Source organism: Zosterops lateralis (assembly GCF_965231275.1).
Source record: "Zosterops lateralis genome assembly, chromosome: 7".
NCBI classification, from domain to species: domain Eukaryota; kingdom Metazoa; phylum Chordata; class Aves; order Passeriformes; family Zosteropidae; genus Zosterops; species Zosterops lateralis.
The window spans coordinates 12,356,019-12,500,197 of NC_139767.1; the positions used below are offsets into that span (position 1 = coordinate 12,356,019).

The 144,179-nt window shown below is 45.0% G+C and overlaps 4 protein-coding genes across 6 annotated transcripts; 2 read left to right on the forward strand and 2 right to left on the reverse strand.

Moving 5' to 3' along the window:
- Nucleotides 1–3,549: 3,549 nt before the first annotated feature.
- FZD5 (frizzled class receptor 5) lies at nt 3,550–8,003 on the forward strand (the record flags this gene model as incomplete). The annotated part of the gene is made up of 1 exon (XM_083865687.1): nt 3,550–8,003. One exon carries the CDS (start codon nt 3,550–3,552, stop codon nt 5,269–5,271), a length of 1,722 nt encoding a protein of 573 aa, XP_083721813.1. The 3' UTR covers nt 5,272–8,003.
- A 3,559-nt stretch (nt 8,004–11,562) lies between these two features.
- CCNYL1 (cyclin Y like 1) lies at nt 11,563–44,397 on the reverse strand (the record flags this gene model as incomplete). Its single annotated transcript, XM_083864872.1, has 10 exons — nt 11,563–13,315; nt 16,117–16,279; nt 20,667–20,833; nt 22,859–22,978; nt 26,053–26,104; nt 26,824–26,859; nt 28,288–28,388; nt 30,024–30,058; nt 32,310–32,384; nt 44,154–44,397. The coding sequence occupies 10 exons, from the start codon at nt 44,395–44,397 to the stop codon at nt 13,199–13,201; spliced, it is 1,110 nt and encodes a 369-aa protein (XP_083720998.1). The 3' UTR covers nt 11,563–13,198.
- Nucleotides 44,398–54,621: 10,224 nt separating this feature from the next.
- Nucleotides 54,622–57,537, forward strand: METTL21A (methyltransferase 21A, HSPA lysine). The gene is made up of 3 exons (XM_083864979.1): nt 54,622–54,788; nt 55,914–56,025; nt 57,058–57,537. Exons 1-3 carry the CDS (start codon nt 54,642–54,644, stop codon nt 57,453–57,455), a joined length of 657 nt encoding a protein of 218 aa, XP_083721105.1. The 5' UTR covers nt 54,622–54,641; the 3' UTR covers nt 57,456–57,537.
- Nucleotides 57,538–61,270: 3,733 nt separating this feature from the next.
- On the reverse strand, nt 61,271–101,651 carry CREB1 (cAMP responsive element binding protein 1). Of its 3 annotated transcripts, none has more exons than XM_083865743.1 (8): nt 101,100–101,651; nt 82,585–82,706; nt 79,043–79,189; nt 77,074–77,174; nt 74,110–74,252; nt 72,528–72,710; nt 70,983–71,133; nt 61,271–68,107 (listed from the first exon to the last, which is right to left on the reverse strand). In XM_083865743.1, the coding sequence occupies exons 2-8, from the start codon at nt 82,696–82,698 to the stop codon at nt 67,963–67,965; spliced, it is 984 nt and encodes a 327-aa protein (XP_083721869.1). In that variant the 5' UTR covers nt 82,699–82,706; nt 101,100–101,651; the 3' UTR covers nt 61,271–67,962. The 3 variants fall into 3 exon arrangements, with proteins under 3 accessions (XP_083721869.1, XP_083721868.1, XP_083721870.1); XM_083865742.1 differs by having other exon boundaries at nt 61,271–68,103; nt 70,979–71,133; XM_083865744.1 differs by lacking the exon at nt 82,585–82,706 and having other exon boundaries at nt 61,271–68,103; nt 70,979–71,133.
- Nucleotides 101,652–144,179: the final 42,528 nt, after the last annotated feature.

Genomic DNA, 144,179 nt, shown 5'->3' on the forward strand with positions numbered 1-144,179 from the left:
TTGCCACAGGAAGCAGAAGCACACCTGCCTTGGTGCAGCATGCAGCCACCACATCCTCAGTGTGGGGCAAACACTGATATCCTTTTGTACCAGTAAACAGTGGTCTGCTGTGCTGGAGCTGCCTGGGGGCTGCACCATGAGGCCAAAAGTGATGTCTGTTCTGCACTTGTGACAGGCAGTAAGGCACAGTCTTGCGCTGCTGCAAACCACCCTATGGTCCCCAGCACCCCGTCACTCAAGCAGTTTGTTATCAGGGGTCACTGCTAATTCCAGCAATGCCTGAGCCAGCACAGCCTCCAGCTGGGGTGACCGGCAGGCTGCCCACCAGCACCGGGAGACCGGAGTCACCTGTGCTGGGCCCCCACCGCTCCCGTCCTGGGAGCTGGAGTCTTGTCAGCAGTGCAGACAAAACCAGGATTTGCCGCTTCAAGCAAAAAGGGTCGAGGGCCAAGGGGTGGTGTGCTGATCCTATGACAAGAGGGGCAGGAGGTTCCTGCCCTGCTTTGGTACCAGCAAAGCCAAGAGCGAGATCAGTGCTCTCTGGCTTTGTCGCTGCCCAAAGCCTGAGCTGAAAAGCTCTTTGCGAAAGTCTGCTGAGTCCTCTAACAAGGGCAAGGGCAATAGCCAGTCTTTACAAAGGAAACTTGCTCAGTCCTTTTCTAAAGTCTTTTAAGAGTCACGGTGACCTTCACAAAAGCAATTTGTCCAGGTGAACTGTGTACTTTGACAATCAGCAGTGCAAGAACCAAATACAGAAATACTTAACACCTTTTTATTTTCTGCTTCTACTAGGAACCACTGCATCCCAGCTGAAAATGCCTTAGTAGGTGGATGGTATGTCTGTGAGGACATGTATTGTCAGTCCATGCCTGTAACCTCTGGGCTGGAGCCAGGAGCAGGGATTAGATGAACTCTCAAGCAGGCCTGTTTAGCATGGTGGAGCTTCATGGACACTCCTGCACATGGATAAAAGGTAAAGTGATTTTTAATAATTTAAGAGATTTTTAACTACAAAAGCATTTTCTTTGGGACAGAAAACACTTCCTTTTCTCTCTGCAGGGTTTGACACAGTAAGTCTTGTGCAGACACATCTTCTGTTACGAATAGTGCTGGGTGCACATAAAGCACTGTACTCTCGTACTGAAGAGATGAGTAACAAACCTATCAACTGCACTTGCACTTATACCATATTTAATCCAGCTCTGGTTGTTCTGCTACATATTCATAAAAAACAAAAGGGAAACAGAAGCACAGAGCAAGCCAACAGATGTCTACCTGGCTCTTAATTGGATTTTATGTGTCCCCAGTGTAGCAAATATAGCATTATTTACAGCCAGGCTCTAAGAATTAGATATATCTGGAGGAGTGGCAAAACCTGAACCAGGCTACAAGAGTTGATAGATTAACTGAAATGAAGAGCTGCCCTATTTTCCCCTTCCTGTCTTCTCCCTTCCCACTTATGTACCCATTCCCCATTGTGTGTCAAATCAAACTAAGATACTGCCCAAGAGAATGCTTATAAAAATGAAAAATGCCAACAAAAAAGAGAATTTGTGCTCTTATGGAGCTTCATCAGCATTTTCTAATTGTACAGCAATGATGATAATAAAAAGGCTGCCCTCTGCTCTCAGCTATAATTTGGATAATCAACTGACAGCCATAATGAAACTGTCTGTGATTGCTTTCTGCTGGGCTGCTAGTTCACGGAAACTCATTGTTGGGGAGAATTAAAAGTTATGACTCTTGCTACAAGGATATGCCAGTGTCTTCCAAAGGAACGTGTGACTTGTAATTTTCTTCTGTATAGCTCTATCACAGGGAAAACTTAGAGCATAAAGCAAAGAGCTATGGGATGTCAGATTTTTTTTTTTTTCATTTTTTAAAAAAATTGTTGTTAAGTATCAAAGTTGACAGCGCCAAGCAATATGCATGCCTAGGCTGCATGGATGTGGATCTCAGGGGTGGTCATGAAATCTCTGGCCTTAAAATCCCTGATGACTTTGGTCATCAGCAGTCAGTGCTCTGCCCATGGGTACATCTGCCACTGCCTCAGAGCAATAAGCAAGCCAGGTTTTACTTCTGGAAGGAAGGCAGGAGCTAAGTCATGCTTTGAGTCTTTGTTTTGTGAGCTGTGGGTGCAGTTAGGCATATTTTGGGTGCTGGTGTTCCCCAGCATCAGGCCTTGAATGCAAGCTGCCTGTGTCTGTGATGTGCTGTGGGTGTGTCTTGACAGTAGATCCAGGACCGGATGCAAGTGCTCTGGTCCAAATTGCCCTTCTATCCGCATCCCCTGAGGTGGAGCAGCTCCTGTGCAGGGGCTTGGGAGCAGCCTTCTGCCCTGGCCAGAATAAGGCTGTGCCATAGCAGCTGCAGTCTGTGACCCCCGAATCTGGCTCCAGAAGCAGGTCTGATGCCCTGGGTGCCCCGAACATTTTGTGCACTTCAGGGCTTTCAGGGGAGCGCTTGAAAACCAGGCTGGCAGTTTCGGTGTTCACGAATGCATGGAGCGGAGGTCTGGGATCCCGGCAGCTGAGCGTGCCCATCCCGGCGGCCCTGCAGCACCCCGCGGTCCCCGGGCACAGCCGCTGCCCCGGTCCGGTCCCGTCGGTGCGCGCCGGCCCCAGCGCCTGCACCCGCCTGGGAGGGAACAGGGGGCTGCCCACGGGGATCCGGGGCAGGAATGCGGTAGAGCAGCTGCCGGCACCCGGCAGAGGTGGTTTGCCTTCCCGCCGGGGCTCAGCCTGCCGGGGGTCGGGAGCGCTGCCCCGCCGGGCAGCCTGGGCTGCTGCAGGGCCCCTCGTACCCGGGCTGATGTGCCACGGCCGGAGCAAGGCAAATCCGGCCAGGACCCTTTCGCGTCTTCCCTTCCCCACCCAGGGTTTCCCCCCGTTCGTCCCAGTCCCGTTACGGGGGCGAGCCCCGGCCCCTTCCCGCGAGGAGGGGCTGACGGGCCCGGGGAGGAAGGGGCCAAGCGGCAGCAGCGCCGCGGGCGCCGCCTGCTTCCCTCCCTCCCTCCTCCCTCCTCCGTCCTCCCTGGCTCCTGGCGCCGGGCCGGGGAAGCCGGGCAGGGCGGCACTCGGGGGCGGAGGGTCCCGGCTCTCGGGGGGGGCCCGGCGGGCGAGAGGGGAAGGAGACGCACGGATGCGGGGCAGCGGTGGTTTGGCAGCACCGTCACTGAGCCCCTGGCCGCCAGCCCGCCTGTCCCCGGGCCGCCGCGGGACTGGGAGCGAGCCGGGCAGAGCGGGGTGTCCCCCGCGGGACGCGGGGCCGGCCCGGGGAGCCCCGGGGGGCGGGGCCGGGCCGGGGGCGGGCCGGGGGCGGGCCGGGGGCAGGGCGTGGGGCGGGTGTGGGGCGGGCCGGGGACGGGCGTGGGGCGGGTGTGGGGCGGGGCGGAGCGCGGCGCGGAGCGGGGCCGCCCGGCCGCCCCAGAGCGCAGGTGGCGGCGGCGGCGGCGGTCCGGGTCCCGCTCTCCTCCCGGCGGGGCCCCGCGCCCGGAGCGGAGGCGGCAGGTGTCCGGGACATGCGGCGGCGGTAGGACGCGCGGCGGCGATGGGGCTGCCGGTGCCGCTGCTGCTGGGGCTGCCGCTGCTGCTGGGGCTGCCGGCGGCGGGGCGCGCCGCCTCCAAGGCGCTGGTGTGCCAGGAGATCACGGTGCCGATGTGCAAGGGCATCGGCTACAACCTCACCTACATGCCCAACCAGTTCAACCACGACACGCAGGACGAGGCCGGGCTGGAGGTGCACCAGTTCTGGCCGCTGGTGGAGATCCAGTGCTCCCCGGACCTGCGCTTCTTCCTCTGCAGCATGTACACCCCCATCTGCCTGTCCGACTACACGAAGCCGCTGCCCCCCTGCCGCTCCGTCTGCGAGCGGGCCAAGGCCGGCTGCTCGCCCATCATGCAGCAGTACGGCTTCGCCTGGCCCGAGAGGATGAACTGCGACAACCTGCCGGTGCTGGGGGACACCGAGGTGCTTTGCATGGGATACAACCACACGGAAGCCACCACCCTGCCGCCTTTCTTTGGGAAGCCCACGCGCCCCGCCAAGGACGTGGCCAAAAACCTGACGCCGCTCGATGGGCAGCGCCTCTTGGGGCTGGACTGTGGTCAGACTTGCAAGTGCAAAGCGCCCCTGATCCCTATCTCCAAGGAGTCCCATCCGCTGTACAACCGCATCAGGACTGGGAAGGTGCTCAACTGTGCCATCCCCTGCTACCAGCCCTACTTTACCCAGGATGAGAAGACCTTCGCTACCTTCTGGATCGGCCTCTGGTCCATCCTCTGCTTCCTCTCCACCTCAACCACGGTGGCCACCTTCCTCATTGACATGGAGCGCTTCAAGTACCCCGAGCGCCCCATCATCTTCCTCTCTGCCTGCTACCTCTTTGTGTCCCTGGGCTACATTGTGCGTCTGGTGGCGGGGCACGCCAGTGTGGCTTGTAACCCGGAGCACCACCACATCCATTACGAGACCACGGGCCCCGCTCTCTGCACCGTGGTTTTCCTTCTCCTCTACTTCTTCGGCATGGCCAGCTCCATCTGGTGGGTCATCCTGTCCCTCACCTGGTTCCTGGCAGCCGGCATGAAGTGGGGCAATGAGGCCATCGCCAGCTACTCTCAGTACTTCCACCTGGCTGCCTGGCTCATCCCCAGTGCCAAATCCATCGCCGTCCTGGCACTGAGCTCTGTGGACGGTGACCCGGTGGCCGGGGTTTGCTATGTGGGCAACCAGAGCCTGGAGAATCTGCGTGGCTTTGTGCTGGCACCGCTGGTGGTTTATCTCTTCACCGGCAGCCTCTTCCTGCTGGCCGGCTTCGTCTCGCTCTTTCGCATCCGCAGCGTGATCAAGCAGGGCGGCACCAAGACTGACAAGCTGGAGAAGCTGATGATCCGCATCGGCATCTTCACCGTGCTGTACACTGTGCCTGCCACCATCGTCATTGCCTGCTACATCTATGAGCAGCACAACCGGGAGGCCTGGGAGCAGGCACAGAACTGCTCCTGCCCAGGGGACCCTCACCGCCCCAAGCCTGACTATGCCGTCTTCATGCTCAAGTACTTCATGTGCCTTGTGGTGGGGATCACCTCCGGTGTTTGGATCTGGTCTGGCAAGACACTGGAGTCCTGGAGGCGCTTCACCACCCGCTGCTGCCGGGCCAGGAAGCCTGTGGGTGCCTCTGTGTACGGTGAGGCCAGCCCGGCACTGGTGGGCAGGACGGTGCTGCCCAGTATGGCCTCCTACCACAAGCAGGTCCCACTGTCCCACGTGTGACCGGAGGGAGCTTTGGTGACCCCAGCCACAGGGAAAAGAGGGTTGCGAAGACCCTGGGCCACAGAAGATGGGGTGACAGCTGGGCCACCCCTGGCATCTTCAGCCCCACCATGGTGATGCTGTCTGGGACCATGGGCACGGAGCAGCTGCAGCCCCAGGCAGGGCAGGGGGAGGTGCTGCCAGCTATGTGGGGGCAGAGGGACAGAGAGGCTTGGAGCCTGGCACTGCCATCTATGCCCCATTTGGGATCCCACATCCTGGTTGGCATCCTGGGATGCTGCTGCCTGTGGGCCAGTAAGGTGGCAGTAGCCCTCAAGCACTGATTTGTGTCCCACAACGAGCCTCTGGGCAGGTCTTGCTGGTGCTGGGGTGAAAGGCAGAGCTGTAGCAGACAGGGCAGATGGTGGCCCCCAACCCCAGGTGGGGGCTGACGCTGCGACTGAGCCCTTCACTAAAGCCCAGAGAGTGGGTCTGGGGGAGCTGGCAAGGGATGCTGCCTTCATGGGTGCCCTGGGCAGAGCAGGAGACTGCCTTCAGTGTCCCCAGAGCCCCCAGGCACAAATGCATGTTGAAGAGGAGAAGGCTGGGGGCCCTGGTGCGACCAGCCACTGGCCCTGCTTAGGCAGCAGCACATGGAGCAGGAGAGGTGGAGCTGCCTGGGCTGGGGGCTTCATGGGTGGTGGCAGTGCAGGAGCAAGGGGCCGTGCAGAGGATATGCCACAGGGACAGGGTCCCAGCTGTCTGCAGTGCGGGCAGGGACCAGGTGATCCCCTGCGGTCCCTTTTGCCCTGGGCAAGCACATCTGGCTCCCTTAGCCAGGGGCTCAGGACGGGGCAGGAGCTGGCTCCGGTGGGCTCAGCTGGGTGGCACTGACTCCCTGCTCTGCACTGGGCAGCCGGCTCCAGTGCCCATGGAGCCACAGCCCGGGGGCCCAGGGGCTGCACAAGGGCTGTGTGGGTGGGGAGGCTGCTGGCCCAGCACGGGGTTTGCAGGGAGCCCTGGCAGTGCTGGCTCTGCACCGAGCAGGGCTCTCTGAGCTGCCCTGGGAAGGGTCAGTGCTGCTCGTGCCTCTCACTTCTGCAGCGGGATGAGTTCCTTGTCTCCCTTGTCCTGTGTGAGTTACCTGGGGTGGGGGAGGCAGGCCCTGTGTCCTGCCTGCTAGCTGTGGCATGTGGCACAGCAGCTGAGCGTGGCACAACCAACCCTAAAAGGGTGGTTATACTCCTGCAGTGAGCAGTGGCTGCTCAGGGGTGTCCCAGCCAGGCAGCAGCAGCTGGGTTTTGCAGTCAGTTCGCTTCAATATTGTTGCTGCTTTTTTCAAAGCTGTGCCTCTGCTAGAGAGAGTACCGGGTTTGAGAGGGAGCTGTTAAGTTGGGAAAACTTAGCAGAGTGATGGTACCTCTTTTCCTCTGACTTCCCAAGCCTTTTTCACTTCCCTGCATCAGACAGCAGCTGAGCACTGACAGAACCATTGCTTGGCATTAAGCATTGATAACAGCTGGGTTTCAGTAAGTAGAATAATGGTGAGGGGCTCTGTTGTCAAAGTCACTAACTGCAGCCAGGGCAAGGAGCTCCAGCTGTGGCACGGGATAAGACTGGCTGCCTCTGGCTTCAGGCCACTTGTGAAAGCACCTGTGTTTTATTTTTTTTTCCCCTGCCCTAAGCAGTGGTGATGTATGTAATTACCCAGCCATTACTGGAGTCCTTTTTGCCCTCCTTCAAGTGTGGCACTGTGACCCAGCTGCTCAAGCACTGGAGAACAACTGCTGGCTGTGCCCCTGCAGGACTGCAAGGATCTGAGGTTGTTCTTAACACCTGTGGACCACTTCTGTCAAAAGGTTTCCACCTCATTTTAAAACAAAAACCTGGGAAGTGAGGGAACAGTCAAGTGGCACGTCTCCGGATAAAGGTACTGCATGAGTATCTCTGGGGTGTCCTGGATAGAGGAGACAGAGGTGCAAGGATGGAGGGCTCACCAGGGGCTGTTCAGCTGCACCCATCCACACTCTTGCAATAGGGCTCACCCCCTGCAGCATGTTGGAGTGCTTTATTGTGGACAGAATTGCACCATATTGTGTTACAAACTGTAAATAGTTGTATTATAGCCTAATTTGTACATACGGGAGCTGTAGTGACCTTTGATACAGGTTAGGGACAGGTGTGTTCTCAGCAGTGAGGCAGGTCAGGCGCAGAGACACTGTGGGTAGTCTCGTGCTGTAATCCAGGGCATTGAATGATTTCAACCTCCTCCAGTTTGCACCTTGCTGGACTCCTCTCTCTCTATAGTGCCTTTTGTAGATACAGCTAAACATACATCATGCAATACAATGAACAAAACCATGTCAAGGGTGGTATTTTGCTGTTTTTGTTTTTTCCAAAGTGCAACTGACTGTGTAAAGAAATCCAAGATTAGCTACAAACCGTTGCCTATTGAAAAATGCAAGAGCGTTTTCAGCTTTGATCTAATGGTAGGGTAATACAATCAACTCGTGTTTGAGCCTGGCTTCTCAGCAACAAGTGGCAGGAGGGGGGAAGGAGCCGTTGCCGTGTGCCCTGTCTGCTGTAGCCAATTTACATGTTGGGTTTTGCCTCTTCCGTTACGGATGCTGTTCAATGTTGCTTAAATAACTGTACTATATTATGTGAAAAGCTGAAGAAATTTTATTCAAAGAGAAGTATCAACATTAGTTATTTATGAGGATTAAAAAAAATATTGTGTATTGTTTTCTTTACTTCTGCTTCTGTTAGATTATTTATTACCTTAAAAGCTTACCTGTCATGGGGAGGGGGAGGTGTGTGCTGGAGGGCCATGCAGGGCTCTTATCCCTGGGGATCGTGGGGAACTGGTGAGGCAGCTACATTGTGTGGCACAGGAATAGCATGTTCCGTGTGCACAAACCCCACGCAGAGCTGCCCTTGGCACGGAGGATGCCACACATCCGTGCCCTCAGCGCCGGCGTGCCTGGGCTGGGTGGTGCAGCCAGGCTGTGCCCTGAGCTGGGTGCTGTGCCCTGAGCTGGGGGCTGTGCCCTGAGCTGGGGGCTGTGCCCTGAGCTGGGGGCTGTGCCCTGAGCTGGTGCTGTGCCCTGAGCTGGGGGCTGTGCCCTGAGCTGGTGCTGTGCCCTGAGCTGGGGGCTGTGCCCTGAGCTGGTGCTGTGCCCTGAGCTGGGGGCTGTGCCCTGAGCTGGTGCTGTGCCCTGAGCTGGGTGCTGTGCCCTGAGCTGGGGGCTGTGCCCTGAGCTGGGTGCTGTGCCCTGAGCTGGTGCTGTGCCCTGAGCTGGGGGCTGTGCCCTGAGCTGGGGGCTCTGCCCCGGGGTGGGCTGTGGCGGTGACTGCGCTGACAGCGCTTTCCATGACGGGCCAAGGTCACGCCTCGCTGCTAAAAGAGGGTTAACTATCAACTTTTATTGGCGTTCTGCAGTTTGCACAGTACGTGTCCCTTGCCCTGTGCGGAGATCAGGCCCTGAAGAGGTGCCCTTTGCTACTCCTAAGGCCAAGCAGATGACAGCTCCATACCCAGCGGGATGCTGCACGCCGGCCCATTTGGGTGGCCGTGTTGCCATCTGCTGTGTGACCTCTCCTGTTGCAAGGAGCACCTGGGGAGGGACAGCAAGGGGTTAAGGCTGGCTCCGTGGTGACTAATGGTACAAGACTCTGCTATCTAGTTAGGTGTGTAGGCACACACCAGGTCCCACCAGATAGGATCTCTTACCTGAAAGCAGCATTCCAGCACCCAGTGATAAACCTGACAGTCCCACAGCCTGACTCACCTGATTCTGTAGGGATCTGCCCCTCCATGCTCAAGTACAGGCAAAACACACCATTGGGGCTGATCCTGTTGCTTGAAGGGCAGCAGTTTTGGTCTGTGGAGGGGACATGAACCATTTCAGCATCAGGTTCTTCTCAAGGAGCTATGGACACTCACTGCCTGCTCCCGGAAGTAACTCCAGCACCCTGCTGGCAGCCTTGCTGTCATTCTAGCCTGCAAGGAAGCTGTTGTGTCCTCAGCTCCTCAGTAAACAGGAGTTTGGCAGCACTGCCATCCACCGCCTACCTCAAGCCACTGTTTCCGAGCAAGGGAAGGGCCTTTCCTGGAGGCAGTGTGTGAATCACCTGCAGGACTCTGTCCCCGTGAGCACACATGTGATCCTGCACAGCTGGCCTAATGCTTGAGCTCCTGTGCTCTCCAGATTCCGCTTGGTCAACTTCAGCCACCCTCGAGGCAGTCACCAGCTTCCCTGGGGCTGAACTGTGCAAATGCAGCACAAGTTCAGGCTGGGTGGCATGGGGAATGGCAGTGTCTGATGGCAAAGGGACCATGTAGCTCTTCAAATAGGTTTTTAATATAACAGATCAGAAGCCAAAGTGGTTATTTCACCTAGAAAATACTTTGTCCGTGGAGGCAGGCTGAGACTTCCCCAATCCTAAGACAACCAGGTCCATGCTGTGCCATTTAAGTGCTCTTTTGCCAGTCTACTGGGGGGTGGGTATTAGTAAGGGCACTACAGTCACTTTGGCAGCACCCTGAAATTCACTCCATTGTTGGCAGACAGCTTATTTGGTGCAAGGATAGCTTTCCCAGGTAATTACATGAAATGCCGGTTCTAAGTCATTGTCCTGCACTACAGGAAATCCCAGGACAGGATGGAGGCTGCAGCCTGCCCAGTGCTGAACTCTGAACGGAGCAGCTCACCCTGCCCTGAGCACTCCTGCCAACCTCCTGTGCAAGCTCTTGCCTCAATGGCCCTTCTGTCCAATTCTGCTTGCTCAGGGTATGCTTGACACCTATACTCTTATCCAGGAGCAGTGGTCTTGACATTTATTCCATCCCTCAAGTGCCTGTCCTCTTAACTGCCAAACCCAAACTGAAGTAGTTCTCGTAAAATTCCCTTGGAAACAAAATACACAGTCCCTGTACACAAAGGGAAGGGGCTGCTGGAGCCCAAGGGCATCCACCCTGGAGCCCACAAACACCTCCATGGCCTCCTGCCCCTGCTGACTAACACATGCTGCTCCTGCTAGTCTGGCTGGTGCTCACATCACTCTTGCTGGGCCGTAACACAGCTATTGTCTCTGCAAACAGCATTTACTGCCAGATGGGGAGTGCTACCCTGGAACTAAAAGCAGATCAGCCTCAACATAGATTAAATATTATTCAGCTGTTGGATTGAGAAAAACAAGGTACATTGATCCTATAGCCAGTTGCTCTTCCCTGGGAGCAGAGGTAGGTTACAGTCTCTGTAATTCCAGTATTCTGACCATGATTTTAACTTTTCTTCTGCCTCTTTGAGAAAAGTGTTGCCAGCATATAGAATAGTGCAAATTGGAGGGTATTTCCCCTTCACGGTTCATTGTCCAGCAGAACCACCTAAATGAAATTCCTTCTGAAACACTATTATTGCCCAGCACTTCAAAAGGGAGCTGTATGGTTTACATGTTATTGTTTAGCTAGCTGTGTTTTTCAGAATCTAACTCTCTTAGAGTAAATGGAATTGCTATTTTTTCCCTCTTAAGAAGCCGAGTTGGAGTTCAGGCCTGCTTAGTATCTGTTGAATAGATCAAAATCCCATTGAGAATGTGCTCTGGGCTACAGTAAAATTAAAGCCAGGTAATATTCAAAGCAAAATTAGGTTCATAGCAGCTGTCTCCTGCAGGATGTATTGCAGAAGCTGCCATCAGCTTGAAATGTCATTCACCTGCCATCCAGATTAGCAGGAAGTCTTCATCTCATCTGGCAAGAAAGGGAAAGGAGTGTCCCCAGTCTCTGCTGAGCAGCTCAAAGTGAGTGGCTCTTTTGGAGCAGCCCCACAGCAGAGAGCACCAGGCCAATCCCACACAGCACCTGCCGGTGCTGAGGGAAGTAAAGCTCATTAGCAGTTAGGTCACAAGTCAATCCAGGAGCTGGTCACTTGTAGCTTCCAATTTAGTGCTCCTCAAGGGAGGCCTTAAAAACCATCAAATCACCTCCAGAGAGAGTGGCCCTACTTAAAGACCATTTGAGGTGCAAAGAAACTGTCAGTGAGGGGTTTATTTCAGCAGCCCAAGTCAAGTTCTAAACCCAAAGACCATGTGGGAAGATCTGGGCAGCCATGCAGGGCTGTTTCCCTCACAGGACTCTGCTACCTGCTCCCAGACATTGCAGCCCATGGGGACCAAATGAAGATGATAGGCTGGTGTGGGGAATGGGGAGGCCTTAACACAACACTGGGGTTTCTCTCTTTTTTTTTTTTTCCTTTTTTTGAGGGGCAGTGGAATCCAGCGGCTGTACAGAAGACACTCTTCACCTTTAACTTTAATTAAAATAGAGTTTATTAGCTTTTCTTTTAATACAAACATGAGAAAGGAAAACCACCTGAAGATGTAGTGTTATTTTCAATATCGAATTGTGATCAATACCTGAAGTGCCAAGTTCCGTGAGTTTGGGAGCCAGGGGCTGGCACATTTGCATACCGCAAAAGGCTGTATGCATCACTTGAACAGCTGAGTGCAGCCACACTGATGATGGCACTCACACAGCCCCACTCCCAAAGGCAGATGGACTTGTTGTTCAGTGTAAGTTTCTGGGCCTTGGCTGTAAGAGGAAATGCACAAAACCCGTGTCATTCGGAGGGAGATCTGCTCTTAGGACACTGCCTAGAACCTATTTGGATCCAAGAAGGGAAGATAAAGATACTACAAAGACTTGTAACAGGAAGAGTCTAATAATACTTATCCTGTTTAGAGTTCAGTTTCAGAGCATGTAAGTAAGCTCTGTTCCAAAGTCTCAGAAAGAGCAAACCCCAAGCTTCTAGAACGGTTGCACAAGATAAAATTCACTTTGGGAAAAAAAAATAAAAAGTAAGTTTTACAGAAAGCTTTTTGATAATTCTCAGTTGAACACAATATACTTTTCCATCTACCTTGATAGGTAGTGCAGGATTCTCAAACTCATTATTGTCTCATTATGAATGTAACTTCCTCCCAGGAAACTGAAATCCAAGGAGAGCCAGATGGATGCACAATATCAGCTTTAGGAACTCACTGTATATAGCACAAGAGATCTGCAGTAGAACTCAGAGAAGCAGTGCTGCACACACGCCATTCACCACTGGATTGCTACACTGTTTGGGATGGTGATGATGTTTCCAGACCAACTTTTTCATTCAATGCCTCAGAAAATACACAGATTACATCTCTTCCAGAGCAATAAAAGTATTAGAAAATGAGAGAAGCACCATAATTCACAAGAAATGCAGCATGGACCCTATACATTTTAACAATACATAAAACCGTATCTCTGCCCCCAGTCAAAACATTCGAAGTCTTTTGACAATCTTTACTGGAGTGAAGTTGTGGGTGCAGAGATGGAATTCCTTCCTGCTGGGCAGCTTCTTGGTATGAACACATCACCAATAATAGCAGCTTTTAGTAGCCAAACCAGGGAAAAGCCATCAACACGTGTCTATGCTACTGTTTTCAGCTCCAGAGCGGCTTTATACTTTAAGAGTCCCATGTGTTGTTTGTGTTAACACTGCATTGACCTGAAATACAAATGCAGTGAGACTCTGGATGACAGGGGAGAGGAGGGAAGAACATAGTAACTATAGTCATGTGGTTAGTGTTTAAACTCTAAAATTTAAAACTACTTATTATTAAAAACCTCAAGAGTTCACAGCTATAGGCCTACATAGTAAGCAAACATCTGTGGGGGAGGAGATAGGTTTGTTTTTGCACCTCTGGATACATTAGAAGGAGGAGAGAGTTGATTTGACAAAGACCTTGTCTTTTGCACCAAGTATGTTCCTCAAGCTCTGGGCTCCCTTGGCTGATGGACTCTCCTCACTTCCCCTTGCTGGAAGACACCATCACCGCTGGCCTGTGTGCATGGAGTGGTGGATTCCTCCGCTTGGTGTGATGCTGGTTCCTGGTGCTGCACCTTGCTCTCTCCTCAGGAGAGGATGGCATTAGAACGGCGGATACCAACTAAGTTATCAGCACTGAAAGATCGTCTCATAGCAGCTTTTGACAAGTCTTTGTATTTGTCTTCACACAGCCGGGAGATTGCCTGGGCACCACAGACAGACACAAAATAACAAGTCAGCATTAGGAAAGTTTGAACGTTCCAAGGGAGGTTTTACAAGTACAATACCAACAGCACAGGTGCTCTGCAGCAGTGACACTCCTGGTTTTCACCCAGAATGACAATAAGTAAGGACTACTCAGAAGGGAAAATGGTAATGGGGTCTGTCCCCAGGTCACCATGAACACCAGCCATTCAAAAAGGTAGACCTAAAGAAGGTGAATGGTTTCCATATCCAAGTATCTTTTTTAATTTACTAGTCTCACTATCTAATGAAAAACTTGGATACATTTCAGACTTGAGTTTGTGAAAGTTATGTTGAAAATCACCCCTAGTAGCTGGGTCTGGTGCACACAGCAGCACAAAAATTTTATTTTAACAGTGCAGAAACGCACACAGGCATTACTCTGAGAGAAAAGGTTCAAACTGAAAAAGTTTCTTCTGCACTCCCTTGGGCATCTTACCCTTGGCCACTCAGGGCAAGCAAGCTAATGAAATGAATTTCTACTAGGGTGTCTGTTTTGCCTTTACCTTCTCTATGCCCTCACTCCCAACATATTCTTTCATACCAGGATCACCCCCATGATCTGAGAAGGGAGGGCAGCCATAGTACTTTATTATGGCAATTAAATATTAGCATGTGTGGACAATCTAGTGTTGAATTGCTTTTTCATCCATTTATTGGCTTGCCTCTGCCCTGCTTTATCTGGCTATTCTAGTAACAACCCTAATTATTTAAATCCTAATAACACAATTGTAAAAAAAATACTGTGTTTCCTCCCCTCCAAGGCCTGTTTCTGATTGGAGCTTTCAGGCATTATCAATGCAAATTAATAAGGATACGGGTAATAAAAAAGTTGAACTGAATTTTAGCCCTGAACATTTACTTCCATTAATAATTTACCACCTATCACCAGATGAACTTTCAGAGTCCTGTGATCAGCTACAAGCCTACACCTTCCCTTTAAGGCAGCACCCATTCAGCACAGCCCAGTGTTCTGCAAGTTCAAAAGGTGAAAAGCACTCTGAGCATGAATAAAGTTCTAAGTGTATTTTAAAATAATTATTTACATTTATTTCTGCCGACCTTCTGGAGGCATGCATTTGGCTCAAGAGTGGCATTCTTTGAGACACTGGCGGCATGAGCTCCTGGTGCAAGACCAGACAGACTCTCTATCCTGCTTTAATGCTAGTACATCAATCACACAGCAACCTGTGTTGACATATTTAGCCCCAGTTGCCCATATGGTGTAAATCAGTTTTCAGTTTCTGGAATTCACTAATTCACTGCTTTATACAGGCTCCTATCAGCTGTTTATGTGCTTCTAACCAAAAGGCAGAATTAAATTTTTTACCAAATAGTCTAAATATTTATCACATTTTAGAATTAAACCCCAAAATGTCCAATATAGATGCATTAGTAAGTGCATGATAGCAAATTACATACTGTACTGAAAATTACTCTGGTTTTAAATACCAAGCCCCCAAATACTAATAAAGAAGAAACAAAACAGGCTCACAATCTGTAAATCATCCACTTATGCCCTGGCACTGAGCAGTTCAGTAAACAATTTCCTGTGGACTATGAACTGCCCTACAACCACATTTACAATTAGTGACAGTGTTAGCTTAAAGTGCAAGTAACAAGGGTGAGACAAAGCAGAAGAGCTGCAAGACTTAACTTTAAATAGAGGAATTCATAGGCATATCATACTTATCATTCCAAAGAACCAAGAAGGATCACACTTAGTCCTGAAGTTCAGGCACTTACAGGGCAAAATAAAATCCCTAGACCTTGGCAGAATTATTGGGGGTGGACATCAGAACAATATAAGCCAAGAATCCGCAGCACACCCCTCTCTGAAAGGGACTGTGCTATCAGTGTACACAGGGCCTGTGGTAAGGCTTTTGTTGAAAGGTCAACAAAACAACATGCAGAGTCATCAATTAAACCTGGACAGATGAAAGGTTGCATTGACCCAACAAGAAATTTCCCCGGGAACCCAGGTAATTGTATATTTTCAAAATGTCTTCCATATCTCCAGCAACTAGGAAGACTGACTTGCAAAAGTTAAAGCTTTTTAAAATGAGCCTTCACACCAAGAAGGCTGCGCGGGGCCTCCCCACAAGGGCAGCCTTTCCCATGGAGCAGAAAGGGACAGTAATCTGCATTTACACTCCTCTGGGCATTCTGGGATTCCCAAGAAGGGGCTATTCTGAAAGTTTATCTTAAGGCAACGTTTCTCTGGAAAGGTGGGAAGCCACAACTTATTTCTGCAGCTGCCCCCAGACAAATTGTTTATTAAACCATGAGAGCAGCAAGAGTGCTCCCTCTAAATCTAAAAGCAGCTGTGCAGTGGGATGCAGTGGGAAACCTTCAGCTGGTAGTATTTAGACCGGTCTGACTGTGACTGTCTCTAGGTGCTTGGAATACAGACTGTGACTAGGGAAGGACAGACAATCCATTACATATGACACTATTCCTTTCAATCTTAAGTAGCCTAGCTGAACTATGGTTCCCAAAATAACATCCATTTTATTTTGCTATCTACTAGACCTTCGCAATCTCTTCCAAAACCTTTCCTTTCCTCAGAATTCTAGCTTAGCCTAGGCATGGTTTTAGAAGTGCTAACTGTATTTATAAAGGGGTTAAATTACCCTGTAATACACTAATTTAAAAGCTTTTTAGTTTTTCTAACTGCCACTTAACATGACTAGCAACAGATGCTCTTACTACTCATACAAGACAGAGGAGTTCCCTAATCAGCCACTCTCAGACCATTTACCTCCAGCTTCTGTGCTCTCTCTTTACTGAGAGGCTCCAGCAGAAAGCTCAGGTTATTGTCATCTGCTAGGGAGCGAAGATCAAAGTAGTATTTGGCGTAAACACTGGCAGGAACATTGATATTAAACTGCAGTAGCTCCAAGAAGTGTCTTTCCATCTCGTTCCTGGGAGGCGTAAGGGACAGGAGACAAAGGAAAAAAAAGATTGTTTTAGCTGGCTGAAAACACTGAAGAGACCTCAAGCTTGTTTTAAACCCAGCAGCTTTGAAACAGGTCACCGAGAGCTCTGCATTATTAGTTTCGAGAGACAGGTCATTCCCTGGTGCTCCAAACAAGGTGCAGCTTTTGAGTCCTGGCACCTCCGGCTCGGCTCGGAAGGCAGTGCCCTGTCGTGCACTCACTCGGCTGAGCCGGGAGGTTCATTCTTCGGAGTTCCATTAGTGCAGCTGTACAATTCATGCGCCATTCTCACTCTCATACGGCCCCACACTATAGTGATCAGATGAAAGGAATGATGTATGCTGTTTATTAGCTCTGAAGAACTTGCAGACATTTTCACCAGGCTGATAACAGGAAGGGGGTTTATTGAAGTAGAGGCGGACTAACAAAAGGAGTAGGCAGATCACCACGGCAACAAATGGATCTATGAAGAGCTGCTGCTATTATCTCACAGAAAAAAGCCTCTTGAAGCAACATGGATTCATCTCCAATAAATAAATAAATAAGCAGCATTAGGTGGGAGAAGGAATTTTCTCCTCAATAGCATTAGGCAGGATAACAAAGTACTATGTCAAAGGGCACTGTCCAGTTTTTACTCTCTTGTCTGTTTTCACTGGGCAAAATACTTGGAGGAAAGCATGGAGAGTGCCATGACATAAAAAAAAACCTGCTTCAGCTACTGTAATGTGGTTTCAGCTAAAGCCCAGATATTCCACAGAGGAAAAACAATGTTTTACAAATTAACCTAGAAAGAAACTTGTGGTACCCAAACCGAGCAATTCAGATCAACAACTCAACAACAGTCCCTACAGGTAGCAGATCTGTTCAAACAGAATTTAACAGCTGCATAGATCAACTGTGAATACATCAGAAGACGAGTTGCACCAAGTCAGTGCCAAGGTTGTTACTGCTTTTTTTGGGAGCTTTTAAAATGGATCCTTTACCTATCAGTGTGGAAGCAAATAAATCAAGGAATCATCCGTATTGTCCTGTATTGGGTGGTGGGACTCAATATGAATAGCAGCTTTGTGCTTCCTTCTAGCATAGCAGACTTGAGTATCATTGAACCTAGTGCCAAAATTAATTTCCTGTTCATATGGTCATAAGCCTATAGAAATGTAAATCAGATAATGTTTTGATGATCAGCTGATCAGAGCTTGATTTACCCTGTGAGTAAATGCTCTTCACTGCCCCTTTTGTACTCACTAGGCTAATACATTTTAATTCTGTAAAAATACAATTCTTCATTGGATTAACAAGTCTATTAATAGTGGTTTAAAACCTGGGAAAGGATAATGCCCGTGTTTTTTCTGTGCCTTATTTACAAATATATGTAGCCTAAAGAATGAACAGCATGTGTCCCTGACAAACAATCACTGCAAGATTAGCAGCTGTACTGTTAATTTTTCAGCAATTATGAATTCAGTCTCATCAAAGCTAGCAAGTTCTGACAAAGGATGACTTCCAAATGTCAACTGAATTTCCTTTGATTTTTTTTCCCATCAGAAACAAGTAAAACAAAACAAAAAAAAACTCCCTCCCAAAACCCAAAAGAAAAATGTCTTTCATTAAAAAAACCCCACCTTTGCCTTAGTCAAATAGAAAAGGGCTTGTGATAGAAAAATTAAGATGAACTCTTCAGCTATGTTGAGTAGGATGAGGCAAAGGCAAATGACCACATGTGGCAGTAGCCAGGCCTGGATCTTGCATCCCTTCAGAACCTGAGAGCCCCCAGCTCCTGCCCCGACAAAGCTGTTGGGGGCACTGCCAGTGGGAGTTTGGTGGGGAGGAGGCGCACCCGTGCTGTCCTCACAAGGGGTGCCTGGCCTGTAAGCACACACACACACACACACACACACACACACACACACACACACAGAGCTTTGCAAACTGGGTGAACGAAATCAGATATAAAATCTTTTGCCAGTTTCAGAGTAGTGCAGCCTTTGTGCTTGGTTCAACAAGAGCATCTGTCAGGTTAGTGAGATCATTCTAGATACAGAGAGCCAAGAGGAGAATTCAGAGGAGCTCACAAACAGAACTTGCCACCAGTTCTTGTAGATAGGCTGTTCCTGGACAGGAATGGCCCACCCAGGGAGCCATACCTGGTTGATCCTGCCAAGCAGTCTTTAGCTGCTGGGATTTTGTGTGGATTTTTTGGCAGCATCACCAGCCATCTCCAACATTAGAATCCAACTGTGACTGAAATCCTTTGCCAATTATTTTCTCTCACTAATTCTTGTATTTGGAATACTCACTATCAAAAGACTGGTTTAAAAAATACTGCAACTACTAAAACTGACAATAACTATTGTTGAACTGAAAGCAGACTTGTAAACTTAAAACGATTTTGCCAAGTATTTCAAGCAGTTTTCCAAGGTGTCTCTATAATGGTGATGTTATCCAGCCAAGGAGTGGTGAAGTCTGCCCAGTTGCAGAGCCTGGGATGAACATCCTGTGCCACTGTCAGGAAGGGGGTAGTACAGTGTCTGCCCATACCTAAATTCAAAGGTCTAAGTCATCTCAGATGAGATGGGATTACAAAAACCCCATCCTCAAATTGGAGGAAAAAAAAAGCCTAAATTCCATCTATTTTCCTTACCATCACCACTGCTTTTAAAATGCAAGTACTGACAATTTCAGAAGACCCAGCACTGGCAACAGAGTATAAATATCCTGCTTGTTACCGATATTTTCAGTGCTATCAGTTTGATTTGTCCCAAATAGGGCTAGAAGAAGAGACATCAAAAAGAGCAAGATGTACACTCCAGCACTCCTGGCTTTGCTGACCCCACTTCAGCCATCTCAGAATTATTTGCAGCAATGCTTCAAGTACGTTCCTCAGATAGAGGAGCACTCGGGGCCAGGCTGAGTGAAGATGTACATTATATCAAATCACTAATTATGCTTTCCCCAAAGCAGGGCTGGAAAGTCCTGCATTTTGAGACAAAGAACTCCCAGGCAAGGAGTATGTATAAAATAGTGGTTGCTGTTTGAGATGTGAAATAATTTGAATAACAAAAATTATTTTGGTGCAGAAAACTCCCTCATTTTTAGAAATACAGCTCCCCACCTAAAAGGAAGAAAACTAATATTCCTCCTCCTAAAGAGTCCCAAATGAATATTTACTTACTGTATTTCAAACATTAGTTTGGGCTAAATCCAGGGAAGAGAGCTTGGGACAAGAACACTGCCCCCTGACACAGGCAGCCTCCCAGTGCTGTGTGCAGAGCTCTGTCAGCTCACTCTGCTCCTGTGCCAGGACTGGCTGTCACTGCATAGGTGTGGACACATGCTCAGGGCACAGCACTGTGATTAAACTCAAACACACACAAAGCATGTCATGAAAGCAGGGCCAGAAAGCCTGGTGTTTTAAGCTGGACTTGTATAATTTCTACCTATGATAACAAAAGAAATAGGAGAACAAGCTAGCAAATAGAATTAAAACAAAAATGTTGATGTTTCAAAGCTCTGAGATAGAACTTTGTGAGAAGGAATTTAACAGAAAACCTAATGGGCAAGTACAATCCACATAAACACAGCTCCAGCCCATAGTATGAGGATGAATATCTTCCCATACTGCAGAATCTGGCTTAAAGCTGAGTGCAGCAAGAAAAAACAGCAGATTAAAAAATTCTGAGAAACTGAAATTGTCATCTAAGATAAAAATATATCTATGGAACAGCCTTACAAAAACAAGCAGTAATAAGACTGAGGACTTTGTTTTCAGCACTGGAGGCACATCCAGAGAGGATAAGCTGTAGCAGTGGCTCTGTGCAACACAGGCAACCACAGCTACCCACACAAACAACTGCCAGCAGCAGCACTAGGAGTTCAGACCTTGAGAGGTTTAGGCCTTAACTGGATACACAAGCACACATGGAAGTCACAAGTTATGGTTCACCTTGCAATTCTTCAAATTCTAAAACAGAAATGGCAGGGGACAAATTTAGGTCCCTTTTTTTTTTTTTTTTCCCCTAAAAAACCCTCTTGGTAAGCCTATAAATTGGGCAGTTTTGTTCCATGGCTTATCACTGAGATAAAGAAAGTAAAGAAAACTAACTTCGAAGTAACTCATGCAAGTCATTAAAATTATGAATACAGATTTGTCTCAAAGTAGGGTAATTATCCAAAGTTTCTTGAGGTAAAACAGAGAACGAGGCCAGACACTAAATATATACCTTATATATACATCATAGCAATAGAGAGATATTTTTTCAGCATGATCACAAAAATTGCTATTTAAAAAACCACAAACAAACAAACAAAAATCACACACAAAGAAAAACCAAAAAACCCCACTGCTGTAGATTACCCAAACCTTGCAACTTACATGTCTTCAACAGTAATGTCCTTGAGTATTTGGCAATAATCCACATTCCACACAGCTTGATCATCCCAGACTTTAGAAGCCAGCAGAATAGCTCCTAGGACTATCCTCTTCCAGTTACTAGGGCATATGTCAATCTCTGCATAGGTTAAAAGCCTTTCCAAATAAACCTATAGAAAGAAGGAAAAAAAACCAAACAACAAAACCCCACAATTGTATGTGTGTAATTAAGACAGGGAGCAGAGCTGAGCAGCAAACATGCCAGTCCAATATAACTGTTTATTACTGTAAAATGTGTCAACATAAGTATCAGTGATTACTACTTACACTTAGAAATCAAAAATTCCAGGGGTTACAGGTTCCATTTTTTATTATCCCAAAAGAGCTGGACCACCAGGTACACAATAGCTGGTGAGGTGCGAGTTGTGAGCAGTGAGCCCTGCTCCTTCAGGGAGACACTGCTACAGCTCTGTCACCAGTCACACTTCACTGGCAGGTTCTCATTAGGGCCTACCTGGAGAGCAAATCACTCAACATCACATTAGCCTGTCATCATGGTTAAGGTTCAGCACTTGTAGCTTAACAGGAAGTGCTAAAACCTGCACTTCCACCTCTCATGATGGGACAAAGATGTGTTAATTGCTGTCTTTCCACAATGAAAGGCCTTTAGTGCTATTTCTGTTTTACCCTGTATAGAACAGACTTCAATCTCTTCATCTCCATCCCCAGCTGCTTAGGCAGAGAGACATACCCGAGCCCAAAGATATGCCTTGGTCTTTTCCTCCCGTGAGATCTCACACCAACTCCAGGATGTTGAATCTATCTTTTTCATGAAAGTTCTCTACTATTCACACTCCTATAACGATCCATTGTACTAAGAATGATGCATTTTCAAATTTGAATTGTTTTTAATTTTCTATTCCCTCATCTAAATCCGAGTTTCTAATGTAGCTCCAGATAAATTAGTGGGTAAGGGAAGCTCCACCTATTAAGGTGTAAGGGAAGGATTAATCTTTGTCACTGAGGTTTCCTCATGCTTTCTTCCATCCTTGGCTTGTAGCCTTCAAATAGCCTAAAGGTGTTCCTATAATAACAGGGCCATCTAGTGGTAAAATCCACTTTACAAACCAACTCCAGTTTTTGTAAACACACAGTTGGTCCAGGGTGAGCTGTCATCTTGTTCTGTCAAAATTGCTTCCCTGTCTGAAAAACCAAAAACCTCCAAGTACTTTCAGAGTTTCAATAACTCTTAAATATTCAGCCTTTTTAATTACTCATTTCCTTATTAAAGAGAGTCCTTCAAGCTGTTTGCTTAATTGCTATATTGTCTTTTGGTGACAGTTCCATTCTCCATTCACACCATTTTTCAGAAAGAAGCCACAATGAAGACTGAAGTTTAGTGTACAATGAAGTGCAGTTTGAGAGACAGTCTAAAGTAGCAATTATACCTGTTGTGGTTTTTATATTTCCTTTCATATACATATATGCACACACACACACACACACACACACACACACACATATATATATATATAAAAAAATTGTCATTGATAAATTTTTTAATCCATCATGCTTTCTGAAATCAAACAACAAACTGTAATGAGATTATTATCTTAATATTGTTCTTATATTCTAAGTACCTCCACGTCATCTGGGGAAAAAAGTTATAGCCTCTTTGGCTTAATTAGAAAAAAAAAAGTTTGGTAGAAAGGTGGCAATGACTGAAGGACTTAATGAGACTCCTCTCCTAGAGTTCCTATAGGATTGACTCTTGATCCCTTGAGCAGTATTACTTGTTCTGGTTAATATGAACTCAAAACTCACACCTTCCCCTCCACACAGCTGAAATAAAAAACATCTTTGTGTGTGATCTCATCACACCCCACTGTTTACAGCATCCCACTGTTCTGCTCTTCTCAAGCTTCTTCAGTTATGTATTATGAAACAAACAGGGGTTTATTGGACAAGTAATTAAGCATTACATATTTATATCCAGAAAAGGAAATTGCACTTTTATTCAATTACTTCTGTGACTACTTAGAAATCTCTACTGAACTCACTCGTACTGTGCCTTTATTAATAGGGTTTCAGGAGATCCTGTTAACTATTTAAATGTCAGTTCAGCCCAGTTCTGTTAATGAGGAGAGGGGAAAGTCCCCCAAAAGCTGGGGCTGCAGCCCCAGGGAGGCTCTTACCAGTGTGACTATTGCACACTCCGCTGTCAGCTGCGCGGCGCTGAAGAGCGTCCGGACAAACCGGTAGATGTGCTTGTGGTCAGGGTCATGCTTGTAGTAGTCATCTGGGACTTCTTCCCGCTGAAAGAGAGTTCTTGGGATTACTGAAAATCTGTCTTACTTAACACTGACTCTAAAGAACAGGTTGTTTCTTCTCACCGAGGTGTATACACCCATTTCCTGTCACAGAGGCACAACAGAATTATACCCTCAAAGAAGCAGCCTTGCAATATTGCAAACATTCCAAACAGAACACAGTAGCTTTAGCTGGTATCTCTCTTCAGAACACTTGTTTGAGCTGTAGGGCCAACAGGAAACTGCATGAACTACCATCATCACTGCAGGTGCTAACTATTGTCCATGGAACATTTTTCAGACTGAAAGGGATGTGAAAAGAAATGTTTCTCCCTGCAAGAAAATCACAGGTACATACACACCACGGAAACAATGGCTCCTCAAAAGGCAGAATTACCAGACTTCATGAGATTCCTCTTCCAGCTGAGGAAGCACTGAAGAACATGTGGCAATTATTCTGTCACAGGTAGAACTAGAAGATAATTTATACTGTCTTCATAGGACTCATTCTTGAGAGACTCCAGAAAGACAACAAAGCTAATGAACAACTAGATTTAACACAGTGCTAACTGTTTCAAAACACAGAAAAGCTCAGAACTAAACAGTCTGTAAAAGCAATCCTAAAGTAAGTGTTTGAGATACATTCTGATATTCAGCACTTTTTCTTGGAGGGATGAAGCTTCAAGAGCTCCAACTCTGCACACTGGTTCTGCAAGACTGATACTGAATAGATTTCTGTGTACAGTCCAAGTTAGACCTACAGTATGGTGAGGACAGCAGCTGAGAAGAGCAGCCCTGCTTGACACTAATAGCTGTAAGGTAAGCAAAGCAGTGTTTTCCTGTGGTTTTGTAGGTTAAAATAGCTGGGGAGCATTGTCAGGTAAAATGCAGAATTAAGTTAACTTTGCACTGTCCACACAACCTTCTAATACACCACTAACCAACAGAGGTAAGTTATCCCTGCAAAGGGGACATGCAACATTAGGAATAGCATGAACAGGAGCACTCATCATTCCTGTGCCACACATGATACAAAAGCACATCTGGCAGTATGTTTTTGCTGACTGATGTCCTGAGGTAACCTGAAGTGATATTGTATTCCCCAACTATCTCTGCCCAAAAACTGACATGGTCTCTTTAGGACCTGCTGCAGGAAGCTGGGGATGGGTGGGTGCTATCCCAGGTGCTTTTAAACTCAGCTCTGGAAGACAGCTGGGCCCTGCTGCTGAAGGGTCTTGGCTTTGCTGGCTGCTTGCCTTAAGCACAGGCTTTGCCCTTTTCAGGTTCTCTTTTTGGCGTTTTTTTCCTTGATCTCAGAGAGACTGTAGTTAGTGACTTTCTCACCTTGGGAAGGGTATTTCTGGCATTTTGGGTCTCTCTTTGTTCCCACAGGGTGTGAGATTCAGCAGTTGGGTATGTAGCAGTTATCTACTGTTAGTTTTTGCCTGTTGTTGTTTTGTTTGTTAGTAAACTTTTTTTTTCACTTACATCTACTTGTATTCATTCCTTATTGGTGGAAAGGGATTGGTTGAACCTCTACAGGGAAGCAACCTATTCCAGAGTGTTCTCCTTTTAAATTGTCTTAAACCAAGACACTGGAACTGAGAAAGGAAGCACCAAGACTGGTATTTGTGACTAAATCCATGATACCAGTACCTGGGTCCCATTAGGGTCAACAGAGCCTGGTATGGACTCCTTGTGACTGCATCTTTAGAAGACAAGGTGTTCAGAGATTTCTTCCTGCTAATTAACCTTTCTGAAGGAACAGTAGGTACCCAGGCAAAACACCATTGCTATAGAAACTGACAAGCCGTGTGTGCCTTTCCCTCAGAAGTGTGACAATCAGCCATAACTCTATTTCTGTCTGTATGCTGCAGTAAGATAGAAGAGACCTTAAGTGTTCTCCAGAGGACACAATGATTTTCTTTCTCATTAAACAGGAGGTAGGCTATCTGAAAGGATCAAAGGATGTCAGGTTGTTCAATAAAGAAATTGTCTGATGGAGTCCATCTTACATAAATAATTTTGAATGCAAAGCAACAGATTCAGGCATTTAGAATAGTTTTGGTCCACACTTTTTGCTCTGAAGTACTACAGTCCATACAAGAAATCTTGGCTAATATAGCTCTTGTTCTGAAGTTCCTTTTTTTTTTTTTTTCTAAATTGAGTAAAGGGTTGTATTTATTTATATTGAATTGTACAATTCCTAGCACAATGGGTCATATTGAGGGATGAAACTCTAACAGACATAAATATTAAATTGTTTATTAAAATCTGTTGGTTAACAAGTGAAATTTCTGAAATAGATAGGTTGTACTGCATTCACTCAGCTAAGTCCCAGAGCAAATTCAAATTTTAAAGCCACTCATCTTTGCTAAATTAATTTCACATGAAAAACAAAGGAAGTGGTTCTGCAGAAGAGGCATTAGGATAGGAATGCTCAAACTGGATGTGAAAAGCATACACTACACTCTTGAACTTCCCTGTACTCTGAGGTTTTGCATTTTTAAGAGTGTCTAAAAAGGTGTACCAGGACCAGTCACATTAAAATCATATCCTGAATGCTCCTTGCTGTTACTGCAAGCAGTCTTAAGCTTATTTGCTTTAAAATATTGCCTTTACTGTTTTTTAAAGGCCAAACTCAACTGTTGCCATTGTGTGATGCTTCATGTATTATATTCTCCTATCTGCAGTCATTTAAAGGGTTAGGCACATCCCTACTTAACCATGTCTTCCTACAGAAACAGAAAACACTTCTAATACACCAGTATTACAGAGGGGAAAAAAAGAGACAGACAAGAAACTCCAGTCATGGAATACAAAAGAATTTGGCACATGCTTGTTTCTATTTATAGTCAAAGCATGAAAATCAAACATAGTTTGTAACATTTAGAAAGACTGGGCTCTGTTCATGATCTAGCTGATCTCAAAAGTCACTGTTTGCACTTTTTATTATATATAAAAAGACAATTTAAAATCAGTTTGACTGTGGCCTGGTGCTAATACCTTTTTATGACTTATACCATATAAATCAAGATGTTATTGATACACACTCAGGGGACGAAAAAATTTACACTTACTGTGAGAGGATGAGATTTTTCATCAAAAATATCCAATGATCTGTCAGAATCTCTACAAAACAAAAGTATCTGGTTTAGCAATAAGAGTTAATTGGTAATGTTGTGCTCTACTAAAAAGCATTGTTCATTAAAAAGGATCAAGGGATGTACTTTATAGTTCAGCTTTTCCGAGAGTATGGTATGGAGCTACCTTGTATTTTTGCAGAGCATTTAATGATGTGTCCTTACAATTACATATTTAAGATGCTAAACAATGAATAGCTTTCCATGTTCTTGTATTATGCTCACTGAACTTCTCCCTCAAAATGTGAAATAGCATTCACTTCAAAAAGTCAGCTGTAATTCAGCAGTATATGTTGGAACTAGCTGTAATGGCGAGAGTGGTTTGTACATGGGCAGCACGTTCCTTCACCCATCAAAACTAATTTGTACCTCTGTATTCAGGAAAAGCTAAACAGAGTCCAAATGCTGATCTGTGGTGAGTTAAGTTTTTTTTCCTCCCTCCCTGTTTTGGAGTTCCATGTGCCATTGGATGGGTGCATTACTGACCCTTCCACAGCTGCTCAAGAGAGGGTATGAAGAGAAAACAGATACAGTATAAAGTGCCAGATTTTTCACTTCCTTTGAGTTTCCCCAGGTGTCACTGAAGTGACCAAGACCATATTTGACTCTGTGATCTTGAGATTTTTCCTAGTCTTAGTGATTCTATGATTTCATATCCCTGGCTCAAAAAGAAAGTCATTATATTTCAGCAAAGAAGAGTTCACTCACCTGTTCTTTATATGGTAGAATATTGCTAATGTTACACTAAAAAAAACAGAAAAGAAAAAGAGATTTAACAAAGCATATTCCATGCACACTATTCCACTGTAAAAGCTGTCACTCAGTGCAAAATGTTACAGATCCATTTTGCAGTGACCTCCTCTCACATCCCCAAGTACTACACATCTCATTTCTGATGTTTAACTGGACAGAAATTGGCCAAATCACATCTGCCAGCCAAACTTTTATATTCATTGTACAAATATTTGTGCAACAAAATAAGTGTTAAGCAACATTTTCAACATATCCCTTCATTTCCTGATTAGGTGATATTTAGTGAAAATGTGGACTATTCCCAACTAAAATGTAAGTTCTCCTTGATGTTACATATACCATTGCAGAGATTCTGCAGATGTTTTAACCCTGTCTGGTTGTCTAATTTAGGAACTGTCTAAAAAGAGAATAATAAAGATGGTGTTATGTCAGCATAATCCAAGAAGTGGACAAGAGCAGATTTCAGTCTCTGTTAAGAGAGGTAATAGGTTTTATATATTAACACTCATCTACTGTGACCAAACTTCAGATTCTTCACTCATAGTGATAACAGGAGTGCTGCCATCACAGGAACCTATCATGAAAAGGTCAGCTGTACAGCACTTCACAATGGCACAAGCATAGTTTTTTAGGTTTTTGTTTCTCTAGAAAAGGAGAAGTGACATGCTGCATACTTTTGTCTGAAACCAAATTATAAAGTAACAAATGAACTTAGACAGTTCCAAACTCTACAACACTACTAAATCAGTAAAGCCTTCTGGGACTCAATCTACTCAGCCTTACTTTCCCCTCAAACACAATAAAACTCTCTTCTCAGCTCTCAGCTGGTATCATCTAAGGGCAAATAACTGACTTTCTGGTACCCAGAAAACTAGCTCCAGCAGCCATTTACATTGGAGAACACAATTATCACCCACCTAAAATAACAACTACGTGAAGAAAAGGCAGAAAGGCCAGAACTAAAGCCCAAGTCAGCAGCATGCTGGCTTTCCACTAGAGGGCAGACTAATATCACTGGAAAGTACCAGACACAGTCCTGTAACTTTTCCTGCAACTCCGCACAAAATCCATTTCAGGTTTTTCCAGGTCAAGAATTTCATGCTTTGGCTTTCAGTGTGAACTAAACTCCCCGGCTCAACACATACTTTCAAACCCACAATGCTGACACACTTCTGCACTGCCTTACAATGAGAACGACTTTGAACTAGGACAGTCCATGAGCTCTGTGACTGAAACAAGAGCTCCGTCCAGCAGTCACTTAGCCAGACCTCCACACCCCTTCCATGACCAACCTGCAGACACAGTGCTCTGCTTCTCATTCAAGGGTGCAGTTGGCTTTGGAACACACCAGACTCCCAGAAAATCCCAAATAACCCTTACAATGCCATTCAAGCCCTTGTTAATAACAAGGGTCCTTACCACTTTATTGTGCTTCTAAGGTTAGGTTGACTGACGGTGCTGTCATCTATAAATATTGTTGAGCATGAGCTGTATTTTTTCGTAAGCTGCCCAGGAGAGACCTTGGGGGAAAAAAAGAAAAAAGAAGAAAGAAGAAAAGAACTGAAATACATTCAAGCAGAGAGATTCTGTAAGCTTTCGTTTAGCACACTGAATACTGGCTTTACACCTCAAGTGGTTACTGCACAGGAGATGACTGTGGATGGTTGCTGCTGCAATGTAAGCTACCATGTAGCCATCTAGTTCCTTTGTGTAAGATACATTTATAAACCATCCCTTGTAATACACAACATGATTTTAGATAATTTACAGCAGAAATAGCTGAGCTAAAACAGCCATTCCATTCTTTTCAGTTTGTGTCCCAGTCTTCCCTCTCTGTGATGTACTCTATTAGATTTCCCTGTGACTCCATAATCACCAACTCCTTTCTTTTACACTCTATACCTTTACAGTTTTTGGTTATCCAGTTTAACACTTGGGGTTTTGTCATGTTACAGTTAAAAAAAAAAATAAACCTTTTCCTGACATGGCTCCCTTCACACGTCTTGTTTAGCATCTGGAATCTGGAAACAGAGTAGTGCTATTTAGCCTTACTTTTACTGTTCTTATTTAGAGCTAGCAATATGCTCCATCATCCATTCTGTACTGTAAGAAATCTTCCAATATAACCCTACCCGGGCTTCCCTGAGCATTCTCAGAGAATGCCTTGCACTAGAGATAGGACATCATAATTGAGGGAGAAATTTTAATCAAACAGTTCAAGATTCTTTAGTTTTCACCAGAATTTTTTAAATGCCTTGTCTAAAACTTGAGAGTCTTCCACATGAAAATATTGGCATGCTTCAAAACTCAACAGCTGCCTGGGAATATCTCCCATTCCAGCTGAAGTTTGCCAGCAAAAACACTCCAAACACACTTCACCTTGGTACTGGCAGGTGGAATTGGTATAACAAAAAAAGAAAGAGAGAAAAAAAGGGAAAAGAATCACCCCCACTCCTTGCATTATCATGCAAAATCAGAGACTTGAAGTACCACTATCTTACCAATATTTTATCAGTAGACACTTATTTTTTTTAGGCTTTATGTTACTAACTTCCATTCTTACTTTTACTAGTCAATGATTTTTTTATCTACTTATTAATGACATTCCATCTTTTTTGTTTTAGCTGGTTTTTTTTGATAAGTGAAGTGTCCAAACCAACTAATATTTGTGGAAGAAGCTCAGAGCATATTTTCAGATTTTAAAACTAATGGAGTATCACTTGTTTATCATATTGATGACATTTGTTCATTCTCTTTTCATACTGGATACATTTCTTAAAATAAGTCCTGTAGCAATACTCCATCAGCAAATAATTCAACATTTGCCATCTTGGCTGAGAAATTAATGCAGTTTAATTTCTGTTTAAAAAAAATACAGACAGGTTGTCTTGTATTTTCTTCTTTACTGTTTTGAAGTGTTTAAGACTGAGAACAAAAAAATTCATTTTTGTTCTTTTGACATCAGCCATTCTATGCTCTGAAATATTGTACCTGTTTATTGTTTAGAGACGGGCAAATATAATTCAGTTTCACCTTTCTAAGGAAGATTTGGAACATGTCTAAGACTATATACCTAGGACTACTACAGTTGTTTCCTCGAATTTGTCTTTCGCCCAATACCCTAATATTATTTACATAGAACCTGGTTTACTTACATGGTTTATATGGTTACTCTTCCTCTTCTCTCGCACTAGAAAGAGAGAAAAATAATGTGAACCAAAAGGTTTCCCAATTTACATTCAATGAACTCATTCTATTAACCTAGTTTTCTAAAGTATGGGAGTATTAAAAGTTTCAAATTTTACTTTAGGTGTCTGGAAAAGTAGTTTGAGGAAAAAATACCAAGTTTTATCAAGCTAGTAAGCTACATGCTCCGTGTACCCACACGTACGTTTAGGAACAGTCACTTTCCTAAGGGGAAAAATGTCTCAGCTTTGAAAAGATGTTGTGTATCATGAAAAACAGGATGATTTCAGACAGTTCAGAGACAATGTCCAATATCCAACAGCAAACAGAAGCAGAACCAGCACACCCTGAGCCTGCCAAAGGCACACAAGGAGGAAGGGAGGTGCCCAGCATTATTTATGTGTTCTCTCCTCCTACTAGAACATCAGAAGGTAAAAAGGTATTTCACTATACAGAAGATGCTGGCACAAGCTGTGCACCTATTTATCATATAACTGCAATCATGTCATTTGATCATTTTAAACTATCAAAAGAGACTGCAAGGTTAAACTTCCAGCTGTGACAGCAGCAATACAACAGCGTTAGGGAGAGCTGAGAGCTGCACACATGCACCAAGTATACAAATGTGACCAGCATGGACAGGCACCTCCCTGAAGTTCTAACCTCAGATCAATACCACTCTTTAGTGGGACACATACTCTTACAAATTTAAAAAACCTGACAATTAGAAAAGAGCATCCACATTATTTTAGTCTTTTTGCATAAATCTGAACTCATAATCCTGATAACATCTCACTGAGAGAGAACTTATGGATATTAATTCTACTAAGTCTATGGAAGGTCAACTAAAAAAGAACAAGGGAAATTAGAAAATAAATTACTCTGCCTGACTTCTCCATAAAAATCAATTAATTTAGTACAAATTTCAGAGAAGAGTTTAATAGTTACTACCTCACCTAGAGGAGCCTTTTTCTACATGAACAGAAGTCTACAGAATTCAACACATTTCATTTGAAGAAAACCAAATGACATTTAAAAGCAATGCTACCCCCAACAAGCCTGTTCACGTAGTTTGAGCATTATCTGCAGCAAGGCTGAAGGCTCACAGTGACAGTGTTCATGAACTCTGTCAGCATGGGAGCTGCACCTTCAGCACTGCTCATCTCAGAGGTGTCTGAAATGAGCAGGTCACACCCTCTGGCTGTTTGAAGACTGACCTCAGAGGCCCCAGAAAAAGAGCTTTACATTTCCTTGGTATCATCTCTTCTGGAGAGCCAGGCTAGTGCTTGTTCCCACTGCTCACAGATTATCTGAGCACTGCAAAGTTGATACAACTGACAATTCTACCACTTGCCACAAGACTGAATAGCAGGACAGTAACTGACAGACCTGTCAAAATAATTCTTTTTTGTGGCAAAGCTGTGCCAAGTTAAGACACACTGCAGCTTTCCATCAACACATCCAACCTCAAGTGCATCACTTTCTTAGCAAAACAGTGCTTCAAACAAGAACCAACTATAAAAGAAACAAAAGCATTTTAAAAAGATTATCCTAAACTTTTTTTTGTTACAACTTCAAAAAGGTCCTGTAGTCAGAATTTATTTGTGCAATATAGAAATGCCTCCACTTTTTAACAGCCTTTTGGAATGCACAAGCTATAGCAATTGTTTCAAATTTGAGTTATTATGTAAAAACAGGATCTGCAAAGAAATTGAAAATTGAGTTATTACGTAAATACAGGATCTGCAAAGAAAATTAAAATCTCAATACATCTATATAATTAAAACCAGGGTTGGAGAATATTTACCCTCTGAAACTATTCTAACAGTTTAAAACAATATATTCAAAAGCAACTGATAGAGACTAATGGCTTAGGCTTATTATTTATTACAGAAAACTTCGATTTTTTAACTACAAGTTTTTACTTTTAAGTATTTTTTCAAACAGTCCTATGTCATTAAAAACCCACCATTGCTTGAAACTTGAATTACACTAGTGAAGAGAGCCTTGCTCCTTGAGACTACTAGGATCTGCATTCTGAAATCAGATACTGAAGCATTTTAATCAATGCACTTAAAGATCAAGTGATTTTAAGTGTTAAGTAAAGTGGTCTAAAAACACATTTCTGTGTAAATACATAAATTACTAATCCCTACACTATGAAAGAATCGAAGCACTGTTCTTGAGCTGTTACTTTTGGTTATTTTTCCAATTTTTTCCTGTGTTTTGTTAAATTGGAAAAAGCCTTAGCTTACCATCTGTTTGTGACTTGCTCAGGAAAATTGTGCTTGCTCTGGGATGATCAGATGGATTAGATTCCAAGGCCAAATCTGAAATGGGAAGGACAAAAAAAAGGAGATACCTTTAACAAAAGATGATAACTGCAACAATTCCCACCCAGCCTCAAAGTGCTCAAGCACAGTGATAGTAACAAGATCAAACCCAAACAGAATGGGCTGTCTCTCTGAAACAAAACCATACTTCTGTCAAGATGAATAAAAATTTTATGTATTTCCTTCTGAAAAAAACAGGGAGATCTCAAAAAAACCCATTTATCTTCAGAAGTCAATCTGTGCCCCTGCATGTTAGGGTCACTGGGTGTGGGGCATATGCTCAGTAGTGAGCAGAAAGCTAGAACTTTATAAAGAAAATAATTTGAAAAAATATACCAAAACAACAAAAAATTATCACTGCTGATCTTTCCCTCTGTGCCTTTCCCTCTATGCTCTATGTACCAAATACAGCAGGAAACAATCTCTGTGGTATTACAGAGGAACCTAATAAGTAACATTTACAGTGCTGATAAATATCAAAACATGGAGCTTACACTCGTCAGTTCTTTTAGAATTTCAAATAAAACCATGTAAAGCTAAAATAGAGTTACTGAAGAACAAAATGACTGCTTTAATCCTTTGCCACAACAGAGCAGTGATGGCATTAGAAGAGGATATATTACTCCCTGAGATTAAGATGGAAGTGATCACAAAAGTTTTTTGATGAAACTGTGACCATCAGGATGAAATTCTGAGCTGCCTTAGCTTTGACAGAAGAAACAGCTGTTCCAAGGAAGTCATGCTACAGACACAGTGACTTATGTGAACACATGAACAGAATAATCTAGGACTGTGATCCTTTGAGTCCTGGAAAGAGCAATTTTGCATCCATTTACAGTTGTCATTCTTATGCTATGCAGCCATACAAGCACACACACTCATGCATGAGCACTTGCACTTTTAAGTGTTCAAGGTGGGACACCAACAGCTGCCACACCCCTACAAAGCAAAGCCATCTAAGAATCGCCATCAACTTTTAATTAAAAAAGCCCATAATCTTTTATGCACCCAACCAACAGAACTCTGCCAAACCACAAAGTGCCTGGGTGCTGAACTGTGTGAATGTTTATGCTCCTGCACCTCCCCACAACACAGCCACAGCCCCCTGCATCAGCAAGGGAACATAACTGCCAAAGTACAGAGTCCCCAAAACTTCTCATTCCAGATTCCCACTGGTGCACAACACTGCTGTCCAGACCTCCATGTTTTCCAAGTACATAGTTGATTCTCTGAAAAAATAAAAATTCCAGCATGCAACAGCATGCCATACTGCCACATTTTTAAGTACCATTTGTAACATCTTAGCAAAATAGTATAACTTGTTTAAAACTTGTCCACAAGTCTGGCAAGTTTCTAACACTGATTTAACAAAAACACTTTTAATAGACAGTATACAGCTTCTAATGCTAGCACTGCACTAACAAACAAACCCAACACAAACAGTGATTCAGAAGTGTAGGTATTTTGCCAGCCTACAAGTAACTGAAAAAAGGCCAAACAAGACTGCAATATGCAGACTTAAAATACAGATTTTTATCAGCAAGTTATGATGCAAACAGAGCAAACAACTCAGAACTTATTTATTTACAGTTCAGCAGCAACTTTTAGAATAACTGGGTAAGTCAGGTCAGAACAGATCTCAGAGGTCTCCAGTTCAGCCTCTTGCTGAAAACAGAATTGGCTTTTGGTAAACAATGAGGCTGCTCAAGGCTTTGTCAAGCTGAGCCTTGAAAACTCCCAATGAGGGTCCACAGAGCCTAGAACACGTTTCCCTTTAGGGGACTAATGCCTACAGGCCTATGAGACTCACTATGGTCTGGTAGGGAAGAGTCTGTAGGACTGTACAAGTCTTGGGCCACATTTAGGGAAAGGCAGCAAGGAAAACTGGAGAGGAAAAAGCACAGGAAAACTAAAGGAAAAGGGCTACTGAGGTCAGTAACTCCTAATACAGGACTCCCTGTTTCTCCTTGCTGAATTTCATCGGGTTGGTGTTGGCTCAGTGCTGTCCAGGTCCCTCTGAATAAGCAGCCTCCAGCACACTGACTGTTGGCTGTCATCTGCAATTCGGGCATCCTCCATCACCTCCTCCAGGTCACTGATAAATGCTACACAGGGCAGATGCTTTTTTTCCCAGCGAAGAGACAGTACAGGATAACACCCATCCTCCTCCACCTCATTAAAAAAATACACTACTATCTTGACTTCCTTATGGTTTTGATTTACTTTGAAACCATATGACTTGTTAATGTTCACTTCTTACATTGTTTCTGCCTCTTCTTGTGCTCTGCCAGTCCCTATATCCATGCCTCTTACAAGTTAGAAATCAGGTCTAGGACTAAAAGCACAATGAATATAACCAACTTTCATCCCAGACAAGAAGTGTCTGCAATGTCTTCTTGTCACTCCAGGCAAGAAAATCCACAGCACTGCTGCATGCACTGAGTGACACAAAATTGACAAGGCCACATGAGTCAACCCCCTGAACCAAGCAGACCCACACATTTAAGGAGAGGAACAGAACTGAAAGGATCATAGACCTCACTGGCTCCAGTTCCATGATGGCTCTGCCAGACAAAAGAAGCTTTATGCTGAATGAAGCCAGGTTATTGGCACCCACAGCACACTAAACCCACAACACAGAGTTAAGGTACTAATGAAGTCCAAGGCACATCACACAACTCCCAGTACAAAATCCCACCAGGAATTATCAAGACCAAGCTGGGTGAGAAGTAGCTGGGTACGTTATTCCAGGATAACATGGTGTGAGCAGAGACAGTGTACCTGCTTTGGTCTAGCAAGAGACTGCAAAGAAAAACGCATTTAACAAACCACCTTCCTGTACCTTTCCCCTTATAAGCTGCAGAGAATTTTAACCATCCTGCCTGTGCCATTTTCCCATTGCTTTTTTCTAAGCAATGGAAAAAGTAGTCATGTGATTTGCTTGTCCTAAACTGCCAGTGAGGCTCACAAAATACCAAAAAGCAACAGCAATACAGCTGATGAAGGAAACATAAGGCAAGAAGCAGATAAGGGCAGGAGCAGAGGTAAAATGTAATGGGAAACAGCAAAAGAAAAGGCAGAGGAAGAGATAAATCTGTCTGCAAACAATTTGACTCACAACCAAGCATAATTCCTAATAATTCATCCTGGTAGCACTTATGAGTCCAAAGCCAAGATACTAACCCTGAAGGTAAGGGTGAGTCTTGAGTAGGAGCTGCATCAGAAGTTGCATGACAGAAAACTCAAGCTTCACAGAGAGCTAATAGAAAAAGAAAGCATGTATGCCACAGGATAAACAGGAATAATAGGAATTAAAACATGCAGAAACAAGAATGAGAGAAATTAGAGGAACAACAGCAACAAAACAGCTCCAGAATGTTTTTGTTCTAGAGGTTATTAACTCAATAGAAATCAAAACACTTTCTATCTGACCCTCACACTTAGTGATAAAGAGGTGAGAGGGGAAGATTCCCACCAGAAATTAGGTCATGAGAGCAGGACAATAATGCTGCTACACAAGAGCCCTTCACCTGTCTGAGAACCTTCCCCCTTATTTCTCTGCATCTCTCAGAGCCATTTACTCATGTGTACTACCAAGCTTGTCAGATCAGTCCTGCCTCCAAGTGGAGCAGAGAGAAGCCTGAACTTGCTTCCCTCTGCCACCGTTCCCCCTTTGAGGAATCCCTTGCAGCTCACTTGCACTTCAGACAATCTCAGCCACCTCTGCTGCTGCTGTGCACACACAGTCCCCCAACAGGGCAGATCACATCAATTTTAAAAGCAATCCTCTGCCCTAGCTCAAGATCTTATATCCTTTCCATAGCAAAAGTCCAGATGAAGACTTTACTTTTATCCATGCCACGTAAGTATAGGTTTTAGGAATTATAATGCTAGCTACTTATCTATGGTTTACACACCTCCAGGGATGACTTCTAATTATTACAAACACATTTTACACTTTGCTACATGTATTATCCTGTGAATAAAGCTGACAGTCAAAGATGTCACTAAGTAGCAACCCTTTGATAATTTCACTACTTCAGAACAATAAACTATTGCATTTCCTTTAACAGTTTTTGCCCCATCCTTTGCTTTATTAGACAGCGGTAACATTTTGTTACAGCACATATTTAAAGCATTAGATGATACAATAATCTCTTTGCTGTAAATTGCATTTTGTCACTTGCTCAATGACTTACTAGCTGTGACTAATGCTTGAGTTTCCCTTATATTTCATTACCTTATGCTGTAAAGATGCAAGCCACTTAACACATCCAATAAAGGTGTAAAAATTATAACAAATTAGATGAGCAAGTCTGCCAATCCATTTCAGAGAGCCTGTTATTCCTAACAATAACTTCATATAAAATTATTTCTCCTTCAAATTATATTACTCTAATTCTTTTCCCAAAACCTTTTAGGAAAGTTACAACTCTGGTTTCTAAATTTAATCGGCTGTGTTTATTTGTCCCAGCCACTCCAAATGCACCAGAGAGCCCAGCACACATAGGCTGCTTTCCATTTGCAGCTCTGATTGTTGAAAGATTGTTAAAAGATTATTTCTAAATATTGTGGATTTACACAATAGACACAGAAGGATGTTTTAAAGCTATTTAAAAGGTGTCAGTTAATCTTTATGGCACTACCACAGAAACAGTAATATCATTACCAATACCCAGCACATATCTAATTATACACTGATGTTTTGGAAGGATGTAGAAATTACTTCAATATACAACAAGCTCTCATAATTAGAAAGAAATTATTTGCTTTTTACACTACTCCAGAGTTGGGCTGGAGAAACTGACACAGTAAATATCTCAAATTTTCTACTAAAATCAGAAGAATTTAGAAAGCAAAAGTGCAGAATATATATTAAATACTGAGACTACCTAGGGTTTAAGTAATTTATTAATTTCTATGGCTTAAAAAAAATCAATACCATATTAATAAGTGTTTTTTCATTCCTCAAAGTGCAGGAGGATCCACACCACTCTCTACAGCCTCCACAGGACATTCCAACATGATCCTATTGCACCCCGTTCACAGCCCCTGCTGGGGAAACCCTGCCAAGAGATCTGTTCCACACAACACAACACCCATCCTTTCTGGGGCCAAACAGAGCCCAGGAGGCTTCCACACATTTCCTGCTGTATCTGCCAGGGTTATAAGCACTTCTAGAGCTTTTAGCCAAGGCAGAGTATCAGGAGTGTCCCAAATTCCACAGCAAAAGCAGGACAAGTTATAACAGTGGTAAACAAGATGCCCCTAAGATTTTATCTTTGAACTAGAAGGAAAACAGTAGCTCACAAGCTAGATTGTAGAAGTAACTAACATTTTGTTAGGGATGTGTTCCTGTACTGTATTAATTTAGGACCATTTAAAGGACAAAGAGAAAATATTAGTTCTATGCTGTCAGTTTTTAGTCCCCACACCGACCTTCACACATAATGCAATTCGCTATCAACAGAGGCTGAAGTCGAAGTCCACAGCTCCAATTTTCTAACTGATAAGCCAAAACAAAACAACAACAAAGAACAAACACCAAACCAAACAAAAAATATTGGAACACATTAAAGAGCACCCAAATTTTAGAATCTTACATCCATGCTGACAACAGCAAGCGTGAGGAAAGCCTTCCTATAACAACTCCTCACATGTTCTGTGCTGTATTTCCAAGTCATGGTTCAGAAAGTAAAATAGGTGAGTACCAGAATTTCCAGTCTCAGGTAGTGTCTACAGGTGACCAAAGCAAGACACACTGCAGTGTCTGCTGCTGTCACATGCCACCTGATTGACTGGCACATGGTACGTTTTTCACCTCTTCCAATTGCTCACATTTGCAAACTTCAAATGAAGCCTGGATCTTACCTGCAGTTTGTTCTGTAAAAGAAAAATAACTATTCATGTAACAAAACATGTCCAAGAGCTTTACAGAAAAGCTTTTTTTAGTCTTTGAAAGATGCTGGCATTCAGCAGTTTATTATCTGAGCCTGACTGACACATTTCATAACAAGCCAGTGTTAGTTTTTACACTGGAAAAAAATCAACAGTGTCTGATTACTGCAATGATTTGAGACCCTTTCAGAACTCCAAACAGAAGCAAAGCTGTGCTATGCACACACAGCTCATCAAACACTGAAGAATGCTACCTGGCTGACAGGGGGATTTTTGTATAAGCTCTTAAGGTAATCCTGATATTCACATCACCTGCAAGGAGGATCTTCAATTTTATTCATCTGGCTTTACTACACATTTTAATAAATAGCACCAAGATTTTTTTTAAAGTCAGTACCATCCTCACTTAAAAATCTCTTGAAATCAAAACATTCAGAGTTTTCTTCTGAAAACATTATTTTTCTAGTGAGTGAAGTAAAAGTGCACATTCAAACTCTAGATGTAATGCAGAAAGAAACAGGTTTAAAATTTTTAACACAGACTTGCTGGCAAGGATCTACAGATGCAAGGTCTGGGTTCTTAATGTTTGGTAGAATTTCCCTCCTGCTCCCCGCAGTAACTTCTTCCTTCTCCCTGCATGTGGAAGAAACATTGTTAGGAATGTTAATTTAATGTGCAATATGAATCTGGGAGGAGTAGGGTTTTGTGTTTTGTTGGCTGTGCAAGAGTTCATTCCCCTGTTAGTCAGCTTTTTGGTATGACCTCACCACAATGATCACACTTGAGAGAACACATACTGCTAGCCACAGAACTGCTGTTCTACAACAGCTACCCTGCAGGTAGGAGGGAAAACAGCAAATCTCCTACAGAAAGCCAGCAGAGGATAAGGATGCTAGAGGCAAGCCACAGTGAACCAGTTTAAAAAAAAAAAAACAAAGTAAAGATTAAAATTAATTGAGTTTCCATAGTTCTGTAAACTTCATCAAACCCCTCTGATTATGTATTTAATTTCAATACCTGTTATGCTGAAAGCCTAAAGAAACACACCAGAAATACAAATCAATCTCCCTTCACATGAGCTTCATGTACATATGTTCCATACCAACACTACTCTTAAAAACCTAAGGTTTTTACTTGTTTGCTGCAAAAGTCTCCAAGACTTAGTGAAGAGAAAAAGTGATAGAGGATTCTTTAGTTGCCAGCAGCATCCAAGCATAAGAACATAAATACAAATACTATACTGCAGTGATCAATTACTTTAATTCCAATTCCCAAATCTGTAGATTAATTTCATCACTGTTTCTGGATGACTTTGTGAGTCAGTCATTTCCACTACAGGTACTTCTCAGATTGTTTCTAGAGGCCATGGCACCAAGCTTCTTAAGACAGCAACATAGAAGGTGTTTCAGGCTTACAGAAAGTCCAATACTTCATATTTGTGAAGATCACAGACTATCTGCAGCTGCTACAAATACCTTTGTAATGAATGACAGGTCAGTCTTTTTGAAAGGGATATTGACAGTTATGGGGAATCAAGAGTGAGTCTAAGTTAGGTGAAAAACTCGGTGACTACAAGGAAAAAAGAGGGAACACTAAGAAAAGGCACCAGAGCATCATTTGTGTTTTAGCTCTGGCTTCATGTTTGTCCAAATATACAGCGGTATTTGTCAACTTATGCAGATACAGATTTTCAAATAGAGAAGCACAAAAACCAACACAAGATGGTTAAGCCTTCCCTGTGATGAAAACTGCTGGCATCAAAAAGCTGATTCTTTGCACCAAAATGTTTCAACTTAACTAACATTTTAACTAGGATTTAAAAAAAAAAACCCAACAACAAAAAAACCCCGAACTAAAAAAATCCCAGGAAAAAACCTACACCCACATGCCTGAAATAAGCTGAAATTATATAAGAGAAACAAATGAACAGTATTTAGACCTTCTGCAAGGAGGTTTATAGACAAGCTGTTATAGACAACCAGATCACAGACAATCAATATATCCAAATATTTGTTCATCTTCAACACTGTTTAATAACTGCAGCATGCAGGCAACCTGAAGCTTTCAAGAGTTACTCCAGGCACTAGCCAGGTAAAACTCACTTACTACATCCCTATTAACTCTCCTCTTCAAAGTCCCCTTCCATTTGCTTTCCCATCTGACCTGTGTGTGATGGTCACATCCCACTCAGCTCCTCACCTGATGCCATTTGCTGTTCTCTGTTATCCCTGACTGTCTTTTCCCTTGTCATGCTCCATCCCCCAGTTTTATTCAGGTGAGGGTACCAGGTCCCTTTGTCCCACCACTTCAGTAGGGAAACACTCTTCCCCTTGGTTCAAGGGAATCAGGCAAACCTCTGCTCAAACTCAGTGAACAGCAGCAGTGCAGGGAGATGTTTTCAAGTACAAGTGAGAAACATCTGCCAAGCAAGGTCTCATTCTAGTTGTAGCCAAGCATCAGAGAGTTTTTGAAGAAGTACATCTGTGTTTAAACATAGGGATCTAGCAATAAAGTGTCAGTCGTACAAAGGTCTTCCCCCAAATAACCAGAAAAAAAAAAATCTCAGGGAAAAAAAAGGAAGCCCAAAACAAAGATTAGCAGGCCCTCATGTTGGGGGAGAAAACCCAAACAACCAAAGACCAAAACAATCACCACAGCCCAAATGGCACACTAAGATCAAAGAGCTACCATTACTAGAACTAGATAGGAAAGCCTTTTTGGTCAATTCAAACTGTGTTGAACTGTTCATTTAAGGAACACTTAATGCTCAGCTGAAAACTCAACTTTAGATTCATGGCAGACTGATATTTAATATTAGCAGAAGCATGAATCTAGTTGGAAGGAACTTTGTTTTCAAAGTTACGTTTATTCCCGTTTACTTAATCCAACTTGGCTTAGCATATTAAATCACAAATACAGGCTTAGTTCTTGTCCACAGAAAGCATTCACCAAACAGGTTATGGCTCAGGATCTTGAGAGCCATAAAATACAAGGTCATGCTTTAAATTCTCTTAGGAGAGGATCTGACAAACCTTTCCTGTTTGAACATTAAACTTTCAGTTTTACTGGGTGTTTTACCTCCATTCCACCTACCACTGCTTTTTTGTCACACATAAACACCACATCATAATCTGGCCATTTTAAGAAAGTGGGAATTTTCTTGTTTCATTCTGATCTGACACAATCTGAGCAGTGCTGACTGGAAAGTGTGCCTGTTAAGGAGAGTAGCTAGAGAAGCTACAGAATAATCCTCACTTAAGAGCACAGACCTGTGAGGAACACATTCCACTTGCTATGAAAGAGCAACACAAAGCTATGAAACAACACAAAACAAAAAGTCCAAAGCTCAGTTGGTAACTTCTGCATTCCTGATACAACTAAAACATTCAATTTTAGCAAAATGAGTGCAGAAGTACTTAAGACAGATTTTAGAACAACAAACAACGTAGAGGTAGAAATGTAAGGAATGAAGCATCTCCATCCCATTTGGATGTTGGCTTTCTGATATATTTAGCTGTTTTCTTAGAAACTCCTAGAACTGAGCAGCATGGAACAAAAATAGCCAAAATGATCTTGACTTTTTTCCTTGCAGCTTTCTCCTTTCTCCCTGCCAAAGGATTTAAGAAAAGGGCAGTCAGTAGGTTCTCAGCCTCCCATTATAGACTAAGTTCACATCTTAGCTAGCCTATGATACTACACAATAATAAATTACAGAAACACATTTTATCCCCCAAATGAAACTAACACTTTCTAGTAGTCAACAGCACAGAAGCACACAGGCTGTTTGCATGGCCTGGGTAGGCCAACAGCTTTTACATCCTAGAGTTTAAGAGGAATAAGCACAGCTATCTGGTCTATTGCAATTTATTATTTCATAGAAGGTATTAAATTAAATAGCTGTCTCACTTCTAACTTCTTCATAAAGCCTGTATCATAACACTCGATTTCAGACTTCACTGCTTTACATTTTGAAGTTAAATGCTTCAATTCTATCCAGGGAGTGATTTGTAATATTCAAAAATCATCACAAGAAGTTTTACTTTTAAAACTGACTATCCAGATTTTTACTTCAATAAAGATACCAAACTTTGATATTTTCTGCACCCCTAGAGGGTTATATCAATCAGAAAACTTCAAATATCATCTATCACTTGCATCAGATCAACTTTGGAGGGCAATAGTGATCCACACAGCACTGTAAAAGTGATCTTTAAAATAATCTTAAACATATACTACTTATGCAGTTCTAATTTTAGGATTATCTCCTGCCTCAAGACTAAAGTTTCCATAGCCACAAAAGTAAAATTTGTGATAGACAGTTATTGTCTTATTCTTGTGCTATACACTCTTATTCAGGCTTGCAAATTCAAAAAAATTAAATACTTCTCTACTTCAAGGCCAGTCCTGAAACCTGAATGAATTCACAATTAAATCTGTTTCTTAGCACAGCTGACATGATCACATACTAAAGATTCAAACAAATACAACCCTTATTCCTCAGGAGATTTGTTCAGCTTAGGCATTTTTGCTTGGCTTATTAGAATCTTTAGAGAGTTTAGCTCCTCCTCCCCTAATGAGTTGAGAGAGTTCTGTAATAATCTTCCTGCAAAAATAAAGGTTTATTTCTCCTAGGCAGCAAACACAATTTCTACTCCTGCACAGCTGTCTCAGAGGAGATCCAAGGGGCTGACTGTTCCACCTCTTTTCTGGAACAGCTGCACCATATGGTGCTGTGCAGAACCCTGCGAGTTTAATAACTCCATTTCTGAAGGTCTCCTCACACTCTCCTGCAGTGAGTCTGAGAGCAAAAAAAATTCTCTTAAGTTGAAGAAGAGTATGGATTACAGTGATTATTGTCATGCACCATACATGAAAGATGCCAGGCAGGCTATCTTTTTCCAAGTGAATAAATTTGGCATAGGTGTGGTTATGACTGCTGAGAGGAAGAGCAAGATGTTTGTTAATTAAACTGAGTTTTGAATATCATGAGGTGCCAGACTGCGCCGAGCGGCTGCAGCAGCGCCCCGGGAGCGCCCCGAGCTGTGACCCGCCTGGGGAATTCCCCAGCACAGCCCTGGCCCCCGGCCCGGCGGGGGATGCCTCACACAGCGGGTCTGGGGGGAACCGCCGGGGATCCCAGCGGCGCACACGGGCTGTCCCATGAGCCCAGGGGAGGCAAACCGGGATCGCCGAGGGCTCCGCGACGAGGACCGCCGGTGTCATGAGTACACGGTTACAGCCCTGCACAGCCAGGGTATAAATTACTCATGTCCAGCCGCGGTGATGTCATATGCACACGATCTTTGTAATTCTTAATTCTCTTATTCCCCACACACCCTCTTCCTTCCTCCTGTTCAACAGAGACTGGAAATGCAGCAGCTTTTGCGATCTGCCCGAACACTGCGACCGAGCCGTGACTCCCTGGCCGAGGAGAAAAGAGCAGCCAGACTTCTCCACCTGGGCCAGGAGCACCCGGGGGCTCTGCCACGTTCTCCTCTTGTTCCCCGACCCCTCCCGGGACCCGGGCAGGGCCGGGCGCTGCCGGGCGAGGGAGGCGCTCCCGGCCCGGGCGGGGACCTGCCCGGCGGCCGCGGCTCGTCCCGCGGGGGAGGTCCCGGCCCGGCCCCGGACTCGAACCCCGGCCCGGCGGGGCTGTGCCGGCGCCCTGACAGCCGCGGGGAACTTTGCCTGGGGCGCGGCGCGGCCGAGCCCCGCGGGGCCGGCGGGACCGCGCTGCCCCCGCCGCCGGACAAAGGGGCCGCGCCTCGGGCCGCCGGTGCCCCCCGGGTGCCCGCCGGGGCGGAGCGGGGCACCGAGGGGACGGGGATGCGGCGCCCGGCGCTCCCCGCCCGCCCGCCCGCCGCTCACCATCCGGGAACTCCCGGTCGCTGATGTGCTGGAGGTGGGGGCCGCCGCCGCCGCCGGGATCCGAGTCCCCCGACTCGGCCTCCGCCGACCCCGAGCCGCCGCCGCCGCCCGCCGCCGCCGCCGCCGCCTGGTACGCGTCCGCCCAGCGATCGGGCCCCGGCGCTGCCCCGCCGCCGCCGCCGCGGGCCCGGCTGAGCTTGGGGCTGGCGTCCGGGGATACGCAGCAGGTGACGGTGTTGCCCATGGAGCTCGGAGCTCCCCCGCCGGGCCCCGGCTGCGCGGCTCCGGGCTGGGCCGGGGGAGGGGAGGCGGGCGCAGGGCGGGTCGGAGCGCGGGGCGGGCCCAACGCCGCCGCCCCCGCCCCGGCCGCGCGCGGCCCCGCCCGCCCCCTCGGCCGCGCGACCGCCCCGCCGCCCCCTGCGCGCGCCGAGCGCGGGCCTCGCGCGAGCGGCCGCCGGGGGGAGCCCGGGCCCCGCCCCGCCGCCGCCCAATCGCCTCCCGCCGCGGCGCCGCGTGACGGCCTCTCCGCCAATGGGCGCGGGGCTCGTCACGCGGCCGCCGCCGCGCTCTCCCCCGGCCCGCGTCCCCCCCGCCTCTCCCTCGCCTGCCCCACGCGCACGCGCGCACGCACCGCCGGCCGCGAGGCCTCGGACGCGCCCCCGTGGCCACGCCCCCTCGGCGCCGCGCGCTCGGCCCCGCCCCCGGGGGGCTCGCGCTGGCCGGGCACGCACGTGCTGCAGGAGCGGCGCTGAGGGGAGGGGAGGGAAGGGAAGGGACGGCGGGACGGCAACACGGGCCCAACGGCAGCGCTGCCCCCCGCCAGCCCCGCCGCTCCTGCCAGCTGGGGCACCCTGTGGCCACTTCTCCTCTCCCGTTAACGGGCTGGAGGCCTCCTGCCCAGGGGCAGCAGAGCCTCAGCGGTGCCGCTGGGCGCTCAGTCCCGCGCGGGCCCTGCCGGCAGCAGGGAAAGGGACACTGCCCCGGGCCGCCACAGCCACAGCGAACACTGAAAGTCCGCAGCAGCTGCGTGTTAGCTTGCTGAGTTTCAGCTACCTGAGAGCTCCTCAGAGGGCTGGAATGTTCAAATACACTCCAGGGAAGATGGATTAGAGGGCGAGATGCCCGCAGCAATCAGAGGCCCCGATAAACACAACCACGCGTTGCTCTGCAATGAAACAACCCACTATCGCTACAAAAATTTAACTCTGGCCCCTGATAAGAAGAATGGCTCTGCAGAAGACTTAGGAACACACAAAAGTATTACAAAACCCTTGCTATCGTGCTGGCAGTTACTCCAAAGATAAGCAGGCTCAGGGTTTTACTGCATTTTGTAGGAAAATCCTAATGTTGGCTCTCCCATGTGATGACAAACTTGGAGTTTTGGGGTAAGCCATGTGTAGTTTCTTTGAAGAGAGGATGTCATAAATGCTGTATTTCCAGAATTTCTACAACTTAATCCCAGGCACAATAAAGGGACAAACCAAACGATTTATAGTCTTACATGAGGATTATTCCCTCAGACTGATGAATGATACCTTTTCACTTACCAGCAGTTTCTCTAAACTGTGTCAGCTAAGTCTGTCTACATGCTACTGACAGTTTGCAAAGCCTTGTTACTCCAGAGGAATCTGACCTTGCTGTGGATTACACGAGGGCCTCGGGGAAGATTTGCTTTCAGCACTTCCTGAAGCACTTTAGGCCACCTGAAGTCCCTCTGCAGCCTCTGCACTCTGCTTGGAAGGCTGTAGGCCAGCCAGTCCTGCTCCCAGTTCTAGGAAGGGCCAGGGGTTAACCATTGGGTGGAACAGGAGACTGACTTGAGTCAGGGAGGGAAAAAGGAGCTTCGTGCAAAATAGCCATGCAGAGATTGGTGTTTTTTTCCTTCTGGCATTGAACCCACTGATTTTTTTGTGAGGATGGTGGGGAAAGAGAATTAGCTAGAGGCTTGGTGTGGTTTACTGAAGTAATTAATTCTCGAGCAAGAATAGGAGTTGGCTTGCATCTGCACTATTTGAAACTTTTCTGATATGAAATATGAAGACTGGCATCATTTACTCTTGCACGAGAAAAGCAATACCTTCCCTCACTCTTTGCACCTGGCTGACTATTTTCAAAGCTGGAGCAGCTGAGCAAGCTGCACTCCTGCTGCACTTCTGGCCCCTTCCAGTGGCTCCACAGCGCTGGAGGTGAGCTGCTCCATGCAGAGCAGTGGCAGAAGCCACAGGCAAACCTGCACACCTCAGCCAGACAGCAGCCCTGCCGAGTGTCCGTGTCTAGAGCCAAGCCCGTCTGTTCCTTGCAGCCGTGCCAGCCTGTGCCGTGGGGCTGCCTGCCTTCGGCAAAGGGAGCTGCAGCTGCAGCAAGTGCCCCGGGGGATCCCAGCACCAAGGTGGGACCTCTACCAGCTCTCGGCTTTGGAGCAGCCTCGAGGGAATCCCTTGCAAAAACTGCGGGTTTGGGCAGCAAAAAAGCCTTGTTCAAGGGTGAGGAAGTGAGCAAGAGTGGCTCACCAGGCAGCTGAGCACCAGGACTCAGCCATCGGGGCCAACAGCCAAACCCCCATGTACTTGTGCCGATAGGTGAAAAATGCTGGGAACTTGGAGTGGCTGGAGTGTGTGACATGCCTCACTGCAATTTGGGTGTGGAGGTTTTGGTTCCTCTGCCTCCCAGAACCTGAAGTTTCCTATGGGTTTCATACTTGGTCTCAGTGTGTAATTCTGCAAAGGGGGAGAGATGAAGGCTACTCTTCCCCTGCACTAGTGCTGTTGTAAAGTATTGGGATTTATACAAACATGCAGAGGGAGGAAAGAAATCAGTAGTCTGTTTCCCTGTGAGGACTTATTCATGTAGGTCTTAAGCAAGAGGAAGCTGACTTAAATCCCTGGAAGTCACAGAAACAGCAAACTGTCCAACCTCCTTGTCATTCCAGGAGAAGTTAAGCTTCCGCTTCCACATACCTCAGTACACCAGTAAAGAGTAATTTTCCATATCTGTGCATGTTTTCCTTTAGCTGAAGTGATGAGGAATATTCATTTCTGCTCCATTTTGGCAAAGTAACTTAAAATCTTAATTTGGATCTGATTTATCAGGATAATATGACAAAACCTGTTGCTGTGTGTATTTTCTGCAGAACCAGGCAATCCTGTTAATAGGTGTAGTCTGAGCAACACCCTGCAGAAATGAAATACATTGTCTTTTATTTATGCAGCTTAACATTCTATTGACTTACTGCTATAGCAATACACTGAATACCCTCTATCATGATTTATTACTGGTCCTGGTTCTCTTCCTATTTTCTGTCTCATCTTGCTACTGTTCTGCTTGATTTACCCCAGTGAATCATCAGACAGTTTCCGTTATTAAAAAAATCAATTACTTTGATGTACAATGGGCAGCACATACCTAGTTCCACATTTTGCATAAGCAGGCATTTTGGATGGCGGATTGTGACAATAATGAATGCCTGAGCTGAAAATAGCTTACTACGGACTGTTGGGATCCAACCTCTTTTCCTCCTGCTCCAGAAAGAGAGGTGTGTGCCATGGGACTCTCAATTACCACCCCAGTTGTCTCTGAGCAGGGCACCCAGTGGGCAGCAACCCTCCTGTGCTTTAATTTTCACAAAAGGGAAAGCAAAGTAACTTTCAAAAATGTGGGAAATTAATCCTAATTTAAGCCTTCTCAGGAAGTTGCTGCAAACTTCGGGAGAACTCCACACAGCCTTTCAGGAAGGCCAGACGGCATCTTGAAACAAACTCTCAATCAGATTGTGATGGCAGCCAAAGGAGTAGTGACTTCTGCTCCTAATATGCAGAGATTAGAAAGACTTGTGGCTTATTCTGAATATACAAAGGACCAGACTTGCTCCTCATGTTAGTCCAATGAGGTCAGAGGAGCAATACTCTGCCAACTACTCCAAGTGAGGAGTACACACCCTGCCAACCACTAAATGCAGCTTCTGAGCTATAAATTTAACTATATGTATAATTATTTGCAGGATGCATAATAAATGAAGACTACCAGGCTTGACAGGACTAATATTAGTGCTACCAGCTGTGTTTTGGCTTGTGGGCTTACAGGAGGAAGTAATTCTGTCTCTTTACTTGGCCCATTTGCTGAGTATATGTGAGCTGCTGTCTGCTTGTGTTCAAAGGAACTCCACTTCTCAGACAAGTCTTTACGTTTCCTGTGATGGTTCTTTGTAGGCAGAGTTGGGCAGGTTTTTATTTAACTCCCTCTCTGAAATCTCAGCACTTGCATTCATAACCACACAATCCTGTTGTTCTTTGCCTCATGATGCAAAACCAGGCTTCCCTTCATCTGCAAGCAGCAGTATCCCTAAGAGAGAAGATGTCTGAAACCAACGTAACCAGCTTCTTTATGAAGCTTGAAAAATTCCCAACTCCAAGCGTATGTTCTTGTCCACACCAGCTGCAACAAGAAGATGAGAGTCTTCTAAAGGGCTTGAAATGAAATTGCAGGATTTTCCATAAGCCATCCAGCTTCACAGTCACCATCAGTCCCAGAAATGGAGAATGGCTCATTGCACACACTTGGTTGTGCTTCACAGGGCCAAGAATCTTAAATCGAGTAAACTCTGATGTTATCTTCACCCTGACTTGGTACTGCACATGCCTTTGCAAGGTCATGCACCTCCTTGCCTATCTGCAGGGTGATGACACCAACTCTGGGATGTGTTTTGTTCAATTTCTCCCTTCTTAGAAAGTGTCACAGCTGGGGGAGGAGTGCTTTCTGATCTTACTTGGATACCTTGGAGAAGAGCCAGGGCTTTGTCTTTTCCTGGAAATGTAGCTGCAGGAAGAATGAATCACCAGGTTGAACCTGTATAACCAACTGAAAACAAAAGCTCAGACTTCTGTGTCTCACTTGGAAATAATCAGGGGAAAAATAGGCATCCTGTTTTGAAAACCACTACCAGCTGACAGGACAAAAATGTTGCATGTGTGATGTCTTTTGAAGCTGACAAGTAACCTAAGACTACAGCCATTTAAGGGAAAAATCCCTGAGCAAAACAGTAGTGAGGGAAATAGAATAGTCCAATGTTTGGGGGAGAAAAGTAACCAGGGAGGTTATTCAGAACACCCAAGGTGGAATTTTAGTAGCCCTAAAGTTTCACACACTATTAAATTTCCTGTACTACCTTGGCTGGCAGTGAATACAAACCAACCAGGGCTGGGGAGCCTGTGTTTGATAGCATAAGGACAGACTGCAGTGCTGCTGTCATTGATTAAATCCCTCCTTTTGCCTTTGCTGCAATCTAAGATGTCATTACAGGCAATGCAGAAGCTGCTTGGCTGGCATGTGAGCATCTGGATCGCTGCAGGGATACCAACAGCACAGGCATGTGGGAGTAAACCTTTCTTCCTTCATCTTAGCTTCTCTCTTCTGCTCCTACATTCATTTTGTCTTCAGGTAAAATAAAACCAGCTTGACAATTACCAAAGACTAAGTTAGAGTTAATGGAGGCTTAGTACCTGAGAAGAAAATTCGAGATGTGCTGGAGCCAAGACAGAGGCCTGCAAAGCTGTACTTTGGGCTGGCAGTACCACCACTTCCATTTATCAAAATTTAGAAATAGCTGTTACTGCCAGTCAGGGAGGGATACAGCTTTCTTATGTGGAAAAGGAAAATGCTTTTCAGTATTTTAACACAAACATTAACATGAACAGTGAGTTTATTCAGAGAAGTCTAACTGTGCATGTGTAAGTCCTGCCTTATTTAGCCTTCTGCAGTTCTAATTCCAACTCTGGGCCACCAAAGCCTGGTGCTTAGGGGCACTCCCTGTCAGTTTTAAGGTACTTGGAATTGCTTAGACTTTTCCATCTTCTCTGTCATCTGATGGATTTTCTTTCTAAGGACTCAAGAAGAGAAACACTGACAATACCATTAGAAATAACACTAAATCCCCCACATTTTTCATATGCTTGGATTCTTCCTTTTTTTAAAAGGGTAACACGTCTGCACTAAGAGAAATGCCTTTGCATCTACATGAATGCTATAGCTGTTGTCTGCCTGCCTGCCTATATAATTGTTTTAAAATGTTTATAAAATTAGTTATTGTTAACTAGTTTTAAATTAATACAGTGCATTACTTGCACTGTAATTTCCTCTCCAATTGCAAAACACTGAACCTATAGAGCATATAATAAATTTCTCCACCTAATGTTAAGCCTCTAGATCCATACTCAGACTCCACAAAAGGAAGGTTTTTGTACCATTTTCCCTGCCCCATGTCTGTTCCACTTCCCCAGCACAGCGCTGTGCTCCCAGGAGTGCTGCTGGAGCCCTTTCCCTGGGTGCACCCACGTCTGCTCACTGTCACTCTTGCTCCCTGGGTTATGGACTCTCCCCTCCCAAGACCCAACACTGGCATCTCATGGCCTGGAAGTTCAGCAGCTGGAGATGTGGGTAAGGCTGTAGGTCTGTGGACATCTGAAAGTGGGGGGAGATTTCCAGCAAATGAAGTTCAGCTGGCAATCCAGTGGTTGGTTGTGAAGAGTTTACTCAATTTGCTTTTTGTTCCTTAACTAAAACTTCAGAACAATGTCAGCTTTCAGACCTGCAAGTCCTTTGAGAGGTCATCACATAATTCCACTAAAAGCCAAGTGATCTTTTGTAACAAGACACTTTAATAAACGTGGTGATTATATGTGGCAGTTTATCAAGATGCAAGGCATGCATGTAATATTGCTGATGGGAACAATTCCCTCTTCAGAGGTTCCAGAAACTTCCTGTATTTCAGCTCAAGCACTTATGAAATAATACATCTTCATATTTTTGATAACAACTTCCACTGTTTAATGTAACTCTGTGTGTGAAGGAAATGAAACGCTGGATTGGATTGTACATTTATTTCAACATTTCACTTTTTGTACATTTATTTCAATATTTCACTTTTTTTTTTTGTAAGGATCTTGCAGAAGCAGCAAGCTGTAAGGTCTATTGATAAACCACCAGCTTCTGCAGAAATCTAAGTTTTTATGTTTAATTCACCGCATCAGTTTCAAAGATGATCCAAATCACTTCAAGCTGTCCTGATTCTTCAACTGCAAGCTGTCATCAACCAAATTAATCTCTGCTTTATTCCCTTTGTATTTAACAGCAAGTGATTCACCACCCCATCTATTTTATTGGTGTGGAGAATCTGGAAGATTCTTCTACTGGTGAAGATGAAAATGTAAAACTTGTTAAATCATTTCAGTGCGAGTCATTTGAATGGCCTCTTACAGTGATACATAGGGAGAAAGATTGCTTTCTTTTCTGGGTTTTCCTCCAAGCTTTGTGTTAGCTCTTGCTCATTTGGTTGATGAAAGCTCTTAGCAAAACAGATATTTGTCCAAACTTTACTTCCAAGACAATTTTCATATTTCAGTGGAATGACAACCAGAAGTAGCTGCTGTTTATTTTGGGAGAAAAGGATTAAACCAGAAGTTTCCATACAAATGTAGAACAGAACCATTTGGAATAAGGCGTTGCTGTCAGAGGGTTATCAACAACACAGGTTTCCAGATAGAGTTTAAAAAGAAATCAGATTGTTTCTATTTATACCTGCCTTTGCCTTGGTAACCAGAGACTGTGTGAGGGATGCAGTATATTTCCCATCATGGATGTCTCCAAAATCCATGCGCAGACATGCAGTGCACCCAGTGTCTGCAGAGCCATCACAAGAGCTGTCACATTCATTTTTCTAAGAGAGGATTTTACATACTAAGCAGCAAAGAGAAGATTGCAGAAAGAGAGTTATATTAGTATAGATTCAAAATAATTTGTACTCATTTCTATCTTATCTACTTTGTTCTTTGATCTTTTAAGTACTTCAAAGACCATTGCACTTAAACACTTTTTCTTAATTACTCTGAGCAGCTTACCCAAATCCGAGGTAGTGGGATTTACTCATAATTGGCTACATTATGCCTGCTTTATCAAGCAGTTGAATGAGGTAAGAATGGACTTGAATTGGTGTTTCTTCATACTTTAAATCATCCTTGCTTACCTTAAAATCAGCTGTTTCCTACTCCACAAGATTACCTGCAGCTTAGGTGTCCTTACAGCCCCCTGCAGGGCTCGAAAGCCAAACCAGGCTACGTTCTCACCACTTCACTGCTGTGCTGAGCTTTAGCCCTGCTGGGAGAAAAGCGTTTCAGCTCTGGGTATGTGTTTTAGCCACAATTCTGTGTTGTTGTGTTTTCTTTATCCTTCTACTGTCAGGAAAGGTAGAAGAAACTGAGTGTGTCTCTCTGCCACTATAATACCCAGGTACTCCATTTTTTTAGAAAATGGATGTGGAAAGGTGAAGAGAAGGTAAATACAGGCTCTGAATGAATATGGGCCCTACTAAGCTAGTGAACTTGCTTCTCTCTTAATAGCTTCACTATCCAGTTATGATCCAGAAAGTAATTTCTGGTATTCTGTCTAAGGCTCATGGAAGTCACTGCCAGAGCAACTTTATCAGGGAAGAAGGGGAAATATTTCTGGGAAGCAGGGCAGGATTGGTAGAGAACCTGCTACACTCCAGAGATATTCAGGGATATCTGACTAACAAAATCACATTATTGGGATAAAAGCACTTACTGCATTATCATCTTCGAGAACAATACATTTTCACATGCAGCCTTTTTTTTAGTCTAGTTGCTATTCAGCCAGACACTTGGTCCTGTGAAATACTGCAGGAGAAGAAAACTCATCTGGGGACAGAAAGGAGGCAGCTGGGAACACCGGAGTCCTGCCACACTATTCCATATTCTGGCTGGAGATACCAGGGCTGGCATGTGGTGCAGGTGGAGGTGAAAGCTCTGTGCCATTTGGGAGTTTCCCTCTATTTGCCTGCTGGTGTAGTTTAGGCAGAGTGCAGGTGACTCAAAAAGTCACTCAAACAGAGTTCTCATTTCAAATGTAATGACTCTCATTGCTTTTCCCACACTGCCTATAGAAATTTAAAAATAATTGAGACAATAGCACAAGCAATTTCAAACTCTCAAAAGCAGGAATAGTGGCAAGGGCCCAGCACTTTAGGACATAAAACCACACAAAACTGAATCATCACACCTGTTCTGGCATGTTTGTAGGGAGAAGTCGGAGTTGTCGTAAGACAAGTATGGACTGGTTTGGGGCAAGTGAAATTTTGTGTTCCATTCTCCTACAGTAGCAGAACCCTAAAAACAAGCTTTACTTTCTGCTACCCCTGTGCAACCTGTAATGATCCTCCACAGAGGTTTTCATAAATCTTGAGCCACTCTGTTGAAATTGACAGCTTTTAGAAGAAACCAGATTTGCATTTGTCTGCCAGATGGATTTGCTAGTCCCTGTGGGAAAGAGAGGGGATGTTTTCTGGAGCTGGTTATGGTCCCCAGCTTCGAGGGGCCAGCCTTGCCCCATCGGTGGTGTCACCAGGAGCTGTCAGGGCACAGAGCCACTGGAGATGGGACAAAGAAGATGTGTCCCTGCTGCCCCAGGCTCCTCTCAGGGGTGAGCAGTGCAGCTGCGGGCACTGCGCCTTTCTGCGGGGGACCTGCAGCGCTGCCTCCAGGCAGACACAGCGTGAGTGCTGCCAGGACACTTCCCGGCTCTCCCATGGCCTTTAGCAGTCTTTGGAGCTAGTTCAAGTAACACAGGAGAGGAGCAGTGTGTTGTTTTGCCAAACAAGAGATTAAATGGAGCCAAAGGTGAAGAAGGCCCGTGCACAAAGGGCGCCGGGGAGCGTTCCCGGCAGCGAGAGCAGCCTTGGCTGTGCTGCCCCGGTCAGCGCTCCGCTGGGATGGGACTGCGGTGTTCCTGTGCTGGTTACCCGGCGACCGCTTCCAAGTGATGGCACTTGCGGAGAAACTGCTCTCGGTGCCGGCAGTGGAGGACGAGGCCTGCCGGGTGCACAAATGCCTTTCCCGAGCATTCACTTTCCCGACTGCACAACCCCCGAAGCAAACGCCAGAGGTCGGCAGCAGAGGGAAGCTGCTGACAATGTCCCACAAGGACTGGGGCCTTTCCCCGGTACCTTTCGGCACGGCAGTGGCCGTGAGCAGGCGAGGAGCCCCCGGGCCCGGCCCCCCGCAGGAGGCAGCGCGGCGCTTCTCCCCTCGGGCCGCCCGGGCCCTCCCCGCCGGCCTGGCCCCGCTCCCGCCGCCCCGGGCCCTTCCCGCCGGCCTGGCCCCGCTCCCGCCGCCCCGGGCCCTCCCCGCCGGCCTGGCCCCGCTCCCGCCGCGGCCGGGGGGCAGCAGCGCTCGGAGACCTCTCGGACCGGCGCGGCCCGGCCCCGCGTACCCGGGAGGGGACCGCCCCGGCCCGGGCTCTGAGCGCCGCCGTTCCCGCCCGGGCCCCGCGGAGAGGCCGCGCCCCACCCCGTCTGAGGCGCGGGGGCCGGGCCCGGCACTGCCGAGGGGCCGGGCCTGAACCCGCGGCGGGCCCGGGCCTTTCCCCGCCCGCGCTCGGGCACGGCCCAGCCGGGGCCGCGGGGAGCCGGGCCGGGGCGGCGGGATGGCCCTGGTGCCGTACGAGGAGGGAGGCGGCTGGGCGGCGCGGCAGCTGCACAGCCCCTGGGCCACCTTCCGCTTCGCCCGCCGCACCATCCGCCTGCAGCAGGACTGGCGGCGCCTGGGGGTGGCGGCCGTGGTCTGGGACGCGGTAGGTGTTCACGGCAGGCACAGCTTTTCTGTGCTCAGTGCCTTCCTGTGGCTCTTGCCGAGCTTTCAGGTTCACCGTAGAAAATTACTGTAAAATTGTAACGGGAGGGCTTTTTTTTTTTTTTTTTCTTTTTTTTTTTTTTTTTTTTTTTTAGTGTTAGGAAGGAAAGTGTTAAACTATGCTTTAATTTTCCCTCTTCCTCCATAAGAGATCCTGCAGGAACACAAGGAGGCACGCCACCTAAAACCTGCACGGCCAGGAAATATTCCGGATAACTCTTACCTCTTTCTTCACAGTGGCTGGTGTTATTAGCTTGGCACCCTTCAGAGCACAGCATGGATCTCACTGCTCGTAGCCCCAAGCAGGATTGCTGATAGGCTTTATCTTGGGGATAAGAACTGTCCAAAACAGTGGGGTTTGCGGTGGGTCAAAGGCCGCAGGGCAGTCGCTCACAGCATCACTGTAGCAATCCAAGGCCTTCCCGTTGGGTTGGATCTCAGTCCACACACAAATTGCACTTTTCCCCCTAGTTTAAAGGAAGTGTAGCAATTTTAGCAAACTTCACAAATGAATTGGTGTACAGGGATGCTGATCTTTTTGGACATCAACTTTGACAGAACTTGCTGTGGGAAAGGTCCTTATCAAGATCTATATAACATATAAAATGCTAGATACAACCAGCTAGAAGTGTCATTAGTTTACTTTCCCTGTGTCCTTCTCGAGGGCATACCAGTGTTGTGCAGAAACCTTTTGAAATACCACACAAGGTACAATGAAGCCTTATTCTGGACTTGTGCAATACTGTGTTCATTCACTACTGTTTGACAACCCCTCCAAATACAACTCTTTCTACCTCCTGTTATGTTCGGGGATTCATGGAGCAGTTACCACATCCAAGTTGTAACATCTGTGGTTTTTTTTTTTTTCCCTTTTGCCAGTAGGAGTCTTCCATCTAACTTCATGAAAAACTTCCATAAAACATAAAAATACTACATGTGCACACTGGAGGCAGAGAAGGGCTGAACAAAGTCTTGCTGCAGACCTGAAGCACCTGACCCTTCCCATAACCTTCTCTCTCAGTATGACTGAAACGCTGTGCTTAATCGCCCTTGTCTCTTGGCTTAGGCTGTTGTCCTGTGTGCTTATCTGGAGATGGAAGGCATTGATCTCAAGGATCGGTCTGTGATCGAGCTGGGAGCTGGAACTGGATTGCTGGGAATAGTGGTCACATTACTAGGTAAGGGCTTTTTTGTTGTCTCATTTAAAGCAAATCACAACTGTAGCAAAACTAGCTTTTTTACATGTACATGCCTGGTGTAGAAGTGAGCACCAAAGCTGCATGCATTAACTGTGATGGTTCTTCTCTGAGTCATCTTCCTTCCTTGTTAGACTTGAGGGCCTGCTGCGATGTTTGTTGTAGTGGTGGTGCCACTGCAGTTTGCTTTATGGCGGGACCCTGCGAGGCTGAGGCCTGTTGCCATGGCAGGCAGCTCAGCAGCGTTCAGCTCTGCAGCTATTCCCCCCCAGGGAACAGGAGCTCTGCTTCCTGTCTTCCACTTCTCCTCCGATGCAGATAAAGCTACAGACAGAAACTACTCCTTGAGCTTGCATAAGCCTTTCATTAGCCTGTCTTGCAGACAGGGCATGGAGAAATGAAGTGATTTGCTGCTGATCTGTCTGTGGCTGAAGCAGGAACTGGGTACTATGTTAAATTTGTGTTATCTTTTCCAGGTTACTTTTGCAATTCAAAGCTCTAGTGGCTGTGAAAGGTGCCTGTTGAAATCAGAAACAAAACAATTTGACAAAATACAGTTGTGCCATGCAAAATCACACAGGCATAACTTTTGTCTGACCTGTAAAAGAGGCTCTCTACTTTCCTCTCTCTTACAGAAAAATATGGAGTTGGAGCAGGTGAATTTTAACACCCCCTGTAATTTATTCTTTTCTCACATATGGAAAAGCCAAAAGTAACTCCTTGAGTTTCATGTATTAAGAAAAAGCACCAGAAAACATGTTTTTTTCCCCACACGACTTAATCTTCACATAGACTACAGTATGTTCTGTGACTGATGAAGGGCAGGATGTCTGTAGACAGAGGGGTTTTGTTTGTTTTGTTCTTTTGTTTGTTTGTTTTTAATCAGGCAGCTCAGGGGAGCTGTTAATGTTTAACAGGAGCTAAGGAGCCTGCTGGAGTTAGAGCATTGTATTCCCCATGCTGTCCTATGGGACATGGCTGTGGGTGTGAGCCATGTCCTCCTGTCCCCCTCAGGTGCCCACGTTACCATCACGGACAGGGCGGCAGCACTGGAGTTCCTGGAGTCAAATGTGCAGGCGAACTTACCCCCTGAACTACGTCCCAGAGCTGTGGTGAAGGAGCTGACGTGGGGAAAAGACCTGGATAACTTCACTCCAGGAGCATTTGACTTCATCCTGGGTGCAGACATTGTTTATCTGGAAGAAACATTTGCAGAACTGCTTCAGACACTGGAGCACCTGTGCTCGGAGCGGACGGTGATCCTTCTTTCCTGTCGTATCCGCTACGAGCGGGATCTCAAGTTCTTGAAGATGCTGAGAGAGCGTTTCTCTGTATCCGAGGTCCATTATGATTCCAGTAAGGATGTTCATATCTACAAAGCACAGAGGGGCAGTCACAGGGATGACTTTTGACTCTCTGCTTTGTTAATAAGCCACTAATGCTGTTCAATTCTCCCCTTTGTTTCTACTCAATACACTTGTTCCTAAGCATGAAGTTGCAGTTGTGTTATTTCACTGGCTTCTTGTTCTGCTGGTCTTGTCTGATTACTGGGCCTGATACAGCAAGGATTGTGCTTCTGTTCTGCATATTGAACCTCTGCTTCATTTCTGAATAGAGTCACATAGGGTATTCCACTGTCCTTTTATCAAATGTAATTTGTTATAGTAAAAGGTCTGTTGTCTAAAATCAAATCACATTTAACTTCTGGGAGAAAACATAAAGAGATTACAGTGGAGTTTTTTCCCCTTTATCGCATCCTTAACTCTAGAAAAGTAAGAGTGGATGAAATAAAAGCTAATGCTCCAGCTCTAAATGTTTTAAGTCTTCAGGATTTCTGCATCTTAGAAGTTGTGGCAAAAGAAACCACTTAAAAGGCAAAAAGGCAGATGCTATAAAGTTGTTCTATAGCTGTCACTTCTGTGTTGAAGAGGCACAGTGAAATAAAGAACAAGAACTGGAGGGGCCCTGGGAACATGGACTGCCAAGTAAGCCAGCTTAGAAATCAGTGGTATTTTACCTGACTTGCAAGTGAGTGGGCCACGCCTGCAGTACTGAAGCAGTTGTGGTTTCTGAGTTGTCCCTAACAAGTCTGCCTCACACAGATCAAGGCTCCTTGGAGGAGATACACATGCACACGTGCTGCCGGGAAAGTGCAACAAGGAGACTCAAGTAGGTCTTAAAATATAAAATCAACCCTTGACTTTCAAATTACTGCTAGATAATGTTCTACTTTGTGCCTTTGTGCTCCCTCTGTCTCTGAGAGCTGTTATTTAGGAAAGGAGGGTGCGCTGTAAAGTCTTTGTAGCAGGAGAAGTACTTACTCCTGCATTACTTGGGGCCTTGGGGCAGTGTCTAGGTTTCAGTGCGCTTTCAGTGCATAGTGGTAGTTAAGACACTAAGTAACAGATTTCATACCTTGAGCTTGTAAAACACATCTGTGTGTTTTTTCCACAAGATCCCGGAGTCCAGCTTCACATCAGCAGCAGACTTCCTTCTCTTTCTAGTGGTTGAAGAGTGAAGCTGATGAAAACAATGGGCTAACAGAAGACAGCTACACCTCTAAATGTAGGAATTCCTTTACTACCTTTTGGGTTTTTGTGTGGATGTGGAACTTTTTTTGCTTTAAACTTAAACTCAAAAACCTCAGGTCAGGCTCAGACTTTGAGCATGTGCATGTTGGCACAGTGCATTTGGCACTGGCAACAGCAAACAGCTTTGCAGAACAAAGCAGCAGCTGCTTGGGGCTGTGGACATTTTGCAACTTTTTTGTCAGTTTTGCTCCCATCATACTTTCTGGTCGGTGGTCCAGAAGTGCTGTGCTGACTGTAATGTGAAAATGACACATTTATCATTAAGGTTTGTGCTTCATCCCTGGCACATCTCTTGCATGTTTTCAGCGAAGTTCCTTGCTTGGCTTCGGACCCCGTCTGGGAGTTGCTCTGAAACACTTGCTGTAACAGTATCCTCAGAAGCCACATGGTGTCACTAAAACAGTACTTAGGCAGCTGGCTGGGAATTCGCAGCCTGAAACTGGAGTTGGAGTCAGTTTGGGGGAAGGAAGACAACACCTTTAATTGAAAACAGATCATGAGATGAGCTCTCATGTGTCAGGTGTAGCTTCTTCTGTCCTATCAGCTGGGTGAACAGTGGTCAAAAAGAATTATGAGCTCTCCCCTCTCTCTGGCTCTAGTTTTCGGAGTGTGGCTCTAAGTTCTCACCTCTCCTCTTCCTCTGCACTGGTGTTTCCTTGTCTCCAAGCTCATCTGGGATTAGGCATTAGGCTCATGTGTAGCTCAGGCTCCCCTTGGGCTGGAGCTGGCAGAAGGCAGTGTGTTGGTGCCTGGGCTCATGAGTGCCCAAGGGAATATTCCTGTGGGAAAAGCCTGGCAGTGCTCGGCCCTTGCAAGAGACTGGAGCTTGCAGCACTGACAGCCATAGCAGGAACATGCCTGCTAAAAAGCCTGCTTCAATAGCACAGAATAAAGCACAGAATAAGGGCTGGTGCAGCAACCTGCACACTTCTAAGAAGGGGCTTTTGCCCCAGGCCTTGCTTTGACAATAGAAACAGTTTTGTACTTTTAAAATGAATCGGTTTAATTCCATCTCTAATTGCTTAGTTAAGTTTTCAGTGTCAGATTTCCCATTGCTGCTGTTACAGCCCACAGCTGTCCTGCCAGCACAGGAATGTGCCAGCAGAGACCAGGCTTGGCTTCTTTGGCTGTGCTGCTGCTACTCAGCAGCTGTGTGCACACCCAAGGGAGGATGTTTGAAGGCTGGAGCGGTGCTGCTGCTCATAAATAACTGTGGAGAAAAGCACAAGATGGCACTGGCAGCTCAGGTGAGTGCCTTGCCCCTGACCTGCAGAGTTCTTGGCGGCCTCTCCTCAGGCCAGCAAGTGGCACCCTCTGAGGGGACACCACCTCCTCTGACTGCTCCTGGGGTGCAGGTCCTGTTAGATTTAGGAGACCAGATCCAGGAATACTGCGGTTAGGCCACAACCTGTGTGTGTCAGTTGTGGTTGCATTTAAATCTGGTGTTTAGGGGCAGGCATCGACAGTGAGAATGTAACTCAGCTGAAACTGGCAGTCCATCCCCCCTGGGTAGTGCTGACACCCATGTGCACCAAGCACTGAGCACTGCCTTCCATTGTCCCAGGTTGGGTTTCACAAGTTTTTTGTATTCCCGTCACACTTACCTTCAGGGGGAGGTCAGGAGTGAGTCAGGCTGCAGGTGAATCACTCCAGGCGTGCAGGACAAATAGCAGAGGTGTAATTCTGGTGAGTGAGCACAGGGAGCAACCCTCTGCAGTGACACCTGCAAACTCTGGTGTCTCAGCCCACGGGTCCCATGGCAGCTCTTGCTCTGGTATCAGATGATGCATGACAACAGCTGTTGCCAGCAGCTGTTTGGCAATTATACCAACACCCTGCCCAAGCACTTTCTGTCACCCTGTTCATCCCTGCACTAGAGAATCCCATTCTCCTTTGGGTGGTTCCATTGCACTGATCCTGTTTTGTAACAGGTGATCTGAGCTCATCTATAGAAGGATGTGTTTGCTGTATGTTCCTGAGTAGCAGGGCAATGCAGAGTCTCCTGAGAAATTCACTCACTCTAGGGAGTGGGTCCCCGCCCCAGGAAAGTGACCAGGTAAGACACAACCATGCTGAGATACTGAGAAACCGTCCCTGAAATATTTGCAAGAGAACAAACTTTTCTGAAATGTAATGTCAACCAAGGTAATGTCTGATTGATATTAAGATACACAGCTGACTACACAGGGAATCTGTTACCCAGTTCTCTTTAGTGCAAAATTCAAGCCAAACTGCATTTTTATCTCAAGGACTAACCCCTGTTTGGGATTCTCTCTCATTACTGTAGATTTTTCTGAGCAAGAACGTGAATGGCATTATAAAACCTAGAAAATCCCAGCTGTAATGAGCTGAGCTTCCCCTTGATTTCACTGGAGGTGTGTTTACCCCAGTGCTGAATTTGTTCTCCTGGCTTCCATCCCAGTGTTTGGATCCAGCCTTGCAGATTACATAATAGGGTTGTGATCCTTGCAGTGTTTGCTGCCTTCTGTTTCTGTTCTGTTCTAAAGACCAGTAGTACATGGTTTACAAGAATGCTTAAAAGTGAGACATGCAGCATATTTTAACTGTGAAAGGCATAAGCCTTTCAAACATTATTAAACAACAGAACTGCCACCAGAATGGATACTGGAAAGCAGGTTTAAAAATATCAGGAGGAAGAGAAACTTGGTTTTTCAGGACTTAACCTCTGACTAATCTAATTCAATTAAGATTAAAAATGCCTTTTCTTTGAGGAGAATACTTAGGGCAGGGCACAGACGGAGAGGACACCATAGACTGCTCAAAATATGAGCTTTTTCCATATTCCTCCAGCTACCATTGGGCACTAAATTAAATTACTGTACATGGAACACCCTGCTCAAAAAAGAGACTTCATAGAGTTTTTTAAAGCATGTTTATGTGACTGCACATAAATGTTTGTGTAAAAAGGGAGTTATGACAGTTTATACCACAAAGGTTACAGTAAGAAAAAGCACTTCTTAATGACAATAATTCACAAATTCACAAGAATCACTTTAATATACAAAGCAATTACTACCATTCTGAAACACAAAGCAGCTAATATGTACATAGTGTTAATAAAATGCATTATAACCCAGTACAATTTTTTTAAACACAGATAAAGCACAAAAAAAAAGTTTTAAAAAAAACAAACCAAAAACAAAACCAAAACAAAACAGAACACAACAGGGATGTTTCTAGATTTTTGGGGAGATGTAAAAAAGCATTTATTTTCCCCCAATGATGGATTTTCATTTAATATTTTAACTTCCACAAGTATGTGGGAATCAAGCTCAAATACCCTGTTCTGTGCTGACATGGTTCGGGTAAAGAATCAGAAATGCAGATGAGGTGGACGTACTCTTTCCAGCTTACACTACAAAGGGAGAATAATAACCCTCGCTCTGGAAGCTTCCCTGAAAAACATTGTTTCAAAACAATTTAAAATTATAAATCCAGAGTAGAAACAACTCATTTCTGAAGTGAACAACCAATCTGTGGACAAAAGTCTGTGGAGGGGTTGGCTGCCAACTAGCACCTCTTCTTGCCCTGTTCCCATCCCAAGAAGTCCATTGTAAGCAGCACAGTTTCAAATTTCATATAAACTTGAAGTTGTAGAACTTTTAAAAAATTAATGTTTTAATATAAATAAATGTAATTAAACACACAAAAAATGGAGTGGCACCTGGATAAAACACAACTTGTGGAGAGCACCCAAACATCCTTAGTTCTTAAGAATGACCATTTCCAGGTAAGTGACTGACTCAAGGCCTGCTGTCCCCATGCTGTCACTCAGTTATCCCCTAATTTAGAGAAATGCACAGCTGAGGCTGAGTGAACTGCTGGAGTCCTAAGTGCAGTGACTGCTCAGCTCACAGAGTGTGCCAGCCATGGGTCACTCCAGCCTGTCCCTGGCCCTTTCCCTGCCAGCACACAGCTCCTGAGGACAGCTGACTGCTCCTGCCTCTCCTGCTGAAAGTGACCCCTGAACTCACCACAGAGCAAGTCACAAACCTGCACTTGCAGTGCCAGAGAGCCAACAGGTCACTCTCTTCAATTTGTGCTGTGCCAAATAGCCCAAGCACATCTCTTTGCAGGCCACAGCTCAAATACATTTTAAAAACACATTCCAAGGCAAAACACTTGAAATGCAAACCCTCTTTACACCACCTGTATCTGTGGTCCCTTTTCCCCAAAGATTCACACACTTAAGTCTATCCACACACCTGAACCTGTCACAAGCACACAGTAGGTGGATTTCAGCATCCTCTCTTCACCAGTCTGGCTCCTTCCAAACCAACTGAGCTTCAGGATACATTCAGGCTTTTGTAAAATCAGTGCCTTTTACAGATAGCAAATTACACAGCTCAGAAAAATGAGTTCTGAAGCAGACGACAGAGAACTATCAATGTACTGTATGCATTTTCAACCTGCTCACAGTGACAGACTTCAGGGTTATAGTTAAATTATCATCATTCCTGCAAAAGAAGGGTGGTTGTACTTTTCTTTTCAAGCAGGGTGACACACTGTCAGTGTACATTTACTTCCTGGTGTCAAATTATTGGAAAGCCTTTAGATATATTTTCTTGGAATGCAGCTTGTAAAATCCACAGCCAAATCTTGAATTAAGAAAAGGGGAATAAAGTGGCTGAAAAATAGTTTAGCTTTCCTTCCAAATTAACCTCCCTTTCCCACATGGGATCACTGAACTAGTTCTACTCTAAAAATAATTTCACATCCATCCTCTATGTACTGCTCCAAGACACCACCCGCTTGATTCTTGCCCCTTCAGCTCTCCTGCCCTTCTGAGGCAATGCCTGCTGGGCACCAGGTGCTGATCCACAAGTTCAATTAGCGAAGGAGTCAACTGCTGCGGAGGAGTGAACTGTGTGCAGGCAGCAGGATCACAACCATTATGCCAGAAATCTTCTCAAGCAAACCAAATTTATCCTAATTTTTTTTGTTCTCTGTGTTTTGTTTGGGTTTCTTTTATTTTCTTTTAAAAGTGCACATTTTAATTAAACATTTACAAAGAACATAGTGTAACAAAAATAAATACATGACCTTTTGGTTGGATCATTGGCAAATGTTACATCACTAACCAGGCTCCAGGGTGAAAAAAATTACAGTAAAATCAAGGTCTTAGAAAATCAATTAAATCCTCCATGAACTGTCATAGATTTGCAACCACTGATATCAAACTTGCTTTGATGGGTGGACTTGTCTTTAAGCTACAAAAAGCACTGTCTGCCATAAAGGAAAAAACAAAATGAAAAAGCAGGTGCCAGTTTTCACTAACAGATGACTACTTGCTGCTGCAGTTTACTGGAAGCCCAGATTTTAAAAAAGCAACCTGTGGTACAAATTTAGGTCAGAAACTATCAGGGCTGTTTTTTTCCTTATTAATTGTTTTTTTTCCTGAGCCTTTTAGTGATTCTAAACACCCCACCAACTTTCTGACCAATGTACAAGTACCAGAGAAGACAGTGATCTACAATGCAAATGCCAACTCCAGGCTAGCCAGAACTACAGGTGTCTGAGCAGTCCTGACAAGCACAACAGGCTAAAATTGTGCTTTCGGATACAAGCGACGGTGCCGGCAACTACCCAGTGCTGGTGAAATTGCTGCCTAAGGAAGAATGCATTGCCACTACCCCAGGAGGAAAACAGAAATCTTACCAGTGGTTCCTTTAGAAAATAACACCTTAACAACCTTTCCAAATGTTTTGCCTTTGATATATAGCTGCCAAAGAGAAAAAGCACAAAAGTGAATTACTCTGGGTGGTGGTGGTGGTGGTAGTAAAACAACTGTTTACATAGTTTCAAAAATCTTCATCAATAAAAAACAAACTTCACAAAAGCCACAAAAGATGAAATAAAATTCTTGAAAATGGATAACTGAGAGACAGCACAAAACAAATCAATAATAAGCGCTAAAATAACGCAGCCCAGAGCTACTGGGGTGAAGGGAAGCTTTCACACACACACACACACACACATCCACACACACCCAGACACACAGAAAAGTAAAAATTCTTTTCCTGACCTCCATATACTATAATACTCAGCATTCCTGACTTAAAAGCTCTCAGAGCTGTAGATTATATACTGTGTGTATATATATATATATGTACATATATTATACATATGTATTTTCCAAGAATATCTAAATTAAAAGAGCACCTTTGACAATATCTTAACTGCCTGATTGGTGCTGTTGTTTTGCAAAATAATGACATTACAAAAATTATATTTGAAACCAATTCTTGTTTATTATGAACATAACGGATCTAGCCCTTTCTAACCCTCTCTTCAGGTAAAACAGTCTATCAGTTCTTGAAAACTCACAACTGTGAGATATAAAACTAATCCTCCCTCCCCCTTGTCAGCATAATTTCCATCCTACTTCCAAATGGCCTTAGTTTATAGAAACTTATTACCCCAACCTCACTACTTGGTAAGTAACATAGGAATGGATTCCTGTGTCAGATTCTTTCCCTTTTTGGGTCAACATGAATAGTAAAGCATGTATGGGTAGCCTAGCCAGCCCCGTACTTGGGCTAATAATTTTTATTATTGTAATCTATAATTTTCATTAAATAAATTTGTGTCCCTAAATCCTCAGTGCAGCATAAATAAAAATAAAGATTCTTGCAGACCCCCATGTACTTTGAATTACATTCCTTTTCTTAGTGAAACTTTATTTGCTAATGAAGCCTAGGCTAAAACCACTACAGGCAACTTGCAGACCACACACAGACAGACGGGTAACACAGTTCTCCTCTCACTCCCACACAAATCTGCACAAGCTGCATAAGGAGAACCCCACCTGGGCACTGTTTTAGGATCACATGCCCATTCAGCTCCCAGGCTTTGTGCCCAGTGATTATCAGCAAGCTCTGGACAGTGTTCATTACCCACTAGACACAGCCCTCAGTGCTCAGGTTCACAGCAAAACCTCACGTTTTTGCAAACAGATGTTCTACAAAAGAAACAGCCTTAATGTGGGCATATACAGCCTTTTCTGAGTTTCTCAAAGCTGGACAAACCATTCCATGTAATTGCAAATGAGGCCACCATGAGCTTCACGTTTTACAAGAATGACTCCTGTATTACCAACATTTCTACTTCAGTACTCGTTCTGGAAAATGTAACCGTTTTATGTATTTGTATTTGCTGATTACAAGAATCAGATAATTTTTATAAAAGCATTGCTGAGAACTTAGGGTCTTCTTTAAATTTGCATTGCTAAACTAATAGATTCATCTCCCATTAAATAAAAACACAAAAATCAACTCTCTATGGCAGATAAAAATAGACCATTTATAAACACCCACAAAACTTGTGAAAGTGAATTATTTCACATTTCTGATACTTATGTTCTCTTCTTGAAATACAAGTGTAATTTGAAATTCTTGATAACTCTAGATTTAACAATAATGCTGTTAAGTTTAACCCTGCTCCTTTTAAATTAAGTCTCTTGGAAACTGAATGCCCTCTCAAATGAGAAATCTAGAACTTTTAATACTGCTTAGGTGTTTGAGACTCAACTGCCCAGCGTCTTCCAAGTATTTTTCATATAATGTGACACTGATTGTATAACCTTTTAGAAGCTTGTGTGTGAAATTTATCCTAAAAAGAGATAGAGTGAATGGGAAAAAATATTAGCTAATACTCTGCTAGGCAAGGCATTACTATAGACCAGAGCCTTATCCATACGTTTTTATACATAAAAGTTTGACCAGAAGCCCAAAGTAAACTTACTCCATCAAATGACCCAAGTTAATACAGTGAGAGACTGGCTTCAGAGGGCCAGTACACAAACCACCCATGATTCTTTTGGACACATTCTTTTTGACAATGTCTTGACTTTCTTTTTTGGTACCTTTTGAGCATGATTCCTTTTAAGTCCTAATGCTTAGTACAGAGGGTTTTTAAAAAAGTATTAACTACCTTTTTTAACACTATAAATCTGGGAAAGATCATAGTTCCTCAGTGCACAGAAAAAAATTGATCTTGCAAACATCTGAGGCACATGAGTAATTTTAGTTGCAGGAATAGATTACTCAGTAAATCTGACCCTTTCCATGAAAAAATACCCCAAATAAATTAAGAGTTTAGTTAACCTGGCCAGGCTCAAATAATCAGTATTGGCCCTTGTGAAGCAGGAGTTGGAATATTTGTGTTTGAAGTCCTCTTTAATATTTGAGGTTGTTGTAGTAGTTGTCATACTGCAACTTAATTTATGTATAGAAGGCAGCCTCACCTCAAAGTTTGAAAAATAATTTAGTAAACTAGGCTGATATTTCTACTGAGTACAATAATTTCCATTGCATAAGACAGTGGCAGGGAAATAAAAACAACCTCATTGCTTGAGAGGACTTGGGACACAGACCATACTTCATCAGGGAGTACTTAAGTGGAGTTGGCCATGCTTCAACTGCTAGTTGTTCTGCATACAAATAGGTAGTGCTTTCACGTGTTACCCCTGTTTACCATGTGACTATTTTCAGAACATCACGATTGCATCTTTTTAAAAAAAATTCTTTCCCATCCAAATATCATTTCCCAGCCTATATCCTATGAAGTTGGCGTCTGTTTTCTGTGCATTCAGAATGCTGAACGCACTTGCACACATAAGCTATGAGAAGCAACAACTGACCAGTGAAGCTCATTTCAATGCATTTGTTTCTGAAGTATGGAGAAGGTTTTACTAGTCCAGGAGGGCTTAATCCAGATTGCAAATCAAACCCCTCCTGGGCTAGTTTGAAGGTCTGCTATCTCCACACCAAGAACATGGCAGTGAAGCGCCCTTCGTCTGGCATGCTGCTCAGCCGTGTGTTTGTACAGTTCAGCATCAATGTGCAAAACCAATTTGGCAACCATTGCTTCTTCATTGTACCATGCATGCTCCACCTATGAGGCCCACAGTTCTCTGGACTGAGAGGCTGGGGTGATTCTGTCTCTAAGGCAATGGAAAGAGCTCAGCACAAATTCTTGACATCTTTACAAAAGGACCCTCCCCACAGTAACTTCCCAAGTGACCACTGTTACTCCTTGAAGAGGATCGGGAGACAAGAAAGAAGCCTGTTCTTCACGCTGAGATTGATGATGAAATTCATCTTGTAAGGGGAGAAGTGGAGGCAAGTACTTGAACATTCACAGTTTGATGCAAAGCACAGATGAAGTATATTCTGTAGTTGCTTCAGGCAGTTTTGCGCATAGAAAAAAAGAAATGTTTAGAAAATAAAAAGTTTACTTTGTCTTTCTGGGTATAGCCAGAACCAGTCTCTATCCCACCTGGACAAGTGAAAGTGAGAATCCAAAATTAATCTGATTTGTGGCAGTAAAGGTCCTTAAGTGCTTTCAACTCCTCAATCAGTGTCTTGTTTTGGTTTTCAAGCACAGCCACTCGATTTTCTAGACATTTCACATACTCCTTTTTCTTCCTGCGACATTCACGTGCTGCCTCTCTGCAAAGCAAAAAAGGCCATTCAAATCCGGAACAATCATTTGCAGACATGGGCTACCTAACTGCTTTCAGGCAAACCTTTACTAGTACTGCCATTTTCAGAATATGGAGCTATTGAAGTACAAGTAAGGAAAAAACACTGAGTTCGTAACAACTGCTCCTCACAAATCACATACACTCAAGATCCATATTCAACATACATATCCCAGTAAGATAAACTTATCTAAAGTAAGATATCCCAGCACCAATAAAATTATTACTATTATTATTTCTGTGAGCGAAAGATCCTACTCAGTGATAAAATTTTGCTTCCAGATTTACATTGGAGCCTTCAGGCTGAGTCAAATGCTGCTGCAATAATTTGACTTTATTATCATCTATTATTCTTTTTACAGTCTTTAACTTTTCCCTTTGCAGCAGTCCAACAAGATGATCAACTGGTGTAAAAAAGTGCTGTATTTAGAGCATTCGTGTATTGAACAATGCTTTCATTTTAATAATGATGTCTGCATCACTGCAATGATTCTATTAATGACTCAAATAAAAACAATAAAAAAAAATCACAAAATAAGCAGTAGGAACCATGTAATTCTTTATCCCTGTCAGCTATACCAAAAAACAGACCTCAAGATAGTCAAACTTATAAGTCTTGCTTGTAAAGAGTGAGCTGCCTGTAGGTAACTTGGTAACATACCAAGAACACCAGTGAAAAATACCAGAAGGTATTAATGTGCTGCTGACCATCCTGAAGGCAGGAACTACCCTACACAGCAATATAATGGCACCAACGTGCAAAGTAAGGACAAGGCTCAATGCCACGGGCAGATGGGAGCCCAGGCAGCAGGCTCTCCTCCTGCCGTGCAACTTGTCCAAGCAGCACTATGCAGACACATGGAAATAAACACTTACTTGCCCTGAACCTTTAGGTGCAAAGCAGAACAGCTTCAAAAATAAAGAGTCTCTGTGCCCCATCATTGCAAACACTACACAGACTGGTGAGACAGTCAGGGCTCTGGGAAATGAGAGGACAAATCAGAACCCAGTTTCTTCCCATACACTAGGTAAACAGTAGCTGTAAAAACAGAATGCATGTGAGGACCGAACTGATAAGAAGCCTCTAAAGTAATTTTTGAAATTCAGCTCCACAAATGAGACAGGATGAAGAAAACATAGCCTGTAAGCCCTGAAAGGGCTCATTTGTCACTCCCACAAATACAATTTCACATGCCTGCAGTGCTTCAGTAAAGCATGCATAACATTTAGAATTTAAGTAATTTTGGGCTGTTACCAAAAGATTAAGTACTAGTGGATCAGGAAGTGCCTCCCAGTGCAAGCTACTAACATGTCTCCTTGGGCAACAACATTTTCTTTCTGTGATTTTTTTCCAGCTTAGACTGTGTATATTAAGCCTCCTCAAGTCTGTGTGTGCTAGTTGTTCATCATGAACAACCAGAGTTTTGCTGAATTACAACAGATCTTTAAAAATGTAAAATTTATACAGAAAATTTGCACAATAATATCTATGAATATTTACACTATAATCCTCCAGTAAGTACCACCTTACCATCTGCCTCTCTATCCTTTTTCCCCACTTTGCTATGGAGCTTAGATTTGCAAATATCTATTAAGCAGGCAGGCTAAAAGCCCCACATGCAACATGATACTGTTGCAAAAGCTGTCAATTTAACTCAAGTGGGGTAATTCCCCATTGTTTTTCTTGGCTTTCACAAACACAAAAGCTTTCTTTTACTGGAGTAAGACTGATGACTAAATAGGGTATTCTGTGATTCTAATTAATTTTTTTTTCAAATGCAAAGCCTGAAAGGATGATATCTACTATTCACTGGTATGAGAAAACTATATAAAAAGGGAGATGGATGACATTCTGTACAAAAACCTTTTAAAAAAGTGAACTCTGCTATTCAGCATTATTTACTTCATTAAAGCCCCTCATATAAGCACTGGGTCTGCTCAAGTAAGTTTCTATTGTGCTCACAGCACAGCAACCTACAGAAGATAAATGAACATGTAAAACATCAGTTTTACAGATATAGTTAACAAGGCTTTCAGGGGATGCCCTGCTCAGGAGGGCTGGAAGCACTGGGTTCTCAGTGTCACAGTGTAACACACAGGCTCCAATCTGTGGCCTATGGGTAAGCATCCAAGCTGGGTGTGATGGGCCAGTTCAGGCCCACCTCTTCCCACTCCCACAGCAACAGGCTTCAGGAGCATCTTGCTCAACTTCTCCCTGCTGCTCCCTTCCTTTGCTACCTCCACCCACTCCCACCTCCAAGCTTAGCTGTTCCTCCTCACACACTGAATCCTACAGGATCAAGTCGTTATCTTTCTTTCAGCCCCTCTGCTGCCACTACTGGCTCCACAGAACTTCAATCAGAAGGAATAGCTGCTCATTTAACCTTTGCTTGAGCCTTTGTGCCCTTGGAGGAGAAAACCCAAAGTGGCTAAAAGAACAAGTGAGACAAACAAGACACTGTTCAGGAAGAACAGCACGTGGACCAGCAGCAAGGAGAATGCATGCAGAAGGCTAAGAGAAAGAATCCAGAAAAGTAAACCATATGAATGTAGTAACTCAAAAAAAGCAATTCATCTTGGTGTTTGTAAGAATGTATTTGCAGTCATACGAGTATCTCACCAATTACTTTCCTCCTTACTGCAATAACCAACTTCACACACCTCACAAGAGTGAGTCTGACACTTTACTCAAGGTTTCACAGTCGCAACACACAGCATTAGTAGATGTACATTCTTGCTTTGCATCTTTAAATAAAGACAAATTCTTCCTAAAGCATTTCATAACGTGACTAGGAAAGATCACTCTAGGCCCATGCAGAGCTGACTGGGAGAAATGTACGTGCCTGTTCTTCATTAGACGCACTTCTCTCTTCCGCGCGGCCTCCTCTGCCGGCTGGGTGGGAAGCGCTGGGGAGGACGCCATGACTACTCCCGGTGCAATGGTGCTGGTCGGGGCGGTGCGGATCTGGTAGGTCTGCACGTCTCCTGAGGCAGCTGCAGGGACACGTGGGAACATGACATCAGTCTGGTGACAGCGCTGTCACACGTGCTGTGGAGAGCACCTACCCGCCTCTCTAACCTGTCGTCTCTAACACAGTCACCCCTCTGGCCCCGTCACCTCTCTAACCACACACCCTGAGCCACAGCTCAGGAGAGATGGCCATCATCTGGGTCATCACTGCTATCTCAGGCTTAGTTTATTAATATATGCAAGATTTTGGGCATTCCTGCTGAAGAAGTCTTCACTTGTGCTTGTAACTTGATTTGTCTTGCGCTATAGCTGCGCTTCTTTCTCCCTTATTATATTTCTTTGTACTTCTCAGGTTTTTGGGCAGTTCTATCATTTCTAGAGAAGGATGGGGTCACTATTTTTAGCTATGTTCCAAATGTCTGTCTGGAAAAGGAGGAACAGCATGTGTAAGTATCTAGCATAGAAAAAAAGGTGCAAAAATGTAGCATTTACTCCCAGAAGAGAAGGACAATGCATTCTATTGCTTCTCTAGGATGAACAAGGTCTTGGCTTTTATTTTATTTATTGTAATCTTAGGAATGTGCTAATTTTGCCTGAGCTCATGAAAAAGCACAATACCACCTAAAGAACACAAAAACCCAAAGATCAGTGCAACGACAGTACTCTGTTATGCATTTTTACTGATGCCTGCTAAACTCTTCACTGGTTAACTTTCAAATCAACTACTTTAGTCATAGAAGCAGGAGTACCCTTCCATTATTTTCAACAAAAGTTTTGTAATACTCCTCAATTTTTAATAAACCAAAGCATGTCCCCACAACTTATTCTAAGCAAAAGTAGCTCTGCCAAGTTGAGGGGTAGATGAAATGATCACTTAAGGCACTCTCCTAAATTGTTCTATGATTTCAAGACTCACTGATTGAGTCACTTGCTCAGTGACCAGTTACAGAAGTCACAGTAGTAAGAAATTATGACTTGAAATTGAAAAAGGGGAAAAATTACTAATAAATTAAAGTGTCCCTTTAGAAAGAATCAAACATCCTTCTCTTCTATCTTTAATGCCTGCTTTAAATTTCTTATTGTTGCACATACGGGAAAACTCAGAACTCTAAAGTGGTACTAGTTTTTGCAGAACATATGAAAAAAAAAATTGTGTGCACAAAATGCTGGAAATACAGCATGGAAAATCAAAAATAAATATATTAAACCTCAAATATCCACAATTTTACCAATCTAAATGGAAAGGCTTCAAGAAAATATGACAAATAGCTTTGTCCAGAGTTTCAGTTATTTTACGGACTTATCTGCGCCAAAGCTGTAAATTCTGTTTCCTGACACATTTGAAAGAATCAGGCTGGCAACTTATATCTGCACAGAGAAAATGTGACACAGAATGACTGGCTGTGAAGTTTCTCACCTTGTACAACAACTTGGTTGCTGGGTACAAGTATCTGCTGTCCGTCTGTGGTCTGTGCATATTGTAAAATGGTGGTGCCAGGTTGGGTTGCAGCTGCATTGGTCATTGTCAACGTCTGGAGACCTTGTACTCCATCTGTGCCATTGTTAGACAATTGTATTGCTCCTCCTTGGGTGATGGCAACTGCAGACAAAAAAAAAATCAACCCAGCATTTAAGACACTAATTCACTCATTAACTTACAGTATTAAACCGAGGTATGGAAGAGTACTGATCTTAGCTAAATCCTTTGAACCCTTACACACCCCCAAATCAAACACATGGCTTCAATGTACATGAAAGAAACAATCTTTTGAAAGGTTAAGTTTTCAAATGTTTGTGAGGGCCAAAACCCACAGCCTAAAATACAAAGTTAGTTCCTCTAATAAAACAGAATCACACAGAAGAGCTACAATCCACCCCCAGGGAATACTTTTTAATTTGTTAAGATTTTCTTCTTGGTTGGTTTAGGTATGTTTTTCAGTCCTTACTTTTTCTTCTCATTTGAAATTCCTCTCATCTTCAGTCTCTGCTGCTAATGCTATCCATCTTGTGTTGACTCGGCCTTTTTTTCCTTCTGATTGTGTCCCCTCTTCTCTACAACTTCCTCAGACCCTTTCTAGTTGTTTTTCCATTCATAAAGGTACAGTTTGGCTCAGGTAGTCTTAACTTTGCTGGTTTTTTTCCTTTCTTTCCCTCAGTCTTGTCATGCAGGTATACGGGGACATCACCCCTTTTGTGACTCACAGAATTTCACGGTGTTCCTATATACAGACACCAAAATTTGAAGTGTCTGCACATGCAGTTATTTTACAGTTATAATGGGAATCAGAATTAACCACATCCATTTCAATAAAATTAAGCAGGGTACAAGGCAAAGGCATTAAGGAGTAAACAGAGATACAAAATTTTAAAGAGATTTTAAGAGACAGATGTAAACAAATAGTTCTTTCTCCTTTTTGTATGTGTTGTATATGTCTCCTACTCTACGTGTTAGTGTGAGACGTGTCTTAACTTCACTGCTGTATCCTCAATCATTCTTCAAGTCAAAACGCTCTATCTATAAAATCTAATCAATAAAGAAAACATAGAAACATATACTTATGACATAATGACATATATTAAGGCTGTTGACATCATCAATTTTTTCAAGACTTTCTAAAAATGTAACTGCAGACTGTAATGTTTTTTTCTAATGATGAGGTTACAGCTTCGTGAACAAGTGTTAATGATTTGCCAAAAAAACCAAAAAGACACTTCTGAATTCTCCCATCTAGTTCCTGAAGTGAGAAAGATTATAACAGTATTATGGTTTCGTCTCAGGATGCATTAGCTGCACCAAGTGGCAAGCAGTCCCAGAATGTTAATGGAGCCTTTCAAACACTTAGAATAGAAATGTGTTTAAAAGGCCTGGTTAACAGTCAAAATAAAGTAATCTTTTTTTCACCTCCTGCTTTGTCCTAGTCCAAACAACAGTTATAGAAATAATAGTTCATCTTCTCATCCCCACTTACTAGCACCACTGAGAAATTCAGACTACATACTGTACTGCCCACTGCTGGTTTGGTAAATGGGAGTTGGCACCGTAACAGTGGCGATGGCAGGTGCTGCTGTTTCCTCTTCAGACTTTTCTTCTTCGATCCTTGGCACTCCTGGGGCGTCTGAGGACAAGTCATTCAAAATTTTTCTGGCAAAGACAGTGTGTTGTAGAGATTTTAATAAAAATTGGGGGAGAAAAGTAGTCTATCTGATGCACAGTGCTGGGGAAACTGTGAAGTGCAGCAAGCCAGCAAGGAAAGTATGAGTGGAGAATGAAAACTACACACTAACTTCAAACTCTTATTGGAGAGGATTGTTCAAAATGCCAAGCACTTATGGGCAAGGGAGCCAGCACAGAACAGCTGTGCTTGTCAAAACCCATGATACAGCTTATTACAACCTTCACTTTTTCTTCAGAGCATGCTTCTCTCAACCATTTTTATTTGTTTCCTGCTTTTAGCTATATAAAAAGTCAGAACCTGTCTCCTCACTTACACTGGGGGAACCGCTCCATTTCAAAGACTACAAACACCTCAGCCAGAGAGCTGAGTACCAAGGGAGTTAGCAGGAATGCCTGCAGAGAGTCAGCAGTTCATAATTTAACACCTGCCTGGGAGACAATACCCAGTGTTTGAGAACAGTCTCGCAGTTATGTTCACAGGTGCCCTGCCTGAGAAAATTCATGGGTAAAGGAAAGAACAGATTGTTTCATTATTTCCATGAACTAATTATCCAAAGTCAGAACTTCTAAATCATCACTGCTACAGGTCCTACTGAATATGACTGACCACAACAGTCATTGCAATTTGCATCACTGAGATCAAACAGTGTCCTTCCTCAGAGGACTGCCAAGCCCTTTGCATGCTGGCATCTTCTATTATGTCACTGCAAAATACAGTAAATGTCCTTGGGTAAATGTGATGCCCTTAGGTAACAGGCAATATTTTTTGTAATTCTCCTCCTGTGTTTTCCAGTGGATTGGCACTGGAACTCAGTGGGATGAAGCAAACACAGCTGTAGAATCCAAGTTCCAAGACAACACTACTTTCTTATACAAGCCTCCTAAGGCTGTGGGAGCCAGAACACCTGTATGAAGCTGTCTGGGGAGGGCAGTCATTCTGCTCAGCAGTTTGACCAACAGAGCTTTGCTGTTTTTACTTTGTGTGCATGCAAGCAACCCCAGCACTGCACAACACTGTGTGAAGAACCACCTGAACAAATAAAAAATTCCCATCCAAAGAGTTTGCAATCTAGGTGTTAGACCAGAAACTAGTGAATGAAACAGATGAAAAAATATGGAGAGAGCAGGGATGATGAAGAACAAAATCCAAGGAGATTAAACAAATCACTTTTTAGCCTCATGTCATTATGACATTGTGGTTAAAACCTACCTCTGCCATTATAAAGATGGATTTAGGGTACAGGATAAAGTGGTAGCTTTACAAATATAGGAGCTATGAACTGACATGGAATACATGATGTACTTTAGTGGCAGAATCACAGAGGAGTTTTTGAGTGGAAGAGGTACAGCTTTCAATTCTGTGAACATACCTGCAGCTATCCTGTTTCTGAGGCCAGTTACAGCAGGTTGAATAATGCCAGCTGGGAAGTCACTAAAGACAGTAGTGGTCTGGCTCAACCTTTCTGACTTAACCAACACCAGCCCAGAGTCTGAGCTGCATAGAGAAGTTTTACAGCTACCAAGTGTTGCTGTGTCACCACAATTTGGTTTGAAGACAGGCTGTGTTGTGGCACCAGTGCATGCAAAGGAGTCCATCTCAATGAGAAGTCAGCATGCACAAGCACCCTCTTCTCAGTTTTGCTGCTTGTTTACTTAGTTCTGTTTTCTCACCATATACAGCCACTCTTCCATATACAGTAAAATCAAGTGTCTTGCTGCAGAAGCAGACTGAAGGGAATCTGTGGCAGCCTTGAAGTTAACACTGCCCCTCACAAATAAAAATATTTTCTCAGATCTATTATGGCTAGGGATCTCCAGCAACGATTTTCACTATCTTTGGCAGAACAGTCTTGAAGGCTGCTGGACAAGGCAGACAATAATCTCCCAAGTGCTAAAAAAGTATCATGGTTGAGATACATCAAGGCCTACAGCCCAGCTTCTATTTCCAAGGCTATGCTCATAAAGGAAAAAGGAGCATCTGAATTTTCTAAAGCAGCAGGAACTAACAGGTCACTTAAAACCTACTGAACCCCAGAGCTGTTCCTTAATGCTATTTAGCATATTTTAAGAATGAAAATGGGATTTAGTACAGACACAAAAAGCTGTACAAAGGCTTAAGTGATAAAGTAACACAACACACCATGTGAAGGAGAACCTCAGCTGGTTGTGCCAGAGGTATTTACCATGAGAAATAGAGAGACTAGATGCCTTTCACTATATTCAACTCATACACTGACTTAAACTTTAAACACAAACTGTTTTGCTCAGGCAGAAATTCTCTCTGAGCTATGGAACATCACAACTTCCTTAAGTCTCATGGGAAAAAGGAATTAAGCTGGATTACTGCTAGCATTTCAACAATAATGAAAACCAGTAGAGTTGATCTTTTTGCAGCCTACAGATTACACAGAAGTTGCTTTTTGCAAAGCTTCAGTGTGTTTTGTGTATTAAGTATTCATTAAAGCTATTTCTAAGGCATCTATCACAATGATACCTCAATTTTCTGAAATGCAGCAATTAGCATGTTCTCAGCTCACTTCTGTCTTGAGTGTAACTGCTAAGGTTTCTTCCTCCTCCTATTTGCTTATCTCTTTACATCCTATTCCATGGACATATTCCATATTCCAATTCCAAGACATTATAGAAGAGAGATTTCTCTTAAATCTCTCTTAAAGGTAAAAGGTTAAAAGATAAATCTAAAAATAATAAAAATACAATCCCACTGTTTGTATCTCCATGTGAATGCACTCATCCATCAAGCAAGATGCTTCTGCTTTAACCTCCATACCTGTAGGAGGGTCGTCTGGACAGAATTTCTCTTCGTTTCTGTGAGTCTGTGACACTGTCTACTGATTCCTGTGAATCTTCACTTTCTGCTATAGTGGATATCTGTAAATAAGAACAGCAATCAAATTTAACAAGACACTTCCAATGCCTTCATTTTAAGGAAATGCTGACATCCCGTGAAAAACACCACAATGCAAGTATTCTATCTAGACAATGAACAGAAAGTTACTGCTCAGTAATAGATCCCGGAAAGAACAACCACGGTCAGTGATTTACCCATCAGAATGTTTTTTGTAATTTAAATACTCCAGTAAGAAAACATAGACATTAATACCATACGGTATTAATTGCATTAACATAACATTAAAACCATATGGTTTTTGACTTCCATGATATTTTGTTTTCATCTATTGCAAGGAAACAAAGATATTTTAAATAAAATTTAGGGAGAGAATAAGTAAACCAAATTTAGGTAGCAGAAATGTTTGGAAACAAAGAAAAAATACTGAAAAAACATGGATTTATAAATAATGAGGTAGATATGTTAAAGAAAGACTGCCTTTTACAGGGGAAATTACCAGGAAAATGTCATACATGAAGACATTAAAAAATAACATACTGCTGCAATTCTGAATATCTGTGCTAAAAAAAGCAAAATGTTTATGCAGGAAAGCTAAGATAAAAATAATATTAAAATAATTAAGATAATTTTAAAATCAAAATGTGCATGACAAAATATATAAAAGCTAATGATGCTTATGTGAGAAACAGAGGTCACATCCTGACAATTTATGCACTGCAGAGAAGATTTCTAAAGGCTCAAAAGTCTTGCTGGCACCCACATCTCACAATTGTCAGATAGAAGGTCTGAGTATGTCCAAGGCTGACTGCGAACTGCTGGGCTCTGAATATCAAAACCTGATGGATCTGCACCAAACCAGGTGAATTCCAAGCATGGCTTCCTTGTCGGTCTCTTATCTTGTACCTCCAGGGTAGCAACTTGTGCACTTATCTCAAAACTGCTAATCTCTGTCAGATTAAAACTCTAAACTTTTGACTGCAATGGTTGAGGATGGTAAAGCCTGCCACAAACTCAGCACTGAAGCTGAGAAGGAAAAAATAAAGATTATTAACAGAATGGCCTAGTTTTAAACTATGCATACCTTTTAAAAAAAAATAATATCCAGTTGAATATCTGTATCAAAAAGTCACAATACCTACTTTTTGAAATTAAACATTTTCTGAGCTCATTGTTCTAACATCAAATGAATAATGTACAGTCCTGGCCCTGTGTAGCTGTTGTACACCAAACAATTTCTGCATTCAGTAACACTGAACTTCAAGTGGATAAAAACCAAGTTAGAGGTTTTAAAGTTTTCAGACTACTTGTCTCCTCGATCTTCAGGCTGTCTCACCATACTGCATTACCTGTCTTGCTTTACAGAAAAGAAAATGCTAAGGCTTTACAAACCACACAATACTCAAGCAGCACATTTTAAAAGCATTTCTATATAAGGACTGATAAGTTTATTTTAAGGACCATACAGAGACCCTTTTTGTACACCAATGCCAGTATCTCTTATGGAGCAAAGACTCTCATTCTAGAATACTGACCTCATTAATTATTAAAAATTACATCATTAAAAAAAATTCATTCTTTTGTTTGCTTCAGAATAGTATGAACCTTACTCAAAAATGTATGGAAGTACAGTAGAGAGAAAAAGTAGAGTAATACTGTAAGAAAAATCATAAAGCTGTTAAACTCACCAAACAAATTCTAGAGGGAAATGAAACTAAGCAATGTTTGAAAATGAAAAGTGGTTAGGCAAGAATAGAAAAAAAGTCAGAGTAGCAAATACTCTGCAGATTTGCAAAAACACAATCCAGGACACAAATACATTAAAACCAGTGCAAAGACAGGCCTATTTCAAAGGCCCAATTCACATATTAGGAATTTCTTCAGTCAGTACCTGTACTGTCTGGACCTGTGGAGACTGAATAACTGATGGCTGGGCAGCCTGAATTACTCCATGCACTTGAACCGTCTGCCCATTGGGCAGCTGAACTAAGGTCACCGTGGGTGCAGAAGATGTTGCGTGAGCTGCTGGCATAGATACCTGCAACGAAGAGACAGTGAGCACAAATTAGGTTATTGCAAAATCTCTTCAGTTCAGTATTTGTTTTGGTGAAAGAACTATGTCTCTCCTAGACTCCAGTCAAATGACCCAAATGTTTCAGCATAATATAAAACCCCCTGAAATGCATGAGCCCAAGACCTGACCTACTTCACAAAATAATCAAATGCAGAACTTCTGCAGGTTCAAATATAATTTGTAAAATCTCTGACAAGAAGAAGAAAAACACAACTGCCTCTATTTTGAGGTAACCCGATACAAACACATCATTACCTTTCACTTACTTCACTTGGATACTGCTCAGACTAGGGTGTACTCCTACAGACACTGCTGAGTCAGAGGCAGAAACATATGGGAGTGGAGCTATTTTTGTTCTCACTCGGGAAAATGTAAAGAGTTTGCCAGATGTAAGAACTTAACACTTTTAGGGAATCATACCTTTCACTTTCTACATATTAAGCCATATGAGTTGATGGCAAAGTGCATGTAAATAAAGAAAACTGATCATGAGTTCAGACAGAAAAACCTCATGAGTTTGCAGTGGAAATAAGCATTTTGTAGGCAGTCGTGATTATTGTGTAACAGGTCAACACAAACTCTAGTTTCAAGAGTCATTTCTATGAGGAAAAATTGACCATGTTTTAAACACAACTGTGTTTCTCCAGCACAGACCTGCAGGCACAGCAGCTCTGCCAACAGGGATATGCTGATGACCTCAGCATGGCACATTATGGCTCGGGGACAGCAGTAGCCACACAAAGCTGCTCATGCCACACAGGGCAGTCTCATCCTGGAGGCCACAGGAACTGCTCTGGGGAGCTGAAGGGCCATGTACCAAGGGTGCTCCACGGCTGGGCCAATGCCCAGTGCACATCCAGAACTCCCAACTGTCTGCTGATACGATGCCTGTGTTTGGGGCTGGGGGCTCCTGAAAGGCTGCAGGGTGCCAGGGCTGCTGTGGCAGCACACCCTGCCCTCAGTGCGTGTCCCTCCCACATGACCTGGCCCTCAGGGAAGGGCTGCAGGTAAGCATGAGCTGCTCTGGCAGATCTCAGCCAGGTGACGGGTCACTGACTCGCCAGCTTCCTTCTAGTCACCCAAGTTTGGAAAACCTAACCATCTTCCAGGGTTCAACAGCATTTTGAAAAAATTTGATCCACATAGCTGCAGTGCAAGAAAGGGTTGCACTGCTGTCTTATCTAATTTCAAAGGGCTGCCAGGTACTGGATACAGAAGGAAATCCTTTGCTGTCCCTGTGAACATGTGGTTCTCAAAAAGCTGCAATAGCTGATCTCTGAATTTCCATAAACATCAACCACTTACAATGAAATCTTGCTTAACAACAAAATTAAAGGGAATTACACGTAGACCTCTCTCCTCCACAGATGTCTCTCCCTAATCCACCAATTTGCATTTGCTTTTACCTTCCTTTTTCAGGAAAGCAGCTGCAGCATTACATGGTGCTACTTAACTCGCATCTGAGAGAAACTGGGGCTGAGATTAACATGAGAGCACTTTCCTCTGGCAAATTATATTCCTTTACCAAGTGACCTTTCTTAATAACGCATGTCTGACTAAACAGTCCTTGGCAATGACAGCAAAGCTGATCAACTGGAGGCCACTGTGGTTGGATTAAGCCCACAGCAGTGCATAACTTCCGCACATGTCTCTGACTCATACCTTGTGGAACTGGGACGAGTTTCCTTTTGACTCTGAAAACTACCCTGAACTCACTAAAAACGCAGCAATTAAACTAAGCTTGCAAGAGGGGTGACTTTACAAGAGATAATGGAAGAATTAAATTGATATCACTATTTAGCTAGGCCTCTGAGGGCACTCCCTAATGCCAAACACTGCTACTTCACTTATTAAAAATATCATAGCAACATAACACTGATGTGAACAACACAAGGATTTATGACTGTTTTATCACCTCCACAAACTCTGTACAGGCTGGGTAAAAAACCAAGTGCAAATAATATAGTGGATGACAACAAGGTGGTTCACGTGGATTTTAACTATACCTGTATGGTATTTTCTTACTTGGAAAAAAAGTCTCACTCAAGTACTGGGGTAATTATGTCTGAGTAAAGTGCATTCTACCCACTACATACTTGTAAGTTCAGCTCCCTGGAGGTTAATATGCTAGCACATAAATGTAAAACATTCTTGATTCTCTGGACTAAACCTTAAAGCATATCAAGTGAGCAGCACTTAACTGGTTTTGCAAGAGAAATAAACTACTTCCACTCAGTTCACAATGAAGCGTTATTCACACCACCTACATCCTGTGCCTAAGTTAGACAGTGAGAAAACTGCCCAAAGAGGCAAGCTGGTGCAGGGCAGCTGGTGGCTTGTAAATTCACACAACAGCTTCACCCAACAAAATCACCCTGCACATTTAAACAGCTCAAATCTCTTACACTATCACTTGAATGGAAGTGTACGGACTACAGAGGGCAGGACTTGTTTGGAAGTCTCTGGACTACCAAAAGGTGCAATGACTTTAAAAAGACACTAATAATTTGTAAAATGTTAAGTGATTTAACACTTGTGCCACTTAAAAGACAGTCAATTCCATAAACTATGAGATCAAAAACACCTGTTTGTTCTTTGCAGACTACAATTAGTTTTCAAATTAAATCGTTACAGAAGAGAGCCAAACAGATTCTGTAGTCATTTATACAATGGGGTTGCTTCTGCCAACCATCAGTGTATTCGAAAATGAAACCCAGTTCCAAAATCAGAGATGCAGCTGGGATTGTGTGTCTTGTCTCTCCAAAATAATTTGGGGACAACAAATGATCTACTTCTGTCTCTCTAACTTGCCAACAATTCTGTGAAACTCTGGAGACAACAGGGTAACACGAGCTGTCAAGTGCCAGATTGTTCTATGTGATTAAAATGCTCATAATATTAATCCCATCTGATAAAACGTTGTATTTGCTGCATATTTATCTACATATTCAGTTTGTTTTCTTCAGAATTAAACTTACTACTACAGATGAGTTTTTAACAGAAAACACAGTAACAAGACAATCCAGTCAATACAGAAGACAATAGATTACACGTACTGAAATGAATACCTTTTAGTGGTATGGTTGTGGTAAAGAATGCTAGAAATAGTTTCATTCATTACTGTTAACATTACACAATTTACACACATACAGCTCTTCAGAACAAACACAGCCTAATGTGATAGGAAGTCAAAAATCTCTGCCGCTTTAAAAATGTGAAGACAAATATTAAAAGAATGATACATCACATGTGTTTCAGAATGGTATCAACAGAATTTTCTCTCAGGCCCGTGAGCAGACATTATTCCTCTCAGAAATATTAACCATAAGTAAAACTATTACACCATATGATTTTTATACCTGGGCTAACGTTGCAATCTGTGGTTGTGCCTGTACTGTCATCTGTTGGGTTTCTGCCTCTGTACCGGCTGCATCTCCACTCTGCTGGTTCTCTGCTCCAGATTCCATGGTCATTTAGTTACCTACAATCACAATATTTGTCGTAAGTCTGGGTTGGTATGCAAGTCCATTACTCTTGGTGGATCTGGCAGTAATCACTGCAGCTGAATTCCCATTACTACATACTGTTTTAATTTGCGTATTAAATGTTGTCAAACTATTAGTATTCAGGCAAATTCTTTTCATGCCAGGTGTTTGCCTCAGGTTGATTTTTCTGTGTGTAATGTTTCTGAAAAACAAGTCCAGTCTCCTCCAACAATGAGAATAGAAAAAATACATTCTGCTCATCCTAAAAAAAATCTGAGCAATTGCACTCTGATGACCTAGCACCTCTGCAATTTGGAATAAAGACCTGTCAGGAAGGGTACTCCCTGAGTGCCAAGGTGACAACGTGCCCTGTTGCAGCCCCCCCTCTCCCCCAGCAGCAGTCTACAGATATCCAATAGCAATTGCTTCTGTGCTGAGCACTCAGTTCTCAGTCATCTTTGCCTGAACTAAATATGCAACATCTCCATGCAAGTTCTTTCCATCACCACACTATGTATGGCTCCATGTTACAGCAACTTAGCCTGTTCCATCCAGTATTTTTAAAGCCCGTATACAAAACAATGGAAGCCATTTCTACTTGAACTTTCCCACAAATGTTTTTATATTTAGAGGTACACATTAGTTTGCCATGACCTAAGTTTTTTATCATATACAGCTCCTAATACACTGATATTTCTGAACACTAACTGAGCAAACCTAGATCACCAGAACACACAACTCTATAAAAAGAGGTTGCATAACTTCCAAACCCATGCACGTAGGCAGAGTGCAATGCCTGTTAAATTCTGCACTGATCTGAGAAAATCACTTTTCAGTTCTTCTTTAAGTACTGATATGAAAGTATTTGATACAAAAAAGAACTTCAAAATACAAGGAAATTATACAGCAATGATACTATATTATACAGAATTCCAAATGTTAAAAATGGGCATTATCTCCACAGCCACAACACTTACTCTGTGTGCCACCCTACGCTGCCCAATCTATTGAGGCCTCTGGCTACCCTAGGGCAACACACCTCTCTTCAGAGCTGGTCTAAAACAACCACTAGAGCATTTCTGCTTTGGGAAGGGGCCTGCAGGCAGAGGATGCTCATAGCAGAAGAAAGGTGGAAAGAAGCAGAAATGCCCTCTCCTTCCCCAGCCCCCTCGAGGAAAAGACTCAGAAGCATCAATACAGGTGGTGGTACCATGTCCACATTCCAGGCATTTCATTCTAAACACAGGGTCAGGGAAATTTCCATTTCAATGCAAACTATACCTCAGTGCTACAGGAAAGAGAATACCTTTTATACTGCCTAAAACAGCAGAGTCACACTTCAACCCTGAATATGAAATGTCTTACAACAAGTGATTGATAATCAAGAAAGATAAAACAGCTTTTCACAGTGGTAACTACATCCTACATCTAAAGAAAGCAAGTCAGTGTATATAAATCAAAATCTGTATATTTACTATTGAAAGTAACAGTTCAAATGAGCTTATGTGTGTGTCAACCCTAAAATGTAAAGCATCAAATATTTATTTCTAACATCAGTAAAGAAGGAAAAGAATTAAACCTGATTTTCCTTGAAAATTAACAATAAAAGAAAACATACAATTTTTTTAAAAAAAGCAAATTAAATTATTCTAAGCAGTCGAATTTTGTTATGCCTCCCTCTCTAGCCAAGATTTCTGTGCTACAAACCAAATCTTTCCCATGTTGCATTTCATATTTCAAAAAGCACACAAGAAAACCCATGCACTATTAGTATTTGCAATACACATTGCCAAACAGCTTTTAAAGACTTAATTACAACATTTTAAGTGGTTCTCTATCCCAACTGTAACACACAAGTCATATTTTAACACTTAGTCCTCCATGCTATATGCTCATTTTTCTTTTGAGTGTTCTGTATTTTGAGAACTACAACCCAGACTACTATAGGTTTCCCTCTGATTTTTACCATTTCCATTTTACTATTTGTCCAAGGTAAGCAAATCAACAGCTTTTTCCCAGTTCTATGCATGTATCACGGTGACTCCAGCCCAGAGATACCTCATCAGAACCATTTCAGAAGCAGATCTTTTACAGCAGCAGCATCTCCCAGCCAAGTCTCTCCAAAGAACTTTAAAACACAACTTCCCAGCTACAAATCCAAGTAAATCGCAAAACTAATAATGCTTTTGTTTGCTGATTGAAATCATGACTCTAGCATGGAGTTAATTTGGATTAGAAATGGATGAAATGTGCAAGTATCAGGTATTTAGCAATGTTCACAAAGGTAATTGTGTTGCCAAATTTCTGCTGATAAATGCAACGCTCTCCTAGGAAGAATTTCCAATCCCCTCATACACTATTTAGCAAAGGTCCTCTGTCTTTACAGGCTTGGCTTCCACACTTGCATCATCTTCTGCATATGTAATCAGCAAAAGGACTAACTATTTGAGATACTCTCTTCTACAACATCAACATTTCAGAAATCAAATTCTTAATATGAATTGCAAACACCTAAAAGGAAGTTCCTCATTTCATAATGTAGGAACTAAGCAATGCAAGAAATTGTCTGCAAGATTCACATCTTGACACATGAAGTTTAAGTGAGTTTCCAGTGACCTGTAGTTTTCTGACAGGCTCTCAGTTTCATGTTATTTACAGGTTCTAAGGACTCTGGTTCAACTAATCTTCCAGTTATACATCACAGTATTTGAATCCTATAGTAGATAGTAGCTTTGCTACTATCTTTTACAGTACTTTGTGAGAAAAAAGAGGAATCAGATTTTTGAGCATCAAGGCATCATACACCAGAGACACCGGTCACTACATTGTTTAACGTTTGGGTATGATCAAGGCTGCCAAGATGTACAGGACCATGCATGCACAACATAAACACTAAGTTGCCTGCATGGGTAAGGCCATGATGGCTGAAACCAAGGTTGTCAATTCCTATTCTTGAAATTTACAGTGTAACAGATGAAAATATGTTTGGTTTGAAACCTTAACCTCCCAACACATATAAATGAATGACAAACTCTACATCTCCTTTCTAAGCTTTTGTACCCCTAGTCTAGACAAACTTTGCTGATGTGTACCCCAACATCTTTCTCTTCTAGTGGGTGCCACCCCTGCTTTTATTCCTCTGTCCTGTTCACAGCGGCCCACCCTGCTCCCTGACACTGATTTCCCTGGCAGGCACCACACCAGAACTTCTCAGCTGATGACAGGGATCTGAGAAGTGACCTAGTGGGGAACGAGTCTCCCTGGCATGGACAGCGTATGGGAGCCAAGGGAGCACACTTGTCATTTTTCCTTCCAGGCTGCTTTCCAACTTGTCACCTACACACATATACTTTGAGAAAAGATTAGTAACTGCAGCATTGAACCAAGTGTTCTAAATGAAACTAACTGAAAACAACAGCTATTAACTATCAGAGTTGGAAGAGCAGAGACTGCTTGCCTAAAACATCCTGGGTATGAACTCTGAACACCAGAAAGCTGATGGGACTAGCTAGTTACAGATGGTGTAACTCGTGACTTTTGTAGTACACAGCTTTCTCCATTAGTTCAAAAGTGGAAGCAGTATTATATTTACTAATGCTTTTTATTAATAACTTACTTACTAATGATCTCAAACTCTGGAAGTGAAGAGCCAAACAGTCAAACATTTAGCTGACAGATGGGCATTTATTTTAACTAAATCAAAGACAGGGAGAAAGGAGTTCAGCAGAGGATAACTAACTGTCCCAGTTGAATTTACACTACGAGTACAGAAGACAGATGCTACTAAGAACAAACAGCTGCAGAATGCAACACACTGCAGAACTACACACACTACAGAAAAATCCAAATAAACCTGTCTCTTTAGTAGCACAAACCTGGAAGGGGCACTTAGCCAAGGACTACAGCAAAAGACATCACTTCAGATTTCTCCTTGACATGCATTTATGAGAAGAAAAGCTAGAGAGTTAGACTGCAACAATAATATGAAACAGAGTAATCTTTAATTATTGTATGTGTAGCTGGACCCTACAGATCAGTTGGATTACAGTGCAGTGGTTGGGAGCCTGTATTAAAAATGGATTCTGTGGAATTTGGGTATTCAGAAAAGGCAAGTATTTAAGGCAAAAAATATGAAATTTGATACTTCATGTACTGCATAAATGGAGCAATGATGCTATTGATGATAAGATATTTATTAGGACTTAAACATGGGTTAGACAGGCACCTGGGTAAAAAGAATATCCAAGAACAAGTTGAATTAGTACAGTTTTTTCATGCCAAAAAGAGTGCTGAATCAAAAGGAAGATAAAACCCTAATGAGTCGGGATTTAAACGGATTTCTAATCTTTAAAAAATCAAATAAATGCTTTTATGAGGAGGGAAGATTACATCCCATGTAATTCTTGCAGGTTCCAGTAGTCTTTTGAGGTACCTACTGATCTTCACTATCTTGAAGACAGGATACTGAACAAGGTGCTACAGTAATGCTAACTCCTGTAATCCCTGTTAAATAAAGTGACCATCAATGCTGTGTATTCAGAGCATGAGCTGTTGGTTACCTCCCCTCCCACCTGCCTAGAGTCAGGATAAAATATAATTGTCTTTCAACAGCTCTCATCCCATTTTCTTCACTCTTTACTATCCTCCCCTTGGTGTGTCTGTGGTCTGCCTGCTCTATTTTGCTTCCCTACATCTTTTTCTATCTCCCGTCTGATTTACCCCCACGAATTTCAGCACATCTCTCAAAGATTAAGCTCTGCTCCTTGATTTCCCCTTGCCCACACAAGCCACAGAGCTTTCCTACTCTGCAGACAGGCTGCTTTTCGCCTCCCAAGGCAGACTGGAGAAAAGAAAGGTGGAGATCCTTTCCCAAACACCATGAAATCCAAGAATCAAAGTACCACACTGTGGCTGTTAGAGCAGATAAAACTTCCCATCCCCTTTCATATGCCAAAGCCCTTAATACCCCAAAGCTTTCTGGTTTTCAGCTGGCACAGTAAAACATGGCACCTCTCCCCACAAGCCTTTTTCTTCTCTCTTTACTGGCATAGTGGTGGCAATTCACTGTCAGAAATTCAAGCTTCCACTGACAGGTACTGCCCATACAACATAACTGCACATCCAGGAAACACGGCTCACTTTACTGCGGAGGTACCGTCACACCTGCTCCTCAGCACGCACAACTTCACCAAGGGACACGCTGTAAGGAATCCTCCTCTGCCTTCTGGGTTTATTTTACTGAAGTATACACACAGATTTTGAAGAAAAACAACTGTCTCCAGAAACGGTGCAGAGCAGAGACTCAACACTCATGCCCATTCTGAGCCTGACTTGTACCACACCCAGTCATCTGCTCACCCAACACCTTTAGAGGTCACTCTACTGCCACTTGAGGCTCCTCATCCAGGGCATTATCCAGTCACCCAGCTGCTCATGGCAGTGAAGGACCAGAGCAGCTGAGGGAAGGGAAATTGAGGCAATGCCTATTTCTCGAGCCCTGTATTCACAGCAGTGCCAGTACAATTGTTCAGGAAGCAAGTACAGCTCCAGTACCCAAAGTTCAAGAATTTGACTCATTCCGTATTTAATGCATGTGGCTTTATAAAGCCACAGATCCACCATGAAAGCACTGAGAAGATCATCAAACATCACTCTGGTACACAACTGTTTTCACATTTCCAGCATAAGCACTGAGAACATTGACCTGCAATCTGTAAACATTTCCACTGTCACCTTGCAGAGTGGCAGCCCTTTCAGCCACAGCTCAACAGCCACTTTATGAACTCCATTCAGCAGCTGCCAGACTGCAAGTGTTCAGAGAAAAATAATTTTATTTACAGCTAACACATGGGACTTCAAATAACCAGTAATAAATGCTTAACAGGACAAGAAAGACCCATAATTATCTCTCTTTGTCACTAATGACTATAGTGGGTTGGCACAAGAATTGCAATTTATACCACAGCTTCTTTGTCATCCCAAGCTGGCACTGCCACTGCTCTTGGGTATTTGCTCCCTGTGTCCTCTCCCTTGGTGACCAGCCTGTGCGTGTCATACTGCGAACACAACCTATGTTTGTTCCGTCACTTGAAATCTACCTTCTACTGCTCCACAGAATGGGTTCTCCACAAAGCCATTTGATGATCACACCAGCTTTTGGGTCAGGGAAGCCCAAAGGCCAGGCAGACCCAGTGGAAATGGAAATAAAAGAATAGCTGCAACAACCAACACCACTAAAAATGCCAAAAAAGAAGAAAAGTCTTCATATCGTGTTCTGCAATAAGCAATCAGTCAGGCAAACTGAAGAATAAAAAGCTGGAAAAATTCCTATTGTCACTGAAGTTAAAGTATTTCATCTTGAACATCCAAGAAAAAATTAATCTCACTGTAAAAATACCTTGCACAAAGCAGAATCATTCCATCAACAGAATGTAATATCTGTAGTCCCACCCACTGTCTCCCTCAATGTGACACTCAGAGCAGTGTCTAAAAACTCTCTGCTGACTGAATACAGCCTGTAACAGACACTGCAAGGGATGTGAACAAAGTAGTAATTTCATACAGGACACAGAAAAAATACAACCAGGAATCTTAATTAAAAAATTAACAAACTTTTCTGGCTCACAACTTTTTCAACAAAACTTCTGTTACACTTCTAAAGTTTGTGAAAATTTCTCACATCAGATTTAGATGTATGAGTGATAAAAGTATTGGCAATTATTTGTGTGGCATGCTTGACATCTGTCTTACTAAATCACTCAAGCAAGCTGACATTTACCAGGCAGATGGTGAATCAGTAGGCACAGGTAAGGTGTACAAGCGAAAGTTACTTAAACAATCTTCACTGCTGTATCCTCCTGATTTGACTCCATACTCCAGTCATAGTACTAGTATCCAGTGTTTCTGCTTCAAGCTTTTTAAAAGGAAAAAATGGTCTGACAGCTATTAACTGCAATTTGGTTCTTGTATCACAAATTACACTAATAAATACAAAAGCATCCAGCAAGTATTTGGTACCCACACATAATTTAATTCAAGTTTAACCTATACTGCTTTTTTTTTTTTTTGTTCAATAGAAATTATAAACAAACAAACAAACAAATACCCCCACCCCTTTTTACTGATCTTATCTATAGGTCTTATGTGAATACATGAGCAGAGCCCAGTAGAAGCACCCAAGGGGAGACACCAGAGCAAGCATTTCCTAAAGCACTAACGGTGAAAAGCAAACAAATGACTCTCCACTCTCTTATCCTCTTCCCGTTCAGAAATGCCCTCAAAATACTGCCAGACGTCACTTAGACAAAACGTCAAAACAAATCCTGGGAAGGTTACAAAGTCATTAGGTAACTATTATTGTTATTGAAAACATAATCCATAAATATGTTCTATTTATAAATGCTCTATGCGCCTATTGAAGGCACTTCGGGTATTAAAAGACTAATTCAGATGCTTCAAGTCTGTGATCCTCAACATGCAGAACAGAGTTGTGATAACTATTTATGACACCTTCCTTAGTGCAGCAAAAAACTCCAAAACCCACCAGAAGATACCTGCAAACTGAATTTTAGAGAAGCAAGACATTTTAAAGAATGTCCTGGCGAACATATTCAACGTATTTACAGACACTTCTGAGAACTCTGCCCATTTTGTTGTTCTCAACACATTCATTGTCAATATCATATTTATGCATTTCAGTTACTTACAAACTGACTGCACTTTACTACAGCTTAGCATCTGTTCCCTGACATTATTTGTAGGACATAAAACTCACCTAATTTTCAATCTATGCAGATTTCTTGCAATTCCTATCAACTGTAAAAGCTTTCCTTTCTCAAAAATGATACCACATGAAATTGCCAAAATACACGCCTCTTTTCTCCCTGTAACTGCTGAAAGTACTGCGGCTCACCTCATCACATGTAGCTGGTTACTTAATAAAATCCATCACAACATTGTATCTGAACAATATCATTTGTAGGCAGACATCTTTAATGCAATTGAAAATATAGGCACCAAATGATTTTTTATCACACTATTGCTGAGTTATTGCTCCTGGTGAATACACCACAACACCAGGAACAGGCTCTTTGCAATTGGTACAGGCCCAGCAAGTCCATAATGAGAACAGTCACTTGTGAGGAGCTTTAATTTCTGGCCCTAATCAATTTCTCATTTTACCTTTGACTGAAACAGCTGTGGCAGGAGAAGTGAGGGATCCAGGATTCCATGGGATTTGAAGCTGACCAGCTGACCTCAGCCCAAATGAAGGTAGCTACCTGATGCCAGCCACTTCTCATATTTGCCCTTCTCACTCCAGTGCTGAACTGTGACTGCACACCAGTCTGATGGCAGTTTTTATTTAAGAAGGATGACATGATTACATCTGTACTGTTACAAGTGAGGGAGTTCTGCTCAGCCCAGGGTGAAAGCTTTCTGGATGGAAACAGCACCCATCTAAGAGCCTATTAATGCAGCCTTGACACCAGGCAACAGGAGAAAAGAGGTGGATACAATAAACTAACACCTTTTCTGCTAAGGAGGCCCTTAGTTTGTACACCCTGCTCTTAGCACAGGCCGATAGCTTGGGCTCAGCACCACACTGAAGCAGCTCTACAACCCCCTCGTAAGGAGGCAGGCTGTACCTGGCTGACACAGTGAGCAATTCAGAAATAGTTCTCTCCTATCACCCAGATATCTAGATAGGCCAAATAAATAATTTACTCAGCTGTACTGGTCAACTAGCAGATCATTTTGAGCCACTTGCTTTCACAGTAAACACTGGCATGTGAAGGTGTTCCAGCAGGAGAGCTAACTCTGCTAGCGGTCAGAGACCGTCTCCTTTCCTACTGTCAGGGAGAAAAGAGGACTGTCACTACAATAATTAAAGGAGTATTCAGAGCAGAAAATGATGCCAAGTTAGCAAGGCTAAGATCCATCTAAAAGAAGGTGCATGTGTTCCTTTTTTCCACTGGATAGAGCTGTCAGCACTTGAGATTTCCACCACCTAACCTGCCAGAGTCATTCAGATGAATATAATATTTGTTCTCCTCCATATGCACTTCTATGTTTTATGGTCTTTTACTACCTCACCATTCATTCTGGCAGATCTTTAAGAACCACCTAAATGCTGCATGACATATTTTGACAACCTTTTCATATGTTGTAAGGATCTTTGTCCACTTGCCAAACAACCTTTAAACATTCCAGGTCTGAGGCATCAGCTGGGAAAAACTGTTGCAATTCCAAGCCTGGGGCAGCCTGCAACTCTGTAGGGAGAGCCTCCACATATTTTCATTAAATGAAGGGTTATCTCTGAAGTGAGGGAACTACTGAAACTTGTTCTCAACAAACAACTACAGGAGCAATGACTGACTGCTCAGCAGAGTCACTCTCCTAAAGTGAAGAACTAAGATGTTGTTGTCAGGACAAGGGTATTTAATATATGACTGTCTCCTGCACAGGCTGCACTCCATCAATGTGCTAGGGAAATCCACAGGCTCACTCACTGGGTCTGTGACAAACGCTTATGTGACCAAAGCTAAAGCTACTTTGAAACTATACAAATCACCCAGCTCTCTTTGGGTCTCTGGGCAAATCAGGAAAAACTTATAAAAGATACAAATAAAAACCAGAGCATTACAAAGGCCTACAATGGTGGTTAACCTGAGTGCTACAAGCCCAAGGGCCAAAAATAGAACATGCAGTAATCTCAGACCTGTAACAGAAAAAGAAATCACCTCCATATAGGTGTTTCCTTAATTGTATTAATTAAAATTATATGCCAGGTATGATTTAATGGAATAATGTGATAAAGCCAAAGAACCACGTAAACATGTTTATTATTACCTGAAATCTTTTTATTCCAAAAAAATGCTTTTAGAGTCTTTGTTAATTTTACAGTGTGAAAATATAAATAGACACATGGAATTTATCAGAACAGAGTACTGTAAGACTGGACCAAAGACTCTTTGAGATCACACTGATTAAATATGACATTCTAAAGTAATTTGAATGTAAATTTATATTCAGAAACTCAAATCTTCCGGGAAGTCCCAGGTATTCAGGATACTTTCCCATTAATAAAGTAGATGTTTCCTTTTCCACCCTATAATGAAGGAGAGCAAATGTCGTCAGTATTTTAAGTTCTTTGTATGGTCTCAAACGTTAAATTAGAGACCTGGATTTTATAATCCATTTGTAATAATAATAATAATCATCATCATGCTGAGGTTTAAATAATGTAGGTCACCTCAGCAAAATACTATACACTGAAAAGGGGCAGATACTGGAATCCCAAAGTGACAAGTATCACACGTGTTTTCACATCATTCTTCTGTTGCAGAGAACTATCAAATCAGTTGGGGAATTTAGGGGAAGCATGGAGTTTCAGATATTTATAAGCTGCACAGTTAAACTTGACATGAGAATTTAACGTAGAACTTGTGTCTCCTGAGATTTTGTCTGTTGGTGAGAAGGGACAACTCCACAGCTAATGTTTCCAACCCACTTCTGAATGTCAGTGGCTAAAGCATCAATTCATAAAAAATGTCACTTCGGATATTTATGCTTCAAGCTTGACAGACACAAACTATTTAAACAAGCAATACTCATTCTGATTGATGCTTGGAACATATGTGGTATTTCTAGAGTTCAACCCATAGTATAAAAGCAAGAAGTTATATAACTTGGTAAACATTGGAAAGTCTTGTTTAAAAAAATCAGAACACTTCTAATGAGTTCAGAAAGAAAACACAACAAAATGGATGTTTCAGACCAATGCTTTCACTGTTTTATTATAAAGTATCTTTAGAAATGGTCACCTGAAAGTAAGACTGAGTTATTAATACAAAGCTGACAATTACCAAATATCAAGTCAAATCCCTGAAAAAAAACCAAACCAAAGCAAACCTGTATCTTTAAAAGCAACATAGTTAGGGTTTTTTTTATGATTTAATAGCTTTGTTTCATTTTTAACAGGCAGTGTAAAACATTTTTTGCTTCAGTGCCCTCCAGGAAGTGTAAACCTTTGAATTCTTTCTGAGGCTGCATTGCTAGAGTACAGTATGCCCAAGTATGCTCAAGAAAAACAGCACTTCCTTACAAACCTTGGCCTTGTTAAATTTCTGAATGCATCCTATTCACAGAATTAATTGCAACATTATAACCAAAAGATCTAGGTCTTAAACCACAGCTTAGACTTGGAAATACTTTTAAATCCTAAAATTGCTTTGGCTTTACTAGTTTTATTGAAAACATCGTTGCTTGGTCAATTAGCACTAGTCTTGAAGCATCATCAGACTATGTTGCTTAATGCACCAAAATTAAATCTATGACCCAGCCTCTCTCCTAAAAACCAAATGAAATGCAACAGTGATCAAACTTTGTAGTAAAATAACTCTGACTAACGTTACCAACCAAGTGGATTCTAGTTTATTTTTCATATATTTTTAAAATTTGCCTGAGCAGCACAGGAGAGCCTTTTAAAGGAGAAAGGTCACTCGTATGCCTGCCAGGTAGATCTACTCTGCAAAAACATCATCTCCAAAGAAAGAATAATGTTTCTCAAATACTTAACTGGAGTTTAAGACCTCCATTACCTGGGAGCAACATGACTGTCTCCATGGAACAGGGATGTGATTTGCTGGTAATGCTGAAGGTCTGCAAAGACCCAGAATAAGCAACAGGAGCCACTGACGAGCCACAAAGGGCAAGAGAAAAGAATCCACGTTTTACATTAATGTGTTGCACACAAAAGAAAATCTCCATTTTGCTTTCTGCAACTACAGTCTTGCAAGCATTTCTGCTGGCAGCACTGCCAGCTTAGGCTCTGGTTTCCTCTAAATTCTTTCTTATTTACACCTTTACACTTGCCTGTGAAGCTGTCTAGTGAATGGGACTGGGCAACCAATTTGCACTACAGACAAGGAAACACAACTAATTTCTAGCCTGAACCAGTTCTCTGATCCAGCTCACAGGCAGTCATACTGGTGCTACTGGCACAGGAACAGGAGCAGGAACAGGGAAGGTGGGGCAGAGTCTACCCTGCTGCAGCCAGGCCTGTCAATAAGCAGATCAAATCATGGGTATAGGTGTCACAAGACTGTGGGAAGCTAACAAAGATCCTAAAAAAACCACCTCTATTCTGTAATTTGATTACTGTTGTGATGACTGGTTCAGAGTGGGAGGCTGGAAACAGGATTAGTATTTCTTATACAATCAACATTAGCTTTCTGAGGATTGGGCAGAGATGTACTTTTCAAACAGCTACGTTGCTGACAAAGCAGCTATTTACAGCAGCTAACACACTTCTTCCTCTCCCCAGTCCAGGGTAATGTGCACTGGTTACACATGCAACATTACCTTTACACTACAACTTCCAGGCCAGTAGTTTCAGCCACCATTAATTATTTTACAATCTGGAAGACAGGCCAAGGCATTTATGAGTTTGTAGCAACAGTGACATACAGTGAGCTGACTGCCCACGTGCCTTGGGCCAACTGACAGGATGTGCACCCAAGTGCTGGACCTGGACCCTTCTGGAGCTTCCTATTTCAACCTGGGCTTCATTAAAAATATGCTATATATAATTCTCCCCTGCTGACGGGGCTCCTCATAATGAAAAATACCCAAGAGGTACACTGATCTAACCTCTTGAGAAGACTAAAATCTGCCTCTGATAAGGAGCAGTTAGTTCAATCACACAGATATCACCAGGCTTTTAAAACAAGGAAAGTTTCCTCGTTGTTTTTTCTTGTTTATTTTTTGACTTACTGTGTTCTTAGCTTTCCTAGCTGCAAAGACAAACTCATGTGGCTCTGGTCACTATGGACAGAGTCCAACTCTTCCTTCTTTCACTCCAAGTCATAGATATGCTGCCATTCCCCAAGATGGGTCTGCTGCTGAACGGAGAAAGTTGTGTCCCCCTCCTTCCTTCCCCTATCATCACTGCAAATCTGCACTGGTGTTTGTGCCAACAGCATCTCAATCACCAAACAATTCAGCTCACTTATGCAGGAGAAAATTATCTACTAAAAAAGCAGTTCTCTCCTGGGTTAGTAATCTGAACTGGGTTATTATGTCTTATATACAATCAACACTACAGACAATGTAAAGGGATGGTCCAACACCACATAACCAGGAGAAGGAAGGGAGAGAGCAAGACCTCTGTCTCCGGAGAGCCACATACAATTGTATCAGCTCAGACAAAACCACAGCAACAGATTACTTTTGTTGGTTATACTGTGGCATTAGTACACAGTACCCTTTTTTACACCTTCCCTCCCTTTTTATCTCCCAGAATTTTCCTATCAGCACAAAAGGAAAATTCGGATGAGTTTCAGAAAGAGGGCAGGGTTCCTACACCTACACTAATGCCCTAAGCTTTTTTTTTTTTTGTTTTTTTTTTTTTTTTTTTTTTTTTTTTTTTTTTTTTTTTTTTTTTTGTTTTTGTTTTTTTTTTTTTTTTCAAGAGAAAGAGCTCACTGCAACCCAGAAATGTGTAAATTTACAAATCCTGCTGATACTGTATGCTACTTGGAGCAATGGACAGGCACCAGCGAATTTTGAGGCCAGGCCAGCTACACATAGCCAGATGATGTGTCATCAGAAAAAAAAAGGCAAGAAAATAATGTCTCCCGTCCATTATTTAATGGGGTATAAAAGATGATGAGAGAGATTTTACAGATGAGAAGAGATTTTGACATTCAAACCCCAGGAAAGGTGCAAAGGAAAGTAAAATCCAACTGATACTGGAACAGCACAGAAAATGAGAGATTTAGGGTAGCACTTATAAGAAAAGTGCATGTAATATTGGACCCTAAATGTCACAGGAGGTTGCAGTTTCTGAAAAGATGATTAAAATATTGCAGCAAAGAGCTGCAGTGAACAATCAAATTTAAATCTGAAGAATAAAAAAAAAAGGAAGTAAAGGAAGTGCACAGAGAACTTGCTAAAAAAACCCATACACAAAAGGTGTTTAAGACAAGTAAATATGCAGCACAACAAATCAGTTTAATACATGATATTGAAGTTTGGGAACAGCTGTTGCTCATGTTCATTTGCTCATGGTTAGCACATGTAAGAACTGAGACTTAGCTGAATGATCCAGCTCTGTGGCAAGAAGAACCCCAGCAGCAGCTATGTCATCCAGCTTAGTTATAAACACAGCCATAATTTAAAAATTTTTACATAGGCTGCATTTTCTCATTTAGCAGCATAGCTGCTTGAGCTGCCCTTATCTCCCTGCTCATTCCAGCCCCATCCCTTCCCCTGATTATGGTGGTACAGCTACTGTGCAGCCATGCAGGAACCAGGGGAAGGAATGATCCCGGTGAAAATGAACCTCCACACCTTTTAAACAGCTGGATCATCGCCCCATGCAGGAGCCTAAGCCTTTGTGTGAGTGCAATGGGAAATACACAGAAGATGCCTTGGCCAGTATTACTACCAAAAAATGCTATGAGGAACTATGGTTTCAGTTCATCAACCAGTAGATAAGCTTCAAGAATTCCTGGATTTCTTAAGGCTACCTGCTCTTTTTTAAGCTTAGAAATCTATCTGACAGTTTCTGCCTAAAGCAGAAAATACAACCCAGCTTTAGTTCTGCCATGTACAGGGAAAAGGAGTTTTCCTGACAACCTCATTGACTAAACAAGGCTATCACTGAACACTTAAAATATCAGAGATTTTTCCAGATCACTTTAACTCTCCCCTCCAAAAAGTGTGAAAGCATCTAGGACAGAGATTTTTATTTCAGTTTCCTGCACTAAGGTAGCTTCAAAACAGTTCCCTGTAAGGCTTCCTGCAACTGTGTCTCAAGTAGCCAGCGTAGTCTCCTGTCAGAGAACAACTGAAAAGGAACAGAATCTGGAAGAGCAACTGGCAGGACTCTCCTATCTTCAGAACTATTTTTTCATCTTTCACCTAATGGCTTTTTTTAAAATTTATTTTTACAAAATATCAACTCTTTTTTACAAATATGAACTCTCACAATATTCTCAGGACAAAAATAGGAATGCTTATTATCTTAGGATAATATTCTGTACCTCTCTGCACTCTACTCAAAAATCACTGCACGTAACTAACAAGTATCAGTGCTGCTTTAAACTTGTGTTTATGTAGATATGTTAGGTAAACCATATACATGCATCCAAACAGGAACATGCTTCCTCCAAATTCTTTATCCTCTCACCTTAAAGTGGCTCTTCCAACAATGTGTTTTCTATTCCTTCCACTCGACACATAATACTATAAATCCAGCACTGCCAGACAAAAACAGCAGCAGAGAATCCTTGGCTGTTTTCAAGTGGTTTTTTTTACCTGAAAGGCCAACTAGAGGCTGGCACATTTTCACCTCCTGTGCAGCTGACAAGGCTGTTTTAGAAATATGGAAAGCTGGAAGGTGTTGTATTCGTTCTCACTCACCTTTTTTAACTGCAGTACAATCAAGTGATCTAAAAGCTTTGAAGAACAAAATAGGTATCAATGCCTTCATGCTGGGAGATGTACATAGATCATTAATAGAAGGCTGCTCAGGTTTTCATAACCACTATGAAATACAACCTCAAAGACTGCAGATGAGGCAATACAATTTTTGATTCACTAAAAAAAATCACTGCCTTGTCACGAACTTCAGCTGTATGCAGGTAGGGTACCAGAGAGCTCAAACCAAATTGGGTAGGGTGGTTTCTGTAGATGAGGATTGCTGTCACGTCCTATGAAACTAACTTTAGTTTGATTAGTGGCAGAAAGCTAACATGGCCTTCTCACTGCACCAAAGCCTTGAGAAGTGTGGCATGAGTAACTGATCTCCACTTGCTTCCAGAGATCCAAAAATAGAGATGAAGTGTGAATATCCCATTTGTTTCAAAACGGTGCCAACAGAAATTCCGAGCTGGGGCCTTGTCTCCTATCAAAATATGCACCTACAGCACTGTAGCTGCACTTAGGCAAGAAGAGGCTGCTTCTCACTGCAGCAGAACAGCCACTCTGCAGAGTAACAGCTACAGAAGATTTTGTATAGCAATAGCTGTGCTGGTGCAGGTTTCCAAGAAACAGCCAGATTGATGACTTGACAGCCTAAATGAGATGTTTCTAAATTTTCTGTAGCAGCAAACCCCTCTCCCCCTTTTAGACCTTTGGGATGTTTTTTGTGTTGGACTTTGTTGTTTTGTTTTTGTTTGTTTATTTACTTTTTTACCCAGAGTAGTAGATACACCTATCACTAAACCTATGAGAAAAAAAATAAATTAGATGCAGACCGTTCAGTGCAGATCTAAACACTATATTGAAAGTACAAATCTGAATACTGGTGTTCTCTCAATTAAATGAAAGCATTAAAAATGATTACACACCTCTTTACTACATGCAACAATTTCATTTTAGGTGACCTGTAAGTGATGCTTAGCCAATACACAACCACCTCCCTGTTCCCTTTTCTCTCTGACCCGTGAGGGAACAAAGCTGGTGAGGAAATGAAGAGATCTGTGTTTGAAAATATGGATCTGAGAGTCTTCCACTCTATTATGAAACAATAAGATGTTTTTCTAAAACTACAAAAGCAAGAATCAAGGTTTTTCTTTCCCATTTTTGTATTTAAAATGTAGTGCCTGTTCCATCAAACCAAGAATGAATGAAATACACCAACAAATACACTCTCTTTAATCACTATCAACAGCCACATTGCTTATTGAAGTCCTTGTATGTCTATTAATCAATTAGAAGTTTAGAAAACCTCTTTTCATGTTGGTATTATACAGTGAAGTGATGTAGAGCATCTTTGGCCTTCATTTCAAAAGAAGTGGTGGAAGTGACAGAAAACAGAAATTCACATACAAGGAAGTATACATGTAACTCACAAATATCCATTTTGAACAAAACCCATTTCAGTGACTTCGTATTTTACTGTATAAATCCACATTTGTTCATACAAGGAAGAAAGGATGCAAGTAGAGTCTCAAAATTCCTGTATTCTAAAGTAGTGTTTAGTGGTGGTCAGAATGGGACTAAACAGAGATGCATGATATTTCTAAGAAGTCTCTGGTCTTTTATTTAAGAAGTAGGAAACATGTTTCTAACCCCAGGGGGAAAAAAAAAAAAAAAGTCAGGTGCTATTCCAGAAGCAGACTGTGAGCAGGCATTCCAATATTTAGGAGGAAGAAACAAAAATGAAAAAGTCTTTAATGATGAAAAATCATGTGACCATTATTTAAAACTTTTTATCCTGGTACACACTTAAAAGGTGTAACAATCTTTGCTTTAAAAGTTTTTTAAGTCTGCCACGTTGTTTTTTGCTTACTACTGTAACACAAAATTGCAAATATCCAGGATTTGAAAGTAGAACAAAGTCAAAACACTGTCTTCTATTCTAGGCAAGAAAAAAGGAAAAAAAGCCCCCACAGCTGCAGCAAGGCAAGGCTGGTGTAAGGCAGAAAAAGGCATCTGAGCTGACATTTGCTATTGAAGCTGGGATAGAGGTCATATCCTGTTCGCTGTGCAGCACCCAAGTCTCTGGAAAACTGGCAAAAGCAAATCCCAAACCGAGATTTACCAGCCGCAGCCTGGCTCGAGTTCGCTTTGAGTTAAAAATACTAGCGGGGAGAAGCGGCGCGGGCAGAGGAGCCGTGTCCCCGTACGTGCCCTGCGCGCCGGGCCGGCTGTGCCCGCGGTCCCGCCCGGAGCGCGGTGTTGGGTGACCGGCCCCGCCGCCCGGCCGGGCCTCCCGGAGACGGAGAGCAGCGAGCCGCCGGGCCAAGCGCCGCCCCGGCTTCCGAGCACAGATTTTATTAAAAGCTTCTCGTTACACAGCCGGGGAGCGCCGCACGCACTCGTGTCCATCGCGGCGGGAGTCTGTTTGTTTATCCGTGCGGCGCGCTCGGGGCGCCGGGGAAGCGGAACTCCGGCGGGCGCGGGGGGCGGGCGCGGCCCCAGGGAGGGTCCCCGGAGCCCGGCGGGGCCGGGGGGCGGCAGCGGGAGAGCGGGAGCCGGAGCGCACACGGCGGGGCGGGGAGGGGGCGCGGGCGGGAGCGCGGCCGCCCCCCGCTCCCCCTCGTCGTGGTCCTCCGCCGCCTCCTCCGGGGGCCGGGGGGCGCGGCGCCCCTTCCCCGCCGCGCTGAGCGCCGCCGCCGGCTGCCGACAGAGCCGCCGCCGCCCGGCCGTGGCGGCCGCCGCCGGGCCGGCTCCCATCCGCCATTATCCTTTGTTCGCGGCGCGGCGGCGGCGGGGATGTTGCAGGGCTCGGCTCCATCTTTAAGGCGGGCGCCCCTCCCGCGGGCGGTGCGCGGCCGGGCCCCCGCGTCCTGCCGCCCGGAGGCTCCCCTGGTCCCCGCCGGGCTCCATTTCCTTCCCTCCCCCCCGCCCCTGTTTGCTGGGCGCCGTCCTCCTCTTACCGGTTACCAGGCTGCTCCGTCACTGCTTTCGTTCGCGCCTGGGATCTCGCCGCAGTTTTATTCTCTCCCCCACGTAACACACCGCGTCAAACTACACCTCCGCCGCGTCACTCACACACACAGGCGCTCCCAGCCCGGCGACAGGCAGGCAGCGGCCGACTGAGGAGCGCCAGCCAGGGAGCAAGCGCCGAGCGCGCCCGGCCCCGCACGGAAACCGCCGAGCGCTCACGGAAAACGCCGAGCGCCCGCCAGGCGGCGGGAACGGCCGAGCGCGCCGCCGGCCCCCGCGGAAAGAGCCGAGCGGCCGCGGAAACGAACGAAGCGCCCCGGAGGGGGAGGCGGAAAGAGCCGAGCGGGCGGCGGGAAGGCGCGAGTGGCGCTTCCGCCCCGGGGCGGCCCGCGCGGGAAGCACCGAGCGGGGCTGCGGGGGGGAGGGGGGCGCGCGCTCGCCCCCCCCCCCGCTCCCCCCGCCCCCGCCGTGCGCGCGGCCGAGGCGGCCGGAAACTCGCGAGCGCTCGCGGAAGCGGCTGAGGGGAGTCCGGGCGCGCGCCGCTCCCCTCAGGCACCCGCGCTCCCCCGCCCGCCTCATCTCGGCACAGAACCGGCCGGGTCGGAAAAGACCTGTGAGATCGTCCGGTCTCACCTGTGACTGAACACCACCATGTCAACTAGATCATATCCTAAATGTTTCTCCAGGGACCACGGCTCCACCGCTTCCCTGGGCAGTCCATTCCAGTATCTGATCACCTTCTGCGAAGAGCTACTCCCTGATGTCCAACTAAACCTCCCCAGGCTCACCTTAGGGCTATGTCCTCTTGTCCTGTTGCTGGTTGCCTGGGAAAGAAACCGACCCCCATCTGGCTACACCCTCCTTTCAGGCTGTTGTTGAGAGTGAGAAGGTCCCCTCCTTTTCTCCAGGCTAGAGCCCAGCTCCATCAGCCACTCCTCACAGGACTTGTGCTCCGGCCTCTTCTCCAGTTTCATTTTCCTTCTCTGGACACACTCCAGCACCTCATAAGCCTTTCCTGAATGGAAGGGTCCGGAACTGGACACAGCATTCAAGGAGTGGCCTTATCAGTGCCAAGTACAGGGAGACGATCACTACCCTGATCCTGCTGGCCACACTATTCCAGAGGCCGGGATGCAGTTGGCCTCCCTGGTCCCCTGAGCACACTCTGGCTCATGTGCAGCAGCTGTTGACCCCCAGGTACTTTGCTGAGCTGCTTTCCAGCTGCTCTGCCACAGCGTCTAGAGCTGCATGGGGTTGTTGTGACACAAGTGCAGGACCTGGCACTTGGTCTTGTTGAACCTCATGCCACTTGTCTCACCATTGATCCAGCCTGCCCAGATTACTCTGCATAGCCTTCCTACTCTCCAGCAGATCAGCACTCTCACCCAACTTGGTGTTGTCTGCTAATTTGCTAATGGTAGACTCAACCCCTCACCCAGACCATCAATAAGGATATTTAATCGAACTGGGCCTTATGCAATCCTTGGGGGACACCACTAGTGACCGATACCAGCTGGATGCAGCAGGGTTCACCACCACTCTCTGGGCACACCTATCCAGCCAGTTCATAGCCCACTGAAGAGTGCACCTGTCCACATCATGGGCTGCCAGCTCTTCCAGCAGTATATCATGGGAGATGGTATCAAGGGACCAGGCATGTCTCTGCAAACACACCGGTGCCATGGGGGACCTGCTACCCCCAGCTGTGCAGAGCTGTATCCCTCCATGGGCACTCCCTCCCTGTGTGCCCCACTGCTGGGGCCACTGCCCAGACACCCTTCCTCAGCCCCCAGTGCCACCCCAATACTCAAGCACCTCTTCCCTTTGCAGGCACAGTATGGCAGGTGAGGTGCCATGGCCAGGCCACGCTACCCCTACTGTGCCCTCCCCATGTGATCCTTCAGGTTATTCCTCTAAACTTTCCTCTGCTGCCTTGTTTTTGCTCCAGCCTGTGACTCTCATCCTGCTGCCTGCCCTCTCTGGCCCTGTGGCCAGCCCTTGCAGCCCAAAACCAGGCACAGGGTGACTGGTGCTCCATCATGACACAATATCCCCATGGAAAACCCCAGCCCTGAGCCGCTGCCCCCACCAGTGCTGGAGGTGGCAGAGGTGTGGTCACCAGGCACGTAAGCTATCGAACTGCCGTGTTTAGAGTAGCTGGGAGCAAGGTGGGGGTTGGCACACATGGCACCAGCTCCTTGCTTTGCCGCCTCTCAATAGGGACGAAAGCTGGCACCACAGGGCAGAGGACCAGCTATGTGTTTGTGCCTTGTCTAAGAGGAGCAGCCATGTGCTGTGGTCCTCGATGTCATCTGCAGTGCCAGCATGATGTCTGTCATGGGGGTTTTAAATGCTGGATAGGTGAACTGTTCTGGGAAAGATGTTTCCAAGAGCCAGTCCTGCTCCAGCCAGGTGGGTCCATCCCTGTCTTCTGTTCATAAACCCAGCTGAATGCACTTGATCATGCACCCGGAAGAACAGACTGCTCCAAGTACAACCAGATAAAAACTATCTGTACTCAGAAAAGCTGCTTTTCGTTTCCCAAATCCTCAAGATGGCACTATATAACAAGATTTGAAGCTCCAAAGCCACTTAATTTTTGCAGCTGGCCTGGCACGACACGGCTGCCAGGTGCACCGCATGACATGGCACTGGTGTGTCATTCAGTTCAGTTCATCTCAAATCTTGTTTTCTCAAAAAGGTTGAACTGATTTTACTTATGCTGAGTTTCATCTAATTCCCCCCAAAATTGCAAGAGATGGTGCAAAGAGCGATTACAGCTGTACTTTGCCTTAGATTTTGTTGATTACAGTTATTCTAAAATAAACCTTTGATATTTAAAAAGACAAAAAGGTAGCTCAGGTGAAACAGTTAAAACATTGTTTCATTGCCAACACGTACTATGGCTTGGGCCACAGCTCGTTTTCTGCTTCTGCATTTTTTGCCTCTGCCCTGCCTGCAGAGAGGAGCTCTAAGATTGCAGGACAGCATAGCCTTGGCTGCCACCCGTTTTTGCCCCAGCAGTTCTGGACCTCTGCTGTGCCTTTGGCTCTCACCCGTTCCTGTCTGCACTGTATGGCTGACATAACTTTTGGAAATTATTTTTCCTTTTTAGAGTCTGCTAGGATATGAAAACCTCCATGCACTAAATAGGTCTTTTACCACTCCTTTTGGGAGTAGAATGTTTCTTCCACTTAAAGTTTTTGAGACAAGCAAGAAATCTAAACTCAGTGTTCTTGATTTGGTCCATTCATTGGCAGTGAATGGAAATGCTTCTCACTTCAAATCACCAATAGAGGTGCAAAAGACTTGTCTTACCATCACACCCTTCTCATTTCACAGGATACTAAGGTAGAGTGTTCTTTTTGATAGGGTTTTGACATTTGAATTCTAGCCCCATTGCTTAGTTTTAATATTTTAATGTATATTTAATAAAGTATCTTCTCTGCACTTTGTTATCATATACAGATGTAAATCAAACTAGGTAATTAAAATATGTTTTAATTCATCTAAAACGTGAACATTTATACATTTTGCTAGAACTTCTTCATTTCCGGAAGTGATTCCAACATCAAAGTGTAAAGATTCAGCCTTTGTGCTCCTTTTAGTAGTAAAGTACTTTGTGTGAGAAAATATTTACAATGAGTAGAACATATGTAGCCATCTGAGTGTCTCTTGTTTGATTCATGGATTTCTTTAACTGTTTTCTCATCCTTCTTTTTGCCCTTTATGTTAATATTTGCATTTCATCAGCCTTTTTTGCTCACACAAGTGACAAAAATCACATACATTTACCACCCATACATGTTTCCCAGAACTGAACTGCTTGCCCCTGTGCAGCAAGCCTAAAGAATCACATCAATCAGAATTTAGGGAATAAATTCTGGTCCTTGAAAAGCGAATTAAGTGTAATAATCATATCTCAGCATATGGCTCCCATCAGAAACCTGGGCAACATTCCCAGCCTGAGTGATGAGAGTGCCACTGGTGTTCCTCCAGACTAGGCAGGACTGCCTCTGTGCAGCCACACAGCTCCTTGCGTGGCTCTGATCCTGCTGCCCTTTTGGGGGCGATGCCCTGGCACCCTCCTGACTCTGCCGGTCCTGCTTTCACTCACAGCTCCTCAGCACTTCTCTGAGAGTCTGTCAGCCCGCTGATGAGTTTGCACAGGGCATCTTGAGCAGTAGCTACTTCTCTGCGAGCCAGTGTAGGCACCCCATACCACAGACAGCTCAAGAGAGCAGTTGATCTCAAACTAAAACAAATGCCTCCGACAGGGCAGATGCCTGAAGGGCATTGAGATTACACACAGTGTTGTGTATCTCCATCTCTTGCACCATCACAGAAGCTTAAACCATGGGATGTGAGCTGGATTCATGCTTGCCTCATACTGGCTCAGTGGCAGGACTGTGTGGACATCTCATTCACAACTGCTGTGGAACCTTCTGACAGCTGTATTGCCCGTTCCTCCTTCCCTTCTGATCAAAATTCGGGCATTAAGCAAACTTGGAACTTCTTTGGGAGAGGGAACGAAAGTCTGAGTTGCAAAACCTCCTTCTCTCACTGACATCAACACCTTCCTTTCCATCATCCCCAAGATGCCCCTTGGGGAATCTGTAGAAAACAGGATAGCAACGATGTGACAATTACCCACAAAGTCCAACAGGGAGAGGCTGACTTGGAGAGTGAATTGGAATGCTCAGCAGTTTTCTTCTTCATCAGCAAAAGTTTGCTTTACGATGAATGAAACCTAGCAAGATTAATTACTTTTCTTACAATGAAGCCTCAGAGGCAAATTCATTAGTTTTCAGCTTCCAGGTTGGTTACCCTGGGCAGCGGAGTCTTTGCACACAGCACTGCAATTGATTGCCCATGGCCCAGGGTCCATAGAGGCTAACGAGTGACATGTAGATCAAGAAAGGTTTGCACTTGGCTGCGTGGCATGGCAGAGTCACAATGCACACGATGTCTCTGGAGCAGTCAACGCTGCTGCACTGGTAGCATGAAATACAATATTTATTGTGGAAACACAGAAGCATTTTCAGTCTACATACAACTGTAAAGACAGCAATACAAAAGTATTTTTTGCAGGCCACAGCGATCTTTGGGAATGATTTATAACAAAATAGTCTTTTCAGCATCAAACACTCACTGACAATTTCTAGAGGACCACTGTGCTCTGCCAGTGCAGAAACAGGGAGAGTGTGTTTTGTACAAATATGACATTAAGCACAAGTATTGCTGGGGAGGAAAGAAGGCAAAGCAGGTGGGCTGTGCTCTGGAGCTTTGCAGCTGCATACACTAATGGATATTTTCCCAAGGAAATGGAGAGTATTTGCAAAAAATTAATGTGGAGAGCAACAGGTATTACATTAGACAGTAAAGCATCCAGCACTTTACACTGTACAGAGTATTGCATTGCCATTTCCAGCCTATACAAACTAAGCAACTGATTTTAAAGCAGATGTGAGAGAAGGCAGGGATGCATCAATACCCCTGACATAGCCATTCGGTAGCACAGACAAAGCTCTGAACTGGTGTTGACTTTCTGAGGATGATGAAGATAATAAAGAGGTATCATTCTGAAATCCAATGACAAAGGCATCCCAGTCTTCCATTTCGGCCTCTGCTTCTGTGATAGATGGAGGCTTAACTTCAAACTCTCCTACAGAGCAGTCTTCTATCATTTCATAGCCTCTCAGGATCAGCTAGAACTGCTTACTCATCAGGATATGGACAAAGCCCTACAGGTTTAGTATCTGCCACAGAGAACAAGATTCACTGGACTCCCTGAGCACTTTATTACAGAACTAGGTCTAAATTCACAGTTAACTTGGAACAAAGTAACCAATAATAGAAATGGTTTTTCAACATCATCCCACTTAAAGTTAATGATCTGCAGCTCAGGTCTGCCCTTACTGCTCTTGGACATTCATCATTGCTAATAATAATAAATCTTCCTGGCCAAATACGGGCTTTACAAGCAGGCAGATTGCATGCTCAATTAGCCCAAGGAAATTGGTCACTTTGCCTAACCCCTGCTGTTTGAAATATGGAGTCTCACTGCTGCACCATCCTGCTGGATCATGTCTCTTCCACCAATGGAGCAGCCAGGGAGGGGGAACCCTCTGCCCTGAGTGAAGGATTCAGCTGTTCCCTACCACACATCTCCTTGTATGGAGCAGAGGATCTTCCCAGCTCACAGGCTGCTGCAGCAGGGTTTGCCCGCTCCACCAGTGTAGCTATTACTTAGGGAGCTCTGAGTGCTTTGGTTACATTCTGTGCTAAATAGCAGCCCATTTCGGAATTATCAAATATCGCTTCTTCCAGAAGGAGCGGGGATGTTTCAAGGGCGGGAATGTGGGAACAGATAAGCACAAGCAGCTTTTTTTTGACACTTTGACAGTGTGCTGTGTTTTCTAAGGGCAGCCAGAAAAAGACATTTTCTGGATTTTTGAGCACACTGGAGAAAACCCAGCCCAGTGTCTGAACTTCATGCAGACTAGGAAAAAGTCTAGGCTTTCCCTTCAATCCATGAAAAATGCCTCCTGAATATTTTCTTCCCATTATAGCTTCACTTTTCTCCGTCTTCCTCATTAAGCTGAATTTCTTCTCACTTTGCTCGAGGCCTGTTTAATGATTTTTCATTTTGGTTACTTTGTTCTGAGAATTTAGACCAGATTCCTCATACAGTGTCTTCTCATTGCAGTGACATCCTAGCTTATTTATCCCAGGCTTCTGGGGACCCCACCCTCCTTATCCAAAGAGAAATGATGACTTGTCTTCTCACTAAACCCCCTTGTCACCAGCCTGCCTCCTTTGTCTCTCTCTTTGTCCCCTCTGACTTACTGAAGGTGTGACTTAGGCTCAGCACTGCAGGACCAGCTCAGGTACAACCTGTTGGCCTCTGTCTTCTGTGCTGCTTTCCCTGCCGTAGGATCGACAGATGCTGGCTCTGCAGAAGTGCGGTTGTTGTTGTTATCCCATCGTATGGCAAGTCCCTCATGTGCCAGATGTCAGCAAAACTGCTTTGGGCTGAACCTCTAAAGGTCACATAAGCTTTAAAGAGCATCTTGTGTTTTCATGTGACAGATTGTCACACAGAAGGGAGAATTGAAATGAATTGGTGGCCAGGGAGGGGCTTAGACATGCTGTAAATACCAGGTACCTCTCCAAACAGTGGTGACTGTTTTCTTGTCTATTAGGCCCTTTTATCATATTATGGGTTGTGGGCCTGGTTAAGCATGTCAAATACAATACGAATGGGGTACTAACCTGGCACTGCAGTGTACCTGGGACCCTGCATGCCATGAAGCAATTGCTGTCATCAGGCCACATTGGCCCTACACGTGAGGGAGAAGGAGTTGAGGTTCTTTCCTTTCAAAGAGGAATGGGATTTCATCTGCTGGACATGGAGGAAAAAGCTGTTGGATGAGACACAGTGGAAGTGAAAGCCAAAATGAGAAACCAAACCAAACACAGTAAATTCTCTCAGGGTGAAAAAGGGAAAAGAAGTGGAAATTAGCAAATAATTCCTGGAAATACCCTCAGCTGTGGGCCTGAGTGCCTACATTTTAATTCAGATATGGATGGTTAGGGTGGTATATTTTATATCACTCTGATGTTTAAAACCCCATTTCTATCTGCACAGTTTGCTGCTTTTGAGCCAGTTCCTATCATATAAAAATATTATTTAGACAGACTGTACAATTTTAAAAAAATAAATCTTACTTCTCAAGAAGCTAGCAAACACTAATTTGGTGAAAATTGTGGTTCTTGAAGAAAGAGATGAGCCTGTGTGTGGTGTTTGGTTTCAGTATCACTATCTCACAGTCAGTCCATGTACATTCAGCAGCTCCATTTCTTAGCATGTCCACTTAGTATGAACTCAGGTTGCAGGAGTTATGGAAAGGAGGGAGAGGTTGTTTAAAAAAGAAAAATATAGTGAAAACATTTAAAAAGTGGTGCAGGTTGATCTGAAACAAAATGCAGGCAAAAGAAAGAAGGTGGGTGGAAGAAAATACTGATTACCATTAGCCCTCTTTGGTTTCCATAACAGGCGTGTGCTATCTATTACTAATTTAGCTGATGAGAGAGCCACAATTTCTTTAAAACATGCCAGGACTCCAGTCTGTCTCTCAGCCTGTAATATCCAAACAACAAATTGGGTCCCAGCTGGGATGTGTTTATCAGCTTAAAAAGAACTGATTTTCTCTTCCACAGTCAGAAGGAAAGCGTTGTCTGACAACATGAACCAAGATCAGTGCTTTTCCCAAACTCCCTGCAAATGGGCAGTTTTGGCTATTGGGTAGTCCAGATACCGATTCTGGCTCTGCAGCTTTAACTCTGCCCTGTTTCTGGCAGCCCAATCACCATTGTCCATCCCCATCATCCATCCCACCAGCAGGGTCCATCATCACCTTTTTTATCCACCTCCCACATCTTCTGCAGAACTAATTACGCTTTGACCTCTCTGCCCAGAGGCACCGGCTTAAGTGAAAATGAGTCTAAGCCGCTTTGAATTGGAAACAGGCAAGCAGGAAGTCTTGGTCCAGATAACTGGGTTTAGCCTTTTTTGTGTGTGTGTGCTTGTTCTTGCCTATTGTCTTTCAGGCTGATTTTTATGGACTGCTAACTATTAAAGCACAGTGATTTGTACAACACTTCCATTAGCCTTGCTATTATGTGTAGGTAAGAATGAGATACTGTATCTAATCACAAGTATTTATTTATCCAATGATATAACATATTTACTTGTGTGGCTATATAACATACAATTTAATTTGTTCTATGAAAATAGTGAGCCTTCCTTACTAGATTTGTGTCAAAGCACCTGAACATAAATTGGAATTCAAATAAAAAAATCACATTACTTTAAAGTATTCTTATTTAACTATTGATAAAATAGCTCAGATGGGCACAGTGTAAATGACAGTAAAATTGGCATTTACAACAGCCCTATTAGACAAAAGGGAATTGGACTGAGAGAAGAAAATCGATTTTTTTCTACACTGTGCTTGAAGCAAAAACTGTGCGTAGAGAGGAATCTACTAATTTAGAAAATCTTAGTCAGTTAATTGGGGTACAAATGTTTGCTTTTTCCGTCCGTCTGTCTCTCCGGAGCGTAGGTGAGGGCTGTGGTGGGAAGTGGCTTCTAGCCCTCCCCAAGGACCCTGTCTGACCTGGTATCCCCTCTTTGGGATGATGACCCTCAGTCCCACCGAAATGACCCTCACATTCCACTGCTGGGAACACGCTCAGCAGCGTTTTCAGCACTGCCCGGGGGCTCCGAATGCTGCACCCGCCTTGTCTGCTGCTCCCAGGCAGCCCCAGTGAGCCGCTGCTGGGAGCTGGGAAACGGCCCTGCGTGAAAATCTGCATGAGAAATCGGTACCCGAAAAGCGGCTCCTCACCTGAATTTATATGCAAAGCTTTTTTTTTTTTTTTTTTTTTTTTTTTTTTTTTTTTTTTTTTTTGACAGCCCCTGCTCATATCATACAGCTGTGGAAATGCTCGTTTCCCTCCCGTTCTGCCGTTCTCCCAAACCCCAAGGGTAGAAAGGTTTTGTGTTTCCAAGCTCCCAGACACAACCAGTGAGGCTGTGAGGTGCTCCGTGGGTGTCCAGCTGTGGGTTGTACCCGCTGCCCGACTGTGGGTATGGAGCCATGAGATTCACGGCACCAGCCTGGCTAGGGAGCAGCAAGTGAGAGCTGGCTCTGTGTGCAGGAAAAGTGAAGGCTACTGACTGCAGATCCCCTTGGCAAGATAACTATTGATTGCCCCCCTTTCCCCCTCCCTTAACTGGTAAGGTTGGATATAAATGAGTTGCCATGCAGAGCTATATACAAAAGGATATTATACGATGGGGAAAAGGCAAAGCCAAGCATTTGGCTGAGTTTAGGCTGTTCTGTGCCTTTCCAAGCACAATAAAATTAACAGAATTATCTCTGTGTGTGCTAGTGCTTGTGGAAGGCTAATGGTGTCAAAATGGCAAAAGAAAATGAGAACAGGTTTGGGAAGGCAGCAGAGTGTTATCCCTGGATGAGAAGATTTGTGGTTTAATTTGAATAGCTTCACCTTGGAAAGACCCTGCTCTGAACGGAGAGTAAGTTATTCTGGGAGAGGAGCTCTCCTGCCCACTTCTATCAGTAGGAAGAGAGTAAGAACAACAGTGGAAGGATGCTGCTGTATCTGGATGCAGCACATGGAGGGCTGATGTTTCTCAGCAGAAAACATTTCCTCATTTTTTTTAAGCTCTGGGGCATGGGTGATCTCTAGCCCTATGCCCATCACACCTGTCTCAATCTGCCAAACACATTTAGCTCTTTTGGGAGCATAAGTATGCACGTAAAACCAATTTAAAGATCCAGTTTGGTTTCATTCATGGACACTTTTAGCAGAGAAGGAACAAATTGGACACTACCTATCCAGGTTTCTTGCCTCAATTTGGAGTTTCTGCTGAACCTCATCTGGATGAGCTTGATTTCTGTAAAATGGAAATGCAGTAGGAGCTTTGTAGTTTGCAAAGCCATAGTCAGGTCTGACCTTGCTCCTGATGTCTCCCACCACTGATTCCCATGGTGGACATGAGACTTGCCCTGAGTTACAGCAGTTTCTGTGTTTCTAAGCTCTGAATTTCCTCCTCCTCTCATTCTCTGGCCTTGCCATCACTGTCACTTCCATCATGGCTACATCAACTACATCTCCAAGAAGAAGGTGGGATAAATATCCCAAAGCTGCTTTTGTCTTTGAGGCTTGGCAGCCCTTATTGTAACTGTGACTTGGGAGGAACGGGAGGGATCATGAACTGCAGAGTGAGAAAACAGTGCAACACAGTACCATTTCAGTGCCAAATTTCCATGAGTTGGCTGACACATCTCAGCAAGGCAGAAGCGTGGTAGACACAGGAACCTGAAAATGCAAGAGAAAACCCCATACTACAGCACTAACTCCTAGTCAGCAGAAACAAGCTGTTCCTGCAAGCACAATGCCAAATCTCTATTAGACTGTGCCAAATACAGTCCACAAGGAATAACTTCAGGTTAAACAGCTGCACAGGCCAGATAACATGGGGTTGGCTTCATCTGCAAAGGGCAGTGGGCTGGGTGCCAGTTACTTAACCATGTTAAAATTTGGGCGATGGTATCTGCTCTGTTAGGCAAGCTCACATGAGCTACCCCAGGTCAGACACCTTTGGAGAGGAAGTTTGTTTTTTCCCAGCACTGATTTCTTTGTGCAGGATTCCTGCTCGTTAAGGACATCTCACTCAGCATGGGCTGCTATGCAGCCATGGGCCTGTCAGTGCTCCAGAGCAGTGTCTGCCATGCCTGCATTTGGAATGATAGCACAGCTGCCAAAAATCCTGATAACAGTGTTCTTTGATCATTCCTTTTCCCATCATTTCTCTTATGTCATCTCTATGGAGAGGCACCTCAGGTGATGAAAGGTTTGTAGGGAGAGGTGGTTTTTCTGATCTGAATAAAGAATACAGTTGGAAAAACCAGGCAGGCTTTGGTGAAGCCTTCCTCCATGCTGCTGTGCAGTGCAGGACAGGGGTGGCTGCCGAGGGGTCTGTGGGATACCAGCGGTTCCAAAACTCCTCCATCAGCTTTTGCCACAGCAGAGGGTCTAACAGGGGATATCACCTTTCCCTGCAGATCTGGTCTTGCTTTTCAGATGGAAGACTGGGTTTGGGTGGCAAAGTCTTGGTAGTGGGGAGCTACAAGAGTGACTTCTCTGAGAAGCTGCCAGAAGTTTCCTTATGTCTGATGGAGACAATGCCAGTTGGTTCCAAGACAGATGTTCCCTGGCCAAAGCTGAGTCCATCAGCAAAGGCTGGTAGTACCTCTGGGATTACATATTTAATAGCTACAGAGACACAGGTGTTACTGCTACAGGGAAGGAAAACTGCTATGGAAAAAGGTTTGGTTAATAATTAGATTTTCCTGTGACTACCTGCAAGTAAAATCAAACTCTTGTAGTCCTGTTTAAGATGGGCTTAATGCAAGAAATATTGGAGTGCCATGCCCAGAAGTATGTAGGATGACATAGGTATCTGGGGTTTGGAACACTACCTTGAGTTACTCTGATAATTCTCTTTGAGTCTGCCACCCTGGTGGGACACCGGCATGATTTCTCTCCCCAGCCTGAGACAGCTTCTGAGAGATCAAGATTGTTATTTTTTTTATCTTTTTAAATCTTCTGAACAAGAACTTATGTGCAGCCTAAGCAAAAAGTCCTGAGGCTGCAAAGAGCAGAGAAGGGAGCTATAATGACCATATGTTTAATGGCAGGTTGTAAATGACTGGTGATGTTTCAGCTGGAGGTCTTCAGCAGTGGAAGACTTGATCTCAGAGTGGTAGCTGCCACCCATTATCTGCAATGAAACAAATGGAAGGACTTTTGTGTCTCTGCTTGATGCCTTTTTTATGTCCCAGATTTGGAGATTTCCCTTGTTCCCGTGAAGCAGACTGGTGACAAAAAGGGGAATGGCTGGCAGCCGGCTTCAGTGTGGGAGTCACGCTGCTAGTGCAGCCTGCATATTCCCAGACTGCTCTCTGGGGCCTGGATTCTGCTGCCCTCCTCCCACTGCAGTTGGGAAAGACAGAGCCAAGCTCCTTCACCCCTTGCTCCTTCCTAATTCCTTGTGTGGACAGTTCTGTCCCAAGGGGATAACACTGGCCAACTGCTTCAACCAAATGTGGGTGCTAGTGATAGCATCTGCTGTAACCTTGGTCAGACCAGGCCATATCTCTTCCCTTTACCTGCCTTCCTATCTTTGACCTTCTCCACCTGGATTTGTGCTCATAAAGAAAACATTCATTTCTTACTATGTGTTTTTTTTTTCCATGCACTCTGTAGAGTCATGCAATTTCTAACCAAGTCAGGAAAAAGATGTAATTCAGATCAGTTCAGATTGTTTAGCTGGTACAGACCCTCATGGAGTTATTTCACCCTTTCTAAAAAAAAATCATTTATATACAATGCAACAGCAAAAATTCTGTTTTGAAGAAAAAGCAAAAAAATTTGATGCCTTGCTTTGTCACTGTGAATGCTTTATGAGAGGCATCTTGGGATTTCAAACGATTTATCTCTTGAGTGTTGATTTTGGGGTGGTGTCCATCTGCTGCAGCTCCCTGGCTTGGCAGCCAGCACCCACCCCCAACGGCACCAGGTGCTCTTCCTATCAGCATCCACGACAGGGGTCAGCCTATGGGAGTTTTGGGGGCTGTAGGTTACCCAGCATGCTGCCCCTGCACAGCCCTGCTGCAATGCATTATCAGGGCAGAGCTGAAGATGGCAGCAGGAATTTGGTTTCTCTTCCTGTATTTTGTCTCCTTGGGAAGTGCAGCGCAGCACAGGGCTGCTGCAAATGGGGCTGTGATATGAGTTTAATGACATTGTTCCTGGGGTCACTGCAGAGAAAGAAGCTTTTCTTCCCTTGCATTTAACTCTATTTCATGCACAAAGGACGCTGAAGAAACCCAGAAATCTCCACGTGGGTCTCGAACTAAGGTGACTGCCTTCTGTAGGGATCCTGCATTTGATGTGGGGACACAGGCAGTAACCCCAGACCCATGAGCTGCCTGCATGCCTGTGCTCCCAGACAGACTGACTATCTATGCTATCTCTGATGGACTTCAGGAACAGGCACCACGTGGGTTTGCAGTGCACAGCTAGAAAAAGAAAAAAAAATTCAAGACAAATCAGCATTTGCATGCTGGATGCCTCGCATACCCACAGGGCTGATGGCTGAGGGGCTGGTGGCAGGTGGCTGGGGAGGGGGCACTGCCAGGGGTACTGGGGGCTGGGGCTTTGCCTTCTCTACCAAGGGGGAATCACAGATAAGATCTGCTTGTATTAATAGCAGTAGGCAAAGGAGGGATGCCTGGTGATCTGCCAAGTTTGCAGGCGTGAGCACTTGACTCTCAAGCCAACAAGAGAGAGGCCAAGGAAAACAGCAGGAACTTTATTCTACATCTTAATTTATTGATGTTTCCTTAATCCTCTCACAGACCTCATCTGTTTGAGAAATCAGGTTCATATGTCACCTGTAATGTCTCCTTCCAGACAAATTGCTCCGCAGCATCTGCAATTTTCATAAGTGTGTTGCACTTTGAAGACGAAGATACATGGGACACTTCAGCATAGATTGCTTTTAAGTGCTGCAGGATTTGCCTCATCAACATGAAGGTCTATTCACTGTACAGTGCATGCTGGTATTAGTTTCAAGTTGCTCAGATGCATCAAAAGCAGAAGAGCCCATTGCTTCAGGCAGGCACTGTCAGCTGACTCATTGCCCAGATCCTCATTTAGAAGGCAGAAATTGAGAGGAGGCCTCAGAAAAGGAAGGAGAAAAAAAAAAGAAAAAGAAAAAAATATAGCAACCCTGTAAACTTTACATAATTTCATGGGTTTCATTCATTTCACTGTAATTTTACACATCTTCACATTAAGAGCTTATATTGTCAGAGGAGCACTCAGGATAAGTAATGTCACTCAACGAATCACAAATGGAAGCCATGTCGGCTGGCATTGCAAAATGGATCTATAACTGGCTTTTTGTCCCTCAATTTGACATGATTTAATTCGATTTCTGTGATTTATGGCTGGGAGGAGGATGCTTGCTGTTCCCCATTCCCTCCATGCACCCAGGCTTGATGTCTTCTTCTCTTCTGAATATCCTGGCTTTTGGAAGTAATGAGTGTCTGAAAGGGTAGTGCACGTATTTCCTGCCTGAACTGAGTTTTAAAGCAGTAACTGGGAGAGGGAAATTTTTTTACCTGTCGTTGCTGACATCGCAGGATAACACGTATCACTCATGCCAGCCCTGAATTTGGAGATTATGGCAAAATTGCATTTGTAAGAAAAATGAGTGAGGTGTTTGGGGTGAGTTATGGAGACCTGCAAGAATTTGTTGCCACAACACGGAGCTGCCAGTGACAGCAGCAGCACCCGGTGCCACTCCAGGCTGCTGCTGCTTGGAAGCCTCCTCTGCATGTTTATTTACTCTCTTAGCTCTGACACAAAACCTGCCATGTCGGTGAGTTTCCGTGGGCTTCAGTGGGATCAAAGCTGTGACATATAACAATAAACTGTCTGTAAAATCTTACAAGCTGCTACTTCAGTGAAGAAAGAACAATTGCTGATTTAGCAAGAGGTGTTGCGTATCAGTATCAAATACAATTAAGTTAATCATGCACTTAGAGCAGGGGTTCAACACCTTCACCTTTGTGGACACAGTGTGTTAAAGTCCCTGCAGCCAGCTGAGGCATTCCTGCTCTGGCTGCCAGTGCAGAGGCAGCAGCTTTGATACACCACATACACCTGAAAGCTGGGGCTCTTTGCAGCTCATCCCGACTAGAGGACAGAGCATCAATGTATGAAACCCATTTGCTTTAACATCACCTCTTCCCTTGTGCCCGTGCTGGCCACTGCAATTTCCCATCCCCTGGAGAGCAGCAGCGAGCCTCTGGCTCTCAGCTGCCAGGTCAGCACCAGCTGTGCCACAGCTGCTTGCAGGCTGTGTGTTGGTGTGGTGTGCAGGGCAAGGGCCAACCATGGGCACACAGGGGCTCTGCACTCACCTGGGCACTGCTGTGCCACACACTCCTACACGTGTGCACACGGGTGCACGCACGCATCACTCCTCCAAACTGACCCCAGCACTGGCAGGGTAAATCCCTGCTGCCAGTCTAAAACTTCTCTTCCTGCTCACCACACGCAGTGCTCTCCCTCTTGTGCTGTAACAGGGTGTGGGTATGAGCTGCTGACCAGCTGCAGGTCCCAGCAGTGGTGGTCTTGGCACGCAAGGAGCTCTGGAGCTGCTGGGGCGGAAGGCACCCCATGAATGGAGAGATGATCATCCCTCATCTTGCTCATCCCACAGACATTCATGTCACTACTTCTGTGAACAGGCCCTGGTAAGCTCCATCCTGATCTTGCCAGTCAGGATTTTAGGAAGGAAACATTCAAGACTACTGTTGTGCACCCTGTGCACAGCTCACCCACCAGGCCCCCACAATCCACACCTGTAAAATCTGGGTAAAATTTACTGCTGGCTGTGCAGCATTAGAACAGACAGACTCCTGCCATGACCCAGGTGGGTCATTCATGGCTTCCTGGTGCCCTCTTTCCTTGCTGCATTATGCTTGAGTCATGAATATATGTATTAACTACAGAATAGTCTTAAGCAAACATTTATCTTGCAGAGCAATGGCTGTTGTTAAAGACACCGGGGATGGATGTCTAGGAAAACAAGCCCATTTGAGCACAGCACTGGAAATGAGAACGTCCTCACAATAATTTTTTCCTTGGGTTAACAGTTTCCAAATAAACAGGTGAAATGGTCTGAGGTGATTAAAGCAAGAGAAAAGATTAGTTTTGTTATACGTAATCACCTTTGCTTCTCTTTTATGTGTGGAGTGATTTTCTCAGCAGGATGTGTTATCTATTTTAGGGAATGCTAGTCTTTTTGTTATTCCTTTTCTTTTTTTTAAATGTAAATCAGCTTTTTAATATTTTTGTGTCAATTTGATAGACTCTAATAGCAAGTCTGTTTGGTAGTAGATTCCCCCTTTCCCCAAGCACTTCTTTGCCTTTAATTGCCTTAATTGTTCTAATTTGAATAAATCTGGGATCACACCTTGGCTTGTGGAAATTTCCTGCAGATCTGCAGTGTTCTGCATGGAGTCACTCCTTCATATTTCTCTGTCAGTTCTCTTGGGTGGGATGGCAGGGGATGGGGGAAGGTGGAAAACTCAGATAGTGCCTGATCTTGGCAATGAGAGGGTACAAGTGCTCCTCTAGGCTGGGCTACATCTTCATCTCAAGTCTATTTCACCCCTGCTCCTACAGCAAGTGGAGACCTCATCCTGCTCCCTGACTGCCCCATCTTCGCAAAGAGATGAAGTTTCAGGTTAAATTAGGCAAACCTCAAAACACACGTGCTTTTTTTTTTTTACTGTTGCAACCTTTCCTAGCAGTATATGCAGTGCTGCAGCACTTGTTTCTGCAGGATTTCCTCTCCCCGTGCCTTGGAGGAAGGCATGGATTTAAAGTGCTTATTTTAAGTGACACAAAGCAGTAGTGGCCTTTTTCAACAGTACTTAGTTTTGGTGTCCCCAGCACTCTCCACATTTTGGAGGGAGAATGCTCATAGGAGACATTTCTGTCTGAAACCTTGTGCTGCTCATTGTCTCAGGAAGCTGCAGACCTTGAGCTGTCACTCCACTTTGGATCGCAGACAGAAAGAATGGAAAGGTGTAATTTGGCATCCTTGTGCATTTTGTTGGTGAGCTGAGATAATTTTACCCTGACAAAAATACGTATCTCCATCAATCCCTTGACTTTGGTGGGGCATCCTCACTGAAAGATGCAACAAGGAGATTATTCCTCCATCAGTACGGGATCTGTTCATGGTGGCGTGTGAGCTGATACAGCCTGTCAGGTACATGACAGGGTGGAGAAGAGCCTGAGAAATTATTTCTTATAGATCACTTGGAAAACAGTCCCAGGAGCAGCCCAGATGAGAAGGGCTCCCTTGGGAGCACTGAGAAATGAGCATTCATCTGTCAGGGATGTGTTCAGGAGGTGGAGATGGCTGTGGGCCTCCTCCTGTGCTCCCTGGCCCAGACAGAGGCACCTGTGGATGGTGATGGGTCCCTGCATGTGGGGTGTTGCCTGCATTGGGAAGCTCCAAAATGAGTGAGGAGGTAGAGAGGGGCTTTATTTCCACGGAAATTGTGCCCAAAAGTCACCAGACAGCACAGAGGAGTCACTCCTTGTTCAATCTGTCCCCATGACATCCAACCCAAAATATGCCAGGACTGGGGGGAAGTGCTCTTTAGATTAAGCTGCCATGGGGGCACTTGCCAGCTGTGGGGTCACTGCCTGCTTGCATAGAGTAGTTAAATATTATTGGGAAGTAAAGAAGGAAAAGGCTAGATTATTGCTGTGGAGAAAAAGTTTACAGTAAAGAAAGGAATTAAGAGAAAAATAACAAGTTGACCATTATTAGGGAGAGAGATGCAAAGAGATAACAGGGGGAACAAACATCTAGTACAGTATATTAGACTTGGATGCGGATGTAAGTGTAAAATGCTCCACAAGTCCTGTAATTGAGAAAATCCATCAAATGTCCTGACAGCTGTTCTAGCATTTCCAGAAGCGATAAAACTGGAATTTATTTCACTTCTGGAAAGGGGGCAGTATCACCTTCTGGTGGCTCTAATGAAATGCCATAAAATTTGAGGAAAAACTGTGCTGTAAAGTAATAAAAAAGGGCAGTCGGCAGCGAGTTGTTTGCTGAAACACTGTCACAGGGGACGTGGCAGGGCGGACCTGCTCCCACTGGTCACAGCACCCAGGCTGGGGGGGCCCCTGGCCCCGTTCCCTGCAGCCATGGTGCTTGCAAGTCACCGTAGCAGAGCTGTCCGGGAGGCACAGAGGTTACAGAATAACCATTAGCTTGTGCCAAGCCCTGGCAGGGCTGCAGGGGAGCTGGGAGAGGCTTGTGTGGCACCCACCCACCACTGGCCGGCCTCAGCACCTGGGCCGATTCAGAGCAGAGGAGGGCTGCAGAGTGCAAGCATTGAGGAAATTTTCTTAATTTAGGTTTTTTATTAATTGAGTCATTTGGTGACAGGAGAGAAGGTCATTGCTGTTTACCTCCTATGGTAGCTGCTAGGCAATAAGCTTGTTTTCCTATTTAATTCGTTAATTGAAACTAAATTTATAATACAACGTTTAAGTTATTTGAAGGCTCTTGGACTCTGTAACTTAACCCTAATTTGTTGGCAGGAGAGCACACCTTTTGCATGCATTTTTCTTTTTGGCTCACCATCATCTCTCACGTAATTGCTGGGATGGTTTTCTTCCATTGCCTAATTTCATGTAAATGCCACAGGCACCTTGGGAGCCAGTGTTACTACCCCCAGCTGGCAAATATTAGGGATCTAGGTAATATATTTAAACAAGAGTGGGTGGAGACATCTAAAAATAGAAGGGAAGGAAGAGCAATGTTGGCTGGGCAGAGGGACCCTTCTCCTCCTCACCACTGTCAGGGGTTGGGCACAGGGGTGACCAGTCACACGTTGTCTTCCCTGGGTGACACAAGGAAAGAGTGGCCAGTAAAGCAGACCAAGAGCCATCAATTTGCTCTCACTTAAAGGCTAGTAATGTAAAATCCTCCATGCCAGATGCAAAGCTTTGGATGAGCCCATAAGGATGACCTACCTGGCTAACACATCCTGGTCATTGCGAGGAGTAAAGCACTGTGTACCCTGGTTTCTGTTCGGTGAAACCCTGTGCCCAGGCACTCTGACCATGGTCAATGCTGGGTTTCCACCAGCATCTCCCACTCTTGGACACTTCCTGTGGCTGATGGACCTTTTGGGGGGTAACTGGGACAACTGTATGGGATGAGAAGTCTGTACTCTGGTCAGACTGTGGTTCCCAGTAGCTCTGCTGGAGGATGAATTGTGGGAGTCATGTGGGAGTAGGAGTCTGCTGGAGGACACCCAAGTTGAGACCTCATTGCCATTGTGCAGGAGGTGCAGCTGCTCGTGCTGCACAGCATGCTGAGCACTTTACACCACAAACCAGAAAATAAAGAAACACAAAAAGGTGATCTGTGAAATTCCTAAGTGGGCTTGTCCTTTCATACACACTGGTGTATATGGGCCAAATTGGAGAGGCTGAGCTCTGCTGATAACCTGTGTGCTTTATTCTATATTCTCAGCCCAAGTCCCTGCTGCTTACAGAGGTGTTGAAATGAGCAAGGGAATGATTGTCTTCAGCCCATCATGAGAATTCAGAGCCCTTTTCTCCCAGTAGGCTGCTCCTGGTCTCTGTTCTCTTGCTTGGCATTGTGTGCAGTGGGAACCAGAGGAACCAGAGGTGTCCTGTGGTGTCCGACCAGGTGGCACAGACATTTCCTCAACTGCTTGTTGAAAAGAGCTTTCTCCAAAATGAGTACTTTGGGGCAGCCCAGGACTTTCAGTAGGAATTACCTGAGTGTTAGGAGAGGATTTCCCAAAGTTTAGGTGACAGTGTATTAGAGGCTGATACTAAAATACCTTCAAGTAGGGCAGAGTGAACCCCTTCACAAGAACCCCTTTGCTGGCACTGAATGGGGGGAAGCCCAGCTCCTGCCCAGCCGTGGGAAGGATTCTTCTGATGAACCCAAAGTCCAGATTTCTACATGAGGGTTCCCATGGCAACCAGGCTGCATAGATTAAATATTTAAAAATATGGAAGTGATGCTGCTGTGCAAGGCAAATGCAAGAACTTTAGGGCAAGTGGTGTGTCTCTGTTTCATCCATGTGGATGGGTTGTGGCCCACACCACTGTCCAGCAGCCTGGCTGCTGCCATCTCACCTGGCAAGGCTTCTCCAGGCTTCTCCAGAGCAGCCACTCTGCCCATCATCCTGCCCATCAGCATTACTGCCCACAGCCTCTGTGGGACAACCCCTCTCTCCAAATGATTTTCCACACCAAAAACTTCAGGACATAAGGCCAGCCCCTTTTGGCAGTTGCTTCCTTTACTACCAGAGCTCTTTAGAAAAGGAAGATGGAAAATGCAATTTAAGTGCTGAACAAACCTTCCCCAGGCTTCTGCCCAGTGAAACATCATTTGTGGAGAACTTCAAAGTGGTTGCCAATAATTTGGGGTGGGAGAGGAGCAAAGCAAAGAACACTGCTGATTTGCCTTCATTGGACAGCTGTTGGAAAGTGGCTAGTGAAAAGCAAATGCTATATGGGAAGTGATCAGTTTAATGATACTTTGATGGAAAAATTCTAATCCACTAGGAAGGAGTAACATGCTTTGACCTTGTTTTGTTTCTGACATACTGTTTTACACAAAGTGCATGGCTCAGGTGGCACTGGCCCTGCTCACTGTGCTAAGATTATTCCAGCTGCAGCAGTACCCATCCTGTGGTAAACCAAAAAATACCACTTAAAGCAACACAGGATCTTCACTGGGAGTTGCACATTTCAAGCTCAGCATAGTCATGTCTTTTCCCACTAGTCAACGTTAATTTATTGATCCAACAATTGAGTAATAGTGGCAATATTAAAGGCAGGCAGTGCCAGCATCGGGGCATCCGCAGGGAGGTACAGATGGCCCCTCCAGACACAGCAGAGGTTTAACGGCACCACTATTCCAGCTCCCGGCTTTGGAAAAGAGATATCTCATCTCTGAAATGGCTGGAAAGTTAGTTTTTAATGAGTTTTTAATGGCACCCACCACACCTATATCCACTTTTATCCGCGTTTCAGCCTTGTCTCTAAGGTAAAGAAGAGTGAGGCTCATTAGAGCCCTTTTCCTAATTAGCTGCTGCAAACAGATTTTATTTTATAAATGCTTGAATGTAAAGTTATTTGTATACCTAATTTCTTTTTTATGTTACATTTATTTTTAAGTGTAATTCACAAAGGCTTCACATTTATAATTCTTTCAGGGGCATTACAACCAGCGATGCACATTTATTACAACCCCTTAATTTGCTGCATTTTATTTCCATATGCTTTTGAATTGCTATTGAGCTTGTTTCATGCTCTTCCCATCGTTAAATTGTATTTTTTTATTGTATATAAATGGTAAATAATTGATACCTGCCATCTGGTGCTAATCATCCTGCCAGCCCTATGTCTCCACCCTGTCCTTTCATTCCTTGCTGGCTCTCCCCATCAGTTCTTCCCCTTTCTTTCCCAATTTTGTCTGCATCTTCAGCCCTTTGCTCCCTGGAGGTGCTTGCAGTGATGTGGTGCCAAGAAACGCACTGCCCTTCATCTCTGCTCAGTCCAAATACTCCTGACACCTTTCAGGGGAGGCAGTTTCCCTAGGGATACTCAATCTGCCATCCCTGCCCAAGCTCCCCTCATCCTCATGGTCTGTCCAGTCCCATCACTCTGGGATCACTGCAGACCCCTCATTTGGAGCCCCAACAGTGCTAGGCTTTGCAGCACCTCTCCTGCAGTGCCCATGTGCCTCACTGCTTCCTTGCCAGCATTTCCTCCTGCATTAGACCCCCGAGAGATGAACACTGAACTGCTGGGCTGGGTTTCTCTCAGTAGTGACTGGGCTGGAAAAAAACCAGCCAGATAGTAGAGATTAATGGCAGCAAACCTCCAGTGCTGGTGGCTTCAGAGAGAAGCAGCAAGCCAGAAGCCACGATGCTGTGACTACCTCCTGCCCTGTCACAAAGTTCCTCTGAGATTGCTCAGCAGTGAGTTACGTGGACTGTGTACTCTAAAAACCACATTTGCAAAGTATCCAGTTGTCAAAGTAGAGAAACCCCAGAGCTGCCTAAAACTAGAGAGTGCTTTCCATGAGCAAAGCCATTTCTTTGTCTTAGCCTGAATGAAATCTTTCTAGGCATAAATAAAACCTTCTTGCAGGCAGATTCTTGGGATGGAGAATGTCTGTCTAAATGGTTAGGAGTTCGGCAACCTTGTGAGTAACCAAAAGCAAGGCTTCAAGATGGGGAATACTTGGGAAAATTAGGAGCCAGCATTATTACTAACTCAGCTGATAATAACAGCTGGTGCTGTGCAGATATGTGACCATCCGTGCTGAGCTAATTGTTGATAAAATCCTAGGAGTTATAATTAGCCCCTGTGGGACTCCTCGTGCAGCTAAAATGAAGCACAGGCCTCCCTGTTTGCAGGGAAGAGCTGCAGGGCAGGGGGTGGCCCAGCACCCTCAGGGTACAGGGTGCAAACTGGCAGTGCAGACTCTGCCAGGCAGTGCTGCCCCAAAAGGAGGGAAGGCAGGGGATATTTCAGGGGATTGGGAATAAATAAACCGGTGCCTCCCACCTTTCCACATGGTGGCCAAAATGGGCTGTTATAGGACAATCTTTCACCTGCCAGAGCACAAGCCCTCCCGCTGCTCCTACAGCTGAAGCACAAAGAGATTTTGGGATGCTGTACCCAAGCATCCGTCTGTCTGTCCTGAGCACTGTGACCCGGGCACAGGTGTGTGACCCTGCTCTGCTCTGTGCAGCATCCTGAGTGCAGTGCCCAGCCCCTCCAGCAGCCCCCGGCACAGTCCCAGCCATGTCCCCAGGGGCAGGGCAGAGGTGACCTCGGCGCCCTGTCGGGGCGGGCGCTTTTTGCCTCTCCCTCGGCGCATCCGTGCGGACAAGGCGGGATGATCCCCGCAGAGCCCGCGGCGTGCCGGCACCGCCGGGGACGGGGCTCCGCGGCCGCAGAGAGGGGCAGCGCAGGGGCCATGGGCGGGAGGGAGGAGATGCGAGCAGAGCAGCGGGAGGCGGCAGAAGGAAGGGAGAGACGTGGGGAAGTCTGCGACAGCGCTGGGCTCAGGGAGAGCTCTCCGAAGGAGAGGAGAGGGCACTGCCAGCCGTGGGTCAGAGGAAACAGCCTCTGTCATGACCTGTGGTCCTAAAAGATGGAAAATCGGCTAAAGGCTAAAGGCATCACTCCCGAGGGACTGATGCCTGCAGTGTATTTAGTAAAGAGCCAGGCTCCTTTCCATACTGCCTGTATTTTTGTGCACAGGGAACAGCCCTACTGAATGTGCCTCGAGCAACTAACACCCAGAGAGACACAGATGGGCTTTACTCTGTCCTGAAACCTCCTTTTTGGCAATCTCACTTCACTGGGGGACCGATCAATCAATAATTAAAACACAGGATAATTAAAATCTCATAAAAACCTTCTCTGGGTCCTCAAAGTCAGATATATCAGCGTTTCCACTAGCGACACTGCTTGTCCTGATTTTGTGACATCCCCCTCACATGGTGATCTGACCACAGTTTCTTGCTGCTATAGAGAGCAGGAGCTGACAGCCTCCAGGAGCACCAGTCACCAGCGTCTCCCTCCGGGGCCCTGATGCATTTCCAGCAGTGGTTGCATCATTTGCAGTGTGGTGTGGGTGCAGGGATGTGCTCACGTGTGTGCATGACAGCTATTGTTTGGGAAACAGGGTGGTTTTACCTGCTTACATCTACCAGAAGCTGCAAGCTCTGGGTCTCCTTGCAGCTGAGTAAAGCCCCCAACAGACCTCCACAGAGTCACTGTGAGAGTGCAAAGTGAAATCCCACCATGACAGAGGAAGACTAAAGGCATTTTACCTGTTTACTGCCAGGTAAAAAGTGACTATTCTAGGAGCTGAACTTGTAACATGGGTCCTTTTCTGTGTATTCATAAATCTAGTGATAACACTAAAATGGCAGTTTTCCTACAGAAAACACAGACCTTTTTTCCAGGCATCTAAGGTTTAAAACACATCAAGCAGACTTTGAGCCCTGAAAGAAAACCCCTCTGCCCAGGGAGCTTTCCTGGGCAAATTCAGGCCTCTGACACACTCTAGCTAAATGGCATTCATTAGGTCAGAGGAATTTCTTTAGAGGAAAAATCCCTGTACTGGAGCGAGGTGCTACTAACGTGTGATTAATAGCAAGTGGTGGGGTCTGTACTCGTCAGCCGAGCAGGGGGACGTCGGGGGATAGAAAACTCTTCCCAAATATCTTTGGCACAAGCCTCAGCAGCTCTTTCTAAGCTTTTCCTGAAATCTAGCTCACCTGTGGTATTAAAAACTGCTGCTGCATCAATAGCTGTGCTTATGGGAGCAGGTGAGATGCAGCGCTAACATTTCGAGGTTATCCAAGCAAGACAGTTCCTGACCATAGCTTTGCCTGGGTGTTAACATTGGCTGCCAGGCCACATCCCCCAGATCCCCCTGGCACGCAGGGAATAAGCTGCAGGGAGGGGAGTTGTCACCCTCCTCCAGCCACCTGGCCACAAGGCCACTCCTGTGTGTGCCCCGGGAGCCCAGGGTCCCTGGGGTCGCACTGTGTGCCCCACAGCCTCCGCATCCCTGCGGGCCCCAGGAATCTGAAGCAGTGGCTGTCATTGCCAGAGCTGCTGGTGCCCAGAGCTGGCACCGAGGCTGCTGCCGCGTCCAAGTCCTCCCACGCCCCCGGCGAGGCTGGCACGGTACCCGGCGGCTTCGCGGGGAGGGGGGACGTGCCGGCTCACGGTCCTGAATTTTCTCACTTGTGTCTGATGGGCTAATTATTATTGATTGACATTTCTGGAGTTTTTGGGGCACTTTGGGGAAGCGTAGAGTGTGGGAAGAGGAATATGTTGACAACTTTTTCACATAATCCTTTCCAGCCCCCTCATTTTTCAGTCAGCCGTGGAACGTGTCCAAATATCTGGGATTTTAATGAAATTAAAAGCAAGCGGACCCAAAATCCCTTGAAAAACACAACAAACCATATACAAATTTCTGTTTCCTTCCTCTCCAGCCCCCATACCACAAGGTTGGGATGGATATCCAAGGAGGTTTGGTGGTTATCTAGGCTGCTCTGGCCTTTGCTCCCAGCCCCACACCAGGGCAGCTGGCCTGGAGCCATGGCACTGCATGACCACCCTGCTTGGGTGATCATGTGGTGTTTGATGAGAGCATCTTTTGCTTCCTCTATGGTCTGCCACCAGGTCCTGTGATAAGGACTATTTATGTGACAGTTCTGCCCACATCAAGAATTGTATGGCATCCTCAATCGTGTTCCAAGGGAAGGTCCAGCACTCCTGTGTGCTGAGCTGGCTTAAGCAACATTTCAGGAGTTATAGCTGCTAGTGTGTATTTATCCTAAGCTCTGAGTGAAACCCCACCGGGAGCTGCACCTCAGCACACGCTGCTCAGGATCCCCAGAGGGCTTCAAGCATGTTTGTCACAGGAAAAAAAGATAGCTCTTGATATTAATAAATAACAGTCTACTTTAGACTAGCTGAACTGAAGTAAGCAATTTGTATGGCATGTGCTGTAACAAAGCAGTTAAAGGTGGTTACAAGGGACAAGCAATCTCACACTGCATGCAGAAGCGCCAGCACGTGCAGCCTCCACCTCAGCTGCTGTAAATGCATTCACACGAGTTTAGCCACCACTGTGGGAGGTAACTCTCATACTGCATTGTGAATGATGAAAACTGTTTTACAGTAAATACCTAACTGGCAAGCCAGATTTTAGACAAATTTTCCTTGGAAATGGCAACCAAAACTGCCTGCATGGCTGGGAGCATTGCTGCTTTCTCACTGCCGTGGCTGCTGGCGCCAGGCAGAGCCAGCATGGCGACGTCTCCAAAAGAAGCTCCCGTTGCGTGCTAATACTGTGAAGGTACAATCCAGACACAGCTGGAGCCCTGGCTCCTACAAGATATTCAAACCTCAGCCTGCAAACACATACTCTTTCTATTTTCCCCGGGCAGCTTGCTTAGCCTTTAGGCTTCCTGGGTTTTGAATTGACTCTGCCTTTTGAGTGGGAGTTTCTAGAAAAAAAACCCCAGCAGGTTGAAAGCAAAGGAGCCGGCTGTGCTGACTAACCTTTTTGATTTAAGGCAAATGTGGGGAATACTGGGGGGAGAAGCAGAGCCTGTGCTTTGTGAGCAGCGCAACAGCAGTGCAGCACGCGCTTAAAATGGATCCCGATGCCTGCCGTCCTCAGCTCAACATTATTAATGTTGTTTAACCTAAACAAGGCCGGACAGGAGGATTTTCCCCCAGCATGGATTAGTGAGTCAGAAGAAAAACAAAATTCAGCAGAAATCCTCTTACTCATTTTTATCAGGGGTAGATTTTTCACATCTGAATCTCAGCTGCCAATTTGCATGGATAATCTCAGATTAGCTTTAGTCCACGGTTCATTTTTTTGTTTCCCCCCTAAATAAGCCCACTTTTGCAGTGACAAAGGAGGCGAACAATTCTTTAGGAGAACGGCTGTGACATCTAAATAACAATGATAAAAAAGTCCATCTAAAACCGAGCAGCTCGGCACTTTCGGCTCCCCCTCTTCACTATGCATTATTCATGGTAGACAACAGGACCAAATGTGTATGCTCCCTGTGCAATTACCAGGAGAACATATTCAAAGACATATGCTAGTGCCTCTTAGTGAAAGGAGATGTGCAAGTACCCATTATTTACTAGGCACTGTTATAAAATCTGCAAGTTTGACTCCAAGGTTGCAGCTTAATTGACTCCCCCTGGTAGCTCTTGTCATCCATCTAATTCAAGCCATGTGAAAGCCTGGTTGTTGTTTTGTGTGTGTACAATACACTGGCTGCTTTGGCACATGCTGGTGGAAAAAATGTGGTTTGCATCAATTAACCTTTTTTATAGCAAGGAGAGTGGCTGAATGACAGGGCTTCTGAGAATCATGTAAAACTTCAGCATGTCACTCACAGCAAATTGTCACTGAGGTCATCCCTGTTATCATCATGGCTGCCTTTGGCCCACTTCCCCCAAGCACAGAAGCCTTGATAAGGATCATCTGCTTGGTTTATTGCCTTCTTGATCTAATAAATATATTTCCTGTGAGAAAACCCTTCTGTGGGATTTATTTAAATCAGCCTCGCCAAATTCATCCCTGCAAACTTCCTTCCTCTTCCTCCCACACTGTTTCTCTCTGTGTGCTGTAAGCTTTAAGGATCTCAGCACTGATTCCTTTCCATATCCCCTTCCCAGGCAAGCAGTAACCTCTGTGCACGTGGAAATAATTTTCCCCTAATCAGCCATAGCAGTTCAGCTCCTTTTCATCCTATAGTGCATCCCCCAAAGATTCATGCTCCTTTAGAAATGGTGCACTGAGAGCAGCAGGAATGCCCAAAAAAGAAAGGACAACATTTAAACAGAGTTTTGGGAAGAGACTACAATACTGTTCCTTACCCAGTCAAGTGAACATAAGAATCTGTATGGAAACCCTTATCCTAATTCTGAATAGGAACAAATTCAAATAAACAGGTGTATTTTGGAGAATATGTGTAGAATATACATGCTTTTTTTTAAAGCAGTCCCACTCTCTGCAGTGCTTTGGGAGGTAAAGCATCACTTCCAGCTTGCCGAGACTGGGAGGAGTGACAGAGCGGCGATCTGGTGTTGTTTCCACGCAAACCCTTGATGTAGACAAGCTGCAGCACCGCAAAAGGGAATTGACTTCACTGCAAATGAAGCAAGGCCTTAAGTGCTTTGTTGAACAGCAGCCGAGCTCTTTGGTAATGAACAACAGTGACAAAAGAAATAAAGAAGCAAGCCGTGATAGCCCGATGTGGTTGCAGTGGAGTAGCTGTTCTGATGGCTGCTGGCGTGAGATGACATGTGAACACAATCTATCTCCACACGCTGCTGCAGTCTTTCACCAGAGGCTAGTTTAAAAACCTTGAAGACTTGGCAATTAAGAGGACCTCTAATTGAAATAGAACAACGGCAGCATTTTAATTGCCATGCAGCTCCCCTCCAGAGCATCGTGGTCCAGTAGAAATTCAAGTTTCCACAAGCAGGTTTAAAAGCAGGCTTTAAAAATCATGCAGAAACCATGCCATGTGTGTTTTGCCTCAAGAGCCATTTGACTCCTTGGGGAAGGGATTAGTTACTCCACAACACCAGAACCACACATTGGGATATAGAAAAGACACGTTGCTTCAGTGGATGACATGTACCCTGGAAACATTCTTGCTGGAGAATGGGGACACCAGCTGCAAGTACCAGGCAATTTAAAATGCATTAAACCATGCACTGGAGCCCTGACTGGAGCTTCTTTTAAAAAAATCACTGGCTGATAGTGATTATCAGCTGGGCAGGGACAGGAGAAACCTATTGGTGTTGGTGTCATGCAAACTGGGATGGTGGTATTCTGATGGGAGTGCTGCCGAAGTTCAAGTCACATAAAAAAAAAAAAAGAAACAGAAGTCTGGATATTCCTTCTCATTACCCTGATTATGCTATTGTTTGCTGGCATTGACATGGGGCTCTTCAAGGAAGGGACATTCATTTCTCTTATAGCTGGGAAGAGAAACACTTCAGGTAGCACTAAGAGTGATAATAAATGGGATTGCAGCAGCAATTTCACCCCAGGGCAGAGTGTGGACAGGGACTCTTCAGGGAAGGAGGAAGATGCTGGAGGTGCTGGGAGCTCTGCCAGCCTCCCCTGTGGTGGGTGCCAGGGCCCGTGCTGGGCAGGAGCCGCTGGCAAGTAGATGTTGTAATATATTAATATACTTTTATAATTCCTTTCATTTCCAAGAGCCCCAAGACACGCCGCAGCAGATAATCCTGCTGATTAGCCAAATCAAAGCTTTGTGAGCAAACCCCGCGCACTCTTTAGGGAGCTGTGCAACACAAAATCAATGTATTGAAAGTGCACTCTCCACAGCAAGTGCTGCTGATTCACAGCCCTTGTCTGCTTCCCATTTCAGGGTAAGTGACATCCAAGGAACGGTTGTGGTGTTGTTTTCCATTATTAATTATCTGCTGGTCCTGGTCTGGATGGCATTTGAGACGGGAAAGCCACCATCGCTTTCCCAGGGAAATGAGAACCAATGCAGAGGAAAATCAAGGCCAGGAGTGGAGGTTTCTGCTGTGCATCTGTGGGAGACACTTGACCCAGGCTGAAGCAGCAAATACATGTTAGGAAGAAGTCTGCAAAAAATGGTGAGCAGGTGTCTGGCACGATGAGGAGAGGAAACACAGGACAACAGATGAAGAATAAAGGTCTTTTCCTCTAACCAAAAGCTATATGAGGACTCTAAAACCAGTCAAAGCCAAACCCCCCACTGGGAGCTGGGCATTTGCCACTTGTTTTTCAGGAAACCCCAGTGTCAGGTGCTCCCGCCTGCAGCTGGCTCCCGGTGCTTGTTTCAGAACTAGATCTTGGTCCTTGAGGGAAACAACAGTGATGGGGAGAGGAGCACCCTGCAGGACCCCCACACAGCCCCCCCCTTTCATCACACCTGGGGAGGCTACACCAGAACCCTTGTTTTTGTCCCCCCAGCCCTGGCAGCACCGAGGCAACCTGACGCTCCGCCGCGGGAAGGACCTATTAGATAATTGACTGCATCCCCTGCCAAGGCAGCAGGTAGTCTCCTGACAGAGGCTGTAACAGATATTAAACATACTGCTCTTGATCTCAGCAAAAAAGGCCACTGGAGTAATTTTTTCTTTAACCCACTAAGTAAAAGCTTTCTAGCTCATCTTAATAGGTTTTATCTGATGAAAACGGTGCATTCATCATGGAAAGGTTTTTCTTCCCCATTAAACTTTCGAAGAAATGTTTTAATTTTTTTAAGCTGTCATTGATTTTTTGTAAGCAAAAATGGACATGTTGAAGCAGAAAAAAAATCCATTTCATTGTAAGCCAATTTTCATTTAGGGGAACATTTCAACATACAGTTTCCAATTTGGTCTCGTCACATCTTCCTTGTCCTGCTGTTATGCAGGTCAAAACATTACTAGAGATTGATAAAAGTGCAAAAATGTGAGCTTGTTTTAGCAGTAATTGGTACTTTTATATTTGTTTCCCGACAGTTTTGTCTAGCTGCTTTCCTTTTTTTCTGTCAGCCCAAGAGAATAACACCCTCAGGTAGCTGCGTGTTGATGACAGGCCCATGATGGGGAGATTTGTTTCTCTCCCATTTCTAAACAGCCTCCTCAACCAGACAATGGAGAACGACCTGTACTCAGATGAGCAGACACCAACACCACCAGCACACCAGCACAAGTGATGACCAGAAAGTAATTAATTTCTCTGTTAAAATCAATCCCAGTGCTGCAACACTGCCTGTCTCACACTCCCAAAAACCTTGGTGCCCTTGGAAGCCTTTCCCTGCACTTACTTCCCGTCTGGGGGTTGTGGGGGATGAAGAGTGGGGTGGGGGGCTTTGGGGGCAGATCCCTGTCAGGGCCCTGCTCCCACTGTCTCAGAAGCACAAGGTCACAAGCTCTGCACCTGGATAACATCTTCTGCTGGGCTTCTGAATATTGCAACAGCCCCTTGGTGCTGGCAAATACCGTGCTGCCAGTGCTGCATCTTTGAGCCCTGTGAACCTTTTGGCCTCATTAGCCCCAAATTATGTCCAGCCAGGGCCGTGTACAAGCCAATCTCCAGCAGCCAGGGCTTCCTGTTGCCAGCTCAGCACCTCTGCCTGCAGCCTCCGACATATTTTGCAGTCGTGTCCGTTTGGTACCAACTGAAGGCAAAGAGGGAAAAGGTGAAAAGCAAGGAAACGGCTCCTGCATTGTTCATCTCCGAAGGAGGGAGGGAAGCTGCTGCTACAGCCCGCAGGGGCACCATCTGTCGTGAGTCAGCAACCAGCCAGATTTACTGCCGATTGATTAAATTAACATTTGTTATAAGCCAGGGAAGGGAGGAAGGGGGGAAGAAATCCTCTTCACTGCTCTTGAATTATTTATGCCCTGGAAGCCTCCATGCCATGCTCGGGGGCAGGCAGCAGCGACATGAGCTGCAATCCCCGGGCAGAGGGACAGGCTGGGCTACCGCAGGTCCTCCCGATCTCTGACAAATTGTAGCAAGGCAGGGTGGTATGAGGTGTGCGGGATGTGCCATTCCAGAGGGCGTTTTCCTCCCCTGTTTTGGCCACCAGCTCTGTTTTTCCAGTAATGGTGTGAGGGATGGTTGTCAGCGCCGCCACACTCCTCGTGCCTGCACTAAGCCTTTGTGGACTGGTGCAAGAGCAGGTTTGTTTGGGCAGGACAGGCTGGGTGGCTTCACTCCACACCCCTGGTAGGTGCGGGAGAAAAAAACCAAGCTGAATTCCCACCAATTTGATGTGGTATTCTTTTTCCCTAGGTGCTGCCAGTGAATCTGGATGAAATCAGCTGGGTGCTCCCTGGAGTCATTGAAACCTGTCTCCATGTGCAGCGCGTGGCTGAATCCAGGATGGGCTCGTGTCGCTCTGCAGGGGCTGTCTGGGCTTGCCATGTGCCTGGCCAGGAGGGGGAGAAAACGTGGTGGAACTGCTGGGAGATGTGTTGCACAGGCCATGTCTGAGTGGGCTGGACCTGCCAGGAGAAAACATCTGTTCAAACCTGGGCACGCAAGCTGCCAAGTCAGCGAGGAACAGGGACTGCAGGTCTTTTGTTCTTGTGGCTCACGGTGGGTTTCAGAGGCAGCCAGCCCCAAGGCCATAGCCCCGACCATCTCTGCAGAGCTGGCAGCCAGCCTGTGTGAGAAATAAGGCAGCTCTTCCCTTCCTCCCACAGACTAATATCCTCTGTGCAAACATAGCCAGGATGCGTTTTCTTTCTGTCGGCTGACCTCTGGTACAGGGATGAAGGCCCTTGTGCCCCCACAGGGTGCTGGGTGAGAAGCCTGCTCCCCACAGGGGTTGGGGCACAGTGAGGACAGGGGAGCTGAGAAAGGAAAGGAAGAGTCACCAAGGGGTGAAGGCAGCAAAGGGATGACTGTGGGAGCAGTGCCACCTCCTGTCCTCACCAAGCCTTCCTAAAGGCCAGTCACTGCCCAAGCCTTTGCAAGGTCTCACTCCATAGCCCATGCTGGCATATGAGTTCTCCTTGAACCCCCAATGGCCTGCCCAGCCTCCCCAGACCTCCCAAGTCCCAGAGCTCCCTGGCAACAGCAGGGCAGCCAGTGTGCCTGTACCAGAGAATGAATTTCAGTATTTAAACTTCTTGTTACAGTCAGCCATCAAATATTCATAGTAACAAATAAACGAGGAGAGGAGGGGCAAGCCTATTGCAAAAGGACTGAAAGGGGAAATAACTTTTTACAGCCAGACCATTAAGTTATAAATCTGTATACGTCCAGGATTTATTTACCGTGCTCTCTGGATGTAAGCATGCTGAAGCCACAGCTGCAAGCGAGGGCAGGAGGTCTGTGGTGTGCCCAGCCCTGGGATGAGAGTCAGAGAGGGTGGTAAGGGGAGGGGAGGCCAAGGAGGAGAGGAGCTGGTGTTGGGGGTACAGAAGTTGGCAGAAGGCAGGGAGAAGGCAGTTGGCCGGTGTTGGCAGAAGGCAGCAAGGAAATCAAGGAAAACCATTCCTGCACATCCCTGCACAGTCTGCAAGGGGACATGGGGGTGCATGGCAGTGGGGAGTGGTGGAAGGACAGATGACCACTGAGCTGGGACTCCAGGCAGGTCTCTTCCCTCTCACTGCCCTGCTTTCTCCAGCTTCAGGATGGTATAGTCCTACCTGCTGGAATTTAAGCTGAGGGCTCTGGTTGCTACTGCAGCACAGAGGGAGAAAAAGCTGAGATGGGGTGCAGGCCACCAAGCCCCTTCCCACAGGTTCCTTAAAAAGCCATTGCCCATAGACCATTTCCCACCACTGTCACTTGTGAGGGAAAAGACTTTTCTTCCCAATTCCTGCTGAAACATCCCTTCCATCCTGGTTTGTAATGGTGTGTCTTGAAATATTGCAGGGAAAAGCCATGTTCTTCACATGAAGGGATAAAACACGGCATCAGGGAAGGACCACATCTACTGGCACCAGCCAGAGGATGCCCAGGTAGCCACTCCAGCCCCATGGGGGTGGTTTCGGTTTCCAAGCAGCTGCTCAGCCTGAGCTCACCCCCCAGTCCCTGGAGAGACACCATCATGACCTGTTTCAGCAGTTCCTGTTACCAGGGAGAGGACAGCACAGAAGGGAGCTGCCTGCTCCCTGCTCTCTGAGCCACTGGCAGGCACAGGTGCCCTGCAGGTACACAGCAGCCCCAGAAGTCTCCAGCAGACTTTTCCCCATCACTGATAGGAAAAGTGGTAGATGGTGTAGGAAGGCTGCTTTCTTGCCACAACCCTTCCCCAGAGCCCTCTCCCCATCCTTGCTCTCCCCTGGTGACAATGCCCACCATGCAACAAAGTGGGGGCTTTGCAAGGCTCATTTGTGCACAAGGATTTTCCCTCAGCCAGGCCAGGATTTCCTAACCCCCCAAGGCCCATCACTGTAAAGGTCAGGGCGTATCTCGGCAGTGCAGTGCATCCGGCACGGTGAGCGGATGCCTGGACCCTGCTCCCTGTGGCCACTCTGGATTCCTGGACTATGCTGCTCCGTGAAGCTCCAGGGCCCAGGGAGCAGAGCCGGCAGGGAGGGTCGGAGGCATGCCAGGGAGAGTTCAATCCCTGATGAAGTTTCCAGTCATATTCTATTTTAATGTTGAGATCCTCCATTTGTTCAATTCTTAAAGGTGACCCAAAAAGGAAAGTAGAATTTGGGCCCATGCCCAGTGTTTGCTTCCCCGTGTTGAATAAAAAGACCTGGAAGTGGGTATTTTTATAAAGCTACTTTTTGGCATTAGGAATGTGGATCTTTGCTTTACCTCAATACCCTGGGAAGGCAAAAAGGCTTGCCTATGGTGTGGTTACAGAAATTATAATGATGTGAGCTGAGCTGCTGTGACGTGACTGGAGCAGGCTGTTTGCTGTCCAGCGTTTCTGCTTGTTTTGTAATTAACATCACCTAATTTCAATGACCAGCTGACATTTTGGATAAAAAGCCTCAGCATCCTGCCTCCTCCTATGGTACATTTTCCATGGGCTCATCCTCCATCTGCTTCAGCAAAACTTACTGACTGTCAGTTCCATCAGCAAACAGGAAACATTGTTAATAGCTTTTTCCCTCCAGGACTTCTGTCATATAGAGAAGATACCTACAAGACAGAAACCCAAATAAGAAAAAACCTAGTCTGAGGCCCTAGGGCTGCCCTGGCTGTGCAGGGCTCTTTGCTCTTCCATGAGCCGCAGGCAAAGGAGAGTGCTGTCCTTCCATGAGCCCAGCACAGCCATCCCCTGCACCTCATTTTGAGGCAGAATTTATGGCTGTTCTGCCATCAGACTGCTCATGTGAAGCCTGTAGCACTCCATGCAGTCTTTTGTCTTGATCTGTGTGTGTGTCCTTGGGAGCTGTATCCCTGTCACTCCTGCATGGACACCCCCACTGCCCTCCTCTCGCCTTTCTCTTATTTCCAGAGCCACTGTTAAGAGCTGGGGTCGCTTCTGACCCCAGGTGTACGCCTATACAGTTTACAGCAAAAGCACTTAGGGAACGTAATCACTCACAGAAACTCAGTTCCCATGAGGCTGACACCACTCTTTGATGCATTGAGGTTTTCCTTGCCACGGCCCCACCTTTTCCAGTCCTTGCCAAGGCTGCTGCCAGCCCCGGAGTGCCTGCCCTGGGCGGAGCAGTGCCAGGCACGCTGGCAGGCGGGATGAGGGCAGTGGTGCAGGGCTGGGGACGCTGCTGCAGCTCTGCCTGTGCTGAGTCACACCCACCGGACGCTCCTGCATATCCCTGCTGGAAAGGTACCAAGAGCATTAGCATTGCAAGCCCAATCGCTGCAAAATAAGACAGCCTGATCGTTGCAGTAGCTCCTGTTACAGCCCATGGCTCCCTGCCCCGTGTCCTCCAGCCATCCGTCCTGGCTGAGTCAGGCAGCCTCCCTTTGGTGTGTGCTGAGTACCTGATGTTCAAAGCAACATGCTTGGGTCTTCTCCAAAGAAAGCCCACAGACTTGGTCATATAAGCCATAATAAGCCATAGCTTATTTACAGACTGCTGTTCCCCCTCTCATGCTCCTGTCCCCCAACACAGGGATGGCTCCTGTCTTTTTGCTCCATCCCATGGTACTGCCTAACCATGGGCTTCTCTACATCTGTGCAGGGACCAGACTGACACCAAAGAGGCCTTCAGCAACACTAGAGACTGGGAGGTTGGCCTTTTGTCAACCCTTGCAAGCACAGGGGCAGCTGGGAGGGACTGGCCTGCACCCCAGAAGGCTCACAGCCCATGAGCTCTCTTTTCCTTTGGCCACAGGCAAGGGATTTATGGCTCTGGGCCTCCATTTCCTTGCCTGAGACCCAGGCAAGCATTTCCCTCCCTCTCAGGCTGCAGTGATGATGGCTGTGTTAAAGCCCGAGGTTCCTAGGCACTATAGCAACGTGGCCATACAAACACTTCGGGCTGAGCCACCCTTTGTTTGGCGTTTCTGGAGCTGTGCTATGACTGATGAGCTCTCATCAGACCAAAACCATCTCGAGCAGGCTCTGCCGGGGCCAGACTGCTCTTGACGTCAGTAGGTTTTGGACCCAGGCCCGTCTTTCAGAGGAGGTGAAGCCAAAGCTGCTTTTAAATTGTGCTGCTTCTGCTGACAGCAGAGAGGACAGTGTGGGGCGCAGGCCCACACCGTGGCCATGGCAGGATCCTCCAGGGATGGAGTTTGACCAAATCCTCTCACTTTAGCTGGCTGACCCTTCCCACTTCCTTTCCCTCAAGACCCTGAGGTTCCTATGTGGGCAGCAGACCTGGCACAATCCCTGCCCTGAGAGCCCCAGATGTTTCTTAGGCAGACGTGGCTTCCTCTGCCCAGTTCCTCAAGCATCACCCATCAACCCTCCATGTCTTCCTTTCCAGCAAGGCTTCCTGAGGGGACAAGGTTACTGCCACCAAACTCTGCTGACAGCCGGGGGACTCAGAAGCTATAGGACCAGCTCTGCTTGGCATTCACACTATGGGAGACACTGGAGAGACAAATTGTAAAGTGCAATGATTCCCAAGATGTCTCTAAGGCAATATTGCAAATTCCAAAAAAACAGCGGTTCAGGCTGTTCCAGAGGGCCTTCCCTTCCTGCTGGATATCTGTCTCTCTTCCACTCCTTATTACAGTGTCAGAGACAAGGGGAAGGTCTCCAGACAGAAAGGAATCTATTGCCCATGGTGTCTCCTCCCCACTTTGCCCTTCCCATGCCCTGGGGCTCCCGGCTCTGACTCCTGCTCTCCCATTTTTGATTTATCCGGGGCGCTCTCTGGGCCCTCCCACATCCCGAGGCTCCTGGAGCTGCAAACCCACCAGTCCATTTCCCTGGGCTGCCAGAGGCGGTGGCTGCCTGGGGACAGTCCTGACTTACAAGGCACAAAGGAAGGGGAAGGCAGGGGTGCTGTGGGACACCTGTCAGGATTCATCCAGGACAGACACACAGAGCCTTTGCTGCTGCTCCAGGTGCTCCGGATGAGCTGGTGTTTGCCAATGGTGGTGCTCCTCCGGGCACGGCTTCCCAGCACCTGCTGCCCTGGCTCTGGCTCTGCCACGTGCCCGGGGTCCTGCTCCAGGCTGGGGGTTGCTGGGCAGGATGGAGTGTAATTAACTGCAAATCTTCCTCCTCTCCAGATTTGTTCAGCTCTGCTAGGTCTCCCTGCTGCCGTTTCCAGGCACTTTGTTTTCTCATGGCTTCTTCCTGCTCACCTTCCTCCCAGGGCTGCTCTTTGAATCCACCAGAGCTGCTACATAGGTCTTACACTAATTTTAACAAAGGCTCTTGTTTACCCTGGGGATTTTGTTAGTGTCTCTGTCAAAGCTGCCTTTGAAAGCTTTGCTACTCATGCTCACTAATAATTTAGTGTTTGGCTTCTGCATGGCTTCCTACTGTTCTTCTGGCTCCACCAGTCTCCCTCCTGCTTCACTCATCTTTTTCTTCATGCAGGTTGGGAGCAGGAACCAGTTAATATTTGATTTCCCTTCTTGACTGCCGTGTCTGGGAGGCATCAGGGGATCAACACAGCCACCCAAGGAGGGAGCAGCAGCTTCCCCTAGAGCTATTTGCAGCCCTCTCAGATGTCTGACTTTGCTGCCTTTGTGCCCCTTGATGCCTCATCGTTCCCTTGTCCCTCCCCACACCCACCCTCCCAAGGTCTGTTCTCCCTGTTGATAATCCATTATCTACATTTAATGCCTCACTAAAGTCCTCCCCTTTGTCTGATGGTGAAACCCCGACCAGATGTGAAGCTTCTTCTGTTACTAATGGCAAATCCTTTTGCAATAGCTGGTTAGAAAACTGGGAAACCTTTTAAATGAAATAAAAATTGCATCACCAGGCTAATTTTCATTCTGTGGATCTCATCGAGGAGCAGTGGTTTTTTAGCATTATTTTTATCTTTTTACAGAAAATCACTCTTTAGAACTGTGGCTCAGAAGATGGGTTTATGTTGTCAGTATCCACACCAATAGACATTTCCTTTGCTGTGCTGGTGTAGTTATTATTGCTCTCATGGTCCACTCAGCTCTGAAAAAAAAACCAGAAAGGGAACAAGAGGTGGAAGTAAAAAAAATGCAAATATTGTGTTATGTGTTCAGACTTCAGAAAACTGAGGCCACCAGTAGCATTTCCAGAAACAAGATTGCCCTCTGTGCCTGCTGAGCACACTCGGATGGATGCACAGATAGGCTCCAGAAAGGGGGTGAAGTGTGCCTTAAAGGAAGGTCTCCAGTTAACCCTCAAACTGTGTTTTTATCATTGGGCATAATTTCCAGAGTCTTTCTGCAAACCTGCTTGCTGCTATAAGGTGTTAGGTTGTCTCACACTGCCATGTGAATGACCATTAAAATACAGCAGTGGCAGCTGCTGTGCAACAGCAGAGCAGTGCAGCACCAGCAGCAGAGCAGTGCAGCACCAGCAGCAGAGCTGCAGCATCAACACAGCCCCTGAGAACCCACGGACAGAGCCCTGCCATGGTGGGCCAGCATTCAAACGGGGACTCACAAGCTGGGGGCTCACAGATAAAATGTCAGCACAAACTCTTTGTGGTGAGCCAGCACTTGCACGGCATTTTGGTCTTGTATTTGGGCTGCATGTCCTGGGATCTGCATTGTTTTTTTGCTGAGAAGGTGCTAAGAGGAGATCCTGAACCGCAGAAATCACGAGCATTGCCAGCAAGCTGGGAGAGAACCATCCTCCTGATGGAATGATTATTGCCATTACTGCACGTGTGCCTATCTTCTTCCTTCAGATGCAAGGCACTCATTTTTGCAGCTAGTTAGAAATGCACTGACAAATGCCAGCCTGAACTGTTTCATCTCCTGCTCAATGAACTGTCACAAAAAAAAAAAAAAAAAAAAAAAAAAATTCACAAGGACATGCTTGCACTCCTGGTGGGTCTGCCCAGAGCCAGGATTTGAGAGCTTTCCAAACTCACTTATGACATTCTTCCAGTTGGGGGTAGTTTAGCTAGTATTTAAGTTTCTGTCTAATTCAGGAAGAATTTTTGCTTTCTGGATATAGTGGCACATCCTGTGAACTGTAAAGCTTGTGTACCAGCAAAACTGTGTGTTAGATCTGTGGAGGTTCCTGTGTCCTGTCACTTGGGATAAAGAAGTTGGTGAACTCATCTGATACTCCAAACAGCTGAAACAATAAGCAAAATATACACAACACAGACACACAGGGAAAACCTAAGCTGCCTGAGAGAGTCAGTGGGAGCTGGTGCAACAAACGTGCTTGGCTGTGACTATGAAGATGTCCTGGGGCAAGAAGAGCCAGGAAAGCTGTGAGGAATGGCTGTGAGGAAGTGTAAGAGCAAGCTGGCAAAGGAGTCTGAAGAGAGAAGAGAGAGAGAGGTGCAGGACCACACACCAATAAACTGGCCCTGGAGTTGTGAGCAAAGACATTTTTCTCCACATGATTTTTCCCAGGCACAAAGAAATATTTTTTTGTGAAGGTAGAGGTTGGCAGCAGAAGTGCTTCCTCTCACCATTGTTTTCCCTTTCCAAGGCCCAGAGCTTGCCAGGCACTGCCTCTTCTGTTCCTCACCATCACCAAGGAAAGGCAGGCATACATAAAATTACTGACTTCAGTGAAGCCATGGTTCACTGAACCACCCAGCTAAAGGTGGTTTTGGTTTTGGCTCTGGTTTTTCCCAGAAGGAAAAAAACCCTGGAAGGAAAAAAACCCTTGGTAATGGTGACAGCAATCTTTGCCTGGCTTTTACTCTGTAGGTGAAAGCAGCAGAAGTGAATGCAGTGATAGGAACAACAGGACAGCCTTTTCTGGGACTGCCATCCTTCAGTCCCCTCAGCAGGGCCCACAGCTGGCTGTGTTTTGCCCTTAACAGCAGGACTGAGGGATCTCACAGGGTGAGGTGGGCACTGCTGGCTGCAGGGTGTCAGCAGGAGATGGTCTTTGTTCCCTTAGCTTTTTGCATTTCCATGTTTGGTTTTTTTTTTTTTTTTTTTTTTTTTTTTTTTTTTTTTCCTGGAAACTTTTGCTGCTGAGATGCCCTCTCAGTGGGCAGGAGCAGAGCTATCCTGCACACAGCAGTGCCACCAGCACAAGGCACACACTGGGCATTGCTCCACCACTGCGGAGTGAGGAAAAGTAGGTCAGGAAAGTAGGTTTGACAGAGCCAAGGACTGGACTTGTCACCTCAGTTGCCATTGGCGTGGGAATTGAGAGCTGCCAGTGCCAGCCAGTGAGAGGAACAGGCACATCCAGGATGCTGGGCAGAGCAGGGAGCCCCTGCCCTCCCACAGCATGGCACTGCATGCAGCCCCACTGCTGACCTGCCTCCAACAAAGGCTGAGCATCTCTGTGCTGCACTTGCCTGACTGATCATTGAAACTAACTCCTGAGCCCAGGGGGAAGGTGCTAATTGCAAATACCCACTGCTTCCCTCGGAGTGGCAGGACAGCACTGGTGTGTCTCTCCTCAAGGGAAGGGTTTGCTCCTGGTCACTGACAGGAGAGCAGAAATCACTGCATGGAGCCCCCAATACTGAAATTTGCCCCATTGGTGAGTCACAAAATCACCCATCACGCTGGTGCCTACTGCTTTAGAAGGTGTGTTCCTTTGTTTAACACACTTTCTAATGGATGTGCTGCAGTCACCACACGTGTTTCTGTGATGCTCAGTCCAAAGGTCCTCTGAACATTTGGGAACCCCAGTACAGGGGGCTCTGGCAGTGGACTGTGCAGGTCAGGGCAGCAGAGAGGATTTCCTATCACTGAGACAGGTGGGATGGTGTTAGCACACGGCAACTTCCTAAGAACAGAAGTTACCTGTGATAAACCCCACATAAGGCAGAGAAGAATCAGGCCTTGCAATCTCCAAAGCAACTCAGTGCAGACACAATAGTTGTATTTTGGCAAGCAGGACCATTCTGCCTGAGCTGGGGGTGGCAGCCGCAGGCAGCTCAAGAAAAAGAAGGATGCAGTCAATGCCTACAGAAGCTCCTGTCACGGGCTGCCCCCCTCCCCGCCCGTGCAATTTTTGGGGGCTAAACCCAGTGTCGCTCCCTCCTCGCTGCTGCTAATTGCCTTAATGCCGGTCCGAGCGCCGGCGCTGCCCCGCTCCCACCCGCGGCTCATCATTTATTCAGAGGCTGAAGCCCCCGAGCCGCGTCCCGCTGGCCATCACTCTGCAGGGGGCTGATGTGGGGTGGCTGGCCGGCCACCGAGAGGGATGACATCATTTTGTGTCGGGAGCCAGGCACGCGGGGCCGGGGGAAAGGCTTAGCCCACTTATCTTCCGATGTACACCTACAATTTTCCCTTTCAATCTCCTTCCAATCTGGCTACTCCCACGTGAGTTACTAATATAGGACACGCAACGGGGCTTCTCCCTGCCTGGCCTATCCTCATCTATTTGACTAATTAGCTTGGTTTCGCTGGGGGGGGCTGTGGGGGTAGAGAGGGGGAGAAGAGATGAAAGGGGAGGGGAAGTCTTGTCCAAAATCCACCCTTCTGCTCCATCTTCCCTGACCCCTACACTGGTCAAGCTGTGCACAGCTCTGCCAATACTGTCCATCAGCACCCACTGCAGTGCTCGGTGGCTCTAATGCCGTATAACCAGTGCCCTGCAAAACTGGGCAGGCACATTGGTCCCTTTCCACCCACCCTGCGAAAATACCTGCCCGCAGCAGCCCTGCAAGTGTTGGGGTGATATTGCCTCTGCTCTGGGGAAATTACAGCCCGCAGCTGGCCATCAAGGCAGGGTGGAAGGAGAGAGGGGCAAAGAATAGAGGGGTACCAATTTGTTTTTCCTCCCACCCCTCCTGCAGCTCGTCCCTGAAGTAGGTGTGTGACAAACAAGAGGTCTTGGGGACATGTCCCCCTGGGAGGGTGTCCCTAACCTCCCAGCATTGGGTCTCATCAGCACCAAAACTACCTGGAACTGGACCTGTGGATCTGAAAAGCTTTATGAGTTGTTTGGCAGGGAACAAGTGGTTAATTACCATGTGCCACTGCTGTTAACCTCTGCAAATAAGTCTAATTATCACAGATTAATGAACAGAGCGCAGGCACATCCGAGGAGCTGTCGCTGAGGGTCTTCCTGGGGCCACATTTCATTATTTTTTCAAATGCTACTATCCTGTCTCCCACACCGCCCCCCCCAGCCATGCATCCTACTGATGCTCCAGCTGGTCCCTGAGAGATGTGGCCCCACAACTCCTGCACTGCCACAGCAGTGGAGAGATCCCAGGGGGTGTGCCAAGGGAGGCACAAAATCAGGGTCCAAGACAGCTGCCAGGGCTCAGTCCCATGGACATCAGCATGGCCCTACAAGGGTGCTTGCATATCAGGGCCATCTCCTTGCACAGAGCCTCGTGGTGTTTGGGTTGTGTCTACCCCAGAGGCTCTAGCTTTTGCGGGTAAATAATCAGATGAGATCCTTCTGTCTCATCTGGGAAAGAAAAAAAATAAAATACAAAACCTAAAGCATGTCATTAGCTCTTGTGGTTGCAGGGAAAAGCTCAAGTGAATCTCCCAGGCTGAGCAAGCAGACAAAGGGAAAACAGATCGTGGTTATTGATTTTTATTTCTAAAAGTCCACTCTTTCCCCACCGCTGCCTTACGAGAGCCTGTGGCTGGGAAGAGGGGGGTCCTGGCACCTGCTGTGGGATGGGCAGCAGTGTGGGTAGACGGCAGGGCACAGCTGTGGGACCAGCCTGAAGACACCAGGAATGGCAGAAGGCTGGGCATGGTACATGATGTAGCCTCAAAGCAAGGAGCATTAATAAATGATCAGATTTTACGATCATGACAGGAAAGCTTACACTTCCAGCATTAAAATAAATAATGAAACATTTTTTTTTTAGCTATTCTGGCTTATTTTCAGCACTTGCTAAATGGCTGATGCTTTCTTATGGTTGCTTACCCAGCACTCAAGAGCATCCTTTCAGATTTGGACCAATTAGCCCACACTCACCTTGACAAGCACTGCTACAACACAGGCACACGACTGCTGTACTCAAGCTCCTGTGCCAGCAAATCAATGGAGCCTTTTTTTGTTACCCTTAGGAAGCCAATAGCTCCATCTTTACGTGTCTGACACCAGGAAGGGTTTGCCAGCAGAGAAAAGAGATCCACACCTGGGCACGTGCTGCCTTTGGAAGCAGCATCTTACTGCCCCTGCAGAAGAACCCTGCTGGCCTTGACCGTGTTGGGATCGAATGTGCTCCATCACATCCCTCGTGGCAGCTCCGCAGCTGAGCAGCACAAATGTGTCCCAGCTTCGACATAC

Excerpts from the sequence above, each read along its gene's own strand:
- METTL21A (XM_083864979.1), top strand. The coding sequence starts at position 54,642 with ATGGCCCTGGTGCCGTACGAGGAGGGAGGCGGCTGGGCGGCGCGGCAG. Across the intron at positions 54,789-55,913 it reads CGGCCGTGGTCTGGGACGCG|GCTGTTGTCCTGTGTGCTTA; the intron begins GTAGGTGTTCAC and ends CTCTTGGCTTAG. Across the intron at positions 56,026-57,057 it reads AATAGTGGTCACATTACTAG|GTGCCCACGTTACCATCACG; the intron begins GTAAGGGCTTTT and ends TGTCCCCCTCAG.
- CREB1 (XM_083865743.1), bottom strand. The coding sequence starts at position 82,698 with ATGACCATGGAATCTGGAGCAGAGAACCAGCAGAGTGGAGATGCAGCC. Across the intron at positions 77,175-79,042 it reads CACAGGTCCAGACAGTACAG|ATATCCACTATAGCAGAAAG; the intron begins GTACTGACTGAA and ends TCTTATTTACAG. Across the intron at positions 74,253-77,073 it reads TCCAGACGACCCTCCTACAG|AAAAATTTTGAATGACTTGT; the intron begins GTATGGAGGTTA and ends TGTCTTTGCCAG.